This window comes from Eucalyptus grandis, chromosome 5 (genome assembly GCF_016545825.1).
Source record: "Eucalyptus grandis isolate ANBG69807.140 chromosome 5, ASM1654582v1, whole genome shotgun sequence".
Classification (NCBI taxonomy): Eukaryota; Viridiplantae; Streptophyta; class Magnoliopsida; order Myrtales; family Myrtaceae; genus Eucalyptus; species Eucalyptus grandis.
The window spans coordinates 54,829,217-54,969,807 of NC_052616.1; the positions used below are offsets into that span (position 1 = coordinate 54,829,217).

The 140,591-nt window shown below is 40.6% G+C and overlaps 2 protein-coding genes and 2 long non-coding RNA genes across 12 annotated transcripts; 1 reads left to right on the forward strand and 3 right to left on the reverse strand.

The window, feature by feature from the left end:
* Nucleotides 1-65,165: 65,165 nt before the first annotated feature.
* LOC108956890 lies at nt 65,166-69,132 on the reverse strand. Of its 6 annotated transcripts, none has more exons than XR_005551645.1 (3): nt 68,870-69,124; nt 66,559-68,659; nt 65,166-65,202 (listed from the first exon to the last, which is right to left on the reverse strand). It is a non-coding gene; the product is annotated as an uncharacterized LOC108956890 (long non-coding RNA). The 6 variants fall into 6 exon arrangements; XR_005551647.1 differs by lacking the exon at nt 65,166-65,202 and having other exon boundaries at nt 67,155-68,190; nt 68,284-68,659; nt 68,870-69,126; XR_005551646.1 differs by lacking the exon at nt 65,166-65,202 and having other exon boundaries at nt 67,155-67,873; nt 68,006-68,659; nt 68,870-69,125.
* A 2,298-nt stretch (nt 69,133-71,430) lies between these two features.
* LOC104425240 lies at nt 71,431-118,622 on the reverse strand. 4 transcript variants are annotated; one of them, XR_005551651.1, is made up of 3 exons: nt 118,352-118,622; nt 73,055-73,452; nt 71,431-72,953 (listed from the first exon to the last, which is right to left on the reverse strand). It is a non-coding gene; the product is annotated as an uncharacterized LOC104425240 (long non-coding RNA). The 4 variants fall into 4 exon arrangements; XR_005551653.1 differs by having other exon boundaries at nt 73,055-73,413; nt 118,352-118,621; XR_005551650.1 differs by lacking the exon at nt 118,352-118,622 and adding an exon at nt 73,604-73,874.
* Nucleotides 87,785-93,388, forward strand: LOC120294155 (cysteine-rich receptor-like protein kinase 25). Its single transcript, XM_039314156.1, has 5 exons — nt 87,785-88,581; nt 92,284-92,424; nt 92,522-92,661; nt 92,794-93,004; nt 93,186-93,388. The coding sequence occupies exons 1-5, from the start codon at nt 87,813-87,815 to the stop codon at nt 93,302-93,304; spliced, it is 1,380 nt and encodes a 459-aa protein (XP_039170090.1). The 5' UTR covers nt 87,785-87,812; the 3' UTR covers nt 93,305-93,388.
* A 2,394-nt stretch (nt 118,623-121,016) lies between the features above and the next one.
* Nucleotides 121,017-121,355, reverse strand: LOC120294038 (BAHD acyltransferase BIA1-like). Its single transcript, XM_039313909.1, has one exon. It carries the CDS (start codon nt 121,353-121,355, stop codon nt 121,017-121,019), a length of 339 nt encoding a protein of 112 aa, XP_039169843.1.
* Nucleotides 121,356-140,591: the final 19,236 nt, after the last annotated feature.

Consider the following 140,591-nt stretch of genomic DNA (forward strand, 5'->3'; position numbering starts at 1 on the left):
AGGGAGAAGACTGGTTGTGGGGGCAGTTCAAGAGTAACAGGACGGCTGCTCAACTCACGGACTATGTCCGCCATCGTGGGTCTAAGATTTGGATCTTTCTGAGCGCACACCAAACCAATTTTGAGGCATCTACGAACTTCGTCCTCTGAATACATCTCTCCGATGGCAGGATCTAACACTGCCAACAGCGTACCACCACTCCAATTTTTTGAGGCCTGGAAACAATACATTGAAAAGGATTTCTCAATGTCAAATTTGCTTAGTTTACCAATTTTCATTTGAGTTATAGAGTCGATTTATGCAACTTACATAGATAGCAATATCTTCGCCCATGTCTTGTTCGTAGCTATCACTATTCCTCTTGTCGATAACGAGCTCGAGAAGTAGGATACTGAAACTATAGACATCAGACTTCACGGAGAGTTGACCATGTGTTGCATACTCAGGTGCAATGTAACCACTGCAACCTGTGACATGTCAGCAATATAAGCATACATAAGCATAAAAAAGTTGAGAAGAAGGCCTAACAGTACTTATCAAGTTCCCACAACTTCACTGGTGTTTGCCTGTGATTGATTGACTCGAAAAATCCTTGCAATGCCAATATCTGAAATCTTCGGGTTTATTTCACTGTCCAACAAGATATTGCTTGCTTTTAGATCACGATGAATGATCCGAAGTCAAGAGTCCTCATGTAGATAGAGCATTGTATACTATATTTATAGGAGAAAGGGAGCAGCGCGAAGCTTTCCGAGATACATCATACACGAGAAGCTATGGGGACCATTCGCAAGATTCTTTGGACTTACGGTCAAGAAACATGTTATGTCTCTTTCATGCGAATGGTTAAGGATACTGAAAAATTGAAAAATTTCAATCGTGTTAAGGTCGCTGGATTATAGCGCTGACCTTTGACAGGTGAAAGACGACCGGATAGGGGAAAGGACATGCGGACTACTGACGAGTCTCTTCACGAGTCTCTTCACGAGTCTCCTTCAAAGGTTCTTCGCCTCTCGCGTGAGCAATAGTACCTTTTTATGAAGATTGCAACCCTTCTTTTCCAACTATTTTGTCGACTACTCTGATGGCTTAGGGCGCGTTTGGTAACGTTTCTGTTTAAAAATTATTCCAAGGAACAGAAATAAAAAAAAAGTGTTTCTGTTCCGGGGAACAATTTTTGACCAGAAACACGCGTTTGGTAAACTTGTTCCGGGAACAATTCTTTTTTTGTTTCTTTTAATTTTTTAATATTTTTATTTTATTTTTCTTTTTTTCCTTTCTTTTTTCTTTTTTTCTTTTTTACTTCTTTTGGCCGGTCGCCGGCCTCCGGCGACCGGCCGACGGGGGCCGATAGCCTCGCCTTGGCCGGGCGAGCTCGGCCTCGCCGTGTCGCGACCTCTATTTTCGGCACCCGCGATCGGGTACGAGCGCCTAAGGAGGCTAATGGCTCGGCTGAAATTTATTATGCCCGGACTCTCCCAAGTCCACCAATTCACGACCTTAATAATCTAAATTTTTAACCTATAAATTAATTTTAAAATGGAGTCGCCACTAATCGATTTGGGGTGGGTTGATTAGAAACCCAAGTGAAGTATCGGGAGAAATACTCACTCCGCGCAACCAGAGAAATTAGGATCGGGGACTTGATTACACTAGTTAATCACTAATGCCCTTTCGATACCTAATCTTGTTTAAACCCCGAGGTTTTTGGATGTTCGAGGGATTTTCCATGCATTTTGGGAGGAAAACATTTTCTAGGTATTTTCTCATTTTTTGGACATAAAAGGGATTTTTTGGTATTTTTGGTATATTTTTTTGGAAAAATACAAGTCTTTTTGGCTTTTTCTGAATTTTTTGGCTTTTTCATGAAATTTTGGATTTTTTTGGATTTTTGGCATTTTTTGGAAAATATGGAATATTTTTGATTTTTTTTTTTTTTTCGGAAAATAAAATATTTTTTAATATTTTTCAAAATATTTTTGGAAAATAAATTATTTTTTGATTTTTCTCGATTTTTTAGAAAATAAAACATTTTTTCGACATTTTTAAATATTTTTCGATTTTCTGAAAATTAAAACATTTTTTAATATTTTTTTGAAAATAAAACACTTTTTTTTTTTTTTTTTTGAAAATAAAATATTTATTATTTTATATTAAAATAATAAAATAAAACCGACCCGGTCGGATCCGCGGGTTGGGTCCGACCGGGTCGCGGTAACCCAAACGCGGACGGGCCCGCAACGTTGCCGGGCCCGACTCTTTTTTTTTCTTATCTTTTTCTTTTTTATTTTTTTCTTAAAAAACAAGCCCAGCCTAAATAGATCTATTTTCTAAAAAAAGGGCCCGGCCCATATGCGAATGGCCCAAGCCGGCCGAAACCCTACCCGGTGAGGTGCGCCCGACCCGACCGACCCGGTTTCCGGCCGCCTAGGTCTCGCGAAACCCTACCCGGTTTTGCGAACCACGCCCGACCCGGCTCGACCCGACGCGGGATCGCTGGTTTCTCCATCCGTCTCGCGGCGCGGGTGGAGGGACTCGGGGACGCCACCGGACGGGGCGGCACGGAGCCTCACGACGGCGGCGATGTGGCGGACGGTGGTGTGGCATTCGACGGCGACGTAGCGGTCTCCTTGGTCGGGGTTAGGGTCTGCGGAGGGAACGATGGTGACGACGACGACGACGGGCGGGGAGGCGGCCAAGGTTTCGAGCAACGGCGACGATGCGTCCGGGGGCGGTGGCGGCAGCTACTATTACCTGTTTGCGCAAAGAACGGCGCGACGAGGGGGTGAACGGTGGCGGCGATGGGGGCAGAGGTGCAAGTGACGATGGCGGGGTAGCGACAAGAGCTCCTCAATTTCTAGATCCGGGTCCGGGCGTTGGTGGGTCGGGTCGCGGCATGGCGTCGGGGCGGGGGACGGCAGCAGCAGAGCCGCGGTTGCAATGGTGGCGCAGAGCCTCCGGCTTCACAGATTTGGCGTTCCCTCCTCCGGCTCCCTCGCTCAGCCCCTTCACCCGCTCGATCTCTCTCACTCGGGCCAGATCCGAGCCTCCACCGGCCGGATCGACCTTCTCGGACTCGCTCGCGGCGGCCTCCCGAAGTCTCTCGGTGGGAGGTCGGCCGAGCTCGCGAGCCGAGTTCTCTCTCGCCGCTCTTCGATTCTTCCCCGAAGTCTCTCGGTGGGAAGATCTCGGAGCTCGCTCCTACCGTTCATCGACGAAGGTGGTGCCCTTTTATAGGCGAGGGAATCCGGTCGACGGAGCTTCGACCGCCGGTCCCCTTCGCGCACCGGGCGATTCTCCTCGGCTCAACCGGCGTCCCATCCGAGCTCATCCAGCGAAGCATGCTTGGCATTGATGGCGCTTCGCGATCTTATCTTCTTCGGCCGACGTCGGCCTACTCCCCTCGGCCGTAGGCCGTCCCGCGCGCGTCGTCGTCTTCCAGGCGCGTGAGTTGCGAGGCGTAGGGGGAAGAAGAGGAAAGAAGGAAGAAGGAAGAAGAAGAAAAGAAGGGGGCCGGGCTTTGGGGGAAAATGGTTGGGCCTTGGGCTGCATGGAAAGAAAAAGAGGGGTTGGGCTGGCTTTTGTTTTTCTTTTGGTTTTACTACTTTTTGTTGTTTTTTTTTTGTTATTTGTTTTGTTTATTATCCGAAAAAAGAAAAACAAAGATTAAAAGAAATTAAAGACTAACTAACCAAAATTTTAGGTGTCAACAGCTGCCCCTCTTTGAAGGTGAGTTCGCAGAGGTTGCATTCAAAGATAAACCGGATACCTAAATTTTGTCTATATATATGCAATAGATTATATGATATTTAGGACCTAGTGTCCTATGCAGAAAATGAGCAATATAACATTGCATATACTAAGACAGATAAGAAGATACCTGTAGTTACTTACCGGGAGTGAGTGAGATAGGGTGTGAACCCCGAGTTTTGGCAAGTGTCAAGGCGTCATCTTACCTGGTGATATGAGGAGGTTGCTTTTCCAGGGTTCGAACCATTCTTCGGTCACCTGTTAAAACAATCCATGATTTGTCTAGGACCCGAACCTTTCTTCGGTCGCCTTGACGGGAGATTGCTCCTTCAGGACCCGAACCATTCTTCGGTCGCCTGTTGGAGTAATCAGTGGTTTGTCTCGGACCCAAACCATTCTTCGGTCGCCGTGACGGGAAGTTGCTTCTCCAAGACCCGAACCATTCTTCGGTCGCCTGTTAAAACAATCCATGATTTGTCTAGGACTCGAACCTTTCTTCGGTCGCCTTAACATGAGATGCACCGACCTTTCCAGGGCATCTCATTTGTGGGTGTCTGATTTGTATCAAGGACACCAGTTGATACCCGACCTTTCTCGGGGATGCGCCGACCTTCTCGGGCATCATATTTGTTGGGGTGTCGACCTCCGTCAAAGACACCGGTTGGAACCCGACCTTTTTCGGGAGGATGCACCGACCTTTCTCGGGGCATCGATTTTTGGGGTGTCCGACTTCCGTCGCCTTGGAATCGGGAGGATGCCCGACCTTTCGGGAGGATGCGCCGACCTTTCTGGCATCGATGGGGTGCGCCGACCTTTCTCGGGAGGATGCGCCGGCATCGATTTGTGGGGTGTCCGTCGAAGACACGCTGGAACCCGACCTTCTTGGGAGGATGCGCCGACCTTTCAAGGCATCGATTTGTGGGGTGGAACCCCGACCTTTCTCGGGAGGATGCGCCGACCTTTCTCAGGGCATCAATTTTGGAAGATACCTGTACATTCACAAGCATATCAAAGAGTACCTGGATATTCACAAGTACTAACATGAAGGATATTTGGGCTTCTGCAGGCGTCGAAATGGGTATTTGGCTGACCATAGGCATTGCAGGGGTATTTGGATGATCACAATTATGAATTCTTGGGGAATACTTGGACATTCACAAGTATCGAAGGGGTACCTGGACGATCACAGGTGCAAACTCTTGGGGGATACCTGGATGATTACAAGCATCGGAGGGGTACCTGGACAATTACAGGTACAAACTCTTTGGAGATACCTGGATGATCACAAGTATCGAAGGGGTACCTGGACGATCACAGGTACAAACTCTTTGGAGATACCTAGATGATCACAAGTATTGAAGGGTATTTGTGTGGAAACTCTTTGGAGATACCTAGATGATCACAAGTATTGAAGGGGTCTCACGACGGTACAAAATCTTTGGAGGATGATCACAATTATGAAGGTCTTGCACCTTTTGGTAAAAGGGAGATATCGATGATCACGTATTGAAGGGGATATTCGTGAAGGTCTCTCACCTCGGTAATGGGAATACGAGGGCGATGATCACAATATTCATGAAGGTCTCTCACGATCACCGGTAATTGGGAAAAACGAGGGCGAAGGAAGAATGAAGGCACCTACCTGAGATATTTGTGGGAATATCGAGGGCGTGGGTCTTGCATAAACGTGAAGGTCTCTCACCTCTGGTAATTGGGAATATTGAGGCGTGCCTCGCATATTCATGAAGGTCTCTCACCTCTGGTAAATTGGGAATATCGAGGCGTACCTGAGATATTCGTGAAGGTCTCTCACCTCATGGTAAGGGGGAATATTGAGGACGTGCCTCGCATATTCATGAAGGTCTCGCACCTTTTGGTAAAAGGGAATATCGAGGACGTACTTGGGATATTCGTGAAGGTCTCTCACCTCCTAGTAATGGGAATATCGAGGGCGTGCCCCGCATATTCGTGAAGGTCTCTCACCTCTTGGTAAAAGGGAATATCGAGGACGTACCTGGGATATTCGTGAAGGTCTCTCACCTCCTGGTAATGGGAATATTGAGGACGTGCCTCGCATATTAATGAAGGTCGGGAATATCGAGGATGTACCTGAGATATTCGTGAAGGTCTCTCACCTCCTGGTAAAGGGGAATATCGAGGACGTACCTCGCATATTCATGAAGGTCTCTCACCTCCTGATAATTGGGAATATTGAGGACGTGCCTCGCATATTCATGAAGGTTTCTCACCTCCTGGTAAAGGGGAATATCGAGGGCGTACCTGAGATATTCGTGAAGGTCTCTCACCTCCTGGTAAAGGGGAATATCGAGGACGTACCTGAGATATTCGTGAAGGTCTCTCACCTCCTGGTAATTGGGAATATCGAGGGCGTACCTGAGATATTCGTGAAGGTCTCTCACCTCCTGGTAAATGGGAATATTGAGGACGTGCCTCGCATATTCATGAAGGTTTCTCACCTCCTGGTAATTAGGAATTGAATGTAGCACGAGGCTTACCTGGATGGCCGCATGCACTTAAAAGGGGTGGAACACCTGGATAGCTACAGGTGTACAAAGTACTGGAATACTTGGATGAACACACGTATTTAATGATACAACATGGGACCACTTAGTTGGTCCAAGTGTAAGAAACATACCTGGGTAGGCGCAGGCACACAAAGCAGTGGAATGTTTGAACAACTGCTATTATTTGGGGACAACTTGGGCAAGTTGAGTGTCATGAAAAGGAAGTACCTAGACAACGGTGGGTACTTGATGATATGGGGATACCTAGATAGCAGTAGGTATTCCAAGAGATACTTGGTCAGTCACAAGTATCAATACTCTGGGGACAACTCGAACAGGTCGAGTGTCAGGAAAAGGGAGTATCCGGACGGTGGCCGGTACTCAAAGACAATATGGATACCTAGACAGCAGTAGGTATTCAACGATAAATGGATACTTGGTCAGTCACAAGTATCAATACTCTTTGGACAACTCGAATAGGTCGAGTGTCAGGAAAAGGGAGTATCCGAACGGTGGCCGGTACTCAAAGACAATGGGATGCTAAGACAGCAGTAAGCATCGAAGCTCAAGGGACAACTTGAATAGGTTGAGTGTCAAGAAGAGAGTACCTAGACAGTGGTAGGTACCTTAAGACAAATGTGGATAGGGATATGCTTACCTGGCAATATCTCCGCTCTCTGAGAGTATGTGTGCTATTTGCACAATATGCACACATGATTGTATATGCTATAAATTCATGAGTTCAAATGAGATTCATGCATGATAATTTTGTCAATTTTGCATCCTTTGATTTTCATTGGGGAAGATTTTGAAAGACAACCTTCATTTAAAATGTAGATGTCTTGAGCATGCCGATGAGGGACTTTCGCCCGAAAGGACTTTCCGCTCACTCATGGAAAAGGCTATCCCGACCATTGATGCAGGATTTATAAGGACCACACTATCTCACTGTCATCATGTTAGCAGGGGTCCAAGTATTCTCGCAAACAGTACGACTTTACCAATGTGAGAGGTCTTTGTTGAAACCGTGATGAAGTCTTGGTCAGTGACTCATCGAAGGGGACCATCAAGGTTGAAGCTGATGGACGAAAATGCTGCACGATCATCTCCGGGTTTACAAGTCAAGAATCCTGCGAAAAGAGATAGAGTAATCTTGCTCGTACTTCTTCGAGCGATGCTTATAGACATATGAAATCCTACGTTAATTGAAGTGCCCCTAGTTTGAAGAGACTTTTACAATGGGATGCAACGTAGGCTTGATTCATGTGTAAAAAGGTAGAGCTGGTGATTGCCTTGGCATTTGTCACCAGTCTTTTTTTACTGTCAAATGGAGGTTCTATGGACCACAACAACATTTTCTTGGCTGCATTTTTGACTGGGGGGCATTGGCCTTGCTTTTACCAGGCACACTGCTTTTTTCATGCCCCTATTTTTATTCCAGTTCTTCATTTATGGGCATTGACCTTGCTTTTACCAGGTACACTGCTTTTTTATGCTCATGTTTTTTCATTCTTGTTGCTTGAGAGCTGATCTTGACAAGTTCAAGCAAATGCCTTTGTTGGACTATTGAGTCTTCATCTTTTGTCGGCGCTTTTGATTATGCTGCTCAAACGGCAGTAGCTTCTGCTTTGCCTCCATGTGAGGGTGAATTTACAGACTCAATTGGGTTGTACAATGAATACAAGTGCGTAAAGAAAGAATTGCTCTTCATGACTCTAGGGCACTTAAATTAATGTGAGTGTTCATATGCAAATAAGACACCCAAAGATTGATGCAAGTGCGAGCAAGAAAATTTCTATCTCTCTTCTCACCTTGTGATGCTGCTTTGCTTCTAATTTGCCCCAGTGTAGGGGTTGTTCTTGACAGGGGTATGAGAGAAGCTTCACCAATGTATGGGGCTCAATGGGGTGAGCAATGGAATGCCTCTCACTATTTTAGTTATCGTACCATTCGCGAGAGAACTCTTTACCCTGCAGCCATGGAATCTTCTCGCACTCATCTCACAAGTGTATAGATGGGGGACTGTGTGTAGGATATGGCTTGCCTATCATCATCCCGACACGCCTCATCCAGCATGCTCAATTAATCTTGTATTCTTCACTTAGCTGTCTATTCTGATAATCCTCAATGGAATCAGTGACTTAGACAGACGAAATCATCATGCATAATTCATCTGGAAATGACATGCAACATTTTGAATATGATGGAGTTTGAACTCTTCAAAACAAGTGAATGGTTTTGACTCGTAAAAGACCCCTATTGACAACTTTAAGGGCTAACATAATGGTGTTTCCAAATATGCTAGATTTTGAACATCAAAAGGGTTATTCGCAAATGGACGTTGATGGTTGTCCCTATTGATTAGGAATATGACACATGAATGATCAGTCGGGGTTGGGAATCTGATCGGGCATCTCTGCTTTTGCCCCTGCAGAAGAGAAGATGTACAAGTAGATCAATTAGTTTGGCCAAAATTAAATGTGAGTTGAGGCCTGAAGATTTTCTATCATTTGCTTTGGCAATACTTGAGACGCCATTTTGCTTGGGAGAGTTTGTCATGCCTCTCATTGATTTGTTATCTTTGTTTTTTTTTAATCCCGCAACAAACAAGACATGCTTCTCATTTATTCGTTATCCTTGCTTTTGACAGTCAGGTGATCCTGCAACAAACAAGAGGGAATGTGTTAGTCATGAACTCTTTCAAGAGTCAAATAACTGGAATCGATACAACATCACCCTTCACTGGTTTGTAGATGATTGGATGGACTTGAAGTGCGAGTGAGACACGAAGTCCTACATCTCTTGCTTCATTAGGTCAATTATTATGTGAATTAGCTCTCATATGTCATGTCCTTTTACACGAAGTCAAGTGAATTCGACGTGGGTCATTTCCATGTACTAACTTGGCTAGTATTGATTTGCCTAACCATTGAGTTTGGTTCTTGAGTTGTGATGCTCCCGTCAATAGGGGGAATATGTCAAAAGTGAATTCAAAGAAGGGGGAGTATTGGAAACGATACCAAATTACTCTTCTCCAAAGTTTGTATTTGCTAGCTCCTAAAGATATTTGAATGTCGATGATGGCCTTTTATCTTGGCATAGTTTAATTTTCCTTCAATTGGCCTTCCTCCTTTGTGACCATGTATGTATGATTGTTGGTCGTTGATTCATCTTCAACACCTTCCTTTTGTGGAATTTCTCCTTTTAACTATAGCATCATTGGGCAAAAGTCATGTACCTCAAGCTTCTATGGAATCTGAGATCAAAAGCCTCAAGCTTTCGATGGCAATTACTCCTCGGAAGAATACGCGTCCGGGAGTGAAGTTTCTAGATTCCAACATCATTGTCCAAGGTGTGGGGCTATAGATCGCTTTGACTGTCTAGATTTTCTCCCATGTTGACAAGAATCACTTTAAAGGAAGAGAAGCAAATCCTTCTTTGTGCTTCTTGGCTCGTTGAAGCCTGGAAGTCCTGTTCAATGGACTCACGACATCCCCGCCTCGAGTTATCATGCTATGCATGCTTCAAGTTTGATAATATGCATGTGCCTATTACATCCCATCCTTCGTCTCCTGTAGATGGAAGAGAGAGGATGTCATTTTCGACATTATGTTCAGGGAATATGACTTACCATTTTGAAGCGTGATGATCATTTATGTTTGCCCCCGCTTTCTTGGAAGAGTGCTTTTGAACTTGGTGAGTTCACATGATGTGCCAGGTTCAAATGTCCCTTGGTCATACTAGGTCAAAGGGGGTGGGAATGATCTTCCGAGACATGAAGTGAGTGAGTTAGAAAGACAAACATGATTAAATAATCTTGTTTTGACAAAAGATTTTGGTGATAAAACATTTTTTGTTTTCAAAATATATATCTTTGGGGGAAAAAGCATGAGGAAGCCCAGCCCTCAGTATTCTTTTTGGATGATAATTTTTCATGGTTGGATAGCATCACCGGGCTGGTTTGGAGTACCGCCTCATGTTCTTAAAACAAAATATTACAACTGTACAATAGAGTACTTGGCATGGAAAATACAACAGTAGCACACTAGACAAGATAAGAAACATGAAATTATAAAAACAAGTAAAACCCATGAAAACTCCCGTGTAAAGGAGTGCTTTGATAGTGCTGGTCTTGAAGCAAGCGTCTTTGAATTCCTCGCCTTGATGGAGACTCGAAGTATTCACATGCGATGACTACCTCATTGAAGCTATGGAAATGTAACCCATACAACCAACAACGATGCTTGCGAGGACAAAACTTCTATGAATAGCTTTCATTAACTCCTCTTTAGCCAGTTGAGGGTGGGTTTGCATCATGAAAGCCCTCCACCTCCTTGCATATGATCGAAAATCTTCCATTGGTTTTCTTGTGAAGTGAGCCAAGCTCTCACAAGGCACTTCAGCCCGATCCGGCTTTGTACCGAGCAAGAATGTGGAAGTCAGCTCATTCCAATCCTTTAGAAGATAAATGTTGGCTGTGATAAACCATTGCAATGTAGACCCCGTAAGAGTTTCTTGGAATGCCCGAGTTGTGAACGACATCGGGCCATAGTACCGACTCATTTCCGCATGGAGATACCGCAAGTGGGCCATGGGGACAAGTCGTGCCGTTATACTTGCGGAGATTGGGTATCCACATTTCTATGGGGCTCATGATCCTATGAGGGCAAGACGGGCTTGATGTATCTTGGTTAGGCCAATGGTTTTCCCACCGCATATATGTTGTAGTGGTGAATTTTTCTATTTCAAGGGAGTTGGACTCTACCGAGATTACCCCATTGCTTTCTTCTTGGTCAAAATTTCCGAATGAGGATGAAGTATTGAAGCTATCCTCATGGTCGAGGAAGAGCTTAGTACTTCATTAGGATCGTGGCGGATAAAGACGTATGCTTCCTCTTTCGACGGCCTTCATCCCTGATGAGAGTAGGAAATGATTATACGATGAATCGTCGTTTCATTGTCAAAATAACGCTCGGAAGTCCTTGGGATTGTATTCTGGGGGCCGGGAAGTCTTCAGAGTTGTACTCTTGGGAATGGTAGCCTTCAAAGCTGTATTCTTGGGAATGCTCGAAGCTTGAGTGCGGTGGCTCGTCAGCAGATGCTATATTAATCTGCTTAGGCTTTCTTTTCTTGGCCTTTAGTCCAGACCTTTTGAGTAAGGCCCTTCGTTTTGCTAGCTCGATTTCTGTCAAAGGAAGTGAGAGACATAGAGTTTCACTAACTCCGATTCACTTCCCAAGTTGATAGGGGTTGGTATTCTTTGGACCCTAGCTCTTGGAGTAAGCTTGGGGAGTTGTCTTGTCGTGCCCCGGTCTTGAACAGGCTCGTGTCTTGATCTCGTACAAAGGCTCCTTGCCTTTCCTAGTGGGAAATTTCCCAAGTAACAAGGTGTTGTTCAGCTGCCCATTTATCATGCAAGGCTTCATTGACATACTCTTCTCCTATCTCGGCGACTAACGGTTCCTTGTGCTCCGCGATCATCGGCTCTTCGTAGGGTAGGGTGATGTCAAGATTATACTCTTGGTGAAAAACATGAATTAGTTCCCTCCAGGTTTTAAGGGGACTAATCTTCCTGACAATGTACCATCGCAAGGCAGGGCCAATCAAGCTCGATTGGTACGATTGAATCATCCTTCGAACCAAGTAGGCCTCGTAAGTAGGTCTCGGGTGGGGGTATCAGCATACCTTTCGCATTCGGGTGCTTTGAGTTTTTCGGGGATCTCAATGCCGGCGTAATTAGACAGTCCATGGGATTCGCTCCCGCAACCTGACTTAACTTTTTCATGATCTTTTCAAAGTGTCTATGGTATCGGCTATTTTTCGGCAAATTTGCGGGTGTCATGACGGTGTTTGAGGCAACTATAGAGTTTGGCTCAACTTGAGTGGATTTCATTTGTCTTGAGAGTTGTTGAAGGACAATGGACATCTGTCCTACGCCGTCTTCAATGTTAATAAGGCGATTTTGTACATCATTCTGATCGGGTCCTATTGCATGAGGCCATTCACGAGCAATTGGTGGTCGGCGATTCATAATTACCTGTTCGTGTTGAAAACAATGAATGAGCACGAAAGTAAACAAAGATTGACCCATGGCAATGGTCTAACTGCTTTCTTATTTATCAAAAGATGATTTTATAGACCACAGACTTCTGACATCTAGAACTTGCAATTGAAAAGACAGAATGAAATACTAGACATTAAACAAAAGTCCCTAAACAATGGGACAAAACCTTCACAATATTAACACTAAGGGGCACATGATTGCTAATTTATATGCGACGGGAGCCTTGTTCTTGTGAGGACGCCCGCTTCCTTGGGCTGGCTCTGAGGTGTGCATCCAGTCCATTCCCAAATCCCTCTCCATGAGCTCTGCTTGCTCGTGTTGGCTGCTCTCGCCGATCGAGTGAGGGACTAATGGCTTCCATTTTTCGGGATGCGATGGTTATGGATGTAGGACATGGAGGCGTGGTGGGCTTTTTCTTCTCCCTCAAGCCCTTCGGGTACCACAATCCTTTTGCGATGGCACTTGTTCCATGTTTCCTTCATAAATGAAATTTCGAATGTATTCAAATTTTGTGTTGAAAAGAAGTGGAGGGATCATCCTCTTGAAAGATGGTGGGATCTCCCGAAGGGCTCCATATTGTCGTGATACCCGATACATGGGAAATAGGAATGGCGCCGGTGAGGCCGAGCAATGGAATTGGGCGGGTGCGTATGAAAGCAAAGCGGGCCCTCTTTTCATGGAACCAACCAGCACACCATTGGAATGCCTCAGAGCCGGGTCTCTTAGGAAATTTACCCAATTTAAACAACTTTGATTGGAAATGTATGGTCCTAGAACCATAAATTTTTGTAACGGATTTTCGAAAGCATTTGTTTCAGATGATCGCATGAAGCCTTGGAATTCGCTTAGGTGAGAAAAGAACCAGACTTGTAAAATTTCAGGAGAGGCTCGCATGATTTTCTCCGAGTTGTCTTTAAAACGATTAAATGACAAGAATGTTTCAGTTAAAATCATATTGACATAATTTTTCCCCCTCTTAAGATTTGATCAACTATCCATGCCATCTTGGGAGTTATGGCATTTCTTTGATGGGGAAGATGATGACCCAAAAAGGCTAGGAGGAAAATCTCACTTTTTTGGGTCATAGGCTGATTTTGAAACATGCATTCATAAATTCCTAGTGGGGGAGGTATTATGGTTGTTTTCAAGAATTTGCCTCATGACATGGATTTCAATTCCTAAAAGTCGCGCCAACCCGCGCCACGGGAGGGCGCTGTCGATGGTTTGACGAGCTTTTTCTCAAGAGGCATTCCAAGTGATGATGCCTGTATTCTTCCGGGGTTGGGGTTAGCTCAAACCTACCAAATATAAAAGTAATTGTCTTCGGGCACCAAAAATGTGCCATGGCTTGTATGACTTCGGGGACGAAAAAGTGATTTGAATCAACGATAGGAGATGACCGACTTTGGCCTTCACGCGCTCTTGGGCAACCGATCTAATTGACCCCACCATCTGAAGAGCTCTGCCTTGGGAGCAGGAATGAACTGGATATCGTCTTTCCCCATCGCATATAAACTGGGACTTGAAAAGTTTATCCTAAATTGCCATGGGCCAAATAAAAAGAATGAGTAAAAAGTAAAGAAATTACTTTTGCTTTTTAAAGAAAAATGGCAAGCACAAAGACATGCGATGGGACGTGCGGCTCGATTTCTAACTCAGAAGGCTTGGTGAGATTAAAAGGATATCCGCCCGTCGTAGTCTCGCGTTAGCAGCATATCCTCCTAACCTCGGCTAAGAAATTCGGGGAAAAGAAAGGCAACCTCTACATCGCAGTCTCGTTCGAGGTCGTATCTTTCTTAACACCATCCTAGAAATCCTATGGCGGCCCAAGTCCGGCGGCCGGGTTGTGTGTGCCATGTGTAGTGTTTAAAACAGTAAAGCATGCACAACAGTTTATAATCACAAAAACATTTTATTTTAACAGAATAAAAAAACTTTAAGCTATTACCCTGCATAAAAAAAAAAAACCAAGTCAGCAAAGCATTTAAACAAAGATAAAATGGCCTAAGTCCTCAAAGTCCCCAATGAGTCGCCAAGTTGTCGCGACCCTTTTTTCGGCACCCGCGATCGGGTACGAGCGCCTAAGGAGGCTAATGGCTCGGCTGAATTTATTAAGCCCGGACTCTCCCAAGTCCACCAATTCACGACTTTAATAGTTTGAGTTTTTAACCTATAAATCAATTTTTAAAATGGAGTCGCCACTAATCGATTTGGGGTGGGTTGATTAGAAACCCAAGTGAAGTATCGGAGAAATACTCACTCCTGCGCAACCAGAGAAATTAGGATCGCGGACTTGATTACACTAGTTAATCACTAATGCCCTTTCGATACCTAATCTTGTTTAAACCCTAAGGTTTTTTGGATGTTTGAGAGATTTTCCATGCATTTTGGGAGGAAAACATTTTTGAGTATTTTCTAATTTTTTGGACACAAAAGGGATTTTTTTGGTTTTTGGTATTTTTTGGAAAAATACAAGTCTTTTTTGGCTTTTTTCTGATTTTTTTTTTTGGCTTTTTTGGAAAATATGAAATATTTTTGATTTTTTTTTTTTTTTTTTTCGAAAATAAAATATTTTTTAATATTTTTCAAAATATTTTTGGAAAATAAATTATTTTTTGATTTTTCTCGATTTTTTAGAAAATAAAACATTTTTCGACATTTTTAATATTTTTTGATTTTCTGAAAATTAAAAATTTTTTAATATTTTTTAAAAATAAAATACTTTTTGATTTTTTTTTTTGAAAATAAAATATTTATTATTTTATATTAAAATAATAAAATAAAATCGACCCGGGTCGGATCCGCGGTTGGGTCCGACCGGGCCGCCGACCCAAATGCGGATGGGCCGCGTTGCGGGCCCGACTCGGATTTTTTTGTCTTTTTCTTTTTTTATTTTTTTCTTAAAAAACAAGCCCAGCCCAAATAGATCTATTTTCTAAAAAAGGGCCCGGCCCATATTTGAATGGCCCAAGCCGGCCGAAACCCTACCCGGTGAGGTGCGCCCGACCCAACTCGACCCGGTTTCCGCCGCCTAGGTCTCGCGAAACCCTACCCGGTTTTGTGAACCACGCCCGACCCGGCTCGACCCGACGCGGGATCGCTGGTTTCTCCATCCGTCTCGTGGCGCGGGTGGAGGGACTGGGGACGTCACCGGACAGCGGCACGGTGCCTGACGACGGCGGCGACGTGGCGAACGGTGGTGCGGCATTCGACGGCGACGTAGCAAATCTCCTTGGTCAGGGGTTAGGGTCTCGCGGAGGGAACGATGGTGACGACGGGCAGGGGAGGCGGCCAAGGTTTTGAGCAACGGCGACGATGCGTCTGGGGGCGGTGGCGGCGGCTACTATTACCCGTTTGCAGCAACGGCGCGACGAGGGGGTGAACGGTGGCGGCGATGGGGGCAGAGGTGCAAGTGACGATGGCGGGGTAGCGACAAAGCAGCTCCTCGTTTCAGATCTGGTCCGGCGTTGGCGGGTCGGGTCGCGGCACGGCGTCGGGGCGGGGGATGGCAGCAAAGAAGAGAGAGCCGCGGTTGCAATGGTGGCGCAAAGCCTCCGGCTTCACAAATCGGGGCGTTCCTTCCTCCGGCCCCTCGCTCGGCCCCTTCACCCGCTCGGATCTCTCTCACTCGGGCCGATCCGAGCCTCCACCGCCGGATCCGACCTTCTCGGACTGCTCGCCGGCGGCCTCCCGAAGTCTCTCGGTGGGAGGTCGGCCGAGCTCGCGACCCGAGTTCTCTCTCGCTCGCTCTTCGATTCTTCCCCGAAGTCTCTTAGTGGGAAGATCTCGGAGCTCGCTCCTACCGTTCATCGACGAAGGTGGTGCCCTTTTATAGGCGAGGGAATCGGTCGACGGAGCTTCGACCGCCGGTCCCCCCCGCGCGCCGGGCGGTTCTCCTCGGCTCAACCGGCGTCCCATCCGAGCTCATCCAGCGAAGCATGCTTGGCATTGATGGCGCTTCGCGATCTTATCTTCTCCGGCCGACGTCGGCCTACTCCCCTCGGCCGTAGGCCGTCCTTCGCGCGTGTCGTCGTCTTACGTCAGGCGCGTGAGTTGCGAGGCGTAGGGGGAAGAAGAGGAAAGAAGGAAGAAGGAAGAAGAAGAAAAGAAGGGGGCCGGGCTTTGGGGAAAATGGTTGGGCCTTGGGCTTGCATGGAAAGAAAAAGAGGGGTTGGGCTGGCTTTTGTTTTTCTTTTGGTTTTACTACTTTTTGTTTTTTTTTTTTGGTTATTTGTTTTGTTTATTATCCGAAAAAAAAGAAAAACAAAGATTAAAAGAAATTAAAGCCTAACTAACCAAAATTTTAGGTGTCAACACGCCGTGGTTGAGCGAGGCCGCCGGCCCTCGCCAGCCGGTCGCCGGCCGGTCGCCGGAGGCCGGCGACCGGCCAAAGAAAAAAGAAAGAAAAAAGAAGAATAAAAAAAAAGAAGAAAAAGAAAAGTGTTTCTAGATTTTGTTTCAGAAACAAGAAACAACTTTTTTTTTGTTTCTTGTTTCTATTCCAAATGTGTTTCTGGGAACAAAATAGTTTTGGAACAAAAACGTACGCAAACGCGTTTCTGTTCCTTTTTTGTTCCCAGGAACAAAAAAACAGAAATTTTTGTTCCTGAGAAAAGAAATAAGTGGCAGCCAAACGCGCCCTTAGAGTCTCTCTTACCTTGTTAAGCCAATTATGTCGCTTTTTTGGACCTTAGCACATTCCTAAACTGCTACCCTGGACAACCTTTAGATGTAAAATAACAAGAGGGTATTCCCTCCTTTTGGGTAAGAATAATATAGAGAGGGGAATTAAGGAGGGGTTGGGCGTCCGTAAAAATAAGGAATGCTTTTTTTTGTTTTGCCTTTTCTTTCATGGACTCTGTTTGCTTGCGCACTTTTGCCCTTTTTGAACTCCCTGGTCGTCACTTAACGCATCGTTTTCATCATGATGCACCGGCCATAAGTCTACAACGTAGAAAAAGTCCGTAAAAACTTTGGCCTTGTTCTATAAGTGGTCTTATTTATAAGTTGCCTTATTTGACCGGTCAAATATGCTCAAATTTCGCTTTGGTAAGGATCTATATCATATACCATCCGTCATTTTCATGATCGGAAAAAATTATTTACGTAGAATTAGTCTAGTAAATGAAATTGATCACGACATTCAGAAACGATGAGAACAACTAGTCCTACGTTAAAAACACAAACCACATGCCATTCAAGGCGGAGAATTTTAAATGAGAAACAACAAAAAACGTTGGGGATTTTCACGGTTCGATCTGACAAGAAGAGCTCATGCTCTCAGATATTACACACGTTACTTTCATGACAAATAAAGCAACATTAGGCCTTCAGAATTCATGGGGACTGAGAGGCATGGGTTCGGAAAGACGAGAAAAGGTGGACCGGAAAAGATGGAAGACAGCTTGAAGCATCGAGGTCATTGACAAGTCAAACATTACATCCCTCTCTCTTTCATCTCAATTCTCAACTTAGTATCTCCGGCGGTCGTCACAACGTTAGCCGCACCAACCGTGCTGCTTGCAGTTCTCCAATATGACCGAAGCCTGCAGTTGTTGTTCGACATTATTCGACATGTTTCCACTGCTCATTTCGAAAAAAGACACCGCTATCATATTCGCAGCACCTAAACAGACAGATTATGACATTTTACCGGCAACGAACGTCGAAATAAATGGATGATATAAATAGGGAACAAAAAAAAATTCATTTTATTATGTTGTAAGGTTTCTGTTTTTTTTTTTAATGGAAATCTACTAATTTCTCCGATCATGAAAGTCCTTTAATTCCATGATTACCGAATTTAGGTTTAAGTATAAAGCTTCTAGAGCCACCCCAAAGAAATCGGCCTTCATTCAAACTCAAATTTAATGATCCTGTTGACTGCATGTAAGTTGAGCAAGAAAAAGATAGGAAACATGCAAAACCGCGTATTAAATAAAGAAGAATATAATTTAGTGGACGTGATTTCACGGAGGAGAATGCAATGTGGTCAGATGCCCTTGGCATTTTCCCTTTTCTCTTCTTTCTTTCTTTCTTTTTCTTTTATTTTTACATTTTTAAAATTTCTAAAATCTCCTTTCCTTTTTGGGTTAGAGTTGGAAATATCAATGGTAAAATGAGGGCCATCTTGATCCACCCTAGATGGGTATACTGTTAATTGACCGGTCAGCACCGCTCACAATGATACTTCATCCTCCAAAGTTTCGATTGCACCGTTCGATCTAATCTTGATTAAAATTTCCCATAAAAAGTATGCGATCGTAAAATTGCTCAGATTTTGCTGGTAAGTGTCTATCATGTACCATCCCTCATTTACATGTCCCAGTGGAGTCTACATGCTAGAAGAAAATAAATATTACTTAGAATTAGTATAGTAAATTGAATGAATTGCGATATTAAGAAACAACGAAAACAACTAGTCCCACATTAAAACACAAACCACATGCCATTCATTTTGAAATCAATGTGGAGCACTAGTGGATCTTGAAATTAAATCAACGCAAGACAATAAAATCACCAAAGAATTTTAAACGAGGAACAACAGAAAAACACTGGAGATATTTCACACGCTTAAGTTACAACTAAATCCACAATCTTTAAAAATAACTAACTCAGATGAAGCACAAATCTACCGTATACGGTGAGGTTCCGTGCTGTGGGGCAAAAGAGAAATGATCCCTCCGTCCCCATGAATACTGAAAATGTTGATCCCTCTGTCGTTTTCTGTCGTTTTGACTTTGACATCACTATGTTGATCCCTCTGTCGTTTGACTACAGAGGGAGGGTCGTTTTGACGGAGCGCAAAGCAACTGTTGAAAATATGTCTCGATTTGAGCCCGTTGAACGAGAATGCGTGAACTCAACCACGTGCGAGTCAAATTAGCGCATGTGAATTGGCTGAAATTGTCAGAAGATCGCATGCGGATCTATGAGCGCAAGCGTGAATAAATGAAGAGAGCGTGCAGCCGCGAGAGGGGAAGACCATTATTTTATTCAACCTCTTTAATTGCATGCACATGGACGTGCATGCATGGTAAATGGACGTGGAAGACTAAAGCCAATTGTGGTCTTGTTTTGTCTTCTTTCTTTAACTTCTTGCTTCTTTCCTTTCTTATTTTATTCAAGCTGCAGACAACCAAAGGAAAGAAATGATAAAATATTACTTGAAGGAGTTCAACGTAGTGGAGATGGTCTTGGAAGACGGCGGCCATCCTTCTTTCGCGCTTGAATTATGGGTGCAAGTTTTCTGCCTTATTAAATGCGTCCCATGCATGCATGCGTGCCCGTGAATTTTGGTGGGCGTCAGTGGTGATTGCGAGCGCCGAATGAGTTTCACATTTTCTGTCTTACTTCGTCCTTAAAAGGCAGAGGAGCGAAGGAGAAGAGGGCGCCGAGCTGAGTTATTTTCGGTGGCCGAGAGAGAGAGCTGAAGAGAGAAGTCGTGAGGCTTCAGAAGCTCTCGGCAGAGAGAAATTTTCTCGTTGAAATTACATCCGAGTGTTTTAGTCAGTTAAATTCTTGTGAGTAGAATTTGTTTAATTCCTTGAGTGAGATTTCACTAGGAATTGTGAAGGGCTAAACACTGTGTGAGTTATCTGGGTGTAATTTGGGGGCTGGGAAACACTGAGAGTGTGTTTGAGTGCTCGAGTGATTGTAATCTCCGGTGTATCGCTTGTTTCTATAGTGGAATTCCGTGCTGCTCTCCCCGTGGACGTAGGTTCCGATATTCGGGACCGAACCACGTAAATCTGGTGTCTGATTTCCTTTTTTTCATTCCGACTATTTTATCCGATTTGCTTGGTCCGTCTATATTCAGCGCGCGCGACAACAGCAACATTAGGCCTTCAGTGATCATGGGGACAGAGGGAAGGGATAGTACAGACGAGATAAGATCGAAAGTAAGGATGGAAGGCTGCTATTGCCATCTCGCGAGGTCATTGACTAAATCAATAAGGTGAGTTGCATTCTTTTTGGTTCCTTCGCGTAGACAGCTAAGAAGCTAAGTCGACATACGTATCCGTTGTTAGATTATATTAGGAAACCATTTTAGGGTCAAGTTAATTTACATCGATAATAGTTGGGGTGGGGGATGAGGATGAAAGGGATATTAGTGATGCTTATAGCTTTGAATTTTTCATCAAATGATTGCAATAGGATAATGAATAATATTTCGTATAGTGAAATGATTCATAACATTGGTTTATAAATAAGGTGCCATTCTTTTATATAGTTTTAAATAATACCTTTTGTGGATCAAATGAAAAACCCTTCGAAACTAAATTTCGTAAATCACAATTGTGATTATTGTAAATCCATTTTGAAAATCAATACCAGTTCGCACGTCAAACATCGATATAGTCAAGGTTAGGAGTAAAATAAACATAAAATTTTCTATCGCATCTGCCAGCTCTTTCAAATGTGCAATTACCTTATTGAAATAAAGGTCAAATGGTTCAAACAACTTACAAAGGAGAAACAAGCATTCAACGGTCGCCATGAATCTCGAGCTTGAGCGTGCGATCTAGTTTTTTTTTTTTTTTTTCTGTAGATATGTGGAGGACAGTGTCAATTAACCATACTGACCCGTATTGCATGTTCGGTCGATCACCGCCTAAGATCACAATGGTTCGAGTCTCCCAAGTGTGAGTTCAGGTGATGCTCGTGTGATTCCTTCCTCACCTTGCTGTCCTTCTCCAGCGTTAAGCGTTGAGCGACCACCGCCTGGTTATTGGTGGCCTCAGGCGGCCACGACAATTTGGTCTAATCCCAGGCACTCGCTATTAAGTTGGCTTGGGAACAATACCAAAATAGTCCTAAACCTTTTGTATTTGTACAAATTCAGTCATAAACTTTTCAATTGGACCAATTTAGTCATAAACATTTTCATATTAGTACCAATTCAGTCCATCCGGCTAATTTAGGCCGGAAATTGCTGATGTGGCCGCCGGCGATCTTATGTGGTGCCATGTGAGCAAATTCAATAATTTTTATATTTTTTTTCAGATTTTTTAAATTATTTTTTTCCTTTTTTCTCTTTTTTTCTCTTTTCTCCTTACCCCTTGGCCGGCGAGGTTGCCGGCTGGCCCACCATCGGCCGGCCTGGCTGGTCGGGGCAAGGGCCCCGCGCCCTCGCCAGCCACAAGCGAGGGCGTCGGCCCCCACCTAGATCTAAAAGAGGGCCGAAACCATCGCCCGTTGGCCGATGAGGGCCTCTGCGCCCTCGTCAGCCACAGGCGAGGCGCAATAGCCCTTGCTCATGGTGGGCGAGGGCACGAGGCCCTTGCTTGGATCTAGGCGAGGGCCAACAACCTTGCTTGTGGTCGGCAAGGGCACAACAGCCCTTGCTAATGGCTAGCGAGGGTGCGGGGCCCTCGCCTCGACTAGCCTATGGTAGGCGATGATCGGCCGACTGGCGACCTCACCGGCCAAGCGTTAAAAAATCTAAAAAATATATAAAAAATTATAAAATTTGTCCATGTGGTGCCACATAAGACAGACACTTTAATAATTTATGGCTTAAATTAGTCGGATGAACTGAATTGGTACCAATGTGAAAAGGTTTAGGACTAAATTGGTCAAATTAAAAAGTTTAGAACTGAATTGGTACTGATACAAAATGTTTAGGACTATTTTGGTACTTTTCCCAAGTTGGCTTTGATTGATAGTGAGCATTTTATTAAAAAATAAATAAATTATTTCCTCTTAATTTAATCTTGATTGATAATGAACGCCTATAGGTAAAGATTTTAAGATTGCTCGCAATGCGTGTGAATGTACAAAGAATTGCTAAGTTGTTGGGGATTTAACTACAGATTTTTATGGTAATTACATTTTCGTCTTTCAAATATAATTTTTTAGATGATAATATATTTAATTGAAATGGACATAGGTAAAATGCAAATGGATTCTTTGTAAGAAAAAGTAGGAACTCTTTTTCTTGTCTTATTACATAATCTCCCCCCACCATATAAAAAGGTTTTTCCGACATTTTAAGTGTTTCTAACTCAATTAATTTTGTTTCCTTATTTGGGCGTGGTAATGTCTAACATAATCATAAATCATATGTGTTACATTAAACACGTCATTAGATTAGGTGGATGCGTTATATAAAATATACAAAAAAAAAGAAAAGCGCATTGCATTCAGTTTATATTACATCCATACTTATTCCCTAATTTAGAAATCCATATCTAAAGTGCATTAGGACTCATGTAATAACCTAGGAAATTAACTAATTTAGATTAGGATTTAATATAAATTATTTTCTAATTTAAACTATGTCATCATGTAGATTTAGTTAGTATCCTATTTTAAGTCATAAAGAAAATCTAAAAAATAGTGCATGCATATCTCATATAGAATTAGTTAGTTCATCAATGCATGTTAATTTAGTTAGTTTCCTATTTAAATTAATTCACACTAATTTCAAAGAAAAAAAAAGAATAATTACATTAGCCTAGGTCAAGCATGTATCACATCTTTGTTTGGTCTTTAGTTAAAGTTATGTAGAACACTTGATGTGTGTGATGATAATAAAGTTTTGTTTTTCAATTGTTTAGCGCATCAAGGTTTTGTCAATTTTCTAACAATTTATTTATCATTGATTTTGACTTTTTCACCTTCTCGGTTTACTGTTCACCTTGGTGCTCTTAAAGCTGTTCACATGTCTACTGTTCATCGGGAGTGGCTGTTGCTGGTTTCGGCCTCTTCAGCTGTCCGTTGGGGCTCTTCTTCAGAGCCAACCTCCACCCCTACCCGATCTACACTTCCCCTAAGCGATTTTTCTCGATATGTCTCCTACTGTCGAGAATCGCCTTCTGTGTTTTTAGGGATTGGGCTCTGTGGGTCGCCTCTATTTGAATGGCATCTTCCTCTTCTACGCCGGTTGGCATATTGGGCAAAGGCCCTCAAGAGGACCCCAAGGATGGTTATGTTCCACCCCCTCTCGTCCCCCTTGCTTGTTACTCTTCGGTTGCTCGAGGTACCCAAGGACGCTCTCAAAGCAGAGGACACAACAGAGCCTGGAAGGCTCACACTCTTCTGGGTACACTTTCTCCCCCTCATTCGGCTGTTAATGTCTCTAATTCATCTTCGATTCATTCTACTAAGGATAAAGGAATCGATGTTGGTGGTTTTCCTGCCGCCCCCTCTCATCCGACTCTTCCTCAACGTGAGACAGGGCATAATGTGCCTTCATCCGAGGTGGGTAAGTTGTCTTTGACCCAAAAGGTCCCTTCCTCTGTTGATGCTGAAACCATAATTCAGTCATGGGCTGCTGTTACTTGCTCAGTTACTAAGGGTTATAGCCTCTCTTATATTCCACTTACTATAGTTGATAACAAAGTTGTTGTTCAAATCTAAGAAGAGATCTTGCAAGCTGCCCACCCTAAATGGGATGATTGTTTAGTTGGTTATTACATTGGGAAGAGACTCCCTTTTCAATTGACAGAGGATGCGCTCAAACATGCCTGGGGTAACCACCTAGTTCAAGTTATTGCAGCTGACTTGGACTTTTACTATTTCCATATTCTTGATAAAGATTTTAGAAGGAAAGTGCTAGGGGGCCAATCACTGTTGCCAAAATACCCCTTATTCTTCAACAATGGCACCCAATGATGGAGCTCAAGAAAGATTGCCACAAATCAGTTCCTATTTGGGTTTGCCTAAGGAATGTTCCCGTTAACTTGTGGTCTGTTCGGGCATTAGTGCCCTTGCGAGTGTCGCGACCTTTTTTTAGCGCCCACATCGGGGCGGGTGCCTTGCGGAGGCTAATGGCTCGGTTGAATTTAGTTATACCCGGACTCTCCCAAGTCCACTAATTCACAACTTTAATAGTCTAAGTTTTTAACCTGTAAATTAATTTTAAAACGGAGTCGCCACAAATCGGTTTGGGGTGCGTTGATTAGAAATCCAAGTGAAGTATCGGGATAAATACTCACTCTGCGCAACCGGAGAAATTAGGATCGGAGACTTGATTATACTAGTTAATCACTAATGCCATTTCGGTACCTAATCTTGTTTAAACCTTGAGGTTTTTGGATGTTTGAGGGATTTTCCATGCATTTTGGGAGGAAAAACGTTTTTGAGTCTTTTTCTAATTTTTTTGGACATAAAATGGATTTTTGAATTTTTGGTATTTTTAGAAAATACAAGTCGTTTTGGCTTTTTATGAATTTTTTGGCTTTTTCATGAATTTTTGGTTTTTTTTTTTTGGATTTTTGGCATTTTTTTCGAAAATATGAAATATTTTTGATTTTTTGATTTGTTTTGGAAAATAAATTTTTTTTATCATTTTTATTATTTTTCGATTCTCTGGAAATTAAAATATTTTTTAATATTTTTGAAACTAAATTATATTTTGGATTTTTTTGGAAAATAAATTATTTATTATTTATTTAAAATAAAATTTAAAAAGCCGACCTGGGTCGAATCCGTGAGTTAGGTTCGACTGGGCCGGCGACCGCGTGGACGGGCCCGCGTTACGAGCCCGACTCGGATTTTTTTGTCTTTTTATTTTATTTTATTGAAACGGTGTTGTGGCCGAGCGTTTGGAGATGCTCGGCCCGGCCCGATGACCCCGACCTGACAACCTGCTCCCCCCGGCGAAACCCTACCCGACCCGACTCCGGCACCCGACCCGTCGTCCAGCCGCCCCCAGATCGTGAACCCTACCCGATTTTCCAAGTCCGGATTCGCTTTGCGACCCGAAAAAATCGCAAACCCTGGGTTTGCGAATCCGCGGCGCCGAGGATGGAAACTAAGGCGTTACGGCGGCGACAACGACTATGATGGCGACAGCAACGACGATGGCGACTATGACGACGGCGACGGCGACGAAATGGGGTTGCGATGAACGGCAAGGATGACGGCCATGGGCTTTTTTACCTTTTCTTGAACGGAGGCAATGACGACGACGACAGGGGGTCAATTTACGACGTCGGCGACCACGGCGAGCAACGAAGCTTGAGGGTTTGATCTGCAACGGTGAAGACCACGGCGAACAACGATAGCGACAGCGAGACCTGGGCCTGGGGCTTAGCTACGGTGACAGTGAGACGGTGGCACAGCGGGATTTGGCACAGCAATGGCATCGGGGGGTGGGACGGTGTCAGTGCCATGGAGGGGCTCGGTGGCCCCAGATCTGCGACGTAACTCTCGGCCGGACCTTCCTCAGCCTTGGTTCTCTCTCACTCCAGCCAGATCCGAGCCTCCACCGGCCATATCCGACTTCCTTGGACTCGCTCGCCACCGGCCTCCTCCGAAGTCTCTCAATGGGAGGTTAGGCCGAGCTCGCGACCCGATTTCTCTCGCTTACTCTTCGATTCCTCCCGAAGTCTCTCGGTGGGAAGATCTTGAAGCTCGCTCTTCGTTCTTCGACGAAGGTGGTGCCCTTTATAGGCGAGGGATGCGGTTGAAAGGGCTCGGCCGCTGGTCTTTGGCTGGCTGACGTAACCCCGACGACCAAATCGATGTCCCATCCGACACCAGCTACCCTCCTACTCCATGTGCACTCATTGTTCCTCCCTTTTGCTCCGACGTCGCGCGCATCCTCTTCTCCGGAGCATGCTGCTTATCCGATTGGAGAAAAGGACAGCAGGAAGAAGAAGACAAGGGAGAAGTGGCTCGGCTGAGTCAGGTCGTGGTTGGGCCTCGCGGACCTGCGCAAAGGAAAAGAAAAGAGGGAGGGTGGGCTTTGAAGGCCCAGCCCTTGTGGATGCTGGCTTCTATTTTTCTTTTTGTTTTTTCCTGTTTTTTTTTTTTTTCTCTTTTTATTATCTATTTATCCGAAAAAAAGGCAAAATATATAAATAAAGAAACTCCATAATTAAAAAAACGAAATTTAGGCGTCAATAGCTCCCCTCTTTGAAGGTGAGTTCATAAAGGTTGCATTCAAAGACAAACTAATGCCTAAATTTTATCCATGCACGTGTAGCATATTATATTTTATTTGGGACTTATTATTCTATATGGAAAAAAATAATATAACTTTACATATATAAAGACGAGATAAGAAGATACCGTAGTTACTTATCGAGTGAGTGAGATAGGGTGTGAACCCCGAGTTTGGAAAGTATCAAGGCGTCATCTTCCCGGTGATATGAGGAGGTTGCTTTTCTAGGACTCGAACCATTCTTCGGATTTGCTCGTTAAAACAATCAATAATTTGTCTAGGACCCGAACCTTTCTTGGTCGCCTTGACGAGAAATTGTTTTTCTAGGACTCAAACAATTCTTCGGTCACATGTTAGAGCAATAAATGATTTGCCTCGGACCCGAATCTTTCTTCGGTCGCTGTGACAGTAAAATGCTTTTCCAGGGCCCAAACCATTTTTGGTCGCCTGTCAGAGCAATAAGTGGTTTGTCTCGGACCCGAACCTTTCTTCGGTTGCCGTGACAGGAGATGCGCCAACCTTTCTCAGGGCATCTATTTGTGGGTGCTTGATCTGTATCGAGGACACCAGTTGGTACCTGACCTTTCTCGGGAGATGCGCCGACCTTTCTCAAGGCATCATATTTGTTGGGGTGTCTGACTTCTGTCAAAGACACTAGTAGGAACCCGACTTTTCTTGGGAGAATGCACCGACCTTTCTCAGGGCATCAATTTGCGGGGTGTCTGACTTCTGTCGAAGATACCAGTTGGAACCCGACCTTTCTCAGGAGGATACACCGACTTTTCTCAAGGCATCGATTTGTTGGGGTGTCTGACCTCAGTAGAGGACACCAGTTGGTACCCAACCTTTCTCAGGAGATATGCCGATCTTTATCAGGGCATTGATTTGTTATGCGTGCCTGGACATTCACAAGCATTGAAATAGTACCTGGATATTCACAAGTACTAACTTGGAGGATATTTGGGCCTTTGCAAGCGTCGAAAGGGTACTTGGATGATCACAAGTACAAACTTTTGGAGGATACCTGGACGTTCGCAGGTATCAAAGGGGTACCTGTATAATCATAAGTACCAAACTCTAGAGAATACTTGGTCGTTTTTTTTTTTAAAGTCTCCTAGTAGATGGAATATCAAAGACATACTTGGGATATTCGTAAAGGTTTTTCACCTTCAGGTAATGGGAATATCGAGGATAGGTCTCACATATTCATGAAGGTCTCTCACCTCTTGGTAGTTGGAATATCGAGGACGTAGCTTGGATATTCATGAAGGTCTCTCACCTCCTGGTAAAGGGGAATATCGAGGACGTACCTCGGATATTCATGAAGGTCTCTTACCTCCTGGTAATTGGGAATATCGAAGACTTACCTTGCATATTCATGAAGGTCTCTCATCTCCTGGTAATGGGAATATCGAGGATGTGCCTCACATATTTATAAAGGTCTCTCACCTCCTGGTAATTGGGAATATCGAGGACGTACCTTGTATATTCGTGAAGGTCTCTCACCTTCTGGTAAAGGGGAATATCGAGGACGTACCTTGGATATTCATGAAGGTCTCTCACCTCCTAGTAAAGGGGAATATCGAGGACGTACCTCAGATATTCATGAAGGTCTCTCACCTCCCGGTAATTGGGAATACCGAAGACGTACCTTGCATATTCATGAAGGTCTCTCACCTCCTAGTAATGGGAATATCGAGGACGTGCCTCGCATATTCATGAAGGTCTCTCACCTCCTAGTAATTGGGAATATCGAGGACGCACCTTGGATATTCGTGAAGGTCTCTCACCTTCTGGTAAAGGGGAATATCGAGGATGTACCTAAGATATTCATGAAGGTCTCTCACCTCCTGGTAATTGGGAATATTGAGGGTGTACCTGGGATATTCGTGAAGGTCTCTCACCTCCTGGTAATGGGAATATCGAGGACGTACCTGGGATATTCATGAAGGTCTCTCACCTCTTAGTAATTGGGAATATTGAGGGCGTACTTGAGATATTCGTGAAGGTCTCTCATCTCCTAGTATTATAAACTTGAATGTGGTATGAGACTTACCTAGATTGTCGCAAGCACTTAAAATGGGTGGAACACCTAGGTAGCCACAGGTGTACAAAGTACTAGAATTCTTGGATGAACGCAAATATTTAATGATACAACCTGGGACCACTCAGCCAGTCCAAGTGTAAGAAAGCATACCTAGGTAGGCGCAGGCACACAAAGCAGTGGAATGCTTGAACAACTACTAGTATTCAAAGATACAATTTTGAGGACAACTCGGACAGGTCAAGTGTCATGAAAAGGGAGTACCTGGACGATGAAAGGAACTCAAAGGTAATGGGATACTTGGTCAGTTGCAAGCATCCTAGCTATGAAGACAACTCAAACAAGTCGAGTGTCGATAAGAGGGTACCTAAAGACAAAGGGATACCTAAACAGTCGTAAGTATCAATACTCCGAGGACAACTCAGACATGTCGAGTGTCAGGAAAATGGAGTATCCGTACGGTGGCCGGTACTCAAAGATAATAGGGATACCTAGATAGCAATAGGTATTCAACGATAAAAGGATACTTGGTCAGTCACAAGTATCAATACTCTAGGGACAACTCGAATAGGTTAAGTGTCAGGAAAATGGAGTACCCGGCAAGTGGTGGGTACTCAAAGACAAGGGGATACTAAGATAGTTACAAGCACCCAAACTCAAGGGACGACTCGAATAGGTCAAGTGTCAAGAAAAGAGTACTTGGACAGTGGTAGGTACATTAAGACAACCGGGGATAAGGATATGCTTACCTGGCAATATCTTTGATCTCTGAGAGTATGTCTGCTATTTGCACAATATGCACACATGATTATATATGTTGTAAATTCGTGACTTTAAATGAGATTCATGCATGATAATTTTGTCATTTTTGCATCATCTGATTTCCACTAGGGAAGATTTTGAAAGACAACCTTCACTTAGAATGTAGATGTCTTAAGCATGCTAGATGAGGGACTTTCAATCTGAAAGGACTTTCCGCTCACTCTCATGGAAAAAGGCTATCCTGACCATTGATGCAAGATTTATAAGGACCACACTATCTCACTGTCATCATGTTAGCAAGGGTCCGAGTATTCTCGCAAGTGGTACGACTTTACCAATGTGAGAGGTCTTTGTTGAAATGTGATGAATTCTTGGTCAGCAGCTTATCAAAGGGGACCATCGAGGTCGAAGCTGTTGAACGAAATGTTGTACTATCATATATGGGTTTACAAGTCAAGAACCCTGCGAAAAGAGATAGTGTAATCTTGCTCGTACTTCTTCAAACAATGCTTATGCACATATGAAATCATACGTTAATTGAAGTGCCCAAGTCTGAAGAGACTTTTATAATGGCACGCAACGTAGGCTTGGCTCATGTGTAAAGGGGTGAGAGCTGGTGATTGCCTTGGCATTTGTCACCGGTCTTTCTTCTCACTGTCAAATGGAGGCTCTATCAATTGAACCACAACAACAACTTTTTCTTGGATGTATTTTTAATTGGAGGGCATTGGCCTTACTTTTACCAAGCACACTGCTTTTTTATGCCCCTATTTTTTATTCTAGTTCTTCATTCATGGGCATTGACCTTGCTTTTACCAGGTACGCTGTTTTTTTATGCCCTTGTTTTTTCATTATTGTCGTTAGAGGAACTAGCCTAGGCAAGTTCAATCACGACATTGTTGTTAGACTCTTGAGTCTTCGTCTTCAGCTAGTGCTCCGAGCTATGCTGCTTATATGATAGTAACTTATGTTTTGCCTCCATGTGAGGGTGAAATTACAGACTCAATTGGTTTGTACAATGAATACAAGTGCATAGAGAAGGAACTGCTCTTCGTCATTCTAAGGTACTTAAATTAACGCGAGTGTCCATATGCAATAAAGACACTCGAAGATTGATGCAAGTGCGAGCAAGAAAATTTCTATCTTTCTTCTCACCTTGTGATGCTGCTTTGCCTTCGATTTGCCCCAGTGTGGGGTGGTTCTTGACGGGGGTATGAGAGAAGCTTTACCAGTGTAAGGAGCTCAAAGGGGTGAGCGATGAAATGCCTCTCACTATTTTGGTTATCATACCATTCGCGAGAGAAGTCTTTACCCAACAACCATGGAATCTTCTGCACTCATCTCACAAGTGTATAGATAGGGGGGATTGTGTGTAGGATATGGCTTGCCTGTCATCATTCTAAAGGGCCTTATCCAGCATGCTCAACCAATCTTGTATTCTTCACTTAGTTGTCTATTCTAATAATCCTCAGCGGAATCAGTGATCTAGATAGACAAAATCATCATGCAAAAATCCATTTGGAAAAGGCATGTAGTATTTTAAACATGAGAGAGTTTGTACTCTCAGAACAAATGAATGGTTTTGGCTCAAAAAGACCTTATTGGTAGCTTTAAGGGTCAATAGAATAGTATTGTTAAATTTTGAACATCAAAAGAGTTATTCACAAAGGGGTGTCGATGGTTGCTCCTATTAAGTAGGGACATGACACAAGAATGATCAACCAAGGATTAGGAATCTGATCAGACATCTCTGCTTTTGCCCCTATAGAAGAGAAGATGTACAAGTAGATCAATTAGTCTGGCCAAAATCAAATGTGAGTTGAGGCTTGAAGATTTTATGTCATTTGTTTTGGCAATTACTCAGGATGCCATTTCGCTTAGGAGACCTTATTAGAGTTTGACATGTCTTTCTTTGATTTGTTATATGCATTTTTGACAGTCAGGTGATCCTGCAATAGATAAAAGGGATCATGTTAGTCAGGAACTCTTTCAAGAGTCGAATAAGTGGAAGCGATATAACTTTATCCTTCACTGGTTCGCAGATAATTGGGTGAACCTAAAGTGAGAGGGGGACACGAAGTCCTATATCCCTTGCTTTGTTAGGTCAATTATTGGCTCCATCAAGTTTGGCTCTTGAATCCCGATGCTTCCCTTCCCCAGAGTTTGTATTTGTTAACTCCTAGGGATCTCTGTATGTTGATGACAGCCTCTTCGTCTTGACACGGTTCGACATTTCTTTTGATTGGCCCTTCTCATTTGTGGTCCTGTGTACACTATTATTGATTCGCAACGCCTTCCTTCTATGGAATTCTATTTTTGACCATATGACCATTAGCAGCATTGAGCAAAGTTATGTACTTCAAGCTTCTATGGAATCTGAGATGGACAATCAAAACCTCCAATTCTCTGATGGCAATCACTTCTTGAGAGAGCATGCATCTGGAGCACGAAGTGAGGTTTCTAGGCCCTAAGTCATTGTCCAAATAGGGGCTAGAGATCGCTTTAACTATATGGATTTTCTCCTTGTTGACAGTAGTCAATTCAAAGGAAGAGAAGAAATTCCTTTTCTGCTCTTCTTGGCTTGTCAAAGTTGGAAATCCCATTGATGAAACCTCAACATCTAGTTGCGCGGGCATATTGTGGGGAAAAGATATTGCTCCGGCTTGAGAAGGAGTTGGGCAGGAGCGAGGTGGAGTGCACAGAATTCCTGGGGACGGCTTGATTTCAACCGTATGCTTGTACCTATTACGTCCTATCTTTCGTTTCCTGTAAGTAGAAAATAGAAGACATCATTTCCAAAATTATATTCAGAGAACTCACCTTCTTTGGATGGAATGATTCTTTCTGTTTGCCAACTTGATTAGAGTTTCACTGTCTGATTTACTTTCCAGGTTGATAGGGGTTGGTATTCTTTGGACCCTAGCTCTTGGAGTAAGCTTGGGGAGTTGTCTAGTCGTACCTTGCTCTTGAACAGGCTCTGAGTCTATGATCTCATACAAAGGTTCCTTACCTTTCCTAGTGGGAAATTTTCCAATAATAGGATGTTGCTCAGCTACCCATTTATTATGCAAGGCTTAATTAACACGTTTCTCTCATATCTCAACAACTAACGGCTCCTCGTGCTCCGTGACCATCTGTTCTTTGTAGGGCAAGGCGATGTTAGGGCTTATGTCAATATTATATTCTTGGTGGAAAGCATGAATTAGTTCCCCCCAGGTCTTAAGGGGACTAATCTTCCTAACAATGTACCATCGCAAGGCGGGGCCAGTCAAGCTTGATTGGTACGATTAAATCATATTTCAGACCAGGTAGGCCTGCAAGTAGGTCTCTGAGCAGGAGGTATCAGCATACCTCTTGCATTTAGGTGCTTTGAGCTCTTCAAGGATCTTAATGCTGGCGTAATTGGATAGGTCCATGGGATTCTGCCCCTGCAGCTGGTTTAACTTTTTCATGATCTTTTCAAACTGTCTATGGTGCTGGTTATTCTCTGCAAATTCGCGGGTGTTATGACAGTGCTTAAAGCAGCTACGGAGTTGGGCTCAGCTTGAGTGGATTCCATTTGCCTCGAGAGTTGTCGAAGGACAATGGACATCTGTCCCACATCGTCTTCAATGTTGGCGATGCGATTTTGTACATCATTCTAATCAGGCCCTATTACGTGAGGCTATTCGCGGATGGCTGATAGTTGATGATTCATAATTACCTGTCGTCGCAAAAATAATGAATGAGCACGAAAGTAAACAAAGATTGACCCATGGCAATGGTCTAACTGCTTTTTTATTTATCAAAAGAGGATTTTATAGACCGCAGACTTTTGACATCTAAAACTTGAAATTGAAATGACATAAAGAAATTCTAGATATTAAACAAAAGTCCCTAAACAACGGGACAAAACTTTCACGATATTAACACTAAGGAGCACATGATTGCTATTTTATATGCGACGGGGGGCCTTGTTCTTGCGAGGATGCTTGCTTTCTTGAACTGGCTCTGAGATATGTATCCAGTCTATTCCCAAATCCCTTTGCATAAGCTCTGCTTGCTCGTGTTGTCTAATCTTGCTGATTGGGTGAGGGATCGCTGGCTTCAGTTTTGTCGGAATACGATAGTTGTGGATGTAGGATGTAGAGGCGTGGTGGGTTTTTTCTTCTCCCTCAAGCCCTTCAGGTATTATGATTCTTTTGCGATGGCACTTGCTCCATGTCTCTTCGACAATGGCAATCTCGAATGCGTAGTCACAACTCAGGTGGGTAAAACAGAGTGGATGTATTTTCTTCATGGAAAGCGGTGGGATTTCTTGAAGGGCTCCATACTGTCGAGCCACCCTATATGGGCAATAGGGAGTGCCGCCGGTGAGGCCGATCAATGGAATTGGATGGCTTTGTTTGTAACCAAAGCGAGCTCTCTTTTCACGAAACCAACTAGCGCACCATTGGAATGTCTCAAGAGCGGGGTCTCTTAAGAAATTTATCTAGCTAAAACAGTTTTGGTTGGGAATATACGGTTCTAGGATCACAAACTTCTGTAATTGATTTTCAAAATCATTTTCGGATGATTGCATGAGGCATCGAAATTCTATTAGGTGAGAAAAGAACCAAACCTGTAAAATTTCTAGGGAGGCTCACATGATTTTTTTCGTGTTTTCTTTAAAACAATTAAGAGACAAAAACGTTTCAGCTAAAATCATGTTGACACAGTTTTGCCCTCTCGAAACCTGATCAACCACCCATGCGATTGAGGGACTTATAGCATTTCTTTGATGGGGAAAAATGATGACCCGAAAAAGGCTAAAAGGAAAATTTCACTTTTTTGGGTCATGGGTTGATTTTCAAAACAGACAATCAAAAATACTAGTGGGCAGGTGTTATGGTTGCTTTCAAGAGTTCGCCTCACAACATGGACTTCAATTCTTAAAAGTCGTGCTAACCCACGCAACGGGTCAATGCCTGTTGGTGGCCTAACAAGCCGATTCTCAAGAGACTTTCCAGTGATGATGCTATATTCCTCCAGAGTTGGGGTTAGCTCGAACCCACCGAACATAAAAGTGAATGACCTCGGGCACCAGAAAATGGCCTGCAGGACTTCAGGATGAACAAAGATTTGGAACAATGATAAGAGATGACCGACTTTGGCTTTCACACGCTCTTGGGCAAACTGGTCCAATTGACCCCACCATCTGAAGAGCTTTGCTTTGGGAGCGGGAATAAACGAGATATTGTCTTCTCCCATCGCATATAAACTGGGACTCAAAAACCTGTCCTAAATTGCCATGGGCCAATAAGTAAGGACTGAGTAAGAGTAAAGAAATTACTTTACTCTTAAAGAAAATGGCAAGCACAGAGACATACAGATGGGACGTGCGGCTCAATTTCTAACTGAGAAGGTTTATTGAAATTAAAAGGGTATCCGCTCGTCGCAGTCTCGCGTTAGCAGCATACCCTCCTAACCTCGGCTAAGAAATTCGGGGAAAAGAAAGGCAACCTCTACATCGCAGTCTCGCGTTCGAGGTCGTATCTTTCTTAACACCATCCTAGAAATCCTATGGCGACCCAGGTCCGGCGGCCGAGTCGTGTGTGCCATGTGTAGTGCTAAAATATTTAAGGATGCACAGCAGTTTATAATCACAAAACATTTTATTTTGACAGAATAAAAAAAAAAAAACTCTAAGCTATTACCTTGCACAAAAGTAAAAAAAAACCCAAGTCAACAAAGCATTTAAACAAAGATAAAATGGCCTAAGTCCTCAAAGTCCCAATGAGTCGCCAAGCTGCCGCAACCTCTCTTTTTTTAGTGCCCACATTAGGGGTGGGCGCCTTGCAGAGGCTAATGGCTCGGCTGAATTTAGTTATGCCCGGACTCTCTCAAGTCCACCAATTCACGACTTTAATAGTCTAAGTGTTTAATCTGTAAATTAATTTTAAAACAGAGTCGCCACTATTCGGTTTGGGGTGGGTTGATTAGAAACCCAAGAGAAGTATCGGGAGAAATACTCACTCTCGCGAAACAAGAGAAATTAGGATCGGGGACTTGATTATACTAGTTAATCACTAATGCCCTTTCGGTACCTAATCTTGTTTAAACCTTGAGGTTTTTGGAAGTTCGAGGGATTTTCCATGCATTTTGGGAGGAAAAACATTTTTGAGTTTTTTTCTAATTTTTGGACATAAAATGGATTTTTGGATTTTAGGTATTTTTAGAAACTACAAGTCTTTTTGGCTTTTTCATAAATTTTTGGTTTTTTTTCGAATTTTTGGCATTTTTTTTAAATATGAAATATTTTTGACTTTTTGATTTTTTTGGAAAATAAAATATTTTTATCATTTTTTATTATTTTTCGATTTTTCTGGAAATTAAAATATTTTTAATATTTTTGAAAATAAATTATATTTTGGATTTTTTGGAAAATAAATTATTTATTTAAAATATTATTTAAAATAAAATTTAAAAAAGCCGACTGGGTTGGATCCGCGGGTTGGGTCCGACCCGGTCGGCAACGCAAACGCGGATGGGCCCAATGCGGGCCCGACTGGATTTTTTTGTATTTTTTATTTTATTGAAACGGTGTCGTGGCCGAGCGTTTGGAGACACTCGGCCCGGCCCGACGACCCCGACTCGACAACCCGCTCCCCCCGGCGAAACCCTACCCGACCCAGCTCCAACACCCGACCCGTCCTCTAGCCGCCCCCAAATCGCGAACCCTACCTGATTTTTCGGGTCCGAATCCGTTTCGCGACCTGGAAAATCGCAAACCCTAGGGTTTGCGAATCCGGCGCTGGGACGGAAACTAAGGCGTTACGGCGATGTCGGCAACGACGATGGCGACGCCGACAAAATGGGGTTGCGATGAACGGCAAGGACGATGCCAACAGGCTTTTTTTACCTTTTCTTGAACGGAGGCAATGACGGCGACAACAGGGGTCGATTTACGACGGCAGTGACCACGGCGAGCAATGTCGAAACTAGAGGGTTTGATATGCGACGGTGAAGACCACGGTGAACAACGATAGCGACGGCGAGACCTGGGCCCGAGGCTCAGCTACGGTGACCGCGAGACGGTGGCATGGTGGGATTTGGCACATTAGCGGCATCGGGGGGTGGGACGGTGTCAGTGCCGCGGAGGGTCGGTCACCCCAAATCTGCGATGCAGCTCTCGGCCGGACCTTCCTTAGCCTTGGTTCTCTCTCACTCCGGCCAGATCCGAGCCTCCACCGGCCAGATTTGACCTCCTCGGACTCGCTCGCCACCAGCCTCCCCCGAAGTCTCTCAGTGGGAGGTCAGCTGAGCTCACGACCCGATTTCTCTCTCGCTTACTCTTCGATTCCTCCCCGAAGTCTCTTAGTGGGAAGATCTCGAAGCTCACTCTCCGTTCTTCGACGAAGGTGGTGCCCTTTTATAGGCGAGGGGATCCGGTCGACGGAGGGGCTCGGTCACCGGTCTTTGGCTTACCGACCGAACCCCCGACGGCCAAACCAGTCTCCCATCCGACGCCAGCTGCTCCTCGCACGTCCCCATCCGAAAGCCAGCTGCCCTCCTACTCCACGTGCGCTATTGTTCCTCCCTTCTGCTCCAGCATCGCGCGTGTCCTCTTCTCCGGATATTCCTCATCACTGAACCACGCTTGTCTATACTTCATACTTGATCGGTGTCGGCTAATAGAATTCTCAGTTCACTCTCACGATTCTTTCACTTTACAACTCATCAAAGCATTATAAAGGTTAAAGAACCAAACTCGACCATCTACCGATCAATCATTCAATTCCACTCAATTTCAATGAATTTCAATCAATTAAGGAATAATTCATTAAATTGCACAATCAATTAAATTAATCACAATGTGGAGTTCAAATAAATAAACAGACTGCACTACGACGATCAGTTCGAAATTCTGGTCACCGGCCATCCCGGTTGAATTTCCGGAAAATAAATAATTAAATAATTAATTTCGAAAATTAAATAAATAAATACAATAAATTCAATTTAGCACAATATAAAGCTCAATTAAATAGACGGACTACACCACAATCATCAGCATAAAATCCCGGTCACTAGCCATCTCAATTGAATTTTCAGAAAATAAATAATTAAATAATTAATTCCGAAAATTAATATTTAATTCATAAAAATTCCATTTAGGCCCGAATTGCCTAATTAACACCTGATAATGGTTGAGAAAAATCCCAAGAAGCATCCAATAAATACTATAGGCAATTCTCTATCTATGTACACTAACCACCTAACTAATATGCAATACAATCAACTAATAATCGCTAATCAATTCTAATCTACCCACCTAATTACACTTAATTAACACTAATCAACCTTTAAGTATAACTAGCAAACTGAGAAGGTATTAGTGAGCAAAACTCACTAGATTAAAGATCCGCTTGGATCAAATCGATGAGCACGCGACAAAGCTCGATCCTCTTCAAGGTGAGTCTGCCAACCGGGGCCCGGAACGGTCCGAAATCGGCCACGCAAGCCCGCAGCTTGGCTGGAAATTCTGTTCTCGCGCTGTTGATCTTGCTGATTTGATGAAGAGGGGCCATCAAGCAGCTGAATGGAGCGGCCAAGAGATCGAGGAACAGTGGCTGATGGGCTTGGCGAGCGAAGCTGCTGCGGCTGACTTCTAACGAAACGGGGGTGACGCTGACGGAGAGGTGCCGCTGGTTTCGGTGGCTTCACTGGGTTGATGAAGGAACGAACGCGCGGCTTCGTGGCTGGGTCAACATATTCACTGAAGAAGCAACTTCGGTTTCACTAGCTGACCGAAGATGGCTGTGCCGCGGACGTGTGGCCAAGGGTTGCAGGGGCTGTTCGGTGGAGGTGGCTGCAAGAGAGAAATGAAGAAGCTGCTTCGTCCGTTGAACCAGCGAAAAGCAGAGAAAATAAAGAAAAGGGAAGACAGCTAGGGATGTCGGCCGAATGAGGGGATAAACATTGACTCAAGTCAATGAAATAAAGCCAAAGAAAATTAATCCTGCAGAGGCTATCAGCTGGAGAAATAAAAACGCACGAGAGAGAAAAGGGTAAAATGAGAGAGAGAGAGAGAGAAAAGGAGAGGCACGGATGTGAGGGGGGTTCGTGCGTGCATCTTCGACGAAGAGAGAGAGAAGTCAAAGGAGGGAACGTGCGCAGCAAGGGAGGGGGAAAGAAATAAGGAAGAAAAATAAAGAAAACTAAAAGGATTTCCTATAATCCAAAAATCATTGTCCTATTTGCTTTTGTTTAGCTCAAATTGGTCCTTAAAAATCCCCATGCTAAAGTACTTGACCCTTACTTGCTTTCTTGTACAAAATTTCCCTCAAACAACAAGTTTTGGGCAACAACAACGGCAGTTTCCTTCAATTCCGAATTTTAATTCATTTCTTTTGAATCCGATTTTATGAACAAACAAATCCAGTTGAGGTCCAATTTGAATTCAGAAAATACCCAAACAACTTCCATTCGCCAAATCACTCACACCGGATGCCAAAAATCTCTTCAAATTGGCCAATCTAAATTTCCGTTCATTTTCCAAATCGTCCACAACGATTTTCCGTAAAAATCTCAAACTCGCCGGAAATTCCTCAAAATGTGAGTCGACGTTCCTAGAATGAGTCATGACACGACAAGACTTCCAATTTCTGAAATCAAATTCAAATCCGTGGGTATTTTCAATCAAACATGATTTTAGTGTGACCTTGCCTACCGAGTAGCTTTTAGGAATTCTTGGTGTAATTGACCTGTGGTCGATTTTCTTCGAGCCACTCATACCTCTTCGACACATTAGCGACTCTCAATGGTCGCAAAAATCTCGAGGTTTCAAATACGGGTACCAAAACGATAGGAAAAATCAATCTAGTGCCGGTCGACAAGAGTTTTCTAATTTAGTGGTGTCACCCACGATTAGTCACGCATCTCAATTGAACCGACCCATCTTTGATCTCAAATCGATTTATACCTGTGTCATAATGACCTCTAAAGATGGACACGGTCAAGAAGTCGATTCCTGGTCGAATTCTCAAGTCTATTGCCTTAAAATTCATTAATGGCTTCCCCATATAGTCTAGTTATCTCATGAGTGGCCAACTTGGAGAAAAACACTATAGTCGCGTTAACGAAAGGCCTATCTTATCCAATCGAAATCAAAACCTGAAAATCAAGATGTCACAATTCTCCTATGATTGTTAGGATTTTTCCTATCCCCATCACCCGTAAGCCCTTTAAATTCTTCAATCTTTGGATGACCCATCCTTCCTTCTTTGATCTTGTGACTCAAGTGTGGGACTCCCCTTTTTCTGGAATGCCGATGTACGTACTCTGTTGCAAGCTAAGGGCTCTTAAATGCAGACTTAAACTCCTGAATAAAGAGGCTTATGCGGATATTTCAGCTAAAACAGTTGAGGCTAGGAGATTGCTCTTGCTAGCCCAAGATGCCATTCAACTGGACCCACTCAACCTGGAGCTGGCAATGCGGAAAAGGAACACCTCCGGGTTTTCTTTGAGTTGCGCCTTCAAGAGGAATCCTTTTTTAGGCAGAAATCCAAGGTTCGTTGGCTTAAAGAAGGTGATCTAAACACTAAGTATTTTCATCACTCAGTCAAGAGAAGCCACCTTCGAAATAGAATCCTTTCAATCTATAATGGGGACAATCTGGTTTCTGATCCTATTGAGGTACAATAGCTCTTTGTCTCTCATTTCCAAGCTCTCTTGGCGACATCCCCGCCTTCCTATGTGCCTACAATTGAGGAGATCCGGGAAAAACTAAATCATCCCCTTGATGATGATCAGATTCGGATTCTCTCTCAGCCTGTCTTTGATAAAGAAATCTACGATACCCTCTTCTCTCTTGCAAGTGGTAAAGCTCGGGCCCGGCAGATTTAATGTGGACTTCTTCAAGCGGTCTTGGCAAATTGTTGGCCCTTCGGTCTTATTGGCGGTTCGAGACTTCTTCGCTTCTGGTCATCTTCTTAAGGAGATTAATGCAACCATCCTAACCTTAGTCCCGAAGGTCTCCAATGCTTCCTCTGTCAATGATTTCCGACCCATCACTTGCTGCAACACAATATACAAGTGCATTACCAAGATTATGGCTAACAAGTTAGCCGATGTGCTACCTTCAATTATCAGTTTACCTCAAAATGCTTTTGTTAAAGGTAGACGCATTAGTGATAGCATTATGCCAGCCCAAGAATTGTTCGTTGATTTTCATCACGAACCTTACCGGCCAAAATGCATCATTAAGGTCGACTTCTGCAAAGCTTTTGATTCGGTAGACTGGAATTTTATTGAGTTAAACTTATTAGCCTTTAGGTTTCCTCCTGACTTTGTCCATCGAATGATGGCTTGCATTTGGTCCCCCAAATATTCTATCTCCCTTAATGGTGAGCTACACGGCTTCTTTCCAAGCGGACGAGGGATTCGATAGGGTGACCCTATGTCCCCCTATTTATTCACTCTCGTTATGGAAGTTTTTACTGGGATTCTCAACACCCAAACTGGCAAGCTGGGTTTTGATTTCTTCTGGAGGTGTAAAGCAACCAGGCTCTCTCACCTCTTCTTTGCAGATGATGTTCTATTATTCTCGGAAGCTAATATGACATCTTTGCAGCTTCTTTTGGATGGAATTCATTCCTTTGCTAGCTGGTCTGGGCTCAATCATAACCTCAACAAAAGTGAAATCTTTCTTTCAAGTGGCCCTAATTCTCTAAGGAATGCTCTGGTAAGTACCTCCAGATTTCAGCTGGGTTCTCTCCCTTTTAGGTTCCTCGGTGTACCTATTATTTCCTCTAGATTGGGCAAGGAGGCTTGTGTTTCCCTGGTTAATACTATTACTTCTCGAGTTCAATCTTGGACAAACCAGTTTCTTTCTTTAACGGGCAGATTGCAGCTAATCAAATCGGTCCTTCATTCTATCCAGGTTTATTGGTCTAGCGTATTTATCCTTCCCGCCTCAATCACTAACTGAATTGAACAAATTTTCCGGCAAATTCTTTGGAAAGACCCAAACTTAGGGCCTAGGGGCGCAAAGGTGGCATGGGTGGATGTCTGTTTACCTATGGAGGAAGGCAATTTGGGTATTAGATCCCTTCGGGTGAGCAATATTGCTGTCATGATCAAGCACCTATGGCTCCTTTTCACCGATAAGGAGTCACTTTGGTCTAAATGGATTCATTCCATCTTCTTAAATCGAATTTTTTTTTGGATTGTCCTAAGACCTACCTATTGCTCTTGGGCTTGGAAGAAGTTGCTTGGCCTCTGTGATTTAATCCAACATCATTTTAAATGGCGTGTTGGTAATGGGCTATCTGTCTCTTTCTGGTTTGATCACTGGCACCCTCGTGGTCCGCTCTACAAGTTGTTCTCTGACCATGAAATCTACTGCTCTGGTATATCAAGGCTTGCTATGGTAGCTACTGCTTTAACTACCTTTCCCCCACCTTCTGCTGTTGCAACCTCCATAATGAATTGGAACGATCCCCTTCCAAACCTCAATGAGGCCAGTGACCGTCTTCTATGGCTTGGCCATTCCTTATGAGTGTTTTCTACTACCTCAGCTTGGAGCCTTCTAAGGCCGAGGGGTGTTATGGTCCCCTGGTCGAGATTTATATGGAACCCCTCCTTACCTCCTCAGTATCAGACTCATCAATGGTTAATCTCTTGCAATCAATTGCCAACCAAAGTATTATTGTTTGCTCATGAGAGAATCCCTGATGTTTCTTGTGCCTTCTGCTCTTCTATGCCGGATTTAGTTGATCACCTTTTCTTTGGATGTTCTATCACTAATCACCTTGCATCGTTTTGAGCGGCTAAGTGTAACTTACCTTGGAGGAATCATGCTTGGAAGGACAATCTTTTATGGGTTATTAAACACCTTTCTAATGTTACCTTCCACCAATCCTTGGCTCGCTTTGCCTTTGGTGCCTTATGTTATCTCATTTGGAAAGTAAGGAATAACATTATCTTTCGCAATGAAAGATTATACCTCCCGACTTTAATGGATCACCTTCGTAAAGCTGTCAATGATAGGGCTTTATCATTCCCCAAGGTCCCGGACAACCCCCGTAATAGAAGACTACAACTTAGCTGGGGCATCCACTCCTCCATCTTTGATTGATTATGCTTACTATTGGCTGCCCCTCCCCCTCTTTTTATTCCTTGGCTTGAAGGTTGGTGAAGCTGTCCTTTGCTACATTGCTACCCATCTCGTTGTTGCTGGTTGATGCTTCTGATGGATCTCTCTCGAATCTCTCCTAACGATGCGGCTTGGGTTCCCATCTTGGTGTCTCTCCTACTCTTCTCCTCTGTGTCTTTTCCTTGTGCGGGCAACAGTGTTGTATGCTCTTTGCCCTTGTCTCCTTTGTTGGCCGTTGTTTTTGCCTTCTTCTACTGCTGCTTTTTTTCTGCAATGTATCTCTCTCGCAGCTCTTCCCTCCCCTTTTCTCCCCCCCTGGCCCTGGCCCCCTTCCACTCGTTAGGATTTTTTGTCCTTCTGAGTGTGAACTGGTGCCAAGGCTCCCCCCTTGCTGTATAGTTGTATAACTTTTTGTGCAAAAGTCTATATACCTCTTACCTTTTATCAAAAAAATAAATAATAATAATAATTTATTTATCACTTTGATTATTAAGTGCCAAATTCCTGTTTGTACATTTGCATGATCACCCATCACATGTTAGTGGCCAAAGATTTAAATCGATCAAGATTGCTTGCAAAAATATATTTTTTTAATAAAGAGAAAATGTATTGAAAGTGTGTCATAACCAAATCCCGTATCTATAAAATATCCGGTTCGCAGAAGTAAAATGTTCACCCACATAGATTTCTACTTGACCCATAATAAATTAGTAGCAACTCCAAAATGAATTGATTCACATATGTAATAGAATGAATAAATGTAATAGAATAAATAAAAATCCCTAAGTTGCAATTGATATGGGTTTAGGAGAATTCGCGTCAAGTGTTTATTTTGCAATCCATTAAATTTCCTTAGTGATGTCTTGAGAGGTTGCAACAAAGCTAAGTCAAATTACAGATGTTACGTTAGAAATCTCGGTTCACTTAAACCTATAAATCATTACTTTTAAATATACAGTGTTCCTAAGTTTTGACATATCATAGTGAGTTTCAATATTATAAAATGTTGGATTTATGGTCTCGGTAGAATAAAGGCATCATCTTAAAAGCAAAAGATCGCATCTGAAAGACTACATATATAGCCGTATCTTAATCGTCAATTATCATTAGTGGTTAATAGCCAATAGAAAATTGGAATTTGTGGTCAAAATAACACTTAGGAGTTTAATATATGGTTGATCCATTCATTAGGAATCATTCGATTTTCAAGTTCTTGCTTTTTCATTTCAGATGTCTTCTATGTTGAATTATTGCACGAGAGATGGTCGTCCTGGGTTTCCTATTCCCACTTACGCTGCCACTTTTTTGATTTTTTCCGCGAATAATGATGTAATAATTCCCACATATTCTTTTCAGAAGATAGAATAGATTTATAAGCTGATCAGTAAAATATTTGTCCATCCTAAAAGAGTTATACAGCAGTTTTACAACAGCAAAATATGGAGTTTGTGAATAAAAAGTAATTTTTACTGTCCCATTGAAATTTAAAATATTATTTAAATCTCCAAACGATATCGAAAAAATTTACATAGGCGAATCTACATGTTCATCAATACATATTAAAGGTTAAAAAAAGTTGCCGACCGAATCTCCAAACGATATCGAAAAAATTTACATAGGCGAATCTACATGTTCATCAATACATATTAAAGGTTAAAAAAAGTTGCCGACCGAAGAAAGGTCAGCTTTTCAGACCAAAAGAAGAAGAAGAAGAAGAAGAAGAAGAAGAAGAAGAAGAAAGGTGAGCTTTCACTTGCGCCAGAAGTGTCCTTGTTGGAATGTTGTATTGTTTGCTGTGAGCTTTCACTTGCGCCAGAAGTGTCCTTGTTGGAATGTTGTATTGTTTGCTTCTTCTTTTTTTGTCCTTATTCTCCAATCTTCATTAAAATATAATATCATATCATAAAATCTGGACCTTCGTACCAATTGCCAAATACATAATAAACTTACTTTAAGCTGTAGGGAGTGTATAAGTCCTCCTCAACTGTTTTCTGTTAGAGATCAAATGTTGATGTTGAAAAGATTCCAAGCTTCGCTTCAGGAACACCGTTTTGAATCGTTCAAACATGAAGTTTTTCGCAAATTAGGATGAGCTGTGCTATAACAGCGTTTCTCCAGTTATATGTGTTGTTTCATTGCGTTTGAGAGTGTAAATCTTCCAAAATGCGTTTCTCATCTTTCCGACAACTTTTTTTGGCAAAATTTTATTTTGATTCTGCATAAATTTTCGATTGGAATGTCATGGAAAACATGAAGACTAAGTAAACGCGAATAATGTTGCGAGTTGGGACAGGCCAACAGATTGCATTACCTGCACATAAGACAACCATATTAGTATTTCATGATGACCACAAAAGGAAAACTACGTATCAATATTTAATGCAAATAAACTTAAATCATGTTTTGCCATTGTAAAACATATTATTAAATATGAATCACACAATATTAAAAATTGCATGTGGGTTAAGTTTCTAATTTAAATAAATTCATAATTACTTCATGATGAAACTATCAAATTATATTCAATTCCTCAATCCCTATGGGTAAATTACAAAAAATAAAATGTGTCGTGACCAAATTTTCGGGGAATTATTCAAAGAAAAGGCTAATGGATTACCAAGTCCGAAGACTTGGGCATGAACCCTCCCAAGTCCTACCAATCATGACTTGATACTAATAAATTAACTCATTTAAACATGTAATTATACTCAGTTTAGAGACACCACTAAATGATTAGAGTTGATTAGAAACCCAAGTAAAGTAAGAGATAATACTTTACTTTTGCGAACCAGATATTCAATAGGTCCAGGGACATGGTTACGCTAGATTAATCTAACGCCATTTCGGTACCTTTTCATTGTAATTTCAAAAATATTTTGCAGGCAATATTGATTAATTTTAACTTAAGCTGCTAACATGCAAATGGTGGTCATGCGGGTGCATAATCAATTAAATAACATTCAATAAACCGACATGATAGATTGTAAGATATTATAAACTACAACCTTATTAAGGTCTATCCTCTAAAAAAAATATAAAATAAAATAAAAACTTAAAAAATGCTAATAAAAATGCATGCCCTAAACATGATTTTTGAAATGACATGACACCTAATTTTTTATTTTATGCAATCTTAATTTAAACTTAATATGCATGAAATTTACTTTAATGACATGTGAGATGCAATTCATATGGCATAACTTAAACCATCACCATATATGTACAATCTAATTTACATAATCCTAAATATGCATGTGCTACATCATATGGGATGTATGACGTGTTAATTCTATATGCATGTTCTTTTTATGATTTTTTAATGATTTTTTTTATTACACATATGCAACCTCCACTAACAATGATGACATGAAATGGGATTAATTATGAACTAACCTATTAACTAACCAAATAAATGACCTTTGTGTTTTCTTTTTTTTTTTAAATGACTTAATAATTCTTATTAGGAAAAACAATATAATGATGCAATACTAATCTTTGGCTTTTTTTATTAAAAAAAAAACTATACGATAGGAATATTAAAACATTAACCTAGGACCATTAATTAAAGCGCAACATGTGGTGTGCACATTATGAAATCTAGATAACCTAAATAACATTTTTTTTTTTTTTTTTTTGTTTTGGTTTTATTAAAGGAAAATTATCCTAATTTTATATGAATCTTAAAAAATTAAAATGCATTGCTTTAAACATGAAATGTGTATGGACCTAAATACCTGAATTCTAGATATGACATATGATGCATGATATATGATGAGCAAATAATGATAATGCACCAAAATATATGTCCTATTGAAAATCCACCAATGTAAATCAATGACATATTATCTTAATGCGAATCAATTAAACAAAGCAATCCACAAATTTGTCATAAAAATTGAAATAATCAAAATTTAATCCGCCATCTCGCAGTTCAATATTTTTTATTATTATAGTTTAATATGACAAATTTCCTGATCGAATAACAATTATATATGACAAATCAAGTCAAGACCACAAACTAAGAGTCCGAATACTCGAACTAAATTTAACCTAAATTTTTACCTATTCCAGGCACGGCTTTCTTGAGGGGTGGCGCAAAGACCGTGGTGGTCTGCGATGGTGGTTCGGTGATGGGTCACTTGTTCAAAACAGGGGCTGTTTGTTGAAGCTTCGGCGAGGTTCGGGCAAACCTGCAGCCAAACAAGGGAGGCAACAGATGGCTTTGTTCGAGCATGCAGCAGCGAGCAGAGGAGCAATAACATCGTGTGCAAGGGTGTCAGGCTACTGAGACTAGTCCAAGCTACTGTGGAGGGAGCAACGGCGTCAGGTTTTAGGCGATCGCAAAGCAGAGTCATAGCGGCGTCGAGGTCGTCGCAGCAGATGGGTTGGTGACCGGCCGGGCGAAAGTGCGAGCAAAGGCACTAGGTTGTGGTTTCAGCAGGTGTTGATGCTGGCGGAGCGACAGTGGCGAAGGCGGTGTAGGCACGGTGGACCGACACGGGCACGGGAGATGAGAAGGGGTGCTTGTATGATGACCGGCGCAATGAGCGTTGACGGGCTGGAGTGGCAAACATCACGATGTAAAGGCGACCGGCAACTCGAGATCGCAGTCGTGGGTCAATTGCGGTGGTGGCAGATGCGAACGGAGTGAAGTAGCGTCGCGCCGGCGCTCGGAGGTTGCGGGCGGCAGCGGTGCCACACGATGGCCGGATGCAGGTGGAGGTGTGGTGGACAAAGGCCAGGAGGCATGAGGCAGCCCACGGAGAAGACAACTATAGCTTTTCCTTTTCTTTTTTTCTTTTCTTTCCTCTTTTCTTTGTTCCCACATCTCTCTCTCACATCACTTTCTCTCGACTCTTCTCTCTCGTAACCCCTATTTGATGTCCTCTCACTTTTCTCCTCTCTGTTTTCACCTTTCGTATTTCCTTCAACAAAGACAAAGAGAAACCCCCCCCTGTTTCGAAGCCTCACATCCTTTATTTATAGAGGAAAACTCAAAGTTGTTTTTGCAAGTGAGATATTCACTCAACAACTCAACAAGAAAAATGGCTCCAAAATCACAAAACAACTAATTTTTTTTTTTAATTTTGAAATGAGGATATATGTTCAACAACAAAGATGTTTTATTATTAAAAAAAAAAATTCAAAATCCGCCTCCACAACCAAATGTTTTATTTTATTTATTATTTTCTAAAAAATTAGGTGTTAACAGCTGCCCTTCTTTGAAGGGAAGCTCGTAGAGTTTTCCTTCAAAGATAAATGACACATAAATTTAAACCATGCAAAATGAATGTGAAATGAATATGCAAATGTTAATTGTAATGACTTTTTTTATTTATTTTAAGAAATAGACTAAAATAAATTTAATCCCTTTTGAAATGCAAGGTCATGCAATAAAGAATGCAATGTAAATGCAATGATTTGGTCAGACATAGATCTCAATGTGTCAATGCCCAATGCAAATGCAAAGAAGAATAGGTACCTGCCGTACTTGTTTGGGGATTTGAAAGAGTGTTATTAGTTATGAAATGATTCCTATGAGACGACAAACATCTGGATCTCTTCGAGATAATTGAAAGGCTCAAAGTCTTCGAGGATCCGAAACTCTCATCAAATTCCAAGCACTTCGAAATTACATCAAGTACTTGAAATTTCAAAAATTTGATTCGTATGTCAAATATTTGAAAACATTTTACTAAACTTCTGGAAATCACATCAGATGTTTGAAAAGACAAACACTTGGAAGTCACATCAAGCATTTAAAGGTTCAAATATATGGAATTCAAACTAGACATTTGAAAACATTTTATAAATGGGTACTTGGAATTCTCATCAAGTATTCAAAGATGACTAAACAAACTCAAGGCTTCAAAGACAAATTCTTTGGTCTTTGAGGAAAAATTCATTTCATTTTTTAAATTCGATGAAGGTCCATGAATGATGGCTTTATCAAACTTCCACCTAGAAAATTATCATTAAGACAATTTTCACTTATAGTGTGAATCTCTTGAACATGTTAAATGAGACACTTTTGGTGTGAAAGGCTTTCCACTCACTCTCATTTAGGAGGTTTTTTTTTTTTTTTTTTTTTGTCCCAACCATTGATGCGGGAATATATCACTCTATCTTATCATCATGTCAACAAGAGTTTGAATTTTCTTGCAAGCGGTACAACCTTACCAATCTGAGAGGTCTTTGATAATGACTGTAATGTGAGCTTGGTCAAAGGCTTAACAAAGGAACTCTTTCAGTCAAGGCAATTGAAAGAACAATTCTGTAATCATCTCCGGGTTTATAAGTCAAGAATCCTACAGAATGAGAGATAAATAATCTTGCTCGCACTTCTTCGAGCAATGCTTAAAACATGTGAACTCCCATGTTAATTCAAATGCCCTAATCTGAAGAGACTTTATAAGGGACGTAACATAGGCTGGGTTCATGGGTTGAGAAACAAATTGATTGTTAGGCTCAAAATGTGTGTAAATGGTGAGAGTTGGTGATCATCTTGACATTACCACCAGTTTTCTTTTTCCACCTTTGAAGATTTTCTTCATATCACAACTCCATTGATTGCAACGGTATTTGAGTTTTTTAGTATCGCCTTGTTGGGGATACGACTCACTACATCAAGTGTTTGATTTTTCTCTTTGGGCATTGACCTTGCTTTTACTAGACACATTGTTTTTTCATGCCCCTTATTTTTTGCACTTACTTTCTTTGGACTCACGCAGCACCCATCTTTCATCAACATTTAAGCAATGCTATTTGAATTTTTTTCCTTGCCTTGCCCCAGTGTGGGGGATGATCACCAACTGGGTTTAAAGAAATGAAATTATAGGCTCAAGTGGGCTATACAAAGAATATAACTATATAGGATAGCGAAAAAAATGCTCTTCATCATCATAAGACACTTAAATTGCCACATGAATTCAATGTAATAGCATAACTTGAAGACTGATGCAAGTGAGAGCAAGAAAATTTCTATCAATTTCCCTCTCCTTCAATGTCGACTTACCTTCATTTGCCCCAATGTGGGGTGGTCCTTGACAAGGGTAATATGAAAGAAATTCTTCAAGTATTTAGGCTCAAAGAAGGATTAAACAAGGGTTCACTAGTAGAAAAATGAACCGCTCCTCGTCATTTTAATTGTCGTACTTTTTGCAAGAAAACTCTTCACCTTCAAACACAAAATGTTTCCATACTCACCTCACGATGTATAGACAAGGGACTGTGTATGGGATAAGGCTTGCCTTTCACGCCTCATTTAGCATGTTCAAGTAACTCGACATCCTTCACTGAATTATCCATTTTTATAAATTTCAAGTGGAATTGGTGAATTGCACAACATCATGTGAAAGCATTCTATAATGATAAAGAGGCCATGATCATAAAGTCAAAACTATTAGGTATCCATGTCTTGCCCCCTCTTTATAAGGGAGCTCATAGAGGTTCCTTACAAAGATAGAAGACACCGTCATTCACATCCGTTCTTTGCCCCTGCAAAATAAAAACATGCATCATTATACGCTAGAGATTTGATCAACTTTGAGCAAGGGAAAGGCTTTTACGAGCCTTTTTTATTCATGGATAGTATTTCTTTACAGCATCAGAGTTTACAGAATTCATGAATTCACGCCCATCCATTTTTGCTAAGATTAAAGCACCTCCAGGAAGTACTTTCTTCACGATGATGGCCCACAGTAATTTGGAGTGAACTTGCCATGAGGATCAAGGTTAATTGGTAGCATCTTACGTAGCACCAAATCATGGACCTTGAAATGCTTTGGGCGAACCTTCTGATTGAAAGACTTGGCCACCCACCGTTGATAACACTGACCATGACATACAACCTTCAATTGTTTTTCATCAATCATATTGAGTTGGTCATACCTCGCTATGCCAATTCAGCTTCCATCAGCTTAGACTAAGACAATACTCTTAGAGAAGGGATTTCTACTTCAATTGGCAAGACTACTTCCATGCCGTACACCAGAGAAAAATGAGTTGCCCCAGTAAAGGTGCGAATTGAAGTCCTATACGCCATCAGAGCGTATGGAAGCCTTTCATGCCAGTCACAATAATTATCAGCTGTCTTTGCCAGAATTTTCTTGATGTTCTTATTTGCTGCTTCAATAGCACCATTCATCTAAGGGCGATAAGGTGATGAATTCAAATGACAAATTTTAAACTCTTTAAACAAATCATTGACAAGCTTGTTGTTTAGGTTTGTCCCATTGTTTGTGATGATAGCTTCAGGCACGCCATAACGGGCAATAATATCACGTCACACAAACTTCACGACATTCTTTGCAATGACAACTACATATGACGCTGCCTCTATCCATTTTGTGAAATAATCGATGGCGACAAGGATGAAATGGTGACCATTCGAGGCTTTTGGGTTAATTAGGCCGATTACATTGATGCCCCACATTGAAAAAGGCCATGGTTCCGACAATTGATGCAGCTCATTTGGCTGAACATTTATCTTGTCTCCATAAATCTGACAACAATGGCAACTCCGGACATGTTGAATACAATCACTTTCCAAGGTCAGCTAGAAGTAACCTAACCTCATAATTTTTTTTGCTAACATGTGGCCGCTCATGTGAGGACCACACACTCCTTCATGTATTTCCTTCATCAACTGAGTGGCTTCCTTAGCATTGACACATCTCAGGAGGACAGAGTCGAAGGACCGTTTGTATAATGTATCCCTGCTAATAAAGAACTTGGAGGCAAGTTTCACAAGATGCTTTCAATCAGCTGGATTGCTACCTTCTAGGAACTCTCGCCTTTGAATGTAGGTCATGATGTCATGATACCATGGTTTTTCATCTGGTTCTTCTGTCACTACCATGCAATAGGCTGGCTTTGCAAGCACTTCAATCTTTAAAGGTTCAATTTCTAATCTTTCCGTAACTGTGAGCATAGACAACAAAGTTGCAAGTGCATCTGCAAACTAATTATGAGACCTTGACAAGTACTCGAATGATATTTCATCAAACTCCTTTACAAGGTCTTCTAGATAATCATGGTAAGGGACTAGTTTGGCATCTCTAGTCCTCCATTTTCCAACAATCTGAAGGATAATAAGTGCGAAATCACTGAACACCTTTAACTTGCTAACCTCCATTTCAATGGCCACCTACAGGCTGAGAATGCACGCTTCATATTCAACTATGTTGTTGGTGCAAGGAAATACCAACTTTGCAGCTACAGGATAGTGTTGACCATCGGGAGAAATTAGAACCCAGTACCACACCCGGATAGGTTAATTGCGCCATCAAAGAACACAGTCCATAACTCATTTTCCATTGTCAAAATGCGATCATCCAAGGAATCATATTCATCTTCATCCTACATTCTCATAGTGTCGTTTGCTAACATGTCCGCAATTACTCGACCTTTAACTGATTTTTTTAGTACACTTTGCATGTCAAACTCGGAAATCAGGATTTGTCATTTCGCTAATTTCCCCACCAAAGCTAGTTGTTCTAACAAGTACTTGATGGGGTCATTCTCATAGACTAGAAATGTCTGGTAATCCATACTAAAGCAACACACGTCTTCTCAACACACGTCATTCTCATAGACTAGAGTAGTTCATTTATGTTGTTGAGAACTTCTTGCTTAAGTAGTAAATGGCACATTCATTCCCATCTGTCGATCTTTTTTGAGCCAGCATTGCTCCCAATGACTCTTTATTAATTGTGAGATAGAGAGTTAAAGGCTGCCCTAGTGTAGGAGGAACGAGTATTGGCAGATTCATCAAGTATCGCTTCAACTCTTGAAATGCTTCCCGACATTCATCATCCCATTTAACTTGGGCATTCTCCTTAAGAAGCTTGAAGAAAGGCTTAGCAGTTTCAGAAAGTTGGGAGATGAATCGAGCTATATAGTTCAACCTCCTTAAAAGGCTTCGGACTTCTTTCACCGTGGTTGGAGGGCGCAAATCACAAATTGCTTTGGCTTTTGAGGGATCAATCTCAATACCCCTACTACTGATTATGAAATCCAATAGTTTGCCAGAAGTTGCTCCAAACACACACTTTGCCGGATTAAGACGTAACTTAAACTCACGAAGTCATTCAAATAACTTTTGTAAAGTCTTAACGTGATCTTCTCCTAGTCAGGTTTTGGCAATCATATCATCCACATAGTTTTCCATCTCTTTGTGCATCATATCATGGAAAAGTGTTACCATGGCCCGTTGATATGTTGCCCCAGCATTCTTAAGGCCAAAAGACATGACCCTATAGCAAAAATTTTCCCATGGGGTGATGAATGCCATTTTCTCTCTATCCTTTTCATTCATCCTAATCTGGTTATATCCTGAAAATCCATCCATAAAAGAAAAGGGCTCAAAGCTAGCAATATTATCCACGAGAACATCAACGTGAACATCAACGTGAGGCAACGAGAAATCATCTTTGGGACTGGCTTTGTTCAAGTCTCTATCGTTGACGCATACTCTAATACAACCATCTTTTTTCAGTACTGGCACTATGTTTGCTATCCACTCAGGATACTGTGATACCTCGATGAATTTCACATCAAGGAGTTTCATGACTTCCTCCTCTATTTTCTTGGAAATTTTTGGCTTAATTCTCCGTAATTTTTGCTTCTTGGGAGGTACATCGAGATTAGTCAGGAGACAATGTTCAACAATGGATGGATCTAGACCTGGCATATCAGCATAAGACTAGGCAAAGATATCTTGGTATTCCTTCAGAAACTGAGTCAAGCGTTGAGCTTTGAATTTGGTCAAGTCTGCCCTAATTTTGACCTCCTTTGTGTCTTTCGTGTCACTAAGATTTATGGTGACGGTTTGCCCAAAGGTGATTGGCTTCGAATTTTCTTGTTGCTCCCAACTACGTTGAATATCTGTTGAATCATCTTGCTCCTCATAACTTGGACTTAACACTTCATCTTCATTAAAGCAAATATGCGCAGAGTTGCACCTGAAACATAAAGTAGATAATTAAAAGAAACAAACAGGGTAAATTAGATGCATGCTGAAAAATTATTTTATTTTGAAAAAGAAAAATTTAAAATGGAACATGAAGAAGCCCAGCCTTCAGAATTAGCTCATTGCCGTTTTCTTTTGGTAGGATTTCATCACGAGCTAATTTGGTGTACTTCAACATGCCCTTAAAACATGGAAATCTCCATGTATTTTATTGGATGAAAAGCAAATTACATTATTGAAATGAGAGAAATTCTAGAAATGAAAATCCTAACATGCAAATATGGAAAGCAATAAAGACTCCTGTGCAGAGGAGTGTGCAAATAATTTAAATTCTCCTACTCTCGAGCTTCGTCAATGGCAAACACTAAATTCTCTTCGAACAATTCACTCATTCCTTCGAGTGCGTCATCTTTTCCAGTGGATCGAATGGTGTCTGCAACCGACTTGTCTACCTCTACCCATTCGACATTGATATCAGCACTTGGAGGCTTGGAGTATTGAACACAAGTATCAATTGCCCCTTCTTCCTCATGCATCATCTTCGCAGGCCCAGGGAATGTGGACCTAATATGGAGTAAAGTGAAACCAGTTCGTCCTTGTCCTCTTCCTCTACAAGATCGTCCACCTCCACCATTATAGCCCAATCCAGTCGTATATGAATTCTGCACAGCCTCAATTGGTTGGCGAGTGCCCTGACCATGTCGACCTAAACCATTACCTGGAGTAAAGCCACTCCCCACCATGATCTTACCTACCATGATCGACGACCTTGATAATTTTGGAGTGGGTAGGTAGTGCCTTGAAAAATGTGAACGGTTGAAACCAACTTAAAAGCTTGAAAACTAGATTCTTCTTTATAATCTGGTTCAACATAAGGGATAGCCATCTCGTGATAAATCTTGAACTCATCCTCTCCTCGGATTGTAATAAGCTTCCCTTTCGTCACAAACTTCACTTTCTAATGAAGACTTGAAGGGACTGCTCCTACTGCATGAATCCATGGATGACCTAACAAAAAGTTGAATGCTGTAGGTATGTCCAAGACCTGAAAAACTACATTAAATAGCACTAGCCCTATTTGCAAATCTAAATCAACTTCCCCAACTACTTCTTTTTTGGTCCCGTCAAATACTCGAACAGAGGTCTTAGCCGCGTGAATTTTCCCCAAATCATAACCAAGACGCTTTAGATTTGCTAGAGGGCATATGTTTAAAGCCGATCCATTATCAACGAGTACGCGGGACACCAAGGTATTTCGACACTTGGCTGAGATATAAAGGGCTTTGCCATGTCCTCTTCCTTCATCTGGGATTTCATCATCTAAGAAAGCAATCTGGTCATTTAACAAAATGACCCCCACAAATTCCTCCAACTTCTCAGGTTCAATGGACTCGGGACATGTACTTCATTAAGGACTTTCATCAAGAACTTTTGATATTTTTCCGATGTCAAAAGCAACTCTAATATGGAGACCTGTGACGGATTTTACGAAGTTGGTCCACTACGTTATACTCACTTGCCTTCATTACAGCTAAGAATTCTTTAGCCTCCTCATCAGTGACTGGCTTGACAAGTTGTGAGTTGGCCTGAGCATAATGTGGCACCCCCGAAACGGCCTCCGATCCGTTAGGGTCGCCACAATTCGCTTACCTTTCACTTGACCTGATAATATATCACTCTGATAACATAGAATTACAATGGGTCCATAAGTCCTGAGGCTATTATGATCAATCCCAGCGCAATTCATATAGCGGAAGCATATTCAAAATCTCCCTATCCCATACTCAAACAAAATAATGCAATGCACACCAACTATACATTTTATATAAGTTAGAGCCGAACTATACATTTTATATAAGTTAGAGTCGAACACTTTTATTTACATATCTTGATGGACATCATGAGTAGGTACATTAAAAGGCTAAGGCTTTTCTAAGCTCGGTTATATACCAAAAGATAACCGACTTCCCTTTCACGTTTTTTCTTTTCTAGAAATCCTATACATGAGTCTATCAGTAAGTGTCAGCAATCCAAAAAGCTTCATCTGCTACTCGTCACGCTCAGTCACACCCAGCCCGGTCCATCAGCTGGCGATAGCAGCATCCCTAGCATGATCCCATCACAGCGGACATGCACAGATAGAAACTCCTGAATGACTAGGCCGGCAAGCAAACCAACGTCATACAAGACCAGAACTCGCACACGAACAAAGACTAACCCTCGTATCTCAGGGGTGATGATGCTCTGTACACTCACAGTCGACATTAGTCGGTATACCATAAAATGTGCCGGGGGTGACTGGTAGCAAACGCATATCTCCTAGTCTGAAATGTTAGTCCCCAAACGGGGTGAATACAACCACTCAGCAGTAAAAGATCCCTCAAACTACACAATGTAACAAGCAAGACAACCAAAATTTCATATGAAATGCACATAACATCCATGCAACATATATATATATATATATATCCATAAGGCTTATTCCATGCCTTAATAACCACATTTTCAATACCAAATATTACCAACTCAAAATTCATACACAATTCATATACCATGCCATATGCACACACATGCACATAATTTATTTCCCATTTTGATATTCGAAAGAATCTCATTTTCCCGGGGACCAGTGTTTGCATCCCTCCGAGCTTTCGCATCCAACCTAGCATCGCGAGACCTCCAACACACACCTCCGAGCATCTCGCACCCCACCTGGCATCACGAGGCCCATCTAGGGCTCGCCATGAAAATGGTTTCCCCTTCCATCCGGATTTACGTATAATACTACAACCGGGCATCTCAAAACTCCCGAGGACCTCCGGCACACACCTCTGGGCATCCAATCGGCATCGACTCACTCGACCCTATGGGCATCCCAACACTCTCGGGGCATCGTCAACTCAGCTATCTGACGGTATCATCAACATCATGATATATACATATATGTCTCACTTTGAAAATAACATTTGATGCAATAAAGTCAAAATTTTCAATGAGTTTATAAAGCCTCATCAATTTTTGATGTCATATGATATGCTAAATGTCACCACATTCATTGTATAAATAACAACCCAAGACATCACAACTCATAGAGCAAATCAATTGGCCTTAAAATAAAACAGTTTTTGAACAAAACAGAGTGCACTCCACTAATTGAAATTCTGGAAAATCAGTAAATGATCTTGATAAATTCTAAAATTTTGATATGATATAGATAAGACATAGAGGTAAAAATTTTGTGAAGAACTCTAATTCAAATCCATCGTAGATCAAGAGCTATAATCACTATAACTCTCCCTAACCCTCTGTAACAGTTTCCAGGTTTAACATTTTCAAAGAAAAATCGTTTCAACGACCAATACTTGACCGTTTATTCTAAAATTTTAGTATGTTACTCCTCAATATTTCATCTACAACTTTCATCAAGGACACGAAGTCAAATTTCAACTAGATAATTGCATAAAATTCACGAAGTCGCCAAAGGTCAAGCTGTTTTTCCATGAAACAGTTTGCTAGTCCTAGAGAACTACTTCTATTCTTTCGAATTCCAGCATCCAGCATCAAAATTCAAGCATCTCAAAATCTATTACACTTCACCAGACAACCACAGCACAACATAATGTAGATCAATGGACCTTCACTTGCCTTAAGTCCGACGCAACCACATCAAGCAAAACGGCAACTTGAGAACTTCGGGCGTGGCTCAATCGACGGCGAAGTTAGGCGGTGTCGACGGCGGCGGCAGGCGTACACACAGTGGGGCTGGTCTCCTTCTTTCCCTTACCGATGCACCCTCATGAACTCTCTCTTTCTCTCGGACTCTCTTTTTCTCTCGGTTACTCTCTCTCTCTCTCTCTCTCTCTCTCTCTCTCGATTGCTCTCTCGTTCACTCCGCCCCTTTCCCTTTCTTTTTGTTTTCTTAATTAGCTAGTAATCATGAGGTTTTGCATGCATTAATTCTGGTGGCAGCAAGAGACAGCGACACCTCATGCAGCCATCTCATGAGGAGTCCATTTGCCACTTGTTCAATTGCATGCATGGATGTGGCCTCATTCGGCCAAGCCTTGGTCAAAAAAATCTCTTGTTAATTTGACTAATCATGCGACTAAATGAAGAGGAAATGTGGGCTGTCTTGGGTGTTTTGGGCCGGTTGGGTTTAGGATTTTATTATCCCTAAATGTCTAGCCCACATTTGCTCCTAATATTCCACCTTAATCCCCGCTTATATATACATAATTACAAATACTCGCATGGCCATATAATATTACAACATTGATAAAGGGTAATTCGATTCATAGGGTACACGGTCAAGTATAGAAAATTTCTTATCAATTTATCTTTTAGTACAACCTTGGTCACACATGAGCATATGATATATTTCCAACAAAACAATAGTCCATTCAATGCTCGGCCCTTGCTTAATTGTAATCCATTGGGCTAATGGCTATAATATAGTCCGATGGTGCTTCCATCACCTAGTCATGGGCCGTAGTGTATCTAGGGTTCGTTATGAAATTTTAGGATGCCACATGTAAGTGCCTCCCGATCGAGTGACCACATCTATATCCGCATCATAACACCATGGCACCGCCTTATCATTCATGTATGCATAGGGTTGCGTGATATCGAGAATCAATTCTTCATCATCTGATGGTGGCACATCGTTAATGATTAATCCATCTTCATCTGACGCATCTTCCAACGGTGGCATGTCAAGAGGTAGGGAATCGTTAGCTTTAATATTCAAGCCAGTAAACTCATCCTCAAAATCAGAAAACTCATCCTCCAAATCAATAATGATTGGAGTGATAGTCGAAACTATGCTAGTATGATCTATGTAAACAATCATCCCCTTCTTGGACATTGTCTTAACTCTTTGCATCTTCTGAAACATGGTGGGCTCTTCTGCATATGAATAATATCTAGCTCGAACTAAGTCATTATAAACATCGTATACATGCACTTTCAAGTTCTTCTTTCTACTAGCATCAAAACTGAAAATGGCATTCACAGCTTCTAAGTGGTCAAGAAGTGGGTTATTCTGAATGCTCGACTGTGCATCGCAGAATGAAACTACCTTGGTATCCAAAAGACTTTGGATTTTGTGTCACAACGTATAGCAATCATCAACAGAATGTCCTACCTCCCCCATATGGTAAGCACATGTCTTGGACGGATCATAGTTGGGGAAACGCTCGGGATTAGATCGCTTAGGTTCCTTAATGAGTAACCCTTTCTTTTGAAGGGTCAGTAAGATCTTGGACAAGGGCTTAGGAAGTTGCGTAAATTGACGCTTGGAAGAGCTTTTCTGCTAGCCAAAGAATGGTCATACTCCTCTCTGTTGGGTGTTTGGGGTAGGGCAAGGTGGTTGAACATAAGTTACATTAACCACCGCTGCAGGTTCCTTATCCTTATTGGTCAAGATTCTCCCATACAAGCTGGTTTGATCATACACCCATCCATCACGCAATGCTACTTCAATTTGCTCGCCGATAGGATTAGCTGATTGAATGACTCAGCAGTCGAACCTAGCATTCAATTTCGATATTCAAGCGGGAGTGACTTCATGAACAAATCCATCGACTCTTTTTCTATCAACTCCGGAGTAATTTGAGCAGCTACGGTCCTCCATCTCGTGACATATGCCTTGAAAGATTCCGTCTTCTTCTTCTCAGTGTGAAGTAAATCTTCTCGAGATGGAGTGACATCAATATTATACTTATATTACTTGAAGAAGGCATTAATCAAAACCTCCCAAGTCTCTAGGAGATTAATTTTCTTCATAATGTACCATTGCAGCACTGGTTCTGTCAGGCTTGCTTGAAATTGTTGAATCATCAAGGGTATATTATCAACATATTGGGTCATCCTGACCACATAAGTCTGTAAATGAATCTTCAAGCAAGAGGTGCCATCATACTTTTCGAAGTCTGGCATTTTGAACATCTTTGGTATCTTGATCTTTGCATAATGAGACAGATCAATTGGGTCTTGGCTAAATGAACCTTGTAGCTGTTTAAGTTTCTCCTTGATTTTTGCCAAGCGTTTTTCTTGCTCAGTTTTCGGTACAGCCGAATGTACCACTTGTACTTCATCATCAACAACAATTTGAAGCGCGTTAGTAATTTTAACCCTGGAGGGATCATCAGAGGTTGATGGCCCAACTGCGGACGTATTCTTGCCTTTATCTCTCGGATCAGCCATGGGAGCATGTTGTGGTAACACCACTTCAACTTGCGGAGCTGGTGGGGCAGTGTTTGCTTGGAGAGAATCGATTTGTTTAGAGAACTACTCAAGAACATTCAGGACTTGCTTCATCTCTGATTCGAGGGCAGTGACGCGAGCTTGTTCAGTAACACGCATTTGTTCGGTGTTATCAGCCATTGTTGCCCTAGAACGAGTACGGATTGGCGATCTTGGGTGAGCCGTGTTGTTACCTATCAATGTAAAAAAAATAAAGTAAGCATTATAAAAAATGAGACTGGTCCATGACAATGGTCAATTGTTTATTTTATTAAGTAAAATCAAATTCCAAAGACATCAACTTAAAACGTTAAAATAACTCCCTAGGAAATTAAATTCTTAAAACATCAATCTAAGAAATTGAAATAACACCCTAAAGCCAGAATTAAACTCTTAAATCTAGCAACTCTTTTCCATATACAATTGGGAGATCACAGTCTTTCGAAGCTTCTTGTTCTGTCAAACCAACTCAAAGATACGAGCCTCCTTCCTTTCCACCGTTTCTTCAAGACGTTCAATTTGTGCTTTATGAGTAGACTTCATGGTCACTTCAGGTATCACGGGAAGTATAGCTTGAGGGATCTCGTGATAGTGGATATAATAATCTGAGGCATGAAAAACTCTCTTTTCCTTTCAATCTTCTAGGCATCACTATCTTTTCTGGATGGCATTCCTTCCATGCATTTTCAAGGTGTTCGATCTCATCGAGGTATTTGTGATATTTGTGCACGAATCGGGCTTGAAGCAGATCCACTCGGAGAGGAGGTGTGATATCTTGGAGCACTCAATACTAGCGGGTCACTCTATAAGGATAGTAAGATGTCACGCCAGTAATTCACATCAGTGGAATTGGATTATCCGTCCTATGAGAGAAACAAGCCATGCTAACATGGAACCATTTAGCATACCATAGGAAGCCCCTGAGATCTGGATCTTTAAGAAAAGTTACCTAATCGGAAAATGATTTTCTGGTATACTTTTTCTCTAAGATTGAATATCTCTTTATTGGGTGATTAGAATCATCAATTTCACCTCGACGCATGAAATTACCAAACTCCTTCACGTAAGAAAGAAACCAAATTTGTAAAAGTTAGAGGCATTCATGATTTTTCCTCCATTTTGTTTAAAACGGTTGAGGGATAAAAATGTCTCAACTAAGATCATGTGTATAAAGTTCATGCCAGCACATACTTGTCTGACCACCCATGCAATCGAAGAATCAATAGCATTTTTTTGATGAGGAAAGATTATAAGTCCAAAGAATGCTAAGATGAATATTCTACCATTTTGGTGCATTGAAGATTGATTTAAAAAATGATCAGCCAGAAAAGAGAATGGGCAGGCATTACAATTTGCTTTCAAAACTTTTTTAACCTCATGAGTTTTAATTCTTAGAAATTGAGATAAAATTGATGTGGGTTCTATACCAAGAGGTGGCCTGACAAGTTCAATCTCAAGGGGCGTTCCTATGATAACGCTATACTCTTCCAGTGTTGGAGTAAGCTCATTCTTACCAAAAATAAAAGTAGTTGTCTCAGGACACCAAAAGTTTGATATAACTTGCAAAACACTACTATGGACTCCAATATCCAAAAGAGGGATGAGCCGTCCCAGTATCGACTCCACATAATCTTGACATTCTTTACTTAATTTATTCCACCGCCCTTTGAGCTCAATCTTGGGAGTTGGAATGAATTGAACGTCAGATCTCCCCATTGTATATAGATTAAAACCCACGATTGACCTTTTGTCATGGACCAAAATAAAGTGCAATAAAGTAAATAAATTGCACAATATAAGGTAAGAATACTTACTTCACAAAGGAAAATGGCAACCACATAGACAGGCACATGAGATGTGAGGCTTAACACCTAAACTACAAGGCTTAGCAAGTTAGAGCCAAGAGGATGGGCTAACTAGTCGCAGTCTCACGTACAAAAGTCGGGTCCTCTTAGCTTTGGCTCAGTCAAAAGGAAATCCCATGATTACACGGTTTCGCGGACAGGGATAAACATTTTGACACCAAGAAAAATTTTCGAGGTTGAGAAAGGCAACCTCTACATCGCAGTCTCGTGTTCAAGGTTGGTTCATTTCTCAAAACCATCCTAGAATCCTTAAATGTGGTCCAAGTCCGACGACAGGTTGTTTGCGCAATGTGTAGTGCCAAAACAATTTGAAAATTATGCACAATAATTTATAATGCAAGCAATAATTCAATGATAAGAAAAACATTCAATCTCAACAGTTTCCTACAAAACAAAGAGTGAACAAGCACTACTCCCCTTATACCTCCCATTTGCAAAAACATTTAACACCTCATATTAGGAGCGTACCTCGTTTCCATGCTGCCAAACAAAATATTTATAAAAAAAAAAAACAGGCCTATGTCTACTATGAGTTTGAACTCTAGTCCCCAGCGGAGCTATCAAGCTATCGTGACCAAATTTTTGGGGGGAATTATTCAAAGAAAAGGCTAATGGATTACTAAGTCCGAAAACTTGGCATAGACCCTCCCAAGTCCTACCAATCGCGACTTGATAGTAAGAAATTAACTCATTTAAACATGCAATTATACTCAATTTTGAGCCGCCACTAAACGATTAGGGTTGATTAGAAACCAAGTAAAGTATGTGAGAATACTTTACTTTTGTGAACCAAAGATTCAATAGGTCTGGGGACATAGTTACGCTAGATTAATCTAACGCCCTTTCGGTACCTTTTCATTTTAATTTCAAAAATATTTTGCAAGCAATATTATTTAATTTTAACCTAAGCTGCTAATATGCAAATGATGGTCATGCAGATGCATAATCAATGAAATAACATTCAATAAACCCACATAATAGATTGTAAGAAATTATAAACTACAACCTTATTAAGGTCTATTCTCTATTTAAAAAAAAAAAAAAACTTACAAAAATGCTAATAAAAATGCATGCCCTAAAAATGATTTTTAAATGACATGACACCTAATTTTTATTTTATGCAATCTTAATTTAAACTTAATATGCATGAATTTTACTTTAATGACATGTGAGATGCAATTCATATGGCATAACTTAAACCATCACCATATATGTACAATCTAATTTACATCCTAAATATGCATGTGCTACATCATATGGGATGTATGACGTGGTAATTCTATATGCATTTCTTTTTATGATTTTTTAATGATTTTTTTATTACACATATGCAACCTACACTAACAATGATGACATGAAATGGGATTTATGAACTAACCTATTAACTAACCAAATAAATGACCTTTGTGTTTTTTTTTTTAAATGACTTAATAATTCTTAAGAAAAACAATATAATGATGCAATACTAATCTTTGGCTTTTTATTAAAAAAACTATACGACGGGAATATTAAAAAATTAACCTATGACCATTAATTAAAGCGCAACATGTGGTGTGCACATTATGAAATCTATATAACCTAAATAACTTTTTTTTTTTTTTTTTTGCTTTTTTGGTTTTATTAAAGGAAAATTATCCTAATTTTATATGAATCTTAAAAAATTAAAATGCATTGCTTTAAACATGAAATGTGTATGGACCTAAGTACCTGAATCCTAGATATGACATATGATGCATGATATATGATGAGCGAATAACAATAACGCACCAAAATATATGTCCTATTGAAAATCCACCAAAATCCACCAATGTAAATCAATGACATATTATCTTAATGCGAATCAATTAAACAAAGCAATCCAACAATTTGTCATAAAAATTGAAATTGAAATAACCAAAAATTTAATCCGCCGTCTCGTGGTTCAATATTTTTTAATATTATGATTTAATATGACAAATTTCCGATCATATAACAATTATATATGACAAATCAAGTTAGGACCACAAATTAAGAGTCCAAATACTCAAACTAAATTTAGCCTAAAATTTTACCTATTCCAGGGTACAACTTTCTCGAGGGGTGGCGCCAGCACCGTGGTGGTCTGCGATGGTGGTTCGGTGATGGGTCGCCGTTCGGAACAAGGGCTGTTCGTTGGAGCTCTGGCGAGGTTTGGGCAGTAACTGGACCTGCAGCAAAACAGGGGAGGCAACAGGTGGCTCTGTTTGAGCATGCAGCAGCGAGCAAAGGAGCAGCAACGTCGTGTGCAGGGGTGTCGAGCTACTGAGACTGGTCCAGGCTGCTACGGAGGGAACAACAACATCGGGTTCTGGGCGATCATAGAGCAAAGTCACAGTGGCGTCGGGGTCATCGCAGCAGATGGGTTGGCAGTGACCGGCCAGACAAAAGTGCAGGCAAACGCACTGGGTCGTGGTTTCAGCAGGCGCCGATGCTGGCGGAGCGACAGCGGCGAGGCGATGCAGCAGCGGTGGACCAGCACGGGCACGGGAGACAAGCAGGGGTGCTCGTATGACGATCGGCGCAACAAGCGTCGACGGGCTGTGGAGTGGCAAACGTCGCTGATGCAGAGGCGACCAACGACTCAAGATTTGCAAGTCGCGGGTCAATTGCAGTGGTGGCAAACACAAGCGGAGCGAAGTAGCGTCGACGCCGGCACTCGGAGCTTGCAGGCGAGCAATGGTGCCGCGCGGTGGCCAGATGTAGGCGGAGGTGTGGTGGACAGAGGCCGGGGGGGCGTGAGGCTACCCACAGAGAGGACGACTGTAGCTTCTCCTTTTTTTAAGCAATGAATCTTAGCAAATTGCATCCTTTTAACCGAATAGGTTAATCGAAAAATGAGATGAAGTATTTTCTGGCATGACATGATACTTGATATAATACCAAAATCATCCATGAGGCAAAACGACCTCTTCCGCAGAAATAATCAGGCGGTGGATCTGGAGGTGATGCTTATAACCTTGATCTCTAATTAATGTGACAAAATAAAGCGGCGCGAATTGTGTACGAACAGAACTATCTCATCAATATATCATTAAAAGTAAAGGCAAGAAAACTAAGACAATTAAGTCAACCTCACGTCATTTCAATTAATTATTTCATTGGACAAGGAACGCAAAATCACACGCTGGAGACTACCCCTGTTCATCCACGATACATGGAGTTGGAACAATGAGCAAACACCTACAACCCGTAAATCTAAAAGGAGAGGGTGCCCACTCTTCGAGGCTAATCATGTCTTGATCCACCAGACTCGTGAATGAAGACAACATTAGACTCGCAGAGGGGGCACCTTGCACATTTATATGTACATGTTATAGGTGTTTGCTCTCAAGCGGATGAAGACATGATTTTGCACTCTCTGGACTAAGTACAGGTTATAGGGGATCTAATGAACAAGGCCTCCATGAAAGACTTCCGCTCACATCACTGTTCACCGGGGGTAAACTTCAGGTCCGTGACATCTCATTTACCGATAATGGCATCGACCTACTGGCGGATTGGTCCAATTCGACCCCTTATCAGTCTCTCCATCCTGCTCCGGAGGAAGACGGCCAGTGGTTAGAGCGACTCGAGCAACACAGTAGCTGTTAAAGGACTATGTCTGCCATTGTGGGTCCATCAATTGGATCTTCCTGAACACATAGCAAACCAATGTGCAGGCATCTAAAAATTTCGTCCCTCAAATAGGAGTCTCCAATGGCCGGATTTAACACTTCCAACTGGCGTACTGTCTCTGCAACTTTTCCAGGCCTAAATCACTCCCATTGGGGAAAAAAAAAACAAAGAAAAATTATTAATACGTCAAATTCTGCTTAGTTTAACAAATGTATGATTAGTTATAACAGATTTGTGCAACTTACATGGCTAGCAAAATCTTCGCCCCATCTGCTTGGTATAAGAATCTATTCTTCTTACCCCATTGAACTTCGAGGAGAAATGCGCATGCATTGCCTACTTAGGAGACATGTAACCATTGCAAACCGTAATACAACATCAACATAAACTACGTAACAATAAAAAGTAGAGAACAGAGCATTAAAATACCTAAAAAGTCCCTACTATAAAACAAATGTCCAAATTTAAATTCATCATATTTGTCATAATTTGAGCTATAACATGCTTATTCAAGTCAAATGCAACATGGCTATGCATCATTATCAACGGATCAACAAAGGTTTTTGATATATTTAATGGAATTTAGAGCATAAACTGCTAATGTATGGAAAATTCTACACATGCCGCTTTGTTCACCCTTAACTTGAATATTATAATGACTCACTCTCTCAAATTAATGATGTCTAACCACTTGTGCAAACTGTTTATTACAATGACAAAGTATACTATAATTAAGCAAACTTTAATTCAAAAGCCTAGTGGGAGAGATATTTCTTATATAGAGTTTAGCCAAATCTGGTTAAATACTTTTGGAAGCAATAAGACACACGTCTAACTTTAGGGTGCGGTCGCCAGAGCAGAAGTGGGAGGCAGAGGCACCATGCTGGGAGGGCGGAGGCATTATAGAAGGGGTAGAGCTCATAACTCATGTTGTAGCTCGGAATGATCACCCTCCCACCTTGGCTCCTCTGACACAGATTAGCAATCGCAAATGGGAGGCGCACGAGACAGTCCAACACCATCAAGTCGGGCATGAGGAGAAGGAAAAGAGGAGTTTCAAGGTTGGATAGGTAGGTGGAGTCGGGAGTGAAGAGGGTGGTTTTGAGCAATCATGAAATAAATGTACGGGTGCAGCTTCCATACTGAAAATTTTGAACCGGGGGAGGGGGAGAGGGAGAGGGAGGGAGACGGTGAAGCAAGAATTCATGATTAGCTAGGTTAATGAATCAAGGGCTTGAAGATGCTTTTGTTCCCAGACCTACCCGAAGAATCTAGAGCAAGAGCTAAAATAAGTCTCCACATTCCCATATCGTAAAGAATTGCAGCATGTAATGATTTTTCAAAGGCGGTGATCTATCTCTTTTTTTCTTTTTTTTTCTTTTTTTTGATGAAGACGGTGATCTATCTTTTGTCTAAGACTTAGAAAGAAACCTGCTGACATCCGCCACAGGGTAAACCACCGCCTCTCCAGCCCCCCGGCCGATTCTACCATAGAGGCCAATGATAGACAATAACTTCCCCAAGTGAAGGTGATTCACATTAAGGTGGCAATCCATAATTTGCAGATGAGAAGATAAGGTGGGACTGTCAATAAGTGCCATCAGACGCGTTCCAGGAGTGCTAGGAGGAATATAAATGCAACTGGGTATGCTTAGATTTCTTCCCAGCCAAAAAGAAGTAGCTGAAATCTACCTTGTAAGAGCGGGTTCTCACAGGAGCTGTACCAGTCGACCCTATAACCTGCCTGAACCGTTTCTAGGATTGACCCGGGAAACGGCCCGTCGTTTCTTATTTCCTGTTTCATTTTAATTTCTCGATTAGATGAAGACATTGGAGGCAATGTAAGAGAAAATCTTGCCAAAGCTTCAGGTGAAATTGGTGGCAATGAAAGAGAACCTGCAGTTACAAAATTAAATGAAGAAATCAAACGTGCACAGGAAAAATTGGACACGATGCAAGGCACTGAGGATAAAATTGTAAGCAGAAGGAGAAGCCTTTGAAGGGTAAAATGAGGGGAAAATGGTGCATAAAATTGTAAGCAGAAGTAGAAGCCTTTGAAAGGTAAAATGAGGGGAAAATGGTGCACCATCTCCGGTAAGAGCAGAAAAACCATGATGCGTAGACCCCCACAATCTATGGCTACTACAGGGTAGAGTGCAAAGATCAAGAAAAACCCAGAAGGAATCATGACTTGATAAGCACTCACAAGTCATGAATCGCAAACAACGCTGCATCTCCTCAGACACCAACACAAATGAAAGAGGCAGGAGAAACCAACAAACCACATAAACCCGGCTAATCCAAAACAAGAAAGCCCATAAAGATCCTAACTTTCATTCCAGAATTTAAGCACCAGCCACTCCCTGGCTCAATCTCCAGACGGGCAAAAGTTCCAGTAGCAAGAATCAAAAGCTCAGATAACAAACAAACATAATACGAAGAGGGTGATTGCCTGCGGTGACTTGCCGCTCTTACATTCACTACCAGCTTCGGTCTGGTTTTCTTCCTCTCTCGACATGCAGAGCTTAACTCTACCGTTTAATGGTAGTTTTCATCAACCCTAATTTCCCTTCGTTTGCCCACGCTTTCATACTTTTCTCACCACTCTCTGTCCGCCATCCTCTATTGCACTTTGCCCTTCGAATCCCTGATATTAGCTCTTCCAATGTTGCATCTGCTCGTCAAAACCTCTTCAATTCGCTGGCTTTCACCTTTCCCTTTGGTCATTTCATCAGTTTCGGCTTCGATCTTCACCGGTCTCTGCTTCGACTGAAGACTTGGACCGTCTTTTGGATTCTGATTATCCCATCACCTACCTACACCCTGCATGTCTAATTCCCTACAATTCGCTATCCCCAATTGCATCTTCTTCTGAAGTCAGTCACCTGAATTGAGGTCACTCTCATGGACACCCTCGATCATGAAGAGGAGTTGCGTCTTGGAGCTCTCTACAATAGAATGGGCCGACTCTGGGCTGATCAAGAAATTGATGCTTGGGACAACCCTCCTCCGTTGGAAAAGATTGACGAGTGCAAGAAAATATTAGTTGGTAAACTCCTCTCCAACCCTTCTATAAATTTTCCAGCATTTCAAAGTACGATGAAGCGCGCTTGGCGCATAGACCAAATCGAGATTTTACCTAGAGAAGCTGGACTTTATGTGGCTCATTTCAAATCAGAAAGTGACAAACAGAGAGTGCTCGAAGGGGGCCCGTGGCAGTTCTCTAACCATTTGGTTAATTTCAAACCCTAGATACCTAATACACCATTGCCCTGTTATGATTTTAGTACATGTGCATTCTGGGTACATGTTGTTGGCCTCCCCCTGGAGTGGAGCTCGGAACAACTGCTCTGTCAAGCCGTCAAACGTGTAGGGAAAGTATTAGAGGTGAAATTTGATACAAAGGAAGGTACTAACCTACGAGCAGGCCGAGTTCGCGTCGAATTGAAGTTAAACGAACCGCTGCAAACAGGACAGCTAATTCGCATAGCAGGGAAAGTGCTATGGCTTGATTTTCGATATGAGAGGCTCTCTCACTTTTGCTATTCCTGTGGTCGACTAGGCCATTACGCTATGCATTGTCAAGAAATACCTTTTACCGACGCAAAAATGGAAGGCAAGGAAAAAATGTCTTTTGGCCAATGGTTGAAGGCAGAAGTTAAAGAATTTAGTCCCTACTGGCTGACCTTTTATGGGAAACAGGTTATCTCTGAAGCTACAGAAGAAGTTATTCCTGAAACTCCTCCCTTCATGATCACTAAGGTCCCTGCATTACCCCCTGTCGAAGGCACATCTGCAAGACCACATTCTGAATCAATTATACCCCATCCCCCTCCTGCTGAGCAACTCAAAACACACCAGCTGCTTGATCCCAGAGACATACCATTCGGACATACCTCCAACAGCAAGATAAACTCCGTCTCATCGAAGATGAACGGCAAACAGACAGCATTTCCAACTACTCCTAATTTGGAAACAAGTGGATCACAGCAAAACACAATACTTGTTCTCCAAACTGTGGCAGCACCTTCAAGGCATCACCTTCCGACATGTGCTTCATTGTTACCCTCTCCAAGCACAGCATTAGTTACTCGTCCTACTCGGATCAAGGAGGCTCAAAGTCATCCGTTCAACCTCCTGTAGCACCGCTTCAGCAAATCCTCCCTGCAGAAGATTCTTTGATGCTTCCTACAAGTGTAACAATGCTTTCTTCACCTATTCAGCAGAAGGCAATAATAAATCAGACAGGGGAATCTGTAATTGTCAAGAAACAGAAGCATCCATGACATTCAACAAAAGCTGGTATAGCCAAGAAGCTTAAGCGGTATACACCATATGAGACACACCAGTATTCTTATGAAGGCCTAGATGAGACTTCCCTCTTGGAAACTCCTGGTTTCTCGGCTGATGAAGCCAGCAAATGGGTTGAGGTATAAGCCACCAGTACCACAATGAAACTCATAAGTTGGAACTGTCAGGGACTGGGCTCGACCCTGACAGTTCAAGCACTTCAGGCCCTAGTGGCTAAAGAACAGCCCGATCTGATCTTTTTGATGGAGACGAAGAATAAGCAGGAATTGTTGACTAGACTTCAGTGTCGCCTTAAGTTCCCAAACTCTCGCTAATTAATCCAGTAGGCTTGTCGGGAGGACTTGCACTGTTTTGGAAGTCTCATATCTCTTTACATGTGGAACAATCTACCATTAACTACTTTGACACTATATGCACAGATTCAAGAACGGGCATACCAATGAGGCTCACATGTCTACACGCACCGGCATAATTTCATTCTTCACAACTTTTATGGATGGTCCTCAGACGCATGGCTTCCTCTAATTCTCTACCTTGGGTTTGTATTGGAGACTTTAATGACATTCTCTACCATTGGGAGAAAGTGGGCAGACGACCGGCAAATTCAATTCGCATGCAATCTTTCAGAGACTTACTACATGACTGTTCCTTTATGGATTTACATAGCAAAGGTTGTGCCTTTACACGGATGAACAACCGCCGTGGGAGATGACTTGGTGAAGGAACGGCTGGATAGAGTGCTTGTGCGACCCGAACCGGAGGCTTGCTTTCCCGAGGCCGAGGTTTATGCTTTACCTGCAGTGGGTTCAAATCATGGTCCTTTGCTGTTGACTACCGAACAGAAGAAGGGTCGACTACACAAACCTTTTGTCTTTGAAGCATACTGGTTACAGGACCAGGCTTGTCGGAACATTATAGAGCATACTTGGACCTCAGCAAAGCAGGTTGCTCAAGACCGCCATTCAAATTAAAAAGGGTCAGCTTGGCTCTTGATAAATGGAGTAAACAACGGTTTTCTAAGGCCCATTCGCGGATTTCAGATCTACAGCAGCAATTGCAATTCCTTACCAATCAGACTTCAGCTCATTATGATAACACATTAGTCACCAACATAAAGGCAGAACTACAACAAGCATGGCAGCAAGAGGAGCAATATTGGGCATTGAGATCCCGCATAACTTGGCTCAAGTGGGGAGATAGAAATACCAAATTCTTCCATGCAACTACAATTCAACGTCGACAACAAAACAAAATATGTATGTTACAAGATGATAATCAGCAGTGGGTGAGAGATGATCAAGCTTTGAAGGAGATGACACAGGCTTTCTTTTCAAACCTTTACACCTCAGCAGGTTCACGAGACTACGCCCCTCTCCTAGATCAATGTTCAAGTATGGTCACACCGACAATGAATGATTCACTGATAGCAGCAGTTACACCTGATGAGGTCCATCATGCTGCATTCCAATTGGGCAAGACCAAAGCCCCAGGCCCTGATGGACTAAATGGACTTTTTTACCAGACCCACTGGGACATCCTTAAGGAAGATCTTTTACTATCAGCCCAGAATTTTTTCCAAACCGGACTGCTACCTTGACTTTGAAAGAACCATTATCTCTCTCATTCCAAAAAATCCTCACCCAGAGCGCCTAGACCAATATAGACCAATCAGTCTTTGCAATTATGCCTACAAAATTATATAAAAAATCCTAGCCAACCGATTGAAACCCTTACTCCCTGAGTTGATATCTATGGAACAAAGTGCCTTTGTGGGGGGCCGCCAGATACATGACAACATTTTGATTGTACAAGAGGTGCTGCATCAAATCCGGACTCGTAAAAGAAAGAAGCACTTTCAAGCAATTTTAAAAATGGATATGCAGAAGGCTTACGATCGAGTGGAGAGGGATTTTCTGAAAGATTACCTCATCAGGTTAGGTTTCCATCCTTCTTGGGTACAATGGGTTATGCAGTGTATAACGACAGTCTCTATCAGCGTCAAATTTAATGGTGAACTGTTGGATTATTTCTATCCGACTCGAGGCCTCAGACAGGGAGACCCCTTATCCCCTTATCTTTTCATACTGATGGCGAATTTTTTATCAGTACTCATACACCAAGCCTTAACTATGGGACATATCAAGGGGATCCAGTTAAACAGGTGGTGCCCAAATCTTTCTCACTTATTTTTTGCAGATGACGCCATATTTTTCTTAGATGGGACAGTATCTAAATGCCAAAATCTATCGAACATTCTGAATCAGTATTGTATGGCTACGGGTCAAGCTGTCAATCGGAATAAATCAGGTCTTTTCTCTAGTAAAGATTGTCCCAGCAGCCTTAAAGAGAATATGGCGAATGAATTTCGCATCCCTATCTTAGATAGGACGGGTAAATACCTAGGAATCTCGTCTGATTGGGGACGTTCTAAGAGAGATATGTTTGCCTGGATGCTGGCAAGAGTGAATAGAAAACTGGAAGGATGGAAAGAAAACCTGATTTCGAAGGGAGGAAAGGAGATTCTCATCAAGGCCGTCGTTTAGGCGATACCACATTATGCTATGTCTATCTTTAAAATTCCTCACTCACTATGTCAGTCCATAGAAAAAAAGATAGCAAGCTTCTGGTGGAAGAACAATAGTCAACGGCAAGGCATACATTGGAAAGACTGGAACATTCTTAAAAACAGGAAGGAGTTGGGAGGTCTTGGTTTTAAAGATCTCATTGCTTTTAATAGAGCAATGCTAGGCAAACAAGCCTGGCGCTTGCTTCAGCAACCTTCATCTCTGTGGACTCAACTATTCAAAGGTCTATATTTCCATTCGCAAGATTTTCTATGTGCTGCCAGAGGAGCTCGGCCCTCCTGGGGTTGGCGGAGTATTCTATTAGGACGGGAGTCTATTTTATCAAAGCTGCAATGGTCTATTGGTGATGGGACTCACATCAGAATACGTGAGGATCAGTGGTTATCTAGGGGAAAACTAGTCGGACCTGCTGCTAGAGACGAACCTAAGATGGTCGCTGAACTGATTGAACCAGAACATAACCGATGGGATGTTTCCTTACTGCATCGCTTTTTTGACGTTGAGACAACAACAGAAATCCAGGCAATCCCAATTAGGCCACATCATACAGCAGATCAGTTGATTTGGACAGATGATCCTCACGGACAGTACTCGGTTAAGCGAGGATATCATACTATCAGACGCACAACATCTACCACTAATGAGAACAGAGCCTCCTCATCTTATCAACCACCTAACTTACTCTGGAAAAGTATATGGAAACTTCATCTCCCACCCAAAATTAGGATTTTTCTATGGTCCATTTGTCAAAACGCTCTTCCTACCAGAGATAACCTATTTCAGAGACATATTAGCCCAGACCCAGTGTGTGCATTATGCGCTACCCACATGCCAGAAACGCTGGAACATTTGTTTCTCCTATGCCCATGGACTTTAAAGGTCTGGTCTCACCCACAAATCGGCATTCACATTATACCAACAGAAATTCGTTGTATAGACGCTTGGATAGAAGACAGACTTACTCAGCACAGGAACTCACCTGGTCTGGACATTGTAGGCGCTCTCCTGTGGCAAATCTGGAAGGCTCGGAATCGATTTACTTTCTCTCATAAATGGCCAGATCCAACGTTTGTTGTCGAAAAAGGCCTACTCCAGGTTTGTCTGGCACAACAGACCACCTCTGCCTTGACCGGTTCATTGCAAAAAACTGCCGGTCCCGATTCACTTTGGACTGCTCCAGATCCGGATGTTCTACAGATCAATATAGACGGGGCATTTCAGAGTGACAAAAAGTCGGGATCTACAGCTTATATTTGTCGAGATCACAATGGCAACATGATAGAAGGTTTTACATGTGCTGTAGATGCTTCTTCCGCTCTTCAGGTTGAAATCCAGGCGCTAACCCTAGCATTTAATGACCTTCTGAAGCGAGGTAGAGTAACTGAGAAAGTCATCATAGATTCTGACTGCAAAACGTTGGTTGAAGCTGTTAATGATCCGTACACGACGCCATGGGAGGTTCGGAGTCTTCTTGCTGAAGTTGTCGCACTCTTACCCTGTTTTTCACAGCTGCAACTTAGGTTTAGAAGGCGTGAAACAAACACTGTAGCGGACTGGGCTGCTAAGGCCCATCTCCGCGGGTCTCTGCCTTCGAATTGGGCAGCAAATCCTCCTTCTATTTTGTTGGACCTTCTAGTTTCGGATGCAATAGCTGCAGGATGTAAAATTTCCTAATCTTGAATGCAGTTTCCTTTGTCCAAAAAAAAAAAAAAAAACACTAAGACAACAAAGAAATCAAAATCACAGAGTGAGCGATTGACGGCCGATCAACAAAGGCGAAAACGAAGTAATCGAAACATTTCCTCGAAGAAATCACAAAACTAAACCGACATAGAGAGTACCTCAGAGGGGGTTGATTGACGGCCGACCAACAAAGGAGAGGCTGCGACGGTGCGACACCTGAGACCGAGAGAGAAAGAGAGAGAGACAGAAAGAGAGACCAGATCTGAGATGAACAGATGAGAAACTTTAGCGCCGTTGGAGTGGAGAGGAGAGGCAGAGGGAGACTAGGTTTGGTTAGTGGGCGAGAGATGACAGAAAGAGAAGGGAGGCGCAGAGGAGAATTTTAGGTTTGGTTAAACATCGACTCGACCCGGAAGTCGATCTTTTTTCTTTTTTAAGGTCGGTTTTTGGACAGAACCGACCGGTTCGAGAGAAAGGACTAGGAACCAGATCAATTTTAAGGCTGGTTCTCTGTTTTTAAGATCAAGAATTGATTGGTCCTCGTGTGATGGTGGGAAGAGGGTTTCCCTAAAATCCGTAATTGTTGAAGCCACTCACCTTTGAAGATTCTTCCAACGACCAAAGCCCACGAGGTTCCTTCTCCCGGTGAGTTTCCCCTTTTCTTTTCGTACTTCTTTTATTTGCCTTGCTCTCTTATTTTTCTTTCTTTTCTTTTTTTCTGTCAAAAGAAAAATACTCAAAAATATTCGAGAAAAATACATTAACTTTATAACAAAACAAATTGAAGTAGAGCAAAATTTAGGACACTACGAAACAAAGCCAAATCCAAAAAACAAAGTATCAACAAAGTTAGGCACACATTTGTTTTATAAAAACGAATCTGTCAAGTAAAATATTTGGTGATCGATAACTGGATCTCGTATCTTCATAAGTAATGAGCATACGTAAAAAGTTCCTTCTCGAGTAACTATTATTAGTGGACAATGCGCGTCTAAATTCGGCTTAACCAAAACAGGTTGAACAAATACAAATCTAATATATGGGGAGCAAATATTCATGATTTAGGTGGATACCAAATTTCCGATCATCATTAGAGTTGGAGGCAGAGCATTTCAAGGCATCAAATCTCAAAAGATATGTTTGCTAAACTCACAAATGTAGATCGGAATAGAATAACTCTCCATCTAGAAATAAGATTGAGAGAAGAAAGCTTTGCTCTCTTTTCTAGATTCTCTTTTTGTCGGTCACTTTTGCTCCTTTTTATAATTTTCTTAATCACTTTTGTTCCTTTTTAATCGCTTGGACATTGTCACAAAACATATTCTGTTTATCATATTGCTTTGCTAATAGTATCGAAGAAAAGTATCAAAATATATGGGCTTATTCTAGTAATGGCATGCAATTTGTATTTTTTTCTTAGGACTTGTTATTTTCACTTTTTCTTATATATGTAATTGATTTAATCTATTAAGCTAAGTTTGCTCAAAAATTTCTCCTCTATCATGTACTCTATACAATGATATGTAAATGACAGATGATATGTAATATAGAATGATTATCACACTAGGAGCACCAAAGTGAAATTTGAGCAATTTGATGATCACGTTCTTTTAAAGAAAAATACAATCGAGATTACATTTAACAACACAGCTAATAGAATGGAAGGTGAAATATCCTTTAAAATAATAATAATAATGTAAGGCGCGACATAGCAATTCGAGGATCAAGTTTTGAACATTTAAAACTTGATATTTAAAAGTCTCCAAACATATTAAAGTTGATATCTTAAATCATGATAAACTATTATATAGTTTTTGTTTCTATGAGAAGGTCATAAGAGATTTTTGACAAGTTAAGACAAACCGATGTGAGAGTCCATTGAGGGCCCATTTGGTTCCACTTTTCGGAAATGTCTTTGAGGCAATGCGAATGCTTTTAGCTAAAGGGGTTTTCGAAATGTAAATGATGTTAAATAAATTGTATTTTATAAATATATTGGAAAGCGACCTTGACCTAAATGCTGTTTGCTAAAAACTAGACATTGTAAAAGACTTCTTTCTAATTTTTTTTATAAAATATCTCAAACTATTTGCCGGCTGAAAGCTAGCCAAATCACTGCTGGCAAGTCACGCTTGAGGTCACGCAACCAAGTGTCTTCTAAGGTTGCCTAATCCCAGGCGGTTGTCGCAGTAGAAACTAATTGGTCGTAAATAGCTATTTTCAAAAGGCCGTTTTTCCTTATTCTGATAGCTGCTTTGATTTACAGTTGCTGGAGTTATTTTCATAGAAGTTGCTTTACGTTGAGAATTAGTTTATGTTAAGTCTGCTTGTGTTGTAAATTTCTAATGATATTGATTCATTGAACTCCTTGAAGATCTTCATATTGATTTACGACTAGGAAGGCGTGATGCATATGTGGATGCTTCGTGATACTGTCAATTCCTGTATTGGTGTCATTCCTGTGGATCTATTAAGGAACAGATGTTACATGTGGAACAATGGTCTGATGCTCCTCTAAGGGTTGCTTTATGGACCACATTTAGGTTGTATGCTAATTGTACTTCTGTCCTGTATTTCGACCCTTATAAAGGCGATCTTCGTCAGCGTTCAGTGCTAACAAGATTTTTATGTGAATCACATATGATCTCTTGAAAGGTTTGCGGCACCCTTATTGCTGATAGAAACCAATAGTTTACATCGGTTACCTCAGTTTCGTGTTCCCATCACGGCGGTTGAACACAGTATTGTTAAGGCGACTTAACATAAGTCTTAACTATAAAGTGCCCGGCAAATCTTAGGAAGGCACTAATTGTCAGGGTTAGATCAATCACATAGAGAATGATGCATTACATAGTACGGGACGCCAGGGTTCGAGGCGATGTAGGCGAGGAGCTTCCAGTCCCGCTGGAAGACGGCCATGTCACGCCTGTCCAGCGTCACCCAAGCATCGATCCCATCCCCGCCCTTCGCGTCCGCCATATACACGAAGTTCTTTGCCTGGCTCAGGCACGTCACCCCGCCGGCTTCCCGGACCTGAGGTCGACCTCGTAGAAGCGGAACCCACACAGGCTTGAGCACCTGTAGAACCTCGACTCCTCCTTCCATTTTCCGAAGAAGTCCCCCGCTGCTGCAATCGCAATTACGTCGTCAGACGAGAACATGAGCAGATTCTTGAAAAGTGATGGACTTGATGGACTTGATTTATACTCCTGATCGACCCTCACGCTATGGACATGAGCTCGCCACTGTCGGACCGCTCGCTTGAGCTCCCTTGGTGAAACTGATCATCTCCCTCCTGATTTTCGAGACCAGCTCGTGGAATGTCGACTCACCGTTCTCGTTTAGTATGTTGATGCCGAAGGTGAGATTCATTTTTTTATTTTCCTTTCGGTCCTTTTTTTTTTTTATTTGCTTTGTTTTCTTTCTTTCTTTTTTGGTTGAAAGAAAGTTACATTCATTACTGAAAGAAAGTTACATTCTTTTTTTTGGTAAGGGAAAGAAAGTTACATTCATTACATAAAAAAATTAAAAAAAACAGTAAGACTTCATAACTAAACAAATCAAAGCAAAGCAAAACTTAGAATACTGTAAAACAAAGCCAAATCTAGAATATAAGAAGGATCAATAGAGTATCGGCAGTGTTAAGCATACATTAATCCAACAAAAAGCGGATCTATCAAGCAAAATAATCAGCGGCTTATTTCTCCTTCTCCAGTAACTACAGCATTGCTAGTTAAGCATGCATTTATCCAGCAATAACAGATTTATTAAGTAAAATAATCAGTAGCCTATCTCATATTCTTATCAATAATGAGCACACATAGGAAATTTCTTCTGCAATAACTACGACGTTGCTAGTTGGCAATGCAAACCTAAGTTCGACTTCTACTACACTATAGCAATACAAAGATAACCAAAATAAGTTAAATGAGCATAGATCTAACGTTTAAGAGAATAACCTTTCGAGATGCTAACCTAAGTTCGACTTCTACTACACTATAGCAATACAAAGATAACCAAAATAAGTTAAATGAGCATAGATCTAACGTTTAAGAGAATAACCTTTCGAGATGCTGAATTTTTGCGATTATCATTTAAGTTGGAGGTAAAGGACTTATACACGAATGGAGCACCAAGGTATAGACATTTGTTTTGATATGGGATTAATCAATATAATAGACCATTGACGTGTGGTTTTGATAGTTATTAATTAATAAACTTAATCATGGATGCTTGAATTGTGATGATGGTTTAAATGGGTTTTCTAAATTATATAAAACTTGTTGGAAAGAACCGACTGGTACAAATTTAATATGTATATGGGTTCACGATTTGAAAAGAACCGGCTAGTACATCGACATGTATTCGACACATGGTGCAACGCGGCGCCGGGGTCCAAAGAACATCCGTAACGCGCAACTTTTTCTCTCCATGCTCATGACAGACCACAGAACCGGTTGGTATGAAAATTGGAAAGGAGGAAAAGTGATTATAAAGGAGGAAAGTTGATTAAGCAAATAAAAGAAGCACGGAAAGAAAAAAGTTGGAGGAGGTCCTTGGCAGGAGGATTCAGAGAAAGAAAGGGGAAAATGTCACAAACGGTCCCTAAACTTCTACTTAATGTGCAATCTCATCCCTGAACTTTCGATTGGCTCAATTTGGTCCTTGAACTATAAATAAATGTCCAATCTATTCCATGACGATTTGAAAATTGACCAATTTCATCCTTCTGTTAGTTATTAGCTTACGTGGCTTTTAGTCTCTTAAGTATAAAATAGAAATAACATGTGGAAAATCCACATGGGAATTACCATTAAAACAAGATAAATCAGCGTCCAAAAAAATAAGAAACACTGAAGCGCTTCTCTCTCTGCTTTTGCGATCGGTTTTTTCCTCTGCATCTGGTCCCAAAATCTGTATCAAGACACGAAGAAGAAGATCAAGACACGAAGGAGGAGGAGGAGGAGGAGGTAAGGGTTATAGTCCACTGGAAGTACGTATCATCGATTTTTTTTAGGGCATACATGTAGGTCTAAGGTTCAGCTTGTGTTGAATAGTGACTCTATCTTGTCGCACAAGAGAAGTTCCTTTTGCCCGGAGTGTTGGCTCGGGCATAATGCTTCCAATGAAGACTCAAGTCTATACGTGAGGGGGTTCTACAAGGACGATGTGCCCTAATGGCTCCTCCATGTATGTTATGTACGGTTAATTAGGGCTTTCTTCAAGGATGGGTTAATCGAGGCTTTCTCGAATATGATAATGCACGGTTTATCTGACTGGAACAATGCGTGGTTATGAGATAAAGTGTGAATAGTTTTTTGAGCATGTTGTGTTAAGCAATGCCCTATAAGAGTATTGAAACAATATTGAATGCACGACAGGTTTTGCTTTATTAAACAATAGAAATATAATAGTTGGGACCACTATTATGCAATTTACAGTGGTCCCAACTTGCCATAGTTTTAGGTTGTAGCTTTTTCATGGATTTTTAGACGTGACCCCATTTGTCTTTGTTTAGTTGTCTTTAGATTATACTTTCGACGTTTGTTTGTTCTTATTGTATAAACAATAGAAATATTTTGATTGGTGTCATTTTCCTTTTTAGTTTAGATGATTTGTATGCATAATTTCTTGCAGATTTACATGGCTGATGAGACGTTCCAATTTACTCTATGGGTTGGGGGTAGGTTTATTGTGGTTATGACATAAAGTGTGAATAGTTTATTTGAGCATGTTGTGTTAAGCAATTCCCTATAAGAGTATTGAAACAATATTGAATGCACGACAGGTTTTGCTTTATTAAACAATAGAAATATAACAGTTGGGACCACTATTATGCAATTTACAGTGGTCCCAACTTGCCATAGTTTTAGGTTGTAGCTTTTTCATGGATTTTTAGACGTGACCCCATTTGTCTTTGTTTAGTTGTCTTTAGATTATACTTTCGACGTTTGTTTGTTCTTATTGTATAAACAATAGAAATATTTTGATTGGTGTCATTTTCCTTTTTAGTTTAGATGATTTTTATGCGTAATTTTTTGCAGATTTACATGGCTGATGAGACGTTCCAATTTACTCTATGGGTTGGGGTAGGTTTATTGTGGTTATGACATAAAGTGTGAATAGTTTTTTTGAGCATGTTGTGTTAAGCAATTCCCTATAAGAGTATTGAAACAATATTGAATGCACGACAGGTTTTGCTTTATTAAACAATAGAAATATAACAGTTGGGACCACTATTATGCAATTTACAGTGGTCCCAACTTGCCATAGTTTTAGGTTGTAGCTTTTTCATGGATTTTTAGACGTGACCCCATTTGTCTTTGTTTAGTTGTCTTTAGATTATACTTTCGACGTTTGTTTGTTCTTATTGTATAAACAATAGAAATATTTTGATTGGTGTCATTTTCCTTTTTTAGTTTAGATGATTTTTATGCGTAATTTTTGCAGATTTACATGGCTGATGAGACGTTCCAATTTACTCTATGGGTTGGGGGTAGGTTTATTCATGATAGAATAATAGAGTATGTTGATGGTTATAGCAGTGAATGGCTTTATGATCCAGAAAAATTAAGTTACTTTGAGATTTTGCACTTGGTACAAGATATGGGTTACTCTAATATTGAGAAACTCCACTACTTAATGCCGAGAAAGAATTTTGAGAATGGTTTAAGAGTAATTGAAGATGACACTTGGTACAGGAAATGATAGGATTTTGGGAAAAAATTTCAGTACATGTGAGATATTTATTGAACATGGCAAAGACATGAGTGTTGGCATTGGTGATGGGTTAGCCAAGGGATTAATGAACGTAGAAGAAGATGAGGGAGCTGCAATGCTTATTGAAGATGATGATGAGCTTGTTGAGGTGCCATGGTTATCTGACAATAAAGAAGAATAACTTCAAATGGCTAGGGAAATATTAGAACTTTTAAGGGAGATAATGCATATGGTGTTGCTAGGTTGGTAGAGATACCTAGTGAAATAAATGTAGAAGTAGAACAAAAAAGGAGGAGGAAAGAGGCTATAGCAGTCCATTGTGAAGATAACATTGAGCTTGAGACTGAAGGCTTTGACTCAAGTGACTCTAATTGGAGCTTTGTCACAAGTGATGAGGAAGAACTAGAGGTAGAAGAGGCTGCTAGAAGGAAGAGCACACATGTGCAATATGATGAAACCACAGAAATACCTCACTTTGCACTGAATATGGTGTTTGATGGCCCTAAGCAATTTAAGGAAGCTATCAATAAATATGCATCTACCAAAAGAGTTAATATTGATTTTATCAAGAATGACAAGGTGCGAGTAAGGGCAAAATGTAAGGCTAAAAATTGTGATTGGTTAATTTATGCGGCTAGAGATAACAAGACCGGCTTGTTTCTAGTGAAAACCTTTCCAAGTGAGGAGGTTCACATCTACATACATGGCCAAGCATTATCTAAGTTTGTGGAGGGCAGCTCCTTTAATGAAATTGCAGGAGTTCAAGAGAATTGTACGAGAGCAAATGAGCTTAGATGTTACTATCAACCAATGTAGAAGGACTAAGGAAAAGATAATCGAAAGACTAAATGGGATGTATTCCTATGAGTTCAGCAGGTTGTGGAGTTATTGTGAAGAAATTATTCATAGAAATCCCCGAAATACCATGAAGGTAAAGTTTCTAAGAGAATCCCCAAATTCAAGACCCATCTTCCAACGAATTTATGTTTGCTTTGATGCTGTAAGAAAGGGATTCCTTAAAGGTTGCAGACCTTTGATAGGGTTGGATGGATGTTTCTTAAAAGGAATGTTAAAAGGCGAGTTATTGACTACCGTTGGGAGGGATGCAAATAATCAAATATACCCTATTGCATGGGCTATTGTGGAGGTCGAGAATAAGGATTCATGGGGTTGGTTTGTAGAGGCCTTGAAGTATGACCTTGGCACAAAGGACGGTGTGGAATACACAGTGATCTCAGATCAACAAAAGGTAATGTTATTACTCTTCCTTCATTTTGTAGTTTTCATATGAGACATATTGTAAATTCATTATATAAATGATAATATCATGGATTCGTTGTAGGGGCTTGTGCAAGTACTCGAGGAGGAGATGTCATTGGTTAAGCACCGACGATGTGCAAGACATATCTATACGAATTGGCGTAAGAAGAATGGGGGTAACAATTGTCGCAAGCAATTCTGGATGTGTGCAAAGTCAACTACAATTCCTCAATTTGAAAAGTATCTTGAAGAATTGGGTAAGATGAGTAAGACAGGAAAAGCTGACTTGACGAGGATTGCTCCAAAATATTGGTACAAGGCTTTCTTTAAAACTATATGCAAGTAAGATATTGTGGATAATAACTTGTCAGAAGCATTTAATGGATCGATATTGGAAGCTAGACACATGTCTATCATATCCATGCTTGAGGATATTAGAGAAAAGATTGTCACAAGAATGCATGAGAAAAGAGGTGGATGTCAAAGATGGAAAAGAGACATTGCACCTAGGATATTAGAGAAAATAGAAGGCAATAAAAAGGAAAGTGCCTTTTGTCATGTGCTTTGGAATGGAGAAGATGGATTTGAAGTGCGCCATAGGAATGACAAATTTGTAGTGGACATAAGAACCAACTCATGTTCTTGCAAGGTGTGGGACTTGAGTGGCATTCCATGCCATCATGCAACTCGTGTCATTCTATTCAAAGGGGAAGAGATGAAAACTTTTGTCGCCCATTGGTACAAGAAGGATAGCTATTTAAAGACATATAGTCACTACTTGAAAGCAATGAATGGTGATAACCTTTGGCCTTCTAATGATAAAGAACCTTTAGAGTGCGTTTGGTAACATTTCTGTTTAAAAATTGTTTATGGGAATAGAAATAGAAAAAGTGTTTCTGCTTCAAGAAACAATTTTTGAACAAAAAAACGTGTTTGGTAAATCCGTTCCAGAAATATAAAAACAATAGAAACACGTTTGGTAAATAATTTTTTTATTTATTTTAATTTTTTAATATTTTTATTTTATTTTTCTATTTTCTTTCTTTTTTCTTTTTTTTTTTTTTTTTTTTTTTTTCCTTTTTCCTTTTTTTTCTTCTTTTGGCCGATCGCCGGCCTCAGCCATGGCCGGCAACCGGCCGACGAGGGCCGGCGGCCTCGCCCCGGCCACGGCGAGGCTCACCGGCCCTAGCGAGGCCGAGCCTCGCCGTAGCTAGGCGAGGTTCGGCCTCACCTTGGCTGAGCGAGCTCGGCCTCATCAGGGGCTAGCGATGCTCCAGTGAGGTCGCCGGCCCTCGACGGTGTCGCCAGCCCTCAACGGCCGGTCGCCGGCCATGGTTGAGGCCGGCGACCGCCAAAGAAAAAGAAAGAAAAAAGAAGAAGAAAAAAGAGAGAAGAAAATGGAAGAGAGAAAAAATGTTCATAAATTTTGTTCCAGAAACAAGAAACAATTTTTTTTTTGTTTCTTGTTTCTGTTCCAGATGTGTTTTTGGGAACAAAAAAATAGATTTGGAACAAAAATGTAAACAAATACGTTTCTGTTCATTTTTTGTTTTCAGGAACAAAACAACAAAAAAACCTGTTTTTAAATAGAAAAAGAAGTGAAAACAAACAGGCCCTTAGTGGCACCAATGCCTCGAGTTATGCCTGGTAGGCCTAAACGGAAAAGGATAAGAGAGGAAGGAGAATCTAGAAAGGGGTTCAAAGTGTCAAGACAAGGCAAAAAACTCACATGCCATTTGTGCTTCAAACGAGGCCACAACTCAAGAACTTGTCCATTGAAACAAAAGGAAAATGTAAGGTTTATTTACTCTGTCTTTAGTCTTTGTTTGTGTCAATATTTTTGACTTCATTTTCTTAATGGACAGGATGAAGAAAACTAGGACAAAGAGAAGCCAACCCACTTGTTACAAAGATGCATCATAACAATGCCACCACTCGAGAGGTACTCTTGACCTTACTTTTAAGTAAGTGACTACGTGCTCGAATAATTACATGTGTCATTTTAAATTGAGAGTTGATCTTCTTAATAGCCTGAACTGGAAGGTAGTCAATTCATTTCTATACTAAGAAATACTGACTACAATATGGTCAGTGTGAAGAAGGTGGAGAGCACATCACGCAAATTTATCACTATAACAGGACTAGAGGCATAACTTTATAATAGAAAACTATTGTTAAGTAAAGATTTGACATTTGATTATTTGATTGATGCATTTCTTTTGTCCAGCGGCAAAAGGCAAACATCATGAAAAAGAAGCAAGAAGAAAGGAAACAAGCTGAGTAGCATTTGAACAATACTGGAAGTGTTGGATCAATAAGATCTCCAAGAAAGAGGCAAATTGACTAGAAGTAGCTGTTTGAAGAGTTGGAAATGGGACATGCTCTAGTACTTTTTGTTGATATGATACTTTTGAATTTAAGACCAAGAGATATGTTTTTTTTTTTCTTTTTGGTAATTTAGGAAGCGTTTAAGATGTGGCAATGTTGTTAAGAGAACAAGCATTATGGGTTGTTTTTATTTTATTTTATAGTACATTCAATATATGAAAAGAAATGCAAATTGCCTTATTTTTGTCTAATCTATTGGTGGTAAAGATTACACTCAATACTCTTGAATAGTTGGCTTGCCTGCGGCTGTTTCTTTGTGAGTCCCCCAATCTCTCTAAACAAGGTTGGTGTTTTACTTTCTGTTGCTCCTTCCTAAATAAGGACCATGAAAGTCAGCAATCTTTCTCTCGATGCATTCAAGCTGGATATAGAGGAGTTTTTTTTTTTTTTTCGTTTTTAGGTGAAATCGAAAATGTTAAAATGCAAAGGTTAGCTTTCATTTTCATGATACTATTATATGATGTTACCTTCTTTTTGTATTTGTTGTGCTCATTTACAGGATATTAAAGAAGGGACTCTAAAATCGTTGTTTTTTTTTTTTAATTTTTTGTTCCATTGCATATTGGTCTCCCCTTTGATGATAGTGAAGCCTTTTTGCGATTTTAGCACATACTAGATTCCCATGGAGGTTCACGCTATGTTTTTCCTCTTTTAGTAATGAGCATTCTCAAGTTGCGTATGTTACCTTCAAGGATCCCCAAGGAGCAGAGACTATTGTTCTTCTATCTATATGAATTATCTTTTCACACGTTCCGGTTAATTTTTTATTTGCTATGCTCTTCGTATGTTAGTAGGAAAAAACCAACGCACTATCCTACTTTAGGAAATGTTTGCAGCTTACACTCGACAACCAACTCTGCTATGAGGAGTTCTACTAGTTCTTTCAATCAAGCATGCTTTTTGGTAGATATCGAGTCTAAATGGTAACAGGTGGCCACGTCGACGAGGAAAGTGCAACGGTGAAACTTAATTTTTACAGCCGGCATGCAATTCTGAGTGCGAACACCTAATGCAATGGCGATGGGTTTGAAAACTTGAAATCATTTAGTTTATTCTTCGTATTTTTTGCAACACCCGGTTGCTGCATCTTGAAATTTATGCCTGCAAGCTCATTTAGGTGTTTTACTTGAGTAGAATATATTATCCTATAAAAGAGTGTTTCATTGATTGCTACTTTAGCGAAACATGTCTCAATGAAGGTTTATGAAAAAGAGATCTAAATAAAGGTAATTTCAGTCGGCATTCCCATTCTCAAATGGTTTGATAGCCATATGCATGTTTATCAATTCCATCTTTCAACTTTTGCAGGTGAATTCATGACCATTATGGTAAGGCTTTATCAACAATAACAAGCCAATCTTATTCAGAGGCAGAAATGAAAATTCTTTCGTAACAACTTCAATGAATTTTCATTGTAAGAACATCACTTTTCATTGCAAACACCAGCAGTGAATGAATTTAACATTGTTGTTCCTCAAAAAACAACTTTTTATTGCAACCAATCATGATCACTAGGCCTATTGCTATTTCCTAATTTCTCCTCCTTCGCTATATGTTTGCTGTTAACAGCTCGAGACCACAGAGAAGTTGATGGAGGGAAGAATTATGGATTAAATTCAAAAAGCATCTGATTTTGCTCCCTGACACTAGTATGGTCAAGCCCTCTCTGTTCCTTCTCCTTTAGTGAGTGCTCAGTGTCAGTTCACTGAACTACACGGATGTCCAACCTAAGCCCCCTCTCTTTCTTTCTTCAATTGTTGCACATCTTCTTGCTTTTTTGGTTCTGAAATTTTACTTCGGGGAGGATCTGGTGTAATCAGTATACAAACGTGAAAATGTCAAAATCAACTCAAACGATAACCAATTTATCTGCTTCTAGGAAGCAAGTCCTTCAATTCCCGAATTATGAGCAATATCCCATTGGTTAATTCCTGGGTCATCCACATTCAAGGTAGACGAAGCACGAGCTCTTCAAAGTTTTCAATTGCAATGCTCTCACGGTTCTTCACTTTTTGAATTCCGATTGAGCAAATTCAAAGTTTCACCTGCATGAGGGATGTTGCGCCCACCAAGACCCCAAGATTCGAGCCGTCACCAGCGTTAACCTCAACCCAACCATCTTCGCTCCAGTCTCAATCTAAGAATTTTGAGAAGTCTGATGTTGGGAAGGAAGAAGAATCGTCGATGTGAAAAAAAGGATCGCAAACAAATAAGCTATTCCGATCAAAAGAAATTAAATAAAAAATGGATAAGCTATGCTTTATACTTCCCCCCTCGAATCAGTTCATCTCTTCCGATACAATTGTGTCGCCATGAGAGAGAAGGCTTCTTTGAGGGCTAGGGCTTTGATGCACTCGGTCGAGGATATGCAGATCGATTTTGCAAACTGGCGGCCGAATTCCCCGTGGAATCACGGTGTACGTCGGCGGTGTTTCCTTCCGATTCTCCCTCAAGGATGGATCCATTGATGTTGAGCTTCGTGGAACCATTCTTTGGTGCTTTGCACTGTACAGGTTTGTTTTCTCTCTTCTTCGATCTGTTTGGTGTTGCTAGATTCCAACACTAAAAGCTTTTGTGATTCTGCTCAGATATGGTCCCTTTGAAAAGAGGGCTTTTGAAGCCCTAATTTGTTTTCCTTTTTAAAAGTATATATTGAGTTATAATTTTAATAATCCAACTCAGCTCCATTTCATCAATTAGTGCTCCACGTCATCACTTAACGGTTTAACTAAATAGAAGGACTAGATTGGACATTTGTTGATAATTCAGAGACCAAATTGAGCCAATCGAAAGTCTATGGACAGAATTGAACACCAAATAAAAGTCTGAGACCATTTATGACATTTTCCCAAATAAAGGGAAATAAAAATTGAGAAAATATTGCATAGGCGCCCTCCGGTTTAGCATGGAGGTGGACCATTCAGCAATCAACACATGGTGCAACGCGGCGCTGGTGGGTCCCACGGACGAAGCTTCACTTGCTCTTTCTCTATCCACTGTTCATCATCCGCAATGCGCAACTTTTTCTCTCCATGCTTTTGACAGACCGCAGAACCAGCTGAAATGAAAATTGGAAAGGAGGAAAAGTGATTAAGCAATTAATTAAGGAGCAAAGCAAATAAAAGGAGCACGGAAAGGAAAAAAAAAATGGAGGTCCTTGGCGAGTGGATTCCGAGAAAGAAAGGGTATTAGGCCCCTCCGGCTCACCATGGAGTCAGACCATCCAGCAATCGACACATGGTGCAACGCGGCGCTGGTGGTTCCCACGGACGAAGCTTCACCGTTCTTTCTCTATCCACTGTTCATCATCCGCAACGCGGAACTTTTTCTCTCCATGCTTTTGACAGACTGCAGAACCAGCTGAAATGAAAATTGGAAAGGAGGAAAAGTGATTAAGCAATTAATTAAGGAGCAAAGCAAATAAAAGGAGCACGGAAAGGAAAAAATGGAGGTCCTTCGCGGGTGGATTCCGAGAAAGAAAGGGGGATTAGGCCCCCTCCGGCTCATCATGGAGTCAGACCATTCAGCGATCGACACATGGTGCAACGCGGCGCTGGTGGTTCCCACGGACGAAGCTTCAGTCGCTCTTTCTATATCCACTGTTCATCATCCGCAACGCGCAACTTCTTTGTCTCCATGCTATTGACTGACTGTAGAACCAGTTGGCATGAAAATCGGAAAGGAGGAAAAGTGATTAAGCAATTAAATAAGGAGCAAAGCAAATAAAAGGAGTGCGGAAAGGAAAAAAAAAATGGAGGTCCTTGGCGGGTGGATTCAGAGAAAGAAAGTGGAATTAGGGCCCCTCCGGCTCACCATGGAGTCGGACCATTCAGCAATCGACACATGGTGCAACGCGGCGCTGGTGGGTCCCATGGACGAAGCTTCACTCGCTCCTTCTCTATCCACTGTTCATCATCCGTATACAAAAGAAAGAATTGAAGACGAAATCAATTTGACAAAGCAATGGAACATCCAAATTTCGCTCTCTTTCTTTTGCTCATGTTTGCTTCCACCATGAACGCCCATCTCTTCCCTCACGAGATCTGTGCCACCGCCGGTAACTTCACAGCCAACGGCACTTACCAAACCACCCTCACAGCCCTTCTCTCCTCCATTTCCACCACCAACTCCTTGTCCCTCACCTACGGCTTCTTCAATGCCTCCGCTGCGGTCTCCGGCACCTCCCAAACCCTCTACGTTGTCGGCTCCTGCCGTGGTGACCTCACTGCCGAGAGCTGCCGCACCTGCCTCGAAGCGGCGACCTCCGATATCCGCCGCCTCTGCCCCCTCAGGAAGGCGGCGGTCCTCTACTGCGAGAACTGCACCGTCCGTTACTCTAGCACCTCAATCTTCGGCACAGTCGCAACCGACCCCGACTACCAAGTGGTCAACGTGAACAACGTCACCAGTCCGGACACGTACAACTCAGCGCTGAAGACTCTACTGGACGAACTGCGGGGCGAGGCGGCGGGAGGCAGCTTCTTGAGGAAATATGCGACAGGGGACGCATCGACGGGTTTCGACTCCATCTACGCGATGACACAGTGCACGCCGGACTTGACGAAGCAGGAATGCAGCGACTGCCTGGTGACAGTCATCGGGAGGCTCACATGGTGCTGTGCCGGGAAGATGGGAGTGCTAATCGTGGCACCGAGTTGCCAGTTCCGGTACGAGACCAATAATCGGTTCTTCGGCCCGATCAGCGAGCCACTTCTGCCGCTGCCCGCATCGTCATCTCCAAAGACAGATGCGCTGCCTCCACCACGAGGTACTTTGGCTCTTGTTTAGTAGTTAGGTGCACGGTGGTTGTGTTGTTTGGTCTTTTCTATAATTAAGATGGATTAAGATCATATAAATTTTCAATTGTGCAGATTTCACGTCACAATAAAAAATATGGGCTGGTAAGATTAACAATGACTGATTGGGAAACAAAGTAGAAAATAGAATATCACCTCACAAAACAGGAAGAGACATGCGATTAATGAGATAGCATGCAATTAGGACAATATTAGACTAAAGGGTTTTGGGGCCATCTCAAACAACATGGATTTAGTGACTTCCAATAAATGCCTATTCTTCCTTTTAGCTACACCATTTAGTTGTGGTGTATCAAAATAGAAAGATTCATGGATTATACCATGTTGTGTCATAAAGTTAGAAAAATTTGCAAAAAAGTACTCATTAACATTATTAGAACGCTACCTTTACCCAAAAAAAAAAAAAAAAAACATTATTAGAACGCAAAACTTTAACATACACACCAAACATAGCATGAATTTCAAAAATAAAGGTACAAAATATATAACAATTCTAAACGAATTTTCATTAAATGTAGCCAAGTGACTCTAGAATAGTTATTAACAAAAGTAATAAGTATCTAAAATCCAAATTGGAAACCACATGACAAGGACCCCAAATATCTGAATTAATTAATGGAAAAGGAGATGTTGCTTGCTTAATGACTCAAGGTGGATAATTGACTTGAAACAATTTGCCAAGTTGATATGACTCACATTCTAAACTAAGAGAGAGAATGATAACTAGAATATAATTTCTGAAGGAAGCAAAGGATGACCAAGACCACAATGGATTTGATATATGGAAGCAACACTAGAGCATGCCATAAATGAAGCATTTTCAAGCACATACAGTGCCCTACATCATGCCCTCTACCAATCGTCCTCTTCTTAGCCAAATCTTGGAAAATACAAGGATTGATGTAGAATGACACTTAGCACTAAAATTTTTTGGTTAATTTACTAATAGACATGAGGCTAAAAGGAAACTGTGGGAGATAAAGCATTAAGGACAATGGCAACGAAGGAGTTGGATGAATTGTATCGACCTCATTACCTTCGTAGATGAACCATTAGTTAGGGTAATAGTGGATGATAATGGAGAAGAGAGGATAATATACCTAAAATACTTGACATAAAATCAGAGGCCCCAAATCTATGATTCAAGGATAAGAAGTAACCAAAAGGCATGCAGTGGTATTACCTATCTATACTAAAGTAGTAGTGAAAGAAGTAGACGGTGAAATTTGAAATTGCTTATACTAAGCAAATTTCTCATTAGACATAACTATTACGTTGAATTAGAAGACTATGGCAAAGAAGAAGAATCGGTACTAGTTGCAGCATTTGCAGCATTTGTATATTATTATTGTTATTGCCCTAGTCTCCTAGGTAACTTGTAGCAAAATTTATGAATGTGATTAGGTTCACTACATTAATGATAAGTTCGGATAGCCCCTAAGCTATCAGTAGAAATGTAGGATTATCCATAAAGCTACCATTGGCCTTGGCCTCTCCATGTTCTTGTGCCTCGGCCACCACCAAGGCTACCATGACCATTATGTCCTCCAAGGTTTCCTCTATCACTCCTACGACTACCACCAGCTCGAGAGTGGGAAATAAGAGTTAAACTAATATGGTGTCCTGAGAAAACTCATAAGATACTTGAAGAACTCAAGCAAATGTATTTGTGAGTGATGCAATAGTCTCTCCTCCAATAATATGAGATCCAATAATTTTATAGTATAGATCGAAACCTCCTAGGGATCCCATTACAACCAATCGTTCACTCTAAAGTTACATTTGCTAAACATTGGCTAAAATAGGGAGAAGAGCTTTCGACTCCTCATACATCCTCTTAAAATCAGCAAAGTATTGTATAATGGAATACCTCTTCCTATTGGATCGGTGAAATTCTTGCAATAACTGATAAATCCGTTAAAGGTTATTTTGGCCATAACACAATGCACCCAAATACTTCCATGGTTCTAACCATGTCAATATGAGTTATTAGATCAACTATATTACTCTCCATAGAGTTCAACATCTAACTAAGAATATTGCATCATTCTTGGATTTAGGCCTAGTCAAGTGTATATGCTCCACATGTCAAAGTTAGCTTTACAATTTTCTTCTATTGTTGAAAGTTGGTACTACCTTCAAGCTTCTTATCAATATTTTTAGGGAAGTGGAATTGACCTTAGTCATCAGAATCACCTATTTTTCAATATTAATAAGAAAACTATTACAATATTTTCATTCAAATGATTCAACCTCAATAGTCGAATAATCCAACACAATAAAAAAAAAATTACATCAATAAACCACTTCATATTAATGGCTTAACTAGTTTGTCACAATAGCAGTAACCAATCGAACCAACAATTCAGACATAGGAACAAAGTATTGAATAACATCCTTTCCTATCACAAAGTTTTCCTAGGGAACCGAGAAGCTCGATCGGTGTTAGATCTTGGCTAGTCAACACTGGAACTAGGATGAATGAGATTACGTGACACCAGACAATGCTAGATCTGAGTTGGATGGAGTTATGCGATGCCGGATTTGATTAGGGTTGGATAGGGCTGGTCAATGCCAGGTGACGCTTGATTTGGGTCGGCATTTTTTTTTTAAGAGAGAAATTTTAGCGGTAACGGGTGATGGCTTTGATACCATGTAGAATAATAATAAAACAAAATAGAGAAATTTTATACATTTTCAATATCATAAAAAAGAGTACATCAAGCCTACTTATAGGCTTGAATAGATGACAATTTAAGGAAATCATTTCAGATATGCATAATCAAAATAGATACCGAGAATGAAAGAAGATACCCTAAATATCTCTAACAATATTCATCAAATCTAGTTCTTGTCTCGTACAAATGAGATTACACCTCTATTTATAGAGGGATACTTCTAAACAAAAGAAAATGACTCTTGAAATCCTACAAACCGAGATGACTCTTGAGGTATTCACATAATGAAGACTCTTGAAATTCACATCATAATAAAGACTAATGAAAGACTAAGAATTAAGAAGCTTAGTAACTAAGACTAAATGCATTTAACTGAGATTTTATGCATAATGGCTAGGATAAGACTTTCCAAATTCGTCCACCAGTCTTGAAAGGCAAATATCCACCTTAGAATATCAATTAACAACCATGGATATCAACCAGAAGAGCCTTGGGTTGCTAGGTAGCTCTTAAGTAGTGATTATAGTCTCAAAGTTGACAACAAATTGGTAAATCGACATCTTAATAGTTTTGATTGATCAGCATGAAATTGACAACTAGTCCATTGAATCGACAACTTCCCTATGGACTCAACATCTTCAATCTTGAACCCATCAAATCAAAATTAGCCAAAATTGGCCTTTGCTTGCAAGAGTAAGGATTGGCTGGATCAATCAATGAAATTTGAGTTGGATTTGAGAATTGTTCCATAGAACTTGATGCGCCCGAATCAAGGTCTCTTTTAATCAATTAAGGGATATTCCCCTATATATTTATGGTGCACTCACGTGGGACTGAATGGACTGATTATGCATTGTGGGTCTCTTTAAGCGTCCTTTTTTTGGTTTTCTCTATTTTTGACATTTGTTTTGACCTATCAATTTTAGTTTGTAGAATCTCATTTAACTAAAGACATATGGTGATGCTATTATGTAGGCAAAAGCAATAAATCTACTGGGATAATCCTTGTTGTTGCCATCGGCGTTGGCGAAGGCCTAGTGTTTTTCTTCTTTGCTTGTTGTTTTTGTCCAAAGAAAGCGACCGGGACGTACGCAGATGTCCAAGGAGATCGAAATGGTACGAAATATGTACCTTTGTCATATTCTTTGATAGACTTGATGTACTGTTCCATGCTCCGGGTGAAATAACCATCTCGTGTTTCTTCATCTTTTAGGCATAAATGAAATTACAAAGGAGGATGTAGTTACAGATGCCGAGTCCCCGCAGTATGATTTAGCCACCATAAGAGCCACCACAGCCAATTTCTCTCATCAAAACAAATTGGGAGAGGGCGGATTTGGCGAAGTTTTCAAGGTACTGTCAATTATTATACTTGAAAGTCCTTTAGTGTAAAAAAATACTTGAAAATCTTAAATTTCCTAATTTTGAAATGTTTTGATCAAAGCAATTAATGTGTTCTTAATCATCAAAATACTAAACTTTTAGGGTAAGCTTCCAAATGGACAACTGATAGCTGTGAAGAGACTATCTCAAAGCTCAGAACAAGGGACCGTTGAATTTAAGAATGAAGTCATATTGCTAGCGAAGCTTCAACATCGAAACCTTGTGCAGCTTCTCGGATTTTCCTTAGAGGGTGAACAAAAACTGCTTGTCTACGAGTTTGTGCCAAATAAAAGTCTTGACTACTTTTTATTTGGTAAGCTGCATTTCAATATGTTTCTTAGCCATTGCTTTCCATGTTGATTTGAATATGTGATTAGCCTCAAATTATGTTGAATCTTTTACTAACTTTTGGAACCTAAAGTTACTTCCACAAAATCTATACAAGAGTATTTGTTAATCGAAGATACCTGCATTTTAATTGTGCATATATGCAGATCCTCAAAAGAGTAGGCAATTGAATTGGTCGACACGTTACCAAATAGCATGTGGGGTTGCTCGAGGAGTGCTCTATCTACATCGGGACTCTCGACTTGAATCATTCACCGTGATCTAAAACCAAGCAACATCTTGTTGGATAGTGAAATGAACCCGAAGATTTCAGATTTCGGCATGGCAAGGATTTTCAAAGATGGTCAAACACAAGCAAACACCAAAAGTCATTGGAACCCTGTAAGTATTGCTATGCTTTGTTCTCTACTTTCTATGCTTCCGTATGCTTTTATTGTTGATAAATTATTGTTTGCAGCGGTTACATATCACCTGAGTATGCAATGAATGGTGACTTCTCTGAGAAGTCTGATGTCTATAGTGTTGGTGTACTATTTCTTGAGCTTATTAGCGGTGAGAAGAATATATCCTTCTCGCAAGCAAATGGGGTGAAGGTCTTGCTAGCTATGTAAGTTACACAAATTGACTCTATAACTAAATTGTTAAAAGCAAATTTGACATACTGAGAGTTTTTTCTTAATTAACTGCTTTTAGGCGTGGAAAAAATGGAAAGCCGGTAGGCCATTGGAAGTATTAGATCCGGCGATTGGGGAGACGTATTCAGGAAATGAAGTTGTTCGATGTCTCAAAATCGGTTTAGCATGTGTACAGCAAGATCCAAATTATAGACCCACAATGGCGGTGGTAGTCAACGCGTTGGACAGCCACCTTTCTCCTCTAGAATTGCCCCAACAACTGGCCTTCTTCCCCAGCACTAGCAGCACGGAAAGACCGATGGAAGAGCTCGGATCAGACCAATCCACCTTTAGGTCTGCACATTCGACTCTCATCAAGTGATGAACACGGAGCAAACACCAATGTCACGTACTAAGTGTCTTCTCTTCGAGGCTAATCATGTCTAAACCTATAGACATGGAAGGATTTTATATTAATATATATATATGGTATGTCTTGTACATCTAAGTACAAATTGAATCTTTGATGCTAATTATATTTTGAACCTTTAGACATGAAAGATTGTTTGTAAATATGTGTGTGTGTGGTTTTATTGGATGGAGGAATATAAGTTCTCCCTTCCATAGAAAAGAACTATAGGAATGGTGCTGATTCCATGTTGCATATCATGTGCTGATATAGCCATTATTGCTCACCTACTAGAACTTCTAGCAGCAGATAGTGTAAATCTGAGAGAACTTAAATTGGCAGCTCCACCATTCTTATGCTGTGGTCAAATTCCCACAGGTCTTCGTAAAGAAATTTTACCACTTGTAATCAATTTGCCATTCAAAACAAAGTCCAATTGCAAAATAGCAACTTAGCTAACAAACTCGAAACCAATAGGGCATAAAGAAATGACAGATGATGCAATAGAGGTAAGACCTTCGTAATATATTTATTAAGAGAACCAGGCAGTTCTAGATTTGTTTCTACATTGATTGCTGCCGTCCCCTCCTTGAATACTAAACAATGGTGGATTGATAAGCAGCCTCCCAATGGACACCCTTGAGCCTATCAACATATCCAATTGGACCAACTTTTACTTAAAAAGTTAAGCCAATAAGTTATGAGTTAACTAAGATATATTAATTACTCAACATTATATAAATTCTATGATGTGGGACTTTCCTAATAGGTACTCCAATTTTTTAAGTCTCTTGAAGGCAAAGGAAACAATAGAAATTTGAGAACGCATCCTAATGGTAGTAAGAGGCTAGGTATTGGATTTAGGGGGAAATGGAAAACTAAAGGTATAAAAATAAGGCTTTGCTAGTATAACAGTTTTTGGGCCACTATGAGAATAATAACTTGTTGTAAGTCACAAACTCTTGAAGGAGTGAGCTCCACAACAATTTATAACCATCTATTATTTGATTTTTTGTTATCTATAATAGACTATTGGTTTATAGTAAATTAAAGACTAACATCGAATCATTTCTCATTAAAATACCTAAATGGTGCCATAAACATCTCGTACCAGTGAAAAGAATCCGCCACTTACTCGTAAGAACCATCATCAGGATTGACGACATTTCCCCTGCTCTCAATTCATTTTGTAAGCACGTGCTGTTAGATGGGTAAGAATTGGGCTTATAAAAAAAAGTAAGAAAACAATTGGCCCAAGTCCAAGTCACCTCAGCCCAAAGCTCAAGCCCATGTAACCCACTTTCTTTTCCTCCTACAATAGCTCCTGCACTTGAAGGCAAAAAGAAGAAGGGATAAGTCTTCTTGAAGTCCCAAAAAAACGATTGAGTCCCAAAAACTTATAAAAAGTGCAATTAAGTCCTAAAACTTGTCAAATTGTTTCAATCGAGTCTTAAAGTTAATACCGTTAACATTTTCCATTAAAAATGCAAATGTGGCATTTAAAATTAATTTATGGTTATGTGAATTTCAAATTGTGACGGCCAATTTAGGATTTGTTAAGTTTTGTGAACTATTTGGAGATAATAATTTAGAGTGTTGCAAAGCAATGGGATTTGAAGAAATTCAATTATGAATTAAGGTTATCAAAATGTATTTTCAAAGTTTTATGTGCGAGTTATGGGTAATGAACAATGCATATGAAGGATAAAGATGAATATTCATTATGAATAAGTTTCTTTGTTAGCATGTGTCACGACTGGCCCCAAGTGAGATTCGGGGATCAAGTGTCTATTAGGGTGATCACTTGCCGAGTGAAAGTAGCCAGAGCCTCTTACGAGGTTGTGCAAATGCTTGGCATAGATTCCCAAACTCAACCAATTTGCAACATTCAGTTGACTCGGTTCATTATGATTTACCTAGTGTTCTTTCACTTTTGTGGCATCACTAACCTATTCTAAGCCAGCTAGGGACTAAGTGAAATGTAAGAGGACATTTCACTTTTCATGAACTAGAGATTTTAGGGGACAAGGACCCCTGGAGTGCCAAAAGTTGGCACAAAAGGACACTTAAGTGCCAAAAGTTACTGAAAGGTACACTTAAGTGCCAAAATCGGCAAAATGGATCACTGAGTGCCAATCCGGCCAAAATCCGGCCAAAATGCCGACGTGGCATTTTTCCGCGAATCGAAGCCAAAAACGACGCCGTTTTGCATGCGACATGGCCAAATAATGCAAAAACGGCGTCGTTTTGGACTCATGGGATAAAAAAATAATAAATAAATTAAATAAATTAAATTTAAAATTAGATTTAGTCAAAATATTTATAAAATAATAATTTTAAAATTAAATTTAGTTAAAATACTTAAAAATTAAAAAATTAAAAATTAAAAATTTTAAAAATAATTCAAAAATAATTAATTTAAAATTATATTTAGTTAAAATATTGAAAAAATAATAATTTTAAAATTAAATTTAGTTAAAATATTAAAAAATAATAATTTTAAAATTAAAAATTTTAAAAATTTAAAAAAATTAAAATTAGATTTAGTTAAAAATTTTAAAAAATAATTTAAAATTTAATTTAGTTAAAATATTAAAAATTAAAAATTTTAAAATAAATTTTTTAAAAATAAAAAATCATAATTTTAAATTAGATTTAGTTAAAATATTAAAAAATAATAATTTTAAATTAAATTTAGCAAAATATTAAAAAATTATAATTTTAAAATTAAAAAAATTTTAAAAAATTAATAAAATTAATAAAAAGGGGGCCGGTGGTTGAGGGAGCCTTAGCCATCGCCCCCCTTTTTTAATTTTTTTAATTTTAAAATTATTATTTTTTAATATTTTAGCTAAATTTAATTTTAAAATTATTTTTTAAAAATATTTTAACTAAAAATAATTTTAAAATAATTTTTTTTTTTATTTTCATAAATTTTATTTTTTTTAAATATTATTTTTTAAAAATTTTAACTAAATTTAATTTTAATTTTTTTAATTTTTAACTAAATCTCATTCGAAAATTATTTTTTAATTATTTAAATTTTTTAATTTTAAAATTATTATTTTTTAATATTTAACTAAATTTAATTTTAAAATTATTATTTTTTCAATATTTTAACTAAATGTAATTTTAAATTAATTATTATTTGAATTATTTTTATATTTTAAAATTTTTAAATTATTATTTTTTAATATTTTAACTAAATTTAATTTTAAATTTATTATTTTTTAAATATTTTAACTAAATCTAATTTTAAAATTTTTATTTTTTAATATTTTAACTTAATCTAATTTTAAATTTAATTTATTTAATTTATTTATTATTTTTTTAATACGTCGGTCAAAACGACGCCGTTTTTGCATTATTTGCCACGTCAACGCAAAACGGCGTCGTTTTGGGTTCATTTCGCCGGAAATTCGTCGGAAAATGCCACGTCAGCCTTTTGGCCGGATTTTGGCCGGAGTGGCACTTAAGTGATCCGTTTTTCGAATGTGGCACTTAAGTGTACCTTTCGTAACTTTTGGCACTTAAGTGTCCCTTTGTGCCAACTTTTGGCACTTGAAGCGTTCTTATCCCGAGATTTTAGGAACGTGGCCTTGATTACACTAATTGTTTTTCAACACCTGAACTTGCTTCATTTTTATTGAAAACATGTTTTCAGGTGGCCTTGTCAAATCTTAAACCCTTAGGTACATCCTACTAAATTATCGTGTATGGTTGCTAGCAAAAATGGGTATCCATCAAGCATACACATGAAAAACACACGAAAACGAGATAAATATGAAAATACGGAAAACAGAAAACTATAAGAAAAGTAAAACTCGATATAGTGTTAGGCAAAAAATACACATGGCATTGTTATCATGCCCTGGGACAAGACCCCTATTAGTGGTACCTAAACAAATCATGATTATATCTCAAAGTAAATAACATGAAACAACCTTGACTTGGACAAAATGAGGTGACTATGTTAGAAGACCGAAGAAAAAGGCGTCGGGAAGGAAGGAGAAAAATAGGAGAAGAAAATTGTATTCTCTCTATTGATTGTAATCTCTGTAATGTACAATGTATTTAATTACAAAGAAGGAATTAATAAAGGAAAATAAGTATTCCCCTATTTTTCTAATCCTAAAATATACACGATTCTCTATCAATTTTCAATTAGATACAATTTGCTGAATCATATCTTCCAACACTCCCCATCAAGTCGGTGGCTTGTATATGTCCAAGACGCCAAGCTTGTTTAGAAGATATGCATGTTGTCTTTTGCAAAGAGGTTTAGTGAATATGTCTGCTGGTTGCTCCGAGGTTCTGATCCCTCTTGTCTCGATAACTCCTTCTTGAATCTTTTCTCGAGTAAAGTAACAATCGACTTCTATATGTTTTGTCCTCTTATGCAATACAAGATTTGCTGCAAGTTTGAGTGCTGAATCATTGTCACAAAAGAGTGTAGTCAGTCGTTTAATTCATGCCCTGAGATCCTAAAATAAACCCCTTAACCAAACTATTTCACAGACAGTCTTGGCCATAGATCGATACTTGGCTTCAGCTGAAGATAGAGATACAGTAGACTACTTCTTTGTCTCCCATGAGAGCAATGATTCCCTAAATTTCATACAGAATCTGGTAATAGATCTTCTGCTCATAGGGCATGTCACATTATTTGCATCGCAGTAAGCCATCATTTCCATGGTGCACTTTCAAGAAAGAAGTATCCCTAAGCCTGGACATGTCTTTAAGTATCTCACAATCTTCAAGGCTGCATTCATGTGAGATTACTTTAGACTATGCATAAATTGGCTAAGAGTCTACACTGCATAGCAAATGTCTGGCCTAGTCATAATGAGATATATAAGTTTCCCTGCGAGTCTCTGATATCCCAACGGATCTTTTAACAATGGATCATCAGAAGAAGAGGATATGCCAGTATCATAGTTGACAGAAGTTAGCTTGGCATTTTGCTCGATAGGAATAATGGCTGGTCTACAGCTTAACAGTCTTGCTTCTGATATAATCTGCATTATGAATTTCCATTGGCTGAGAGAGATTCTTTGATCTAAACGAGCTATCTCAATTCCAAGAAAATATTTAGAAGGCCCTAAATCTTTGATATGGAAGGTAGAGTGTAAATACTCTTTAAGTCTCTTCACATCAGAATCATCATTTCCCATTATAAGTATGTCATCAACATAAATCATCAAGTAAATAGATGACATACCTTTTGTCCAAGTGAATAAGGCATAGTCATATTTAGATTGTTTGAATCCAGCGGCTATAAGTGCATTAGTAAACTTGGCGTACCATTGTTGAGAGGCTTGCTTTAGTCCATAAAGAGATTTATGAAGATGACATGCCTTAGACTCCCCCTATCTCCGTAATCCTGGTGGAAGATCCATGTAGATTTCTTCATCCAGATCACCATGTAAAAAGGCATTATGCACATCCATTCGATGCAACGGCCAGTCACGAAAAGTAGCAACCGATAGGAAAGAACGAACTATGACATCTTTTGCAACAGGTGAAAAAGTTTCATGATAATCAAAACCTTCTCGCTGTGTAAAGCCCTTGGCCACCAATCGGGCCTTATATCTCTCTACAGAACCATATGCCCTGTATTTAATCTTGTAAACCCCACCTACATCTAATTGGTTTGCGATGAGCAGGCAATGGTACGATATCACAAGTATGATTTTCTATCAAAGCATGTAACTCAGCCTCCATGGCCCAATGAGGATCATCTTTGGCCTCATTATAACTAGAAGGTTCTCGTTCTTTAGAAATACGGCTTATGCAACATAGATGTTCTGGTGATAGCTCATCAAATGAAATGTAAGACGAGATAGGATAATGAGTATCTGACGATCTTGAAGAACCACATATATAATCCTTTGTCCAAGCTGGTGGATGAGCAACTCGACTAGAACACCGTTGTTGACGCCTTAATTTTATTTAGGTTTATTTTATTTTATTTTATTAATTAAGTTTTTATTTTCTTTATTGAATAATAAATAAACAACAAAACAAAGCAAAAAAACAGAAAAAAGCAGAAAAGAAGAGAAGCAGCCTCCGCATGGGCCCTCGGCTCATCTCTGCCTCAGCCCAGCCCAGCCGGGTCTTCTTCTTCCTCGCGCAGTTGCAGCGCACGCGTAGGGGGCGCGACGCCGGAGCGGAGGGGAGGAGCAGCGACGACGCACGTGGAGCAAGGGGCAGCTGGCGTCGGATGGGACGCCGGTTCGGCCGGTGAAGGCCGTGGCAACCGCTGGTCGAGCTCCGTCGACCGGCCACCCCACGGCCTATAAATAGGCCCTCCATCCCCGACGAAGAGGAGACACAGAGATCAGAGGGAGACACAGAGAGAGACAGAGAGAGAGAGAGAGGCCAGCCGAGGCTTGGGGTCCCCTAAGAGACTTCGGGGAGCTCGAAGGGCGAGCCCGAGGGAGAGAGAGAGAGAGAGCCCCGGCGAGATCCGACCAAGACCAGGCCTTGCCGTGGCCTCCACCGTCGCAGATCAAGCCCCTCAGCTTCGTCGTTGCTCGCCGTGGCCGTTGCCATTGTAGATCAGCCCCTGCCGTCGCCGTCATCGCCTTCGTTCAAGAGAAGGTAAAAAAAAAAGCCGTCGCCATCGTCCCTGCCGTCCATCGCGATCCCATTTTGTCGTCATCGCCATCGTCGTGGTCCCCATCGTCGTTGCCGTCACCGCCATGGCCGTCGTCGCCGCAAGATCGCTTCGGTCTCCTCTTCGGCGCCGCAGATTCGCAAACCCTAGGGTTTGCGATTTTCCGGGTTGCAAAGCGGATCCAGACCCGGAAAATCGGGTAGGGTTTGCGGTTCGAGGGGTTGCTGGAGGATGGGTGAGGTGACCGGAGCCGGATCCGGGTAGGGTTCTGCTAGGAACCCGGGTCGTCGGACCGGGCCGGGCGTCCCCAAACGCCCGGCCATGGCGTTGTTTTGAAGGAAAAAAAAAGAGGAAAAACCCGAGTCCGCGTACGGGTCGCCGGCCGGGTCGGACCCAACCCGTGGATCCGACCGGTCAGTTTTTATAATATTTTAAATAAATGAAAAATCAAAAATAATTTATTTTAAAAAATCAAAAATAATTTATTTTCGAAAAAATATTATAAAATGTTTTAATTTCCAGAAAATCGAAAAATATTTAAAAAATGTTGAAAATGTTTTATTTTCTAAAAAATCGAGAAAAATAAAAAAATTATTTTCCAAAAATATTTTGAAATTTTCCAAAAATGCCAAAAATCCAAAAAAATGCCAAAAATCCAAAAAAGCCGAAAATTAATGAAAAAGCCAAAAAAATCAGAAAAAGCCAAAAAAGACTTGTATTTTTCCAAAAATACCAAAAAATCCAAAGAATCTCTTTATGTCCAAAATGAAAAAAGACTCAAAAAATACTTTTCTTCCCAAAAATGCATGGAAAATCCCTCGAACATCCAAAAAACCTCGGGGTTTAAACAAGATTAGGTACCGAAAGGGCATTAGTGATTAACTAGTGTAATCAAGTCCCCGATCCTAATTTCTCTCGGTTGCGCAGAGTGAGTATTTCTCCCGATACTTCACTTGGGTTTTTAATCAACCCACCCCAAATCGATTAGTGGCGACTCCAATTTAAAATTTGATTTACAGGTTAAAAACTTGAACCATTAAGTCGTGAATTGGTGGACTTGGGAGAGTTCGGGCTTAATAAATTCAGCGAGCCATTAGCCTCCTTAGGCGCTCGTACCCAATTGCGAGCGCCAGAAAAAAAGAGGTCGCGACAGCTTGGCGACTCCGCCGGGGACTTTGAGGACTTAGGCCATTTTTGTCTTGTTTAAATTCTTTCGACTTAGGTTTTTTCTTCATGCAGGTCAAAAGCTTAGAAATTTATTTTAATTTTGCTTAAAATAGATTATCTTGTGATTATAAATTGTTGTGCATGCTTTTTGTTTTAGCACTACACATGGCACACACAACCCAGCCCGGACGACTGGGCCGCCATAGGATTTCTAGGATGGTGTTAAGAAAGATATGACCTCGAACGTAAGACTGCGATGTAGAGGTTGCCTTTCTTTTCCCCGAGTTTCTTAGCCGAGGTTAGGAGGGTATGCTGCTAACGCGAGACTGCGACGGGTGGATATCCTTTTAATTTCAACAAACCTTCTCAGTTAGAAATCGAGCCGCACATATCATGCGCATGTCTATGTGATTGCCATCAATTTTCTCGCGTGAAGTTTTTATTTCGTGTACTTTGCAATTTACTTACCTTCCTGTATATATTGAGTAGTCCATGATTAGTGTAGGATTTAATATCACGGTCATCTAAATTTGGGAGTAATTGTCATAAAGTTTTTTTTTAATTGCAAATGAAATTACTTTCAGTTGGTGTTTTTATTCTTAAGCGTGTTAAAAAGTTCTTTTTTGCAAGATTTTTCATTTGCCTCAAAAAGGGATAGAAGTCTTTTTCAAAATTTGTTACAATTCATGCTTTCTTCGCCTTTCGAATTGAATAGCCTTTTAGCCCATGCTAGCATGTCACATGCCATTTTTCAATTCATGCTTAGGAAATCCTCTACCGTTTCATGAATAAACAAAAGAGTAGGATTAGGTCGTCATCATGGACAAACTCCCTATCTACGCCTTGTCTTCACACATGCTTGTTTATTCATGGCTAGGTAATCACGTTCGCTGATCCAAACTCGCTCAAAAGCAAGAGCAAGAATGGCCGAAGAGAATGTACCAAGCCGTGTTGCGGTCATGGAAAACGAAATGAAACAGGTCTTCAATGTGCTTCAACAACTCTCAAGGCAGATAGACTCCATCCAAGGCAAACTCACTCCCGCCCCGGCCTCAATCGAGGTATTGTTGCCACAATCATCTACTAGGGGTGATCAAGGTGGAGATATCAACGATAACATGCCCGAATTGGAGGATGATCCGCACCCAACCATGATCGAGAAAGCTAGGCCAAACAGTTTGTCTAAAGTTGAGCATGACAAACGCCTCGAAAAGCTTGAGGAGAAGCTGAAACAACTGCAAGGCCTTCAAGATCCTACTTTGACGGACCTCTCCATTTATTCCAATGTCAAAATGCCGGAAAAATTCAAAATGCTTGAGTTTGAGAAGTACGATGGCACGACTTGCCCTAGGGCTCATTTGCAAATGTACTTGGTTCGAATGACCCAATACGTTAATAATGCACCATTAATGATCCAGTTGTTCCAATCAAGTCTAATAGGCCCTCTAAGGTGGTACATTACAAAGAACATGAATCTCCTCGAAACATGGAGCGAAGTGAGTGAAGCATTCCTCAAGCAGTATAAGTTCATAATGGACATTACCCCTTCTCGTGAGGATCTCAAGCGTACTGAAAAGAAAAAGCATGAATCGTTCAAAGAATATACTATCCGATGGAGGAATCTGGCCGCCCAAATCAGTCCTGAACCAACAGATTTCGAGCTGAGAAAGATGTTTATCAAAACCCTCCCTTACGAGTACCGCAATCGAATGGTAACCACGATCGCTGAATCATTTAATCAACTCATTCCAGTAGGGGAGCAAATCGAGATAGGGTTGAGGGATGGTTGGTTCACTAAACCTGCATCCACGGGCAAGTTCAGCATGAAGAAAGATAAAGAACCCCTGGTAGATGTCAATGCAACCTATAATCATTCTCCAACAATTCAGACAAGTGCAAGACAGCAACAGACCACCAGCCGTCAGCCATCTCAGCGTTACAACAATAAGAGACAATTTACTCCTCTTCCTGGATCTTCGTCACAAGTACTGGCAGTCCTTCGGAAAAATAACCTCCTTTCAATTGAGCCAAAACGACCCAACGCTGAAAGTTTTTCCAACTATGACCCGTCAAAAATATGTGACTATCACATGGAAGAAGTAGGGCATTCAACTGATGAGTGCTTCGCCCTCAAGAGTCGAATCTAGAACCTGTTAGACACTAAAGCTTTCTCATTCCAAGACAATCCGCTCCCTGATCACACCGACAAAGTAAACGCGGTATTCAGTTTTGAAGATAGTTAGAGCAGAAATGTCGAAGCACATACCGCTGACATCTATCAAGGACTGGTGAAGGCCGGGTATTATTCAGGCAATGAAGTGCCACCCTTAGCAACAGAGAAAGAAGGGCCAGATGACATGACCACCATGTTTGGAGACCTTTTCATGAACACCATCAATGAAGGACCATAAGGGGAAATGGGTGCAGGCCCGCTCGAGTAGAACCCTTTTTAATTTTCTTTTGTATTCCCCTATGTGGGAGCTTGTACATCTTTCTTAAGTCTGGCTTGTTTTTATCAGTTTCGCTCGAGGAACTAACTTTTGAAAACACTTTTCCAAAATGTAAATCCACTTATTGAAAAAAGTTGAAAATATTTTGAGAGCATGAGGTGGTATCCCAAACCAGCCCGGTGATGCTATCCAACCATGAAAAAATTATCATCCAAGAAGAATACCGAAATTTGGGCTTCCTCATGCTTTCTTCCCCCAAAGATATATACTTTTGAAAACAAAAAATGCTTTATTGCCAAAAGCTTTTGTCAAAACAAGATTATTAAATCATGTTTGTCTTTCTAACTCACTCACTTCATGTCTCAGAAGATCATACCCACCCCCTTTGACTTAGTGTAACAAGGGGCATTTGAAGCAAGCACATCATGTGAACTTGCCAAATTCGAAGACACCTTGCCAAGAAAACGGGGGCAAACAGAAAGAAGCATCCCATTTCAAAAGGGTGAGTCTTATTCTTTGAATATAATTTTGGAAATGATAACCCCTCTCTTCTATTTTCAGGATACAAAAGGTGAGACGTAATAGGTACAGGTATACAGTTGAATCGAAGCATCCATGACATGCCTCACTCCTGCCCAGCTCCATCTTAAGCCAAATGACTATTTTGTCGCACGACGCACCCAAACAGCTAGATGTTACAGTTTCAACTTTGACGAGCCCAAAAACATAAGGAAGAAGTTCCTTCTCTTCCTTTAAAGTGATTACTGTCAATGGGGAGAAAATCTAGACAGTCAAGGCGATCTATAGCCCCACACCCTGGACAATGACTTTGGAATCTAGAAGCTTCACTCTAGACGCATATTCTTCCAAGGAGTAATTGCCATCAGAAAGCTTGAGATTTTTTATCTCAGATTCCATAGAAGCTTGAGGTACATGACTTTGCTCAATGCTGCCATAGTCAAAGACAGAAGAAAAATTCCACAAAAAGAAGGCGTTGAAGATCAATCGACAACCATCAATCATGCATACATGGCCATGAGTGAGGAAGGCCAATCGAAAGAAATGTCAAATTGTGCCGAGACAAAAAGGCTGTCATCGATATTCAAATATCCCTAGGAGTCAGCAAATACAGACTTTGGAGAGGAGTAATTTGGTATCGTTTCCAATACTCCCCCCTCTTTGAATTCACTTTTGACATATTCCCCTTATTGGCAGGAAGCATCAGGATTCAAGAGCCAAACTTGATGGTTAGGTTTGGCAAATCAATATTGGTCAAGCTAGTACATGGAAATGACCCACATCAAATTCACCTGGCTTCGTGTAAAAAGACATGTCATCCAGGAGCCAATTCAGAGAATAATTGAACCTAACGAAGCAAAGGACATAGGACTTCGTGTCCCCCTCTCAGGTTCACCCAATCATCTGCAAACCAGTGAAGGGTAAAGTTGTATCGACTCCAGTTATTCGACTCTTGAAAGAGTTCATGACTAATACATTCCCTCTTGTTTGTTGCAGGATCACTTGACTGTCAAAAACAAGGATAACAAATCAATGACATGGGCAAAAGCAGAGACACCCGATCAAATCCCTAATCCTTGGTTGATCATTCATGTGTCATATCCCTAATCAATAGGGACAACCATCGACACCCCTTTGTGAATAACCCTTTTGATGTTCAAAACTTAACAATACTATTCTGTTGACCCTTAAAGCTACCAAGAATGTCTTTTTGAGCCAAAACCATTCACTTGTTTTGAAAAGTTCAAACTCCATCATATTCAAAATGTTGCATGTCACTTCCAGATGAATTCTGCATGATGATTTTGCCTGTCTAAGTCACTGATTCCACTAAGGATTATCATAATAGACAGTTAAGTGAAGAATACAAGATTAATTGAGCATGCTGAATGAGGCGCGTCAGAATGATGAAAGGCAAGCCATATCCTACACACAATTCCCCCCGTCTATACACTTGTGAGATGAGTGCAGAAAATTCCATGGCTGCAGGGTAAAGAGTTCTCTCGCGAATAGTATGATAACCAAAATAGTGAGAGGCATTCCATCGCTCACCCCATTGAGCCACATACACTGACAAATTTATGCTATACTCCCGTCAAAGAACCACCCCACACTGGGGCAAGTCAAAAGCAAGTTAGCATCACAAGGTGAGAAAGGGGATAGAAATTTTCTTGCTTGCACTTGCATCAATCTTCAAGTGTCTTTATTGCATATGAACACTCGCATTAATTTAAGTGCCCTAGAGTCATGAAGAGCAATTCTTTCTTTACGCACTTGTATTCATTGTACAACCCAAGTGAGTCTGTAGTTTTACCCTCACATCGAGACAAAGCAGAAGTTATTGTCATAGCCTGAGCGCCGGTTGAAGATGAAGACTCAAGAGTCTAATAACGGTGCTTCAATTAAGCTTGTCAAGATCAGCTCTCAAGCAACAAGAATAAAAAAACATGGGCATAAAAAACAGTGTACCTGGGTAAAAGCAAGGTCAATGCCCATAAATGAAGAACTGAATAAAAATAGGGGCATGAAAAAAGGTGCCCGGTAAAAGCAAGGCCAATGCCCCCCAGTCAAAAATACAGCCAAGAAAATGTTGCTGTCCATAGAACCTCCATTTGACAGTGAGAAGAAAGACTGGTGACAAATGCCAAGGCAATCACTAGCTCTCACCCTTTTACACATGAATCAAGCCTACATTACATCCCATTGTAAAAGTCTCTTCAGACTAGGGGCACTTCAATTAACGTAGGATTTCATATGTCTATAAGCATCGCTCGAAGAAGTACGAGCAAGACTATTCTATCTCTTTTCGCAGGACTCTTGACTTGCAAACCCGGGAGATGATCGTGCGGCACTTCGTTCATGAGCCTTGACCTCGACGGTCCCATTTGATAAGCTATTGACCAAGTCTTCATCACAATTTCAACAAAGACCTCTCACATTGGTAAAGTCGTACCACTTGCGAGAATACTCAGACCCCTACTGACATGATGACAGTGAGAAGTGTGGTCCTTATAAATCCTGCATCAATGGTTAGGATAGCCTTTTCCATGAGAGAGAGAGTGGAAAGTCCTTTCAGACTGAAAGTCCCTCATCTGGCATGCTCAAGACATCTACATTTGGAATGAAGGTTGTCTTTCAAATTTTCCCCAGTGGAATTCGGATGATGCCAAAGCTGACAAAATTGTCATGCATGAATCCCATTTAACTCATGAATTTACTGCATATACAATCATGTGTGCATACTGTGCAAATAGTATACATACTCTCAGAGATCAGAAATATTGCCAGGTAAACATATCCATGTCCCCATTTGTCTTAAAGTACCTACCACTGTCTAGGTACTCTCTTCTTGACACTCGACCTATTCGAATTGTCCATTGAGTTTTGATGCTTGCAAATGTCTTAGCATCCCATTGTCTTTGAGTATCGGCCACCGTCTGGATACTCATATTTCCTGACACTCGACCTATTCGAGTTGTCCCCAGAGTATTGATACTTGTGACTGACCAAATATCCCTTTATCGTTGAATACCTACTGCTGTCTAGGTATCCCTATTGTCTTTGAGTACCGGTCACTATTCGAATACTCCCTTTTCCTGACACTCGACCTGTTCGAGTTGTCCCCAGAGTATTGATACTTGTGACTGACCAAGTATCTCTTGGAATACCTACTGCTGTCTAGGTATCCCCATATCGTCAAGTACCCACCGTTGTTCAGGTATGCTTCCTAGCACTTGGACCAGCCTGAGTGGTCCCAGATCATATCGTTAAATGCTTATGTTCATCCAAGTATTCCAGTACTTTGTACACCTGTGGCTACCCAGGTGTTCCAGCCATTTTGAGTGCCTACGGCCATCCAGGTAAGCCTCGTGCTACATTCAAGTTTATATTACCAGAAGGTGAGAGACCTTCATGAATATGCGGGGCATGTCCTCAATATTCCCAATTACCAAGAGGTGAGAGACCTTCATGAATATCCAAGGTATGTCCTCGATATTCCCCACTACCAGGAGGTGAGAGACCTTCATGAATATGCGAGGCACGTCCTCAATATTCCCAATTACCAGGAGGTGAGAGACCTTCATGAATATCCCAGGTACATCCTAGATATTCCCAATTACCAGGAGGTGAGAGACCTTCATGAATATTTGAGGTACGTCCTCCATATTCCCAATTACCAGGAGGTGAGAGACCTTCACGAATATCTCAGGTACGCCCTCGATATTCCCAATTACGAGGAGGTGAGAGACCTTCACGAATATCCCAGGTACGTCCTCGATATTCCCAACTACCAGGAGGTGAGAGACCTTCACGAATATCCCGGGTACGCCCTCGATATTCTCATTACCAGGAGGTGAGAGACCTTCATGAATATGCGAGGCACGCCCTCAATATTCCCAATTACCAGGAGGTGAGAGACCTTCACGAATATCCCAGGTACGTCCTCGATATTCCCATTTACCAAGAGGTGAGAGACCTTTATGAACATGCGAGGCACGTCCTCAATATTCCCAATTACCAGGAGGTGAGAGACCTTCATGAATATCCAAGGTACGTCCTCGATATTCCAACTACCAGGAGATGAGAGACCTTCACGAATATCCCAGGTACGCCCTCAATATTTCCCAATTGCCAGGAGGTGGGACACCTTCACAAATATCCAAGGTATGTTCTCAATATTTCCAATTATCAAGTACCCCTTCGATACTTGTGAATGTCCAAGTATCCCCCAAGAATTCATACTTGTGATCATCCAAGTACCCCTTCAATACCTATGATCAGCCAAATACCCATTTTGACGCCTGCAAAGGCCCAAATACCCTTCAGGTTGGTACTTGTGAATATCCAAGTACTCTTTGATATGCTTGTGAATGTCCAGGTATCTTCTAGAATCGATGCCTTGAGAAAGGTCGGAGCATCCTCTCGAGAAAAGTCGGGTACCAGCTGTTGTCTTTGACAAAGGTCAGACACCCCCACAAAACAGATGCCTTGAGAAAGGTCGGCGCATCTACCGAGAAAGGTCGGGTACCAACTGGTGTCCTCGATACAAATCAGGCACCCACAAATGAGATGCCCTGAGAAAGGTCGGTGCATCTCCCGTCAAGGCGATCGAAGAATGGTTCGGGTCCGAGACAAACCACTAATTGCTCCAACAGGCGACCGAATAATGATTTGGGTCCTAGATGAGCAATTTCCCATCAAGGCGATCGAAAAAAGGTTCGGGTCCTAGACAAATCATTGATTGTTTTAGTAGGCGACCGAAGAATGGTTCGGGTCCTGGAGAAGCAATTTCCCGTCATAGCGACCGAAGAATGGTTCGGGTCCGAGACAAACCACTGATTGCTCCAACAGGCGACTGAAGAATGGTTCGGGTCCTGGAGGAGCAATTTCCCGTCAAGGCGACCGAAGAAAGGTTCGGGTCCTAGACAAATCATTAATTGTTTTAACAGGCAACCGAAGAATGGTTCGAGCCCTGGAAAAGCAACCTCTTCATATCACCAGGTAAGATGACGCCTTGATACTTGCCAAACTCGGGGTTCACACCCTATCTCACTCACTCCCGGTAAGTAACTACAGGTATCTTCTTATCTATCTTAGTATTTGTAATGTTATATTGCTCTTTTTGCATAGGATAATAGCTCCAAAGTAAAATATAATCTGTTACGCATGTATAGATAAAATTTAGGCATCGGTTGTCTTTAAATGCAACCTCTACGAGTTCACCTTCAAAGAGGGGCATTTGTTGACGCCTTAATTTTATTTAGGTTTATTTTATTTTATTTTATTTTAGTAATTAAGTTTTTATTTTCTTTATTGAATAATAAATAAACAACAAAGCAAAGCAAAAACAGAAAAAAAGTAGAAAAGAAGAGAAGCAGCCTCCGCATGGGCCCTCGACCCATCTCTCGCCTCGCCCCTAGGCAGGTCTTCTTCTTCCTCGCACAATTGCAGCGCACGTGTAGGGGGCGCGACGCCGGAGCAGAGGGGAGGAGCAGCAACGACGCACATGGAGTAGGGGGCAGCTGGCGTCGGATGGGATGTCGGTTTGGCCGGCGAAGGCCGTGGCAACCGCCGGTCGAGCTCCGTCGACCGGCCACCCCTCGGCCTATAAATAGGCCCTCCATCCCCAACGAAGAGGAGACACAGAGATCAGAGGGAGACACAGAGAGAGACAGAGAGAGAGAGAGAGGCCAGCCGAGGCTTGGGGTCCCCTGAGAGACTTCGGGGAGCTTGAGTTCAGGCCGGCCGTGGTGTGGTGAGCTCGAAGGGGTCCCCGAGAGACTTTGGGGAGCTCGAAGGGCAAGCCCGAGGGAGAGAGAGAGAGAGCCCCGGCGAGATCCGACCAAGACCAGGCCTTGCCGTGGCCTCCACCGTTGCAGATCAAGCCCCTCAGCTTCGTCGTTGCTCGCCGTGGCCGCTGCTGTTGTAGATCGCCCCCGCCGTCGCCGTCATCGCCTTCATTCAAGAGAAGGTAAAAAAGCCGTCGCCGTCGCCCCCCGCCGTCCATCGCGATCCCATTCCGTCGTTGTGGTCCCCATCGTCGTTGCCATCACCGCCGTCGCCGTCATCACCGCAGATCGCTTCGATCTCCTCTCCGGCGCCGCGGATTCGCAAACCCTAGGGTTTGCGATTTTCCGGGTCGCGGCGATCCGGACCCGAGAAAAAATCGTAGGGTTTGCGGTCCGAGGGGTTCTTTGGAGGATGGGTCGGGTGACCGGAGCCGGATCCGGGTAGGGTTCCGCTAGGAACCCGGTCGCCGGACCGGGCCGGGCGTCCCCAAACGCCCGACCACGGCGTCGTTTTGAAGGAAAAACCCGAGTCGGGCCCGCAACGCATACGGGTCGTCGGCTCGGGTCGGACCCAACCCGCGGATCCGACCCGGTCAGTTTTTATAATATTTTAAATAAATGAAAATCAAAAATAATTTATTTAAAAAAATCAAAAATAATTTATTTTCGAAAAAATATTAAAAAATGTTTTAATTTCCAGAAAATCGAAAAATATTAAAAATGTTGAAAAATGTTTTATTTTCTAAAAAATCGAGAAAAATAAAAAATAATTTATTTTCCAAAAATATTTTGAAAAATATTAAAAAAATATTTATTTTCCAAAAAATGCCAAAAATCCAAAAAAGCCGAAAATTCATGAAAAAGCCAAAAAATTCAGAAAAATCCAAAGAATCTCTTTATGTCCAAAAATGAAAAAAAAAGACTCAAAAATGATTTTCCTCCCAAAATGCATGGAAAATCTCTAACATCCAAAAACCTCGGGGTTTAAACAAGATTAGGTACCGAAAGGGCATTAGTGATTAACTAGTGTAATCAAGTCCCCGATCCTAATTTTCTCTGGTTACGCAGAGTGAGTATTTCTCTCGATACTTCACTTGGGTTTCTAATCAACCCACCCCAAATCGATTAGTGGCGACTCCAATTTAAAATTTGATTTACAGGTTAAAAACTTGAACCATTAAGTCGTGAATTGGTGGACTTGGGAGAGTCCCGAGCTTAATAAATTCAGCCGAGCCATTAGCCTCCTTAGGCGCTCGTACCCGATTGCGGACGCCAGAAAAAAAGAGGTCGCGACAACCGTGGAGGCTCTTGTTGCATTGAGAAGGTCTCATCTTCAGTAGGGCTTGGTTCTGGAAGGTTTGTGGACTGTGCTGGCTCTTCTATATGAGATTCTTCAGTGGAATGACTCGCGAATGTCTCAATAGGCATTGTAGGCAATACATCAGTCGGTCTTGGAGGAGAAGTAGCAAAAAATGTTCCTCCCCAAAGTAAATCCTCTTCCAATAAGAAACTTGGATTGACCATCTTCTCATCTTCAGCTAAAGAGACAAGAGTTTGGAAGGGAAAAATATTCTCATGAAAGACAACATCTCTGCTCACAAAGAATTCTCCTGTGGATGGTGCGTAAATCCGATATCCCTTTTTTAAGGTGGGATATCCCATGAATATACATTCACTGGCACGTGGTGCCATCTTATCCTTGTGTCCCACTATAGTTACATGACAGAGGCGCCCAAAAACTCTAAGATAACTCAAATTTGATTTCCTTCCAGACAACATCTCAAATGGTGTCTTCCCTTTCAAACTGCGTGATGGCATGCAATTAATCAAATATGCTACTGTGACCACACAATCTCCCCAAAAAATCTCAGGAATGGATTCTTGAAACTTAAGGGCACGTGCTACTTCTAAGAGGTGACGATGTTTTCTCTCAACAACACCATTTTGCTATGGTGTATAAGTGCAAGAACTCTTATGCAAGATTCCATTCAGGGAAAATAAAGAAGCACATTCACCATTGAAGAACTCTACCATTATTAGTTCTAATCCGACGGATTGTTTTTCCAAACTGAGTTTTGGACAAGGAAAGAAAGGTCCTTAGGTGAGAAAGGACTTGATTTTTGGATTGCATGAGAAATATCCATGTCACACGAAAAAAATCATCAACAATTGTGAGGAAATATCACAACCCATCATGGTGCAACGTATGGTAGGGTCCCCAAACATCAACATGGATTAATGAAAAATACCATTTGCTCGGGAATTACTATTTGGGAAAGGAGAACATGTCTGTTTTGCCAAAGGATAGATAGGACACTAGGACAAGGGAATGAAGCACTATGTCCCAATCTTTTATGATAAAGAAAATTCTTGTCATTGATAACATGGTTACACAATGATTTATTGAATTCAACAGAAGTCAATTTAAAACTGCTTGGAAAATCCATCCAAAAATAACCCAAGCCCATTAGTTTGCCAATCGAAAGGGCCTGAAAGAAACAATTATTAGGAGAGAATAGAACATGGCATGAATTTTCTTCATAAGCTCGATTAACTGATATGAGGTTGAATTGGAAGTCAAGCACATAAAGCACATTTTGAAGTGTAATTAGGGGACTAAGATTCACAGTGCCAGTCATGACAACTTGTGTTGAATTTCCATTTGGAAGTTGTACTAATATAGGGAAATATAATTTCTTGATTTTAGAAAAGAAACCCTTATCACAGACAATGTGGTCGCTAGCACCCGAATCTATAATCCATGCATTCTTCGAAATTGAATTAATCAAATAGTAAGATGTACCTGCGAAGCTGCTAGCCTTATTAGAGGCATCCAATTTTTTCAAAGCTTCCATATACTGCTCATAGGTAATCGATCTATATGTTGGCTGACCCAATAACGGCAAAATTTGTGAAGATTTCCCTTTTATCTTTTTCTCTAGGTTTCTTATGTAATTTCCAACAATTATCAATTGTTTGGTGCGGACGTTTACAATAGTCACAATATAATTTACATTTTCCTTTTTGACCATTGATTTTTGCGGTTGAAGGAAACCTGTTTCCGAGCTGGAAAGCTTGGGCCAAAGTGGGCCCATATGCCCTGTCTAGCCTAGTGGGCTAAATTCCGCGTGCACCGTCTGGTTCATAAGTATTAATTCCCTGTGGCCCGTCTGCTCCAGCGAAGCTGCTTCATGGGCTGTCTGAGAATGGCCCTATCGCCAAAAAATTCAGACCGCCCGATTGCTCACCAAAATTAAGGCTAGGGTTTCTTGAAGACAACCCCAAATTCGCCCCCTTTCGTCCTCCGCCTCCTGAGTTTCTCTATGGAGAGCGAAAATGGCCTCTTACTACCAGAGCCATCGCCTCGCCTCCCTTTCCATAAACCGCCGTCCTCTAGTGGCTCTTCTCTTGGACGACGAGTTGATAAATTCGGCCAACGTTCGGCATGGTATCCATTATCAGGATCTAAGATCGAAACGAAAGGTATGTCTCGTTTAAGATTAGGAGAAACCTAATCGCCTTCTCTCTCTCGCGCATGTTCTTGTACTGCTGTAGAATGTGTTCAAGCCAATCAAATTTTTCTTCGGCTACTTCCATCTCATTCCACAAGGCCGACAGTTTATTGTAAACTGTCGCAACAGTCATGTTACCCTGCTTCAAATTCGAAATTTGCTGTGTTATGGAAAAAATCTTGATTTGATCTAGCTTTCCATACATTTCCTTAATGTTATCCCACATCTTTTTAGTATCCGCCATCAAGGGAAGTCCAGCTACGACTTCGGGTGCGATACAATTCCCGATCCAAGTTCTGACAAGTTGGTTACATTTCCTCCAAATTCGAGCCATTCACTCATCGGACGGAACCAAAATCGTTCCGTCGAGAAAACCATCATTATCCTTTGTTACCAGGGCACGCTGGAGCTCCCGCGACCAAGTCGAGTAGTTGTCTAGGCCGGTTAATTGTTGACTGATGAGCTTCAGTTCTGGTTCGTCGGCGTTCGTCGTGTAAAGAGGGTTGCCGAGCTCTAACCGACCGTTGGCCAGCAAGAATCTGATATGGGAAAAAACTAGGTGAAAATGACACGAGACAGCTGCAGTGGTGGCAGAAGCGAGCAGAGCGAAGTAGCATCGACCCCGGCACTCGGAGCTTGCAGGCGAGCAATGGTGCCGCGCGGTGGCCAGATGTAGGCGGAGGTGTGGTGGACAGAGGCCGGGGGGGCGTGAGGCTACCCACAGAGAAGACAACTGTAGCTTCTCCTTTTTTTAAGCAATGAATCTTAGCAAATTGCATCCTTTTAACCGAATAGGTTAATCGAAAAATGAGATGAAGTATTTTCTGGCATGACATGATACTTGATATAATACCAAAATCATCCATGAGGCAAAACGACCTCTTCCGCAGAAATAATCAGGCGGTGGATCTGGAGGTGATGCTTATAACCTTGATCTCTAATTAATGTGACAAAATAAAGCGGCGCGAATTGTGTACGAACAGAACTATCTCATCAATATATCATTAAAAGTAAAGGCAAGAAAACTAAGACAATTAAGTCAACCTCACGTCATTTCAATTAATTATTTCATTGGACAAGGAACGCAAAATCACACGCTGGAGACTACCCCTGTTCATCCACGATACATGGAGTTGGAACAATGAGCAAACACCTACAACCCGTAAATCTAAAAGGAGAGGGTGCCCACTCTTCGAGGCTAATCATGTCTTGATCCACCAGACTCGTGAATGAAGACAACATTAGACTCGCAGAGGGGGCACCTTGCACATTTATATGTACATGTTATAGGTGTTTGCTCTCAAGCGGATGAAGACATGATTTTGCACTCTCTGGACTAAGTACAGGTTATAGGGGATCTAATGAACAAGGCCTCCATGAAAGACTTCCGCTCACATCACTGTTCACCGGGGTAAACTTCAGGTCCGTGACATCTCATTTACCGATAATGGCATCGACCTACTGGCGGATTGGTCCAATTCGACCCCCTTATCAGTCTCTCCATCCTGCTCCGGAGGAAGACGGCCAGTGGTTAGAGCGACTCAAGAGCAACACAGTAGCTGTTAAAGGACTATGTCTGCCATTGTGGGTCCATCAATTGGATCTTCCTGAACACATAGCAAACCAATGTGCAGGCATCTAAAAATTTCGTCCCTCAAATAGGAGTCTCCAATGGCCGGATTTAACACTTCAACTGGCGTACTGTCTCTGCAACTTTTCCAGGCCTAAATCACTCCCATTGGGGAAAAAAAAACAAAGAAAAATTATTAATACGTCAAATTCTGCTTAGTTTAACAAATGTATGATTAGTTATAACAGATTTGTGCAACTTACATGGCTAGCAAAATCTTCGCCCCATCTGCTTGGTATAAGAATCTATTCTTCTTACCCCCATTGAACTTCGAGGAGAAATGCGCATGCATTGCCTACTTAGGAGACATGTAACCATTGCAAACCGTAATACAACATCAACATAAACTACGTAACAATAAAAAGTAGAGAACAGAGCATTAAAATACCTAAAAAGTCCCTACTATAAAACAAATGTCCAAATTTAAATTCATCATATTTGTCATAATTTGAGCTATAACATGCTTATTCAAGTCAAATGCAACATGGCTATGCATCATTATCAACGGATCAACAAAGGTTTTTGATATATTTAATGGAATTTAGAGCATAAACTGCTAATGTATGGAAAATTCTACACATGCCGCTTTGTTCACCCTTAACTTGAATATTATAATGACTCACTCTCTCAAATTAATGATGTCTAACCACTTGTGCAAACTGTTTATTACAATGACAAAGTATACTATAATTAAGCAAACTTTAATTCAAAAGCCTAGTGGGAGAGATATTTCTTATATAGAGTTTAGCCAAATCTGGTTAAATACTTTTGGAAGCAATAAGACACACGTCTAACTTTAGGTGCGGTCGCCAGAGCAGAAGTGGGAGGCAGAGGCACCATGCTGGGAGGGCGGAGGCATTATAGAAGGGGTAGAGCTCATAACTCATGTTGTAGCTCGGAATGATCACCCTCCCACCTTGGCTCCTCTGACACAGATTAGCAATCGCAAATGGGAGGCGCACGAGACAGTCCAACACCATCAAGTCGGGCATGAGGAGAAGGAAAAGAGGAGTTTCAAGGTTGGATAGGTAGGTGGAGTCGGGAGTGAAGAGGGTGGTTTTGAGCAATCATGAAATAAATGTACGGGTGCAGCTTCCATACTGAAAATTTTGAACCGGGGGAGGGGGGGAGAGGGAGAGGGAGGGAGACGGTGAAGCAAGAATTCATGATTAGCTAGGTTAATGAATCAAGGGCTTGAAGATGCTTTTGTTCCCAGACCTACCCGAAGAATCTAGAGCAAGAGCTAAAATAAGTCTCCACATTCCCATATCGTAAAGAATTGCAGCATGTAATGATTTTTCAAAGGCGGTGATCTATCTCTTTTTTTTTTTCTTTTTTTTTCTTTTTTTTGATGAAGACGGTGATCTATCTTTTGTCTAAGACTTAGAAAGAAACCTGCTGACATCCGCCACAGGGTAAACCACCGCCTCTCCAGCCCCCGGCCGATTCTACCATAGAGGCCAATGATAGACAATAACTTCCCCAAGTGAAGGTGATTCACATTAAGGTGGCAATCCATAATTTGCAGATGAGAAGATAAGGTGGGACTGTCAATAAGTGCCATCAGACGCGTTCCAGGAGTGCTAGGAGGAATATAAATGCAACTGGGTATGCTTAGATTTCTTCCCAGCCAAAAAGAAGTAGCTGAAATCTACCTTGTAAGAGCGGGTTCTCACAGGAGCTGTACCAGTCGACCCTATAACCTGCCTGGAACCGTTTCTAGGATTGACCCGGGAAATGGCCCGTCGTTTCTTATTTCCTGTTTCATTTTAATTTCTCGATTAGATAAAGACATTGGAGGCAATGTAAGAGAAAATCTTGCCAAAGCTTCAGGTGAAATTGGTGGCAATGAAAGAGAACCTGCAGTTACAAAATTAAATGAAGAAATCAAACGTGCACAGGAAAAATTGGACACGATGCAAGGCACTGAGGATAAAATTGTAAGCAGAAGTAGAAGCCTTTGAAGGGTAAAATGAGGGGAAAATGGTGCATAAAATTGTAAGCAGAAGTAGAAGCCTTTGAAAGGTAAAATGAGGGGAAAATGGTGCACCATCTCCGGTAAGAGCAGAAAAATCATGATGCGTAGACCCCCACAATCTATGGCTACTACAGGGTAGAGTGCAAAGATCAAGAAAAACCCAGAAGGAATCATGACTTGATAAGCACTCACAAGTCATGAATCGCAAACAACGCTGCATCTCCTCAGACACCAACACAAATGAAAGAGGCAGGAGAAACCAACAAACCACATAAACCCGGCTAATCCAAAACAAGAAAGCCCATAAAGATCCTAACTTTCATTCCAGAATTTAAGCACCAGCCACTCCCTGGCTCAATCTCCAGACGGGCAAAAGTTCCAGTAGCAAGAATCAAAAGCTCAGATAACAAACAAACATAATACGAAGAGGGTGATTGCCTGCGGTGACATAATGGAGATCTACACCAAAGATAATGGTGCATGATCTCCGGTCAGTCAACACCAAGACAACAAAGAAATCGAAATCACAGAGTGAGCGATTGACGGCTGATCAACAAAGGCGAAAACGAAGTAATCGAAACATTTCCTCGAAGAAATCACAAAACTAAACCGACATAGAGAGTACCTCAGAGGGGTTGATTGACGGCCGACCAACAAAGGAGAGGCTGCGACGGTGCGACACCTGAGACCGAGAGAGAGAGAGAGAGAGAGACAGAAAGAGAGACCAGATCTGAGATGAACAGATGAGAAACTTTAGCGCCGTTGGAGTGGAGAGGAGAGGCAGAGGGAGACTAGGTTTGGTTAGTGGGCGAGAGATGACAGAAAGAGAAGGGAGGCGCAGAGGAGAATTTTAGGTTTGGTTAAACATCGACTCGACCCGGAAGTCGATCTTTTTTCTTTTTTAAGGTCGGTTTTTGGACAGAACCGACCGGTTCGAGAGAAAGGACTAGGAACCAGATCAATTTTAAGGCTGGTTCTCTGTTTTTAAGATCAAGAATTGATTGGTCCTCGTGTGATGGTGGGAAGAGGGTTTCCCTAAAATCCGTAATTGTTGAAGCCACTCACCTTTGAAGATTCTTCCAACGACCAAAGCCCACGAGGTTCCTTCCCCCGGTGAGTTTCCCCCTTTTCTTTTCGTACTTCTTTTATTTGCCTTGCTCTCTTATTTTTCTTTCTTTTCTTTTTTCTGTCAAAAGAAAAATACTCAAAAATATTCGAGAAAAATACATTAACTTTATAACAAAACAAATTGAAGTAGAGCAAAATTTAGGACACTACGAAACAAAGCCAAATCCAAAAAACAAAGTATCAACAAAGTTAGGCACACATTTGTTTTATAAAAACGAATCTGTCAAGTAAAATATTTGGTGATCGATAACTGGATCTCGTATCTTCATAAGTAATGAGCATACGTAAGAAGTTCCTTCTCGAGTAACTATTATTAGTGGACAATGCGCGTCTAAATTCGGCTTAACCAAAACAGGTTGAACAAATACAAATCTAATATATGGGGGAGCAAATATTCATGATTTAGGTGGATACCAAATTTCCCGATCATCATTAGAGTTGGAGGCAGAGCATTTCAAGGCATCAAATCTCAAAGATATGTTTGCTAAACTCACAAATGTAGATCGGAATAGAATAACTCTCCATCTAGAAATAAGATTGAGAGAAGAAAGCTTTGCTCTCTTTTCTAGATTCTCTTTTTGTCGGTCACTTTTGCTCCTTTTTATAATTTTCTTAATCACTTTTGTTCCTTTTTAATCGCTTGGACATTGTCACAAAACATATTCTGTTTATCATATTGCTTTGCTAATAGTATCGAAGAAAAGTATCAAAATATATGGGCTTATTCTAGTAATGGCATGCAATTTGTATTTTTTCTTAGGACTTGTTATTTTCACTTTTTCTTATATATGTAATTGATTTAATCTATTAAGCTAAGTTTGCGCAAAAATTTCTCCTCTATCATGTACTCTATACAATGATATGTAAATGACAGATGATATGTAATATAGAATGATTATCACACTAGGAGCACCAAAGTGAAATTTGAGCAATTTGATGATCACGTTCTTTTAAAGAAAAATACAATCGAGATTACATTTAACAACACAGCTAATAGAATGGAAGGTGAAATATCCTTTAAAATAATAATAATAATGTAAGGCGCGACATAGCAATTCGAGGATCAAGTTTTGAACATTTAAAACTTGATATTTAAAAGTCTCCAAACATATTAAAGTTGATATCTTAAATCATGATAAACTATTATATAGTTTTTGTTTCTATGAGAAGGTCATAAGAGATTTTTGACAAGTTAAGACAAACCGATGTGAGAGTCCATTGAGGCCCATTTGGTTCCACTTTTCGGAAATGTCTTTGAGGCAATGCGAATGCTTTTAGCTAAAGGGGTTTTTCGAAATGTAAATGATGTTAAATAAATTGTATTTTATAAATATATTGGAAAGCGACCTTGACCTAAATGCTGTTTGCTAAAAACTAGACATTGTAAAAGACTTCTTTCTAATTTTTTTATAAAATATCTCAAACTATTTGCCGGCTGAAAGCTAGCCAAATCACTGCTGGCAAGTCACGCTTGAGGTCACGCAACCAAGTGTCTTCTAAGGTTGCCTAATCCCAGGCGGTTGTCGCAGTAGAAACTAATTGGTCGTAAATAGCTATTTTCAAAAGGCCGTTTTTCCTTATTCTGATAGCTGCTTTGATTTACAGTTGCTGGAGTTATTTTCATAGAAGTTGCTTTACGTTGAGAATTAGTTTATGTTAAGTCTGCTTGTGTTGTAAATTTCTAATGATATTGATTCATTGAACTCCTTGAAGATCTTCATATTGATTTACGACTAGGAAGGCGTGATGCATATGTGGATGCTTCGTGATACTGTCAATTCCTGTATTGGTGTCATTCCTGTGGATCTATTAAGGAACAGATGTTACATGTGGAACAATGGTCTGATGCTCCTCTAAGGGTTGCTTTATGGACCACATTTAGGTTGTATGCTAATTGTACTTCTGTCCTGTATTTCGACCCTTATAAAGGCGATCTTCGTCAGCGTTCAGTGCTAACAAGATTTTTATGTGAATCACATATGATCTCTTGAAAGGTTTGCGGCACCCTTATTGCTGATAGAAACCTATAGTTTACATCGGTTACCTCAGTTTCGTGTTCCCATCACGGCGGTTGAACACAGTATTGTTAAGGCGACTTAACATAAGTCTTAACTATAAAGTGCCCGGCAAATCTTAGGAAGGCACTAATTGTCAGGGTTAGATCAATCACATAGAGAATGATGCATTACATAGTACGGGACGCCAGGGTTCGAGGCGATGTAGGCGAGGAGCTTCCAGTCCCGCTGGAAGACGGCCATGTCACGCCTGTCCAGCGTCACCCAAGCATCGATCCCATCCCCGCCCTTCGCGTCCGCCATATACACGAAGTTCTTTGCCTGGCTCAGGCACGTCACCCACGCCGGCTTCCCGGACCTGAGGTCGACCTCGTAGAAGCGGAACCCACACAGGCTTGAGCACCTGTAGAACCTCGACTCCTCCTTCCATTTTCCGAAGAAGTCCCCCGCTGCTGCAATCGCAATTACGTCGTCAGACGAGAACATGAGCAGATTCTTGAAAAGTGATGGACTTGATGGACTTGATTTATACTCCTGATCGACCCTCACGCTATGGACATGAGCTCGCCACTGTCGGACCGCTCGCTTGAGCTCCCTTGGTGAAACTGATCATCTCCTCCTGATTTTCGAGACCAGCTCGTGGAATGTCGACTCACCGTTCTCGTTTAGTATGTTGATGCCGAAGGTGAGATTCATTTTTTTTATTTTCCTTTCGGTCCCTTTTTTTTTATTTGCTTTGTTTTCTTTCTTTCTTTTTTGGTTGAAAGAAAGTTACATTCATTACTGAAAGAAAGTTACATTCTTTTTTTGGTAAGGGAAAGAAAGTTACATTCATTACATAAAAAATTAAAAAAACAGTAAGACTTCATAACTAAACAAATCAAAGCAAAGCAAAACTTAGAATACTGTAAAACAAAGCCAAATCTAGAATATAAGAAGGATCAATAGAGTATCGGCAGTGTTAAGCATACATTTATCCAACAAAAGCGGATCTATCAAGCAAAATAATCAGCGGCTTATTTCTCCTTCTCCAGTAACTACAGCATTGCTAGTTAAGCATGCATTTATCCAGCAATAACAGATTTATTAAGCAAAATAATCAGTAGCCTATCTCATATTCTTATCAATAATGAGCACACATAGGAAATTTCTTCTGCAATAACTACGACGTTGCTAGTTGGCAATGCAAACCTAAGTTCGACTTCTACTACACTATAGCAATACAAAGATAACCAAAATAAGTTAAATGAGCATAGATCTAACGTTTAAGAGAATAACCTTTCGAGATGCTAACCTAAGTTCGACTTCTACTACACTATAGCAATACAAAGATAACCAAAATAAGTTAAATGAGCATAGATCTAACGTTTAAGAGAATAACCTTTCGAGATGCTGAATTTTTGCGATTATCATTTAAGTTGGAGGTAAAGGACTTATACACGAATGGAGCACCAAGGTATAGACATTTGTTTTGATATGGGATTAATCAATATAATAGACCATTGACGTGTGGTTTTGATAGTTATTAATTAATAAACTTAATCATGGATGCTTGAATTGTGATGATGGTTTAAATGGGTTTTCTAAATTATATAAAACTTGTTGGAAAGAACCGACTGGTACAAATTTAATATGTATATGGGTTCACGATTTGAAAAGAACCGGCTAGTACATCGACATGTATTCGACACATGGTGCAACGCGGCGCCGGGGGTCCAAAGAACATCCGTAACGCGCAACTTTTTTCTCTCCATGCTCATGACAGACCACAGAACCGGTTGGTATGAAAATTGGAAAGGAGGAAAAGTGATTATAAAGGAGGAAAGTTGATTAAGCAAATAAAAGAAGCACGGAAAGAAAAAAAAGTTGGAGGAGGTCCTTGGCAGGAGGATTCAGAGAAAGAAAGGGGAAAATGTCACAAACGGTCCCTAAACTTCTACTTAATGTGCAATCTCATCCCCTGAACTTTCGATTGGCTCAATTTGGTCCTTGAACTATAAATAAATGTCCAATCTATTCCATGACGATTTGAAAATTGACCAATTTCATCCTTCTGTTAGTTATTAGCTTACGTGGCTTTTAGTCTCTTAAGTATAAAATAGAAATAACATGTGGAAAATCCACATGGGAATTACCATTAAAACAAGATAAATCAGCGTCCAAAAAAATAAGAAACACCGAAGCGCTTCTCTCTCGCTTTTGCGATCGGTTTTTCCTCTCGCATCCGGTCCCAAAATCTGTATCAAGACACGAAGAAGAAGATCAAGACACGAAGGAGGAGGAGGAGGAGGAGGTAAGGGTTATAGTCCACTGGAAGTACGTATCATCGATTTTTTTTAGGGCATACATGTAGGTCTAAGGTTCAGCTTGTGTTGAATAGTGACTCTATCTTGTCGCACAAGAGAAGTTCCTTTTGCCCGGAGTGTTGGCTCGGGCATAATGCTTCCAATGAAGACTCAAGTCTATACGTGAGGGGGTTCTACAAGGACGATGTGCCCTAATGGCTCCTCCATGTATGTTATGTACGGTTAATTAGGGCTTTCTTCAAGGATGGGTTAATCGAGGCTTTCTCGAATATGATAATGCACGGTTTATCTGACTGGAACAATGCGTGGTTATGAGATAAAGTGTGAATAGTTTTTTTGAGCATGTTGTGTTAAGCAATGCCCTATAAGAGTATTGAAACAATATTGAATGCACGACAGGTTTTGCTTTATTAAACAATAGAAATATAATAGTTGGGACCACTATTATGCAATTTACAGTGGTCCCAACTTGCCATAGTTTTAGGTTGTAGCTTTTTCATGGATTTTTAGACGTGACCCCATTTGTCTTTGTTTAGTTGTCTTTAGATTATACTTTCGACGTTTGTTTGTTCTTATTGTATAAACAATAGAAATATTTTGATTGGTGTCATTTTCCTTTTTTAGTTTAGATGATTTGTATGCATAATTTCTTGCAGATTTACATGGCTGATGAGACGTTCCAATTTACTCTATGGGTTGGGGGTAGGTTTATTGTGGTTATGACATAAAGTGTGAATAGTTTATTTGAGCATGTTGTGTTAAGCAATTCCCTATAAGAGTATTGAAACAATATTGAATGCACGACAGGTTTTGCTTTATTAAACAATAGAAATATAACAGTTGGGACCACTATTATGCAATTTACAGTGGTCCCAACTTGCCATAGTTTTAGGTTGTAGCTTTTTCATGGATTTTTAGACGTGACCCCATTTGTCTTTGTTTAGTTGTCTTTAGATTATACTTTCGACGTTTGTTTGTTCTTATTGTATAAACAATAGAAATATTTTGATTGGTGTCATTTTCCTTTTTAGTTTAGATGATTTTTATGCGTAATTTTTTGCAGATTTACATGGCTGATGAGACGTTCCAATTTACTCTATGGGTTGGGGGTAGGTTTATTGTGGTTATGACATAAAGTGTGAATAGTTTTTTGAGCATGTTGTGTTAAGCAATTCCCTATAAGAGTATTGAAACAATATTGAATGCACGACAGGTTTTGCTTTATTAAACAATAGAAATATAACAGTTGGGACCACTATTATGCAATTTACAGTGGTCCCAACTTGCCATAGTTTTAGGTTGTAGCTTTTTCATGGATTTTTAGACGTGACCCCATTTGTCTTTGTTTAGTTGTCTTTAGATTATACTTTCGACGTTTGTTTGTTCTTATTGTATAAACAATAGAAATATTTTGATTGGTGTCATTTTCCTTTTTTAGTTTAGATGATTTTTATGCGTAATTTTTTGCAGATTTACATGGCTGATGAGACGTTCCAATTTACTCTATGGGTTGGGGGTAGGTTTATTCATGATAGAATAATAGAGTATGTTGATGGTTATAGCAGTGAATGGCTTTATGATCCAGAAAAATTAAGTTACTTTGAGATTTTGCACTTGGTACAAGATATGGGTTACTCTAATATTGAGAAACTCCACTACTTAATGCCGAGAAAGAATTTTGAGAATGGTTTAAGAGTAATTGAAGATGACACTTCGGTACAGGAAATGATAGGATTTTGGGAAAAAAATTTCAGTACATGTGAGATATTTATTGAACATGGCAAAGACATGAGTGTTGGCATTGGTGATGGGTTAGCCAAGGGATTAATGAACGTAGAAGAAGATGAGGGAGCTGCAATGCTTATTGAAGATGATGATGAGCTTGTTGAGGTGCCATGGTTATCTCGACAATAAAGAAGAATAACTTCAAATGGCTAGGGAAATATTAGAACTTTTAAGGGAGATAATGCATATGGTGTTGCTAGGTTGGTAGAGATACCTAGTGAAATAAATGTAGAAGTAGAACAAAAAAGGAGGAGGAAAGAGGCTATAGCAGTCCATTGTGAAGATAACATTGAGCTTGAGACTGAAGGCTTTGACTCAAGTGACTCTAATTGGAGCTTTGTCACAAGTGATGAGGAAGAACTAGAGGTAGAAGAGGCTGCTAGAAGGAAGAGCACACATGTGCAATATGATGAAACCACAGAAATACCTCACTTTGCACTGAATATGGTGTTTGATGGCCCTAAGCAATTTAAGGAAGCTATCAATAAATATGCATCTACCAAAAGAGTTAATATTGATTTTATCAAGAATGACAAGGTGCGAGTAAGGGCAAAATGTAAGGCTAAAAATTGTGATTGGTTAATTTATGCGGCTAGAGATAACAAGACCGGCTTGTTTCTAGTGAAAACCTTTCCAAGTGAGGAGGTTCACATCTACATACATGGCCAAGCATTATCTAAGTTTGTGGAGGGCAGCTCCTTTAATGAAATTGCAGGAGTTCAAGAGAATTGTACGAGAGCAAATGAGCTTAGATGTTACTATCAACCAATGTAGAAGGACTAAGGAAAAGATAATCGAAAGACTAAATGGGATGTATTCCTATGAGTTCAGCAGGTTGTGGAGTTATTGTGAAGAAATTATTCATAGAAATCCCCGAAATACCATGAAGGTAAAGTTTCTAAGAGAATCCCCAAATTCAAGACCCATCTTCCAACGAATTTATGTTTGCTTTGATGCTGTAAGAAAGGGATTCCTTAAAGGTTGCAGACCTTTGATAGGGTTGGATGGATGTTTCTTAAAAGGAATGTTAAAAGGCGAGTTATTGACTACCGTTGGGAGGGATGCAAATAATCAAATATACCCTATTGCATGGGCTATTGTGGAGGTCGAGAATAAGGATTCATGGGGTTGGTTTGTAGAGGCCTTGAAGTATGACCTTGGCACAAAGGACGGTGTGGAATACACAGTGATCTCGGATCAACAAAGGTAATGTTATTACTCTTCCTTCATTTTGTAGTTTTCATATGAGACATATTGTAAATTCATTATATAAATGATAATATCATGGATTCGTTGTAGGGGCTTGTGCAAGTACTCGAGGAGGAGATGTCATTGGTTAAGCACCGACGATGTGCAAGACATATCTATACGAATTGGCGTAAGAAGAATGGGGGTAACAATTGTCGCAAGCAATTCTGGATGTGTGCAAGTCAACTACAATTCCTCAATTTGAAAAGTATCTTGAAGAATTGGGTAAGATGAGTAAGACAGAAAAGCTGACTTGACGAGGATTGCTCCAAAATATTGGTACAAGGCTTTCTTTAAAACTATATGCAAGTAAGATATTGTGGATAATAACTTGTCAGAAGCATTTAATGGATCGATATTGGAAGCTAGACACATGTCTATCATATCCATGCTTGAGGATATTAGAGAAAAGATTGTCACAAGAATGCATGAGAAAAGAGGTGGATGTCAAAGATGGAAAAGAGACATTGCACCTAGGATATTAGAGAAAATAGAAGGCAATAAAAAGGAAAGTGCCTTTTGTCATGTGCTTTGGAATGGAGAAGATGGATTTGAAGTGCGCCATAGGAATGACAAATTTGTAGTGGACATAAGAACCAACTCATGTTCTTGCAAGGTGTGGGACTTGAGTGGCATTCCATGCCATCATGCAATCTCGTGTCATTCTATTCAAAGGGGAAGAGATGAAAACTTTTGTCGCCCATTGGTACAAGAAGGATAGCTATTTAAAGACATATAGTCACTACTTGAAAGCAATGAATGGTGATAACCTTTGGCCTTCTAATGATAAAGAACCTTTAGAGTGCGTTTGGTAACATTTCTGTTTAAAAATTGTTTATGGGAATAGAAATAGAAAAAGTGTTTCGCTTCAAGAAACAATTTTTGAACAAAAAAACGTGTTTGGTAAATCCGTTCAAAAATATAAAAACAATAGAAACACGTTTGGTAAATAATTTTTTTTTATTTATTTTAATTTTTTAATATTTTTATTTTATTTTTTCTATTTTCTTTCTTTTTTCTTTTTTTTTTTTCTTTTTTTCTTTTTCCTTTTTCTTTTTTTCTTCTTTTGGCCGATCACGGCCTCAGCCATGGCCGGCAACCGGCCGACGAGGGCCGGGCGGCCTCGCCCAGCCACGGCGAGGCTCACGGCCCTGGGGCGAGGCCGAGCCTCGCCGTAGCTAGGCGAGGTTCGGCCTCACCTTGGCCGAGCGAGCTCGGCCTCATCGTGGCCAGCGATGCTCCGGTGAGGTCGCCGGCCCTCGACGGTGTCGCCAGCCCTCCACGGCCGGTCGCGCCATGGTTGAGGCCGGCGACCGGCCAAAGAAAAAAGAAAGAAAAAGAAGAAGAAAAAAAGAGAGAAGAAAATGGAAGAGAGAAAAATGTTCATAAATTTTGTTCCGTAAACAAGAAACAATTTTTTTTTTGTTTCTTGTTTCTGTTCCATATGTGTTTTGGGAACAAAAAAATAGATTTGGAACAAAAATGTAAGCAAATACGTTTCTCGTTCATTTTTTGTTTTCAGGAACAAAACAACAAAAAACCTGTTTTTAAATAGAAAAAGAAGTGAAAACAAACAGGCCCTTAGTGGCACCAATGCCTCGAGTTATGCCTGGTAGGCCTAAACGGAAAAGGATAAGAGAGGAAGGAGAATCTAGAAAGGGGTTCAAAGTGTCAAGACAAGGCAAAAACTCACATGCCATTTGTGCTTCAAACGAGGCCACAACTCAAGAACTTGTCCATTGAAACAAAAGGAAAATGTAAGGTTTATTTACTCTGTCTTTAGTCTTTGTTTGTGTCAATATTTTTTGACTTCATTTTCTTAATGGACAGGATGAAGAAAAACTAGGACAAAGAGAAGCCAACCCACTTGTTACAAAGATGCATCATAACAATGCCACCACTCGAGAGGTACTCTTGACCTTACTTTTAAGTAAGTGACTACGTGCTCGAATAATTACATGTGTCATTTTAAATTGAGAGTTGATCTTCTTAATAGCCTGAACTCGGAAGGTAGTCAATTCATTTCTATACTAAGAAATACCGACTACAATATGGTCAGTGTGAAGAAGGTGGAGAGCACATCACGCAAATTTATCACTATAACAGGACTAGAGGCATAACTTTATAATAGAAAACTATTGTTAAGTAAAGATTTGACATTTGATTATTTGATTGATGCATTTCTTTTGTCCAGCGGCAAAAGGCAAACATCATGAAAAAGAAGCAAGAAGAAAGGAAACAAGCTGAGTAGCATTTGAACAATACTGGAAGTGTTGGATCAATAAGATCTCCAAGAAAGAGGCAAATTGACTAGAAGTAGCTGTTTGAAGAGTTGGAAATGGGACATGCTCTAGTACTTTTGTTGATATGATACTTTTGAATTTAAGACCAAGAGATATGTTTTTTTTTTCTTTTTGGTAATTTAGGAAGCGTTTAAGATGTGGCAATGTTGTTAAGAGAACAAGCATTATGGGTTGTTTTTATTTTATTTTATAGTACATTCAATATATGAAAAGAAATGCAAATTGCCTTATTTTTGTCTAATCTATTGGTGGTAAAGATTACACTCAATACTCTTGAATAGTTGGCTTGCCTGCGGCTGTTTCTTTGTGAGTCCCCCAATCTCTCTAAACAAGGTTGGTGTTTTACTTTCTGTTGCTCCTTCCTAAATAAGGACCATGAAAGTCAGCAATCTTTCTCTCGATGCATTCAAGCTGGATATAGAGGAGTTTTTTTTTTTTTTTTCGTTTTTAGGTGAAATCGAAAATGTTAAAATGCAAAGGTTAGCTTTCATTTTCATGATACTATTATATGATGTTACCTTCTTTTTGTATTTGTTGTGCTCATTTACAGGATATTAAAGAAGGGACTCTAAAATCGTTGTTTTTTTTTTTTTTTTTAATTTTTTTGTTCCATTGCATATTGGTCTCCCCTTTGATGATAGTGAAGCCTTTTTGCGATTTTAGCACATACTAGATTCCCATGGAGGTTCACGCTATGTTTTTCCTCTTTTAGTAATGAGCATTCTCAAGTTGCGTATGTTACCTTCAAGGATCCCCAAGGAGCAGAGACTATTGTTCTTCTATCTATATGAATTATCTTTTCACACGTTCCGGTTAATTTTTTATTTGCTATGCTCTTCGTATGTTAGTAGGAAAAACCAACGCACTATCCTACTTTAGGAAATGTTTGCAGCTTACACTCGACAACCAACTCTGCTATGAGGAGTTCTACTAGTTCTTTCAATCAAGCATGCTTTTTGGTAGATATCGAGTCTAAATGGTAACAGGTGGCCACGTCGACGAGGAAAGTGCAACGGTGAAACTTAATTTTTACAGCCGGCATGCAATTCTGAGTGCGAACACCTAATGCAATGGCGATGGGTTTGAAAACTTGAAATCATTTAGTTTATTCTTCGTATTTTTTGCAACACCCGGTTGCTGCATCTTGAAATTTATGCCTGCAAGCTCATTTAGGTGTTTTACTTGAGTAGAATATATTATCCTATAAAAGAGTGTTTCATTGATTGCTACTTTAGCGAAACATGTCTCAATGAAGGTTTATGAAAAAGAGATCTAAATAAAGGTAATTTCAGTCGGCATTCCCATTCTCAAATGGTTTGATAGCCATATGCATGTTTATCAATTCCATCTTTCAACTTTTGCAGGTGAATTCATGACCATTATGGTAAGGCTTTATCAACAATAACAAGCCAATCTTATTGAGGCAGAAATGAAAATTCTTTCGTAACAACTTCAATGAATTTTCATTGTAAGAACATCACTTTTCATTGCAAACACCAGCAGTGAATGAATTTAACATTGTTGTTCCTCAAAAAACAACTTTTTATTGCAACCAATCATGATCACTAGGCCTATTGCTATTTCCTAATTTCTCCTCCTTCGCTATATGTTTTTGTTAACAGCTCGAGACCACAGAGAAGTTGATGGAGGGAAGAATTATGGATTAAATTCAAAAGCATCTGATTTTGCTCCTCGACACTAGTATGGTCAAGCCCTCTCTGCTCCTTCTCCTTTAGTGAGTGCTCGGTGTCAGTTCACCTGAACTACACGGATGTCCAACCTAAGCCCCTCTCTTTCTTTCTTCAATTGTTGCACATCTTCTTGCTTTTTTGGTTCTGAAATTTTACTGGGAGGATCTCGTGTAATCGCATACAAACGTGAAAATGTCAAAATCAACTCAAACGATAACCAATTTATCTGCTTCTAGGAAGCAAGTCCTTCAATTCCCTAATTATGAGCAATATCCCATTGGTTAATTCCGGGTCATCCACATTCAAGGTAGACGAAGCACGAGCTCTTCAAAGTTTTCAATTGCAATGCTCTCACGGTTCTTCACTTTTGAATTCCGATTGAGCAAATTCAAAGTTTCACCCGCATGAGGGATGTTGCGCCCACCAAGACCCCAAGATTCGAGCCGTCACCAGCGTTAACCTCAACCCAACCATCTTCGCTCCGGTCTCAATCTAAGAATTTTGAGAAGTCGATGTTGGGAAGGAAGAAGAATCGTCGATGTGAAAAAGGATCGCAAACAAATAAGCTATTCGATCAAAAGAAATTAAATAAAAAAATGGATAAGCTATGCTTTATACTTCCCTCGAATCAGTTCATCTCTTCCGATACAATTGTGTCGCCATGAGAGAGAAGGCTTCTTTGAGGGCTAGGGCTTTGATGCACTCGGTCGAGGATATGCAGATCGATTTTAACCCCGGGCGGCCGAATTCCCCGTGGAATCACAGGTGTACGTCGGCGGTGTTTCCTTCCGATTCTCCTCAAGGATGGATCCATTGATGTTGAGTCGTGGAACCATTCTTTGGTGCTTTGCACTGTACAGGTTTGTTTTTCTCTTCTTCGATCTGTTTGGTGTTGCTAGATTCCAACACTAAAAGCTTTTTGTGATTCTGCTCAGATATGGTCCCTTTGAAAAGAGGGCTTTTGAAGCCCTAATTTGTTTTCCTTTTTAAAAGTATATATTGAGTTATAATTTAATAATCCAACTCAGCTCCATTTCATCAATTAGTGCTCCACGTCATCACTTAACGGTTTAACTAAATAGAAGGACTAGATTGGACATTGTTGATAATTCGGAATCAAATCAGCCAATCGAAAGTTTCCACAGGTAATCAACACCAAATAAAAGTCTGAGACCATTTATGACATTTTCCCAAATAAAGGGAAATAAAATTGAGAAAATATTGCATAGGCGCCTCCGGTTTAGCATGGAGGTGGACCATTCAGCAATCAACACATGGTGCAACGCGGCGCTGGTGGGTCCCACGGACGAAGCTTCACTTGCTCTTTCTCTATCCACTGTTCATCATCCGCAATGCGCAACTTTTTTCTCTCCATGCTTTTGACAGACCGCAGAACCAGCTGAAATGAAAATTGAAAGGAGGAAAAGTGATTAAGCAATTAATTAAAGGAGCAAAGCAAATAAAAGGAGCACGGAAAGGAAAAAAATGGAGGTCCTTGGCGAGTGGATTCCGAGAAAGAAAGGGTATTAGGCCCCCTCCGGCTCACATGGAGTCAGACCATCCAGCAATCGACACATGGTGCAACGCGGCGCTGGTGGTTCCCACGGACGAAGCTTCACCCGTTCTTTCTCTATCCACTGTTCATCATCCGCAACGCGGAACTTTTTTTCTCCATGCTTTTGACAGACTGCAGAACCAGCTGAAATGAAAATTGGAAAGGAGGAAAAGTGATTAAGCAATTAATTAAGGAGCAAAGCAAATAAAAGGAGCACGGAAAGGAAAAAAATGGAGGTCCTTCGCGGGTGGATTCCGAGAAAGAAAGGGGATTAGGCCCCCTCCGGCTCATCATGGAGTCAGACCATTCAGCGATCGACACATGGTGCAACGCGGCGCTGGTGGTTCCCACGGACGAAGCTTCAGTCGCTCTTTTTCTATATCCACTGTTCATCATCCGCAACGCGCAACTTCTTTGTCTCCATGCTATTGACTGACTGTAGAACCAGTTGGCATGAAAATCGGAAAGGAGGAAAAGTGATTAAGCAATTAAATAAGGAGCAAAGCAAATAAAAGGAGTGCGGAAAGGAAAAAAAAAAATGGAGGTCCTTGGCGGGTGGATTCAGAGAAAGAAAGTGGAATTAGGGCCCTCCGGCTCACCATGGAGTCGGACCATTCAGCAATCGACAAATAAAAGGAGTGCGGAAAGGAAAAAAATGGAGGTCCTTGGCGGGTGGATTCAGAGAAAGAAAGTGGAATTAGGGCCCCTCCGGCTCACCATGGAGTCGGACCATTCAGCAATCGACACATGGTGCAACGCGGCGCTGGTGGGTCCCATGGACGAAGCTTCACTCGCTCCTTCTCTATCCACTGTTCATCATCCGTATACAAAAGAAAGAATTGAAGACGAAATCAATTTGACAAAGCAATGGAACATCCAAATTTCGCTCTCTTTCTTTTGCTCATGTTTGCTTCCACCATGAACGCCCATCTCTTTCCCCTCACGAGATCTGTGCCACTGCCGGTAACTTCACAGCCAACGGCACTTACCAAACCACCCTCACAGCCCTTTCTCTCTCCTCCATTTCCACCACCAACCTTGTCTCACCACGGCTTCTTCAATGCCTCCGCTGCGGTCTCCGGCACCTCCTAAACCCTCTACGTTGTCGGCTCCTGCCGTGGTGACCTCACTGCCGAGAGCTGCCGCACCTGCCTCGAAGCGGGCGACCTCCGATATCCGCCGCCTCTGCCCCTCAGGAAGGCGGCGGTCCTCTACTGCGAGAACTGCACCGTCCGTTACTCTAGCACCTCAATCTTCGGCACAGTCGCAACCGACCCCGACTACCAAGTGGTCAACGTGAACAACGTCACCAGTCCGGACACGTACAACTCAGCGCTGAAGACTCTACTGGACGAACTGCGGGGCGAGGCGGCGGGAGGCAGCTTGAGGAAATATGCGACAGGGGACGCATCGACGGGTTTCGACTCCATCTACGCGATGACACAGTGCACGCCGGATTTGACGAAGCAGGAATGCAGCGACTGCCTGGTGACAGTCATCGGGAGGCTCACATGGTGCTGTGCCGGGAAGATGGGAGTGCTAATCGTGGCACCGAGTTGCCAGTTCCGGTACGAGACCAAATCGGTTCTTCGGTCTGATCAGCGAGCCACTTCTGCCGCTGCCCGCATCGTCATCTCCAAAGACAGATGCGCTGCCTCCACCACGAGGTACTTTGGCTCTTGTTTAGTAGTTAGTGCACGGTGGTTGTGTTGTTTGGTCTTTTTCTATAATTAAGATGGATTAAGATCATATAAATTTTCAATTGTGCAGATTTCACGTCACAATAAAAAAAATATGGGCTGGTAAGATTAACAATGACTGATTGGGAAACAAAGTAGAAAATAGAATATCACCTCACAAAACAGGAAGAGACATGCGATTAATGAGATAGCATGCAATTAGGACAATATTAGACTAAAGGGTTTTGGGCCATCTCAAACAACATGGATTTAGTGACTTCCAATAAATGCCTATTCTTCCTTTTAGCTACACCATTTAGTTGTGGTGTATCAAAATAGAAAGATTCATGGATTATACCATGTTGTGTCATAAAGTTAGAAAAATTTGCAAAAAGTACTCATTAACATTATTAGAACGCTACCTTTACCAAAAAAAAAAAAAAAAAAAAAACATTATTAGAACGCAAAACTTTAACATACACACACCAAACATAGCATGAATTTCAAAAATAAAGGTACAAAATATATAACAATTCTAAACGAATTTTCATTAAATGTAGCCAAGTGACTCTAGAATAAGTTATTAACAAAAGTAATAAGTATCTAAAATCCAAATTGGAAACCACATGACAAGGACCCCAAATATCTGAATTAATTAATGGAAAAGGAGATGTTGCTTGCTTAATGACTCAAGGTGGATAATTGACTTGAAACAATTTGCCAAGTTGATATGACTCACATTCTAAACTAAGAGAGAATGATAACTAGAATATAATTTCTGAAGGAAGCAAAGGATGACCAAGACCACAATGGATTTGATATATGGAAGCAACACTAGAGCATGCCATAAATGAAGCATTTTCAGCAATATACAGTGCTCCTACATCATGCCCTCTCTACCAATCGATCCTCTTCTTAGCCAAATCTTGGAAAATACAAGGATTGATGTAGAATGACACTTAGCACTAAAATTTTTGGTTAATTTACTAATAGACATGAGGCTAAAAGGAAACTGTGGGAGATAAAGCATTAAGGACAATGGCAACGAAGGAGTTGGATGAATTGTATCGACCTCATTACCTTCAGAGATGAACCATTAGTTAGGGTAATAGTGGATGATAATGGAGAAGAGAGGATAATATACCTAAAATACTTGACATAAAATCGCAGGCCCCAAATCTATGATTCAAGGATAAGAAGTAACCAAAAGGCATGCAGTGGTATTACCTATCTATACTAAAGTAGTAGTGAAAGAAGTAGACGGTGAAATTTGAAATTGCTTATACTAAGCAAATTTCTCATTAGACATAACTATTACGTTGAATTAGAAGACTATGGCAAAGAAGAAGAATCGGTACTAGTTGCAGCATTTGCAGCATTTGCATATTATTATTGTTATTGCCCTAGTCTCCTAGGTAACTTGTAGCAAAATATGAATGTGATTAGGTTCACTACATTAATGATAAGTTCGGATAGCCCTGCTTCAGTAGAAATGTAGGATTATCCATAAAGCTACCATTGGCCTTGGCCTCTCCATGTTCTTGTGCCTCGGCCACCACCAAGGCTACCATGACCATTATGTCCTCCAAGGTTTCCTCTATCACTCCTACGACTACCACCAGCTCAGAGTGGGAAATAAGAGTTAAACTAATATGGTGTCCTGAGAAAACTCATAAGATACTTGAAGAACTCAAGCAAATGTATTTGTGAGTGATGCAATAGTCTCTCCTCCAATAATATGAGATCCAATAATTTTTATAGTATAGATCGAAACCTCCTAGGGATCCCATTACAACCAATCGTTCACTCTAAAGTTACATTTGCTAAACATTGGCTAAAATAGGAGAAGAGCTTTCGACCTCATACATCCTCTTAAAATCAGCAAAGTATTGTATAATGGAATACTCTTCCTATTGATGGTGAAATTCTTGCAATAATCGATAAACTGCTAAAGGTTATTTTGCCATAACACATGCACCCAAATACTTCCATGGTTCTAACCATGTCAATATGAGTTATTAGATCAACTATATTACTCTCCATAGAGTTCAACATCTAACTAAGAATATTGCATCATTCTTGGATTTAGGCCTAGTCAAGTGTATATGCTCCACATGTCAAAGTTAGCTTTACAATTTTCTTTCTATTGTTGGAAAAGTTGGTACTACCTTCAAGCTTCTTATCAATATTTTTAGGGAAGTGGAATTGACCTTAGTCATCAGAATCACCTATTTTTCAATATTAATAAGAAAACTATTACAATATTTTCATTCAAATGATTCAACCTCAATAGTCGAATAATCCAACACAATAAAAAAAAAATTACATCAATAAACCACTTCATATTAATGGCTTAACTAGTTTGTCACAATAGCAGTAACCAATCGAACCAACAATTCAGACATAGGAACAAAGTATTGAATAACATCCTTTCCTATCACAAAGTTTTCCTAGGGAAACCGAATTCGAGGTGTTAGATCTTGGCTAGTCAACACTGGAACTAGGATGAATGAGATTACGTGACACCAGACAATGCTAGATCTGAGTTGGATGGAGTTATGCGATGCCGATTTGATTAGGTTGGATAGGGGCTGGTCAATGCCAGGTGACGCTTGATTTGGGTCGGCATTTTTTTTAAAGAGAGAAATTTTTAGCGGTAACGGTGATGGCTTTGATACCATGTAGAATAATAATAAACAAAATAGAGAAATTTTATACATTTTCAATATCATAAAAGAGTACATCAAGCCTACTTATAGGCTTGAATAGATGACAATTTAAGGAAATCATTTCAGATATGCATAATCAAAATAGATACCGAGAATGAAAGAAGATACCCTAAATATCTCTAACAATATTCATCAAATCTAGTTCTTGTCTCGTACAAATGAGATTACACCTCTATTTATAGAGGGATACTTCTAAACAAAAGAAAATGACTCTTGAAATCCTACAAACCGAGATGACTCTTGAGGTATTCACATAATGAAGACTTGAAATTCACATCATAATAAAGACTAATGAAAGACTAAGAATTAAGAAGCTTAGTAACTAAGACTAAATGCATTTAACTGAGATTTTATGCATAATGGCTAGGATAAGACTTTCAAATTCGTCCACCAGTCTTGAAAGGCAAATATCCACCTAGAATATCAATTAACAACCATGGATATCAACCAGAAGAGCCTTGGGTTGCTAGGTAGCTCTTAAGTAGTGATTATAGTCTCAAAGTTGACAACAAATTGGTAAATCGACATCTTAATAGTTTTGATTGATCAGCATGAAATTGACAACTAGTCCATTGAATCGACAACTTCCCTATGGACTCAACATCTTCAATCTTGAACCCATCAAATCAAAATTAGCCAAAATTGGCCTTTGCTTGCAAGAGTAAGGATTGGCTGGATCAATCAATGAAATTTGAGTTGATTTGAGAATTGTTCCATAGAACTTGATGCGCCCGAATCAAGGTCTCTTTTTAATCACTAAGGGATATTCCTATATATTTATGGTGCACTCACGTGGGACTGAATGGACTGATTATGCATTGTGGGTCTCTTAAGTGTCCTTTTTTGGTTTTCTATTTTTGACATTTGTTTTGACCTATCAATTTTAGTTTGTAGAATCTCATTTAACTAAAGACATATGGTGATGCTATTATGTAGGCAAAAGTACAAATCTACTGGGATAATCCTTGCTGTTGCCATCGGCGTTGGCGAAGGCCTAGTGTTTTTCTTCTTGCTTGTTGTTTTGTCCAAAGAAAGCGACCGGGACGTACGCAGATGTCCAAGGAGATCGAAATGGTACGAAATATGTACCTTTGTCATATTCTTTGATAGACTTGATGTACTGTTCCATGCTCCGGGTGAAATAACCATCTCGTGTTTCTTCATCTTTAGGCATAAATGAAATTACAAAGGAGGATGTAGTTACAGATGAGTCCCCGCAGTATGATTTAGCCACCATAAGAGCCACCACAGCCAATTTCTCTCATCAAAACAAATTGGGAGAGGGCGGATTTGGCGAAGTTTTCAAGGTACTGTCAATTATTATACTTGAAAGTCCTTTTTAGTGTAAAAATACTTGAAAATCTTAAATTTCCTAATTTTGAAATGTTTTGATCAAAGCAATTAATGTGTTCTTAATCATCAAAATACTAAACTTTTAGGGTAAGCTTCCAAATGGACAACGATAGCTGTGAAGAGATCACTATCTCAAAGCTCGTAACAAGGGACCGTTGAATTTAAGAATGAAGTCATATTGCTAGCGTAAGCTTCAACATCGAAACCTTGTGCAGCCGGATTTTCCTTAGAGGGTGAACAAAAACTGCTTGTCTATTTAGTTTGTGCCAAATAAAAGTCTTGACTACTTTTTATTTGGTAAGCTGCATTTCAATATGTTTCTTAGCCATTGCTTTCCATGTTGATTTGAATATGTGATTAGCCTCAAATTATGTTGAATCTTTACTAACTTTTGGAACCTAAAGTTACTTCCACAAAATCTATACAAGAGTATTTGTTAATCGAAGATACCTGCATTTTAATTGTGCATATATGCAGATCCTCAAAAGAGTAGGCAATTGAATTGGTCGACACGTTACCAAATAGCATGGGGTTGCTCGAGGAGTGCTCTATCTACATCGGACTCTCACTCGAATCATTCACCGTGATCTAAAACCAAGCAACATCTTGTTGGATAGTGAAATGAACCCGAAGATTTCAGATTTCGGCATGGCAAGGATTTTCAAAGATGGTCAAACACAAGCAAACACCAAAAAGTCATTGAACCCTGTAAGTATTGCTATGCTTTGTTCTCTACTTTCTATGCTTCCGTATGCTTTTATTGTTGATAAATTATTGTTTGCAGCGGTTACATATCACCCGAGTATGCACGAATGGGCAGACTTCTCTGAGAAGTCCGATGTCTATAGTGTTGGTGTACTATTTCTTGAGCTTATTAGCGGTGAGAAGAATATATCCTTCTCGCAAGCAAATGGGGGTGAAGGTCTTGCTAGCTATGTAAGTTACACAAATTGACTCTATAACTAAATTGTTAAAAGCAAATTTGACATACTGAGAGTTTTTTCTTAATTAACTGCTTTTAGGCGTGGAAAATGGAAAGCCGGTAGGCCATTGGAAGTATTAGATCCGGCGATTGGGGAGACGTATTCAGGAAATGAAGTTGTTCGATGTCTCAAAATCGGTTTAGCATGTGTACAGCAAGATCCAAATTATAGACCCACAATGGCGGTGGTAGTCAACGCGTTGGACAGCCACCTTTCTCCTCTAGAATTGCCCCAACAACTGGCCTTCTTCCCCAGCACTAGCAGCACGGAAAGACCGATGGAAGAGCTGGATCAGACCAATCCACCTTTAGGTCTGGCACATTCGACTCTCATCAAGTGATGAACACGGAGCAAAACACCAATGTCACGTACTAAGTGTCTTCTTCGAGGCTAATCATGTCTAAAACCTATAGACATGGAAGGATTTTTATATTAATATATATATATGGTATGTCTTGTACATCTAAGTACAAATTGAATCTTTGATGCTAATTATATTTTGAACCTTTAGACATGAAAGATTGTTTGTAAATATGTGTGTGTGTGGTTTTATTGGATGGAGGAATATAAGTTCTCCCTTCCATAGAAAAGAACTATAGGAATGGTGCTGATTCCATGCTGCATATCATGTGCTGATATAGCCATTATTGCTCACCTACTAGAACTTCTAGCAGCAGATAGTGTAAATCTGAGAGAACTTAAATTGGCAGCTCCACCATTCTTATGCTGTGGTCACCCCACAGGTCTTCGTAAAGAAATTTTACCACTTGTAATCAATTTGCCATTCAAAACAAAGTCCAATTGCAAAATAGCAACTTAGCTAACAAACTCGAAACCAATAGGGCATAAAGAAATGACAGATGATGCAATAGAGGTAAGACCTTCTAATATATTTATTAAGAGAACCAGGCAGTTCTAGATTTGTTTTACATTGATTGCTGCCGTCCCTCCTTGAATACTAAACAATGGTGGATTGATAAGCAGCCTCCCAATGGACACCCTTGAGCCTATCAACATATCTAATTGGACCAACTTTTACTTAAAAAGTTAAGCCAATAAGTTATGAGTTAACTAAGATATATTAATTACTCAACATTATATAAATTCTATGATGTGGACTTTCCTAATAGGTACTCCAATTTTTTAAGTCTCTTGAAGGCAAAGGAAACAATAGAAATTTGAGAACGCATCCTAATGGTAGTAAGAGGCTAGGTATTGATTTAGGGGGAAATGGAAAACTAAAGGTATAAAAATAAGGCTTGCTAGTATAACAGTTTTTGGGCCACTATGAGAATAATAACTTGTTGTAAGTCACAAACTCTTGAAGGAGTGAGCTCCACAACAATTTATAACCATCTATTATTTGATTTTTGTTATCTATAATAGACTATTGGTTTATAAAAGAAATTAAAGACTAACATCGAATCATTTCTCATTAAAATACCTAAATGGTGCCATAAACATCTCGTACCAGTGAAAAGAATCCGCCACTTACTGTAAGAACCATCATCAGGATTGACGACATTTCCCTGCTCTCAATTCATTTTGTAAGCACGTGCTGTTAGATGGTAAGAATTGGCTTATAAAAAAAAGTAAGAAAACAATTGGCCCAAGTCCAAGTCACCTCAGCCCAAAGCTCAAGCCCATGTAACCCACTTTCTTTTCCTCCTACAATAGCTCCTGCACTTGAAGGCAAAAATGGTGATGTATGCATCAAGCCCTAAAAACGCACCGAGCCCTAAAACTTATAAAAAGCGTAATTGCTTCCTAAAACTTCACAAATTGCTTTCAATCGAGTTAAAGTTAATACCGTTAACATTTTCCATTAAAAATGCAAATGTGGCATTTAAAATTAATTTATGGTTATGTGAATTTCAAATTGTGACGGCCAATTTAGGATTTGTTAAGTTTTGTAAACTATTTGGAGATAATAATTTAGAGTGTTGCAAAGCAATGGGATTTAAAGAAATTCAATTATGAATTAAGGTTATCAAAATGTATTTTCAAAGTTTTATGTGCGAAGTTATGGGTAATGAACAATGCATATGAAGGATAAAGATGAATATTCATTATGAATAAGTTTCTTTGTT

Coding starts and splice junctions, on each gene's coding strand:
- LOC120294155 (XM_039314156.1), top strand. CDS start 87,813: ATGTTTGCTTCCACCATGAACGCCCATCTCTTCCCTCACGAGATCTGT. Junction 88,582..92,283: donor TGCGCTGCCTCCACCACGAG/GTACTTTGGCTC, acceptor GCTATTATGTAG/GCAAAAGCAATAAATCTACT. Junction 93,005..93,185: donor TCTTGACTACTTTTTATTTG/GTAAGCTGCATT, acceptor GCATATATGCAG/ATCCTCAAAAGAGTAGGCAA.
- LOC120294038 (XM_039313909.1), bottom strand. CDS start 121,355: ATGTTCTCGTCTGACGACGTAATTGCGATTGCAGCAGCGGGGGACTTC.